Consider the following 125737-nt stretch of genomic DNA (forward strand, 5'->3'; position numbering starts at 1 on the left):
TTGCCCTTCAAAAATCATCCTCTGCTGTTACAACATTTTCCAGTCTTCTGGTAAGGATTTCCACTACATTTTGGAGTGTGGCTTGGGGGATTAGTGTTTATTTAGCCACAAAAGCTTTTGTCAGGTCCTAAAGTAATGAAGCCCAGTGGTAAAGCGCATGCTTTGGATGTATGAGGCCCCAGGTTTAATCCCCAGCATCTCCAGGGGAATTCTTTTTGGGCTGTGGTGGCTCAGTGGGTTAAGGCACCGAGTTACTGATCAGATGTTTGATGGCTTGAGCCCCAGCTACCAGGTTGCTGTTATTGGACCCTTGAGAAAGGCCCTTATCTGCTCCAGGGATGCTGTATTCTGGCTGACCCTGCGCTCTGAACCTATAAGATGGGTACAGCCCCCAAGTCTTGATTTATAAATCCCTTCATGATGATAAGGCACGGGTGGCTCCGAGGTTAAGGTGTTGGACGGCTGATCCCCAGACTCCATTCCCCCTAGCCCCTTATGATCATAACAAAGCCTATTGAAATGGCATCAGAGATAACGGCAAACTCTTGTAATGAAAGTAAAAACTCACTGTAAGTAAAGTACTTTTTCTAATTATTGTAATAAATAGACTAATTTTTACACAGTACTAGCTGAAGTACCAGTTGTTGACAGGAAAAGAGTTTGTAGAATTAGTTAATAGAATAAACCTAAAAATAAGCTGATCAGCTTTAATGTAATCAGTGATATTATTTCAGGTTGAAGCCCATGCAAAGATGCTGCCCCCAACAAAGATGAAGTCCTTTTTTTTTTAAATTGTAATTTTACACCTTTTTTTGGTGTGACAACATCATATGGTATTGGTTTCCACTTGACTGGTGGCTAAATATTGGGAAATTGTACAGAATTTACCTCGTTCATGGCAAGATTTTGAAACTAATCATTATTACAATCAATGGGAAAGAGAAGATATAGAAAAGAAGTAGCTTTTAAACTGAGTTGCACTTCTCATTTTCATCGTCAGCCAAATGTTTGTTCCTGTTTGGTAATCAGAGAGTGAATCGCTGATGAGAAAAAAAAGTAGATTGGATAAAGATTAAGTTTTGTCTTAAAATATCGATCTGTCTAATTAATATCTATAGGTGCAGAAGCAAGTGCAAGCAGCTTATTAGGAGCTTATTTCATTAAAGTGTTTCATAAGAATTTTGGTGGCTAATAGGCGCGTTACTGTAGTGTCTGTGCCATCCACATACTCTGTCTATACACATTCAAATATTATGTTGATACGCTCTGTTGGGTAATGCATATGGCCAAGACCACCTTGAGGGAAAAAGCGCTAAATTAGTAAAAAATAGATACTGTGATGTAATCTGGCACATAACTGCTCGTGACTTAATACTGTATACTTCTTCTTAACATTTTGATTTCAGGTTTAACTTTAGGCAGACACTGCAAGGATAGAATTGAAAAAGTACAGACAAAATCTTTCTTTAATTAATGAATATAAATGTTTGTTGAGTCGTATATTGTAATATTCTGTTAAGAATAATTGTCTTTGTAAATCATTGACCAGGACAATAATCACTGTTTGTGAAGTTCAAATCGTTTTATCAGGGTTATAGTGAGTGTCTATGAATGAAGTATTAGTCTTTATGGCGCGAACTCTAAAAGCGCTATCATAAAACCGGAAACAGTACGATCTGTTTCCGGGTCGTTGTTCGCTGTTCCCGGACGTTTCACGCGGGAAAAGGGGGAGCTGAGGTAATAAGAGAGAGAGTCTTCTCCTTTTTTTTTATTTTAGTGACGCGAAACTATTAAATAAACCCATATAATCTGGTTATTATAATTATATCGTGATTTTATGTCACTTTTGATTCTGGAATTATATCATATTTATGTTGTGTGTTTATGAAAAACAGGCTAGCACCGTTATCCGGCTAGATAGCTAGCTAAGATGAGTTAGCTTGAGTTACATCAGTGTGTTTTAAACTAGTTAAACCAGGATGAGTTAAAAACGGGATGTAATGATAAACGCTTACACATTGTTTCTGGCACCGAGAGCTGACTTGTGTGGTGTGTGTGTGTGTGTGGTGTGTTATTCAGAGAGCAGAGATGGGAGACACACTGGAGTTCAATGAGATCTATCAGGAGGTGAAAGGATGCTGGGTAAGACACACACACACACACACACACACACACGTGTCTCTGATCTGACAAACATACCGCTCAGTTTTATCCATAAAGTTATTGTAAAATAATATCCATCTGTATTTGATTGTTTTAGGTTATTTATATTTACATGAGTTATTTTCTTTTGTTTGTTGTGTTCTTTACAGAATGATGGTCGGTTGAGGTTCAGCAAACAGTCTGTGGTCTACAAAAGCAGTAAGACGGGAAAAGTGGACAGCATCTCTGCCCCTGATCTGTCTCTCGCACAGTGGCGGCGCGTCTGTCTCGGACACGGAATCAAACTGGCTACGAGCACTGGTCATGTTTACAAATACGACGGCTTCAAGGACACGGTAATTTAGGAAGTGCTGTCTGTCGCTCTGAACAAAAAAAAAAACATGTTTGTAAACCCACAGTTGTTTACTTTTACTTGTAGGAAGAAAATCTGGTTAAATATATATGTATATATTATTCCCAAGCAAGTGAACAAAGTGAAAAGTCCAACAGGTAAAATATCCGGGGCGTTCAAGTCAAACTGAGACTTTTCCCAGTGATGAAATTTCTCAAATACCAGCGATTGACATTTACATGAAAACTTCAAATGTAGTACAGTCATAAGACTCTTAGCTGCAGTAAAAAAAAATTGGTGTAAACATTTTAAAGAAGGCTGTACGCCTGTGAGTTACGATACCTGTTGAGGTGGCTCGAGTCACATTCATAAACATTCAGCAAGTGGAGCGTCTAATCCTTAAATCAATGGATAACTTGTCGCTAACTGGCAGAAGAGACATGTCTGTTGGTAAATGATTGTGTGTACAGTTCACCCAAACACCGCTTGCACTTTACAAGAACTCGGCTGGGAGTCATTGACACATCTCGCGTACAGCCCTGACCTCCCTTCAAGCCATTTCCTCATGTTTGGGCTATTAAAAAGAGTTTCTGGGAGGCCAGTGTATGCAGACGTGAATCAGTCATGGCTTTGGTGTTCTGAGAAAACTTTTTTTTTTTTTTTTATGGTATCCAAGCACTAGTAAAACACTGGAATAAGTGTATTAGTGTAACAGGGGGTCTTGATTCTTTTGTGTGCTTATTCATGTATTGCCACATGAATCAGCGTTACAGTATCAAAAGTTGCACAGGTAAAAACACGTTGCATTCACTTACACCAGTCTCAAAATACAGCGAGCGCTAATTTGTGTAGAAACATACGAGTTAGAAGCCATGCTCAGCTGCATGCTCACAGTTTGTCACTGCACGCTGAGGAGACACACACACACACACACACACACACACACAAGTATCAGCTTGGGTGGGTGATGCATGTCTTCCTTCGAAGACTGCTAATTTTATTAGTCTGGCACACACTTATGTAGCACCTTTACAGTTCCAAAAAGCATTTTATGTATCTTGTATACTCAAAAAAAGTCTTAATGGTCAAACATTTTAAGATGAGTTTATCTGTAAACTTTAATAAGGTCTGTTACTTATTGTTACGCTGAGTGTGTATACTTGTACTCTGTATAGTGTGTGGAAAAACAGTATCATGCATTTTTTCGGTTTTAATCTGTGAATTTTCTTCTTTTATTGCAGTCCCTGTGGTGTGGTTATTGTCATAAAAGGAATGATTCTGCCTGCGTGTGTGTGTGTGTGCGCCCGCATGTGCAAAGACGGTGATGAACGAGATAAATCAGAGACTGGCGATTTAGACAAATGGTGTTTAACTTGGACTGCAGGAGATCTGATGTAATGTCCGATGTGATGCTAAATAGACCGATTTGACTGTCTGTGTAACTCAAGATGCAGCAGGAAAGGGACGCGCCGAGGCTCTCCGGGATTAATCAGCAGCTTCGGTTAACGAGTGTGTTTTATTGCCGTCTTCGTCCAGGAAAACGTTTCGCGCAAAAAAAAAAAAAGGTCTTCGTGACAAACCAGACAACCTGATCTCCATTAGTGTTACACTTAAATATATGTCTGGGTTTGAATCGTGATGTTTGTCCCAGTTTACGGTGAGAACAGGGGATAATTTAAGAACAGGAAACGAGCGCTGTAATGAAAGTTCAGGTTTGTGTATAAAAGCAGGAGATGAGGTGGATTAGGTGTGTGTTGTTGGCGGTGGAGGGATGTAAGCAATGTATTTATTTTTTTTTTGGTTCTGCTGACTGTGCAGATGTGTCTCTCTCCATCCCGCTTTTCGCTCTCTTTCTCCCCTTGTCTTGCTCAGACACACATGTACAGCACTAGTGTGACATGTGGAAGCGATTGTGCAGCGCTGGATAAATAAACAGTCTGATTGGGTGCGTTCAGTATGAGCCTGTGGCCGGATTACGCGCACCTCCACCATCCCAAAGGGCCGCGGGGCGCAGTGCCGTCAGCCGACCGCTTATTAATGAAGCCGGGAAAGGGGGAGGTGGGGGGGGTTGTGATGGGTGGATTTCAGTGGGGGTTTGATCTAAGCTGAGCAGGAGGGAAGTGAAGAATTAATTCTGTTTACTGCTTCTTTCTAAACTCTCTTTGCTCTGCAGGACTTTGACAAAATCTCGGCGTTTTTTAAGGCCAACTACAAAGTCGAGCTGACGGAAAAGGACATGTGCGTCAAAGGCTGGAACTGGGGGACGGCAAAATTCTCAGGTAAATAGACTCTGATGCTTATTAAATGTTTTAAATACAGTGCTCGGAAATTGCTACAGACACTGGCACGCGCAGAAGCAGCGGCGAACATGAGCAACATTGTTCACGTACTCGCACTCACTCAGCGTTTCTCAAACTGTGGGTCGCAGTGACCCTCTAGTGGGCCCTGATAGTATTGCTAGTGGTGTCTGAGAGATTTCAGGCAATACAGTCAAACACCAAATTAGCAGGGGTCACGATCTTAGAGCACCTGCGATTTGTGAAAAAACGCAAATTTTGGATGTGGTAAAAAAAAAAAAAAAAGTTAGTTTAAACTCTGAATATGCTCCAAAAACACTTGAATTATATTTGGAACTCGCCTTTCAGAAACTTGTAAATACTTATGACTAAATATTTGCATCCCATTTATAAGTTTTATGAAAAGTAATCCATAGCCATAGTGTTTAAAATTAGATTCCTTTTCTTTCACCTATTTGCCCGACCCGTTTTTAAACCAGAGCACATTCTATATTTCATCATTAGTGAGAAAGCATAATTTATGATCTGCATAAATATCCACAAGTTGGCGCCAGAGTCAAATCATTCCTCCGCTTGTGATTTGTTTCAAACTGTAAAATGTTTAGTGGATCTCTCCATATTAACGTAGAAATCTGCCTTTGAGCTCTGCTTCTCTTTCTGCCGTAATTGTGATTTATTGTCATGATCTCTGGCTAAATGTAAAAACTAACCTTGATACTTTAAATTATGTGTGGAATGTGACAATATTTAGTAAGTAATTGTCCTATTAAATGAACTACTAAATGGAAAATTGTTAGTTAAGTGTTCCATTACATAATTGATTTTTTTTTTTTTTTTTCTTTTTTTTTTTGATTAACTGTTTATAGTTCTGTAGATATCTGCTAGCTACAGCCTCGTGCTGTGTAATTTCTTTAGTGAAGGTTTGGGGGAAAATCTCTGATGATAACCAGTGTTGGAAACTGCATCTTGTAGTTCTAATGCTGAAACCTGTTGACACTTAGTGTGTGCACTGTAACTAATCAGATGTTAGGTTTCAGCATTAGGGCCCGCCCACGAGTTTGATGGGCGACTGAGAGATTGAATTACTTCATGGTGTATGTCAGACTAGTGAATATAAAACAAATAAAACATTTAATTAAAAATAAAAAAAATACAGCAGGAAATTAAATTCAATATCAATTTAATTAAAATGACGTTTTAAAAAAAGTAATTCTACTTAATTAATTAACTTAGCTAATATTGTCACATGTCACATTTTCATAACTGATGTATTTTTATTGATAAAAAAAAATCCAGACACTCGGTGCCCAAAAAAACCCCTGATAACAGGAGTGTGTGTAAAATTTAAACAATAACACCAAAGGGAGAATCCAGCACTCAATGTCGATGTTCAATCATACACCATTAAGTTGTAAGGAATTAGAGCAAAGTGCTTTTCTGACACGAAACAAAACCATGCCTTCACTGACATTGGCTAGTTGGTGCACGTTGTCATAAATCAAGTGATGTTATAAAGAACAAGCCTGGGCGTGGAAGTACCAAATAGTTTGTCTTTGACCTGGAAAGTAATGAATATCAATCAACCTACAAGAGTTTCAAAAACAAAACAAGCCTTTAACCACCGAGCTTGGGATGTGACTAAAGAACTCATGGAGGTCCAAACAGCAGGAGTGCTCATTTTTTATTAGAAAATTGGTGTAGTATTGCAGCCACATGTTTAGTGTCTCACAGCTGCCTCGGATACGAACACGCAACACGACAATTAGAATACCACCCAATCTGAACGCGAAAGGGTCACGCACAAACACATTGTCGATTGTGATGTGTTTTCTTTTTATTATTTAAAAATTTTTTTTTATATAAATGTGTAACACCCGTCATTTCTCTGCATTATCCATCCAGGGCCGTTGCTCTCGTTTGACATTAACGAAAGCCCGGCGTTCGAGATCCCCCTGGCTAGCGTGTCCCAATGCACCACGGGCAAGAACGAGGTCACGGTGGAGTTCCACCAGAACGACGACGCGGAAGTGTCGCTCATGGAGGTCCGCTTTTACGTCCCGCCCACCACCGGAGACGACGGCACGGACCCTGTAGAGGTGGGCAAGCAGACAGCCGGCAGTACATCTTTATTATAATGAAGCTAAATTTTGATGTCTTCCTGTAGTTGACGTAAAAACAGGAAGTCTTTGACAGGAAGTATCTAATAATAAAAGCTTTAAAATCAGTGGTTTTTCTGAAAGTGCAAAGAAATCCCATTTCAAATCCACTGAGCATTTGTCTTGAAATAAACTCCTTAAAAGAGGCCCTGAGACGCGGCACAGATAAATAAAACCTTATTTGGAGTGAAGTTAAAGGGATCTCTTTCTTTCTCGTCCTCATCCAGGTCTTTTCCCAGAATATTCTCTCTCAAGCAGATGTTATTCAGGCTACTGGAGATGCTGTGTGTATCTTCAAAGAACTGCAGTGCCTTACACCCAGAGGAAGGTAAAAAAAAAACAAAAAAAACACTACACACACATTTGGCGTTATAACCATGTCATGTCTTTAATCTACTAGCTCTTATTTCTTACTGGTATGTTTGTCTCCCATCCACTTTTTCATCCAGGTACGATATCCGTATCTATCCCACATTCCTACACCTGCACGGTAAGACGTTTGACTATAAGATCCCCTACACTACCGTCCTGCGTCTCTTCCTGCTGCCACACAAAGACCAGAGGCAGATGTTCTTTGTGGTGAGTATTATCATCATGAAATGCTGTATAGAAATCAGAACTGAGCTTGCCAGCATGTCTTTGTGGTATTGCTGCCCCCTGCTGGCACTAAGTAGAAACAGCTGGCGAGCTCAGGGGTCAGTAGACATGACACTTGTCTCGTCTAGTTCAGTTGCTGCCTCAATTAATGTAGACTTTTTTTGGTTAGATGTGGTGTTTCAGGGGACATATTTTTTTACCTTTTAACACCAAAGCATCAAACGGTCACTTCATTAGGTACATCTTGCTAGTGCTGTGTTGGACCACTTTTGCTGTACCTCCTTAAATCTTGGTGAAATCAATCTAACAAGGTGATGGAAGCTTTCCTTAGAGATTTTGATCCATGTTTACATGGGAGCGTAAATGAGAACTGTTGATACAAACCGGGATAAATCCATGCTTTCAGGTTGTTTACGCCAAATCTGAGTGTCGCAACAGAAATCAAGACTTCTCAGACCAGGCAACATTTTTCCAGTCTCCTGTTGTTTAATTTAGTTGAGCCCATGTGAATTGTAGCCTAAGTTTCCTGTTCTCAGCTGACAGGACTGACACCCGATGTGGTCTTCTGCTGCTGTACCTAATGAAGTGACGAGTGAGTGTATATTGGAAACAAGCACATTTAGAAAGAATTCATGTTACATATGTTGGTTAAAGATGCATTAAGTAAGATTTGTGGAGGGAAAAAGATTTTTGATGGGTAAACTGATTAAGTTTTTAAAAGATTTCGAAGGGGTCCCCAAACTGTGTATTTATTGATGCCCCCATTTTCACCCATGTACACAAAGCCCCGCCCAGCTAGAAGACTGACAAGACGTTAATTAAGAGGTGAACAAATTGTCTTGACCAAAAGGCAAATTTTCTTGAGACAGTTTATTTTTTATTTTGTTAAACTATTTTATTATTATTAGTAGTAGTAGTAGTATGTAATTTTTCACATTGTTAGCTGTAGAGAGAGTTTAAAATATTGACTATTTCACCTCTAAACAGTTGTAAATAAAATCAAGTCATGTTGAACATTTGTTTAAAAAATACATATGCGTTAACCTGATTATTATTGTTTTTCTTTTTTTTTCCTTTTTTTTTTGTAAATGATATCGAACAGTGCCATTTTCGTTACATTATTAACAGAGTCATATACACCTCTTGCTTGCTTTCTAAATTAATAATGGCACTATTTTGGATTTTATCCAATTTTTTTAGCATAAAATAAAGTAAAATCTCTACTTAAAAGCGCAGATCTAAGGATCGATTTAAAGGTTTTCAGTACTGATAAAAATGTAATTAGATGATGTATTTTTATTGCCTGTGAAGGTCTTGCACGTTGTTGTCTTCACATTACTACCATATTAAAGATATGTATTTCAGTTACATCTTAAGGTAATGTAAATTAATATGGATTGTGTGGAGCGATAATATTTGATATCATTGATACAAAGATTTATTCGAGTATTTATTGGAGTTACTCTGTCCGAAGGAAAAGAGCTGCAGTGAATCAGGTTACTAAATAAGCATGTCTGTAGTGCATCATATGAAAAGGGAAGTCCGGCTAACTTTACCAGTCCGAGTGTTGAAAGGAGATCAGCGTGCTCGTGATCAAACCCACAAACGCTGTTCCTGACTGCGTCGTGTCATTTTCATCCTCACTATTTCAGATCAGCTTGGATCCACCCATTAAGCAGGGCCAGACACGATATCATTTCCTCATCCTCCTTTTCTCCAAAGATGAAGACGTTAACCTCACGCTCAGCATGAGCGAGTGAGTAGCTTGGCCTCTTTCTTGGCCTTTTTGTTGTTGTTGTTTTTCTTTTTCTTTTATTTTTTAAACCTAGCTTTTTGTGTCTGTCTCTCTGTGGGTGGGGGAAGGCCCCCTGGTTACAGTTAAAATGATTTTGTCAGCTCTTTAACCACATTTGTTTCTTTTTAACCTCTCTCTCTTGCGCGCTCTCTTTCTCTCAGGGAGGAGGTGGAGAGGCGCTTTGAGGGAAAGCTGAACAAGCACATGTCCGGCTCTCTGTACGAGATGGTCAGCAGGGTCATGAAGGCCCTGGTCAACAGAAAGATCACAGTGCCTGGAAATTTTCAGGGGTGAGACCACGCATGCTTCCAGTCCTACACTCACACATGTCACAGACTGGTTATAAGCCCATTAGCTGTGAGTTTGGTTTCTCGATACGAGCAGATGCCTTTTTTTATTTATTTTTTTTCTTCTCTTAATGGCTTCACTTGTGATCTTTTAGGAAGTGGGTAAATAATTGATGTTGGGTTTTATTCGGTCAGCTATGTGCTGGGATTTCTATTTTTAGAAAAAATCTGCCTGAAAGAAACATTTTAAAGCTGCTTTGAATCCAACAACTAAAGCCTTAAGTGTAGAAAAATAAAATAGAACAAGCCAGAAGTGACTCGAATCCGATTTCTTTGACCCAAATGTGACCCTGATGTTTGTCTGAATACACAAATCTGATCTGAGTCCCTTTCGTATATGTTCCTAGATTGGATGCATATCCAATACGTGGTCATGTGACTTGAATGAGAACGGGCAGTTTAGAATTCATGTGATGTACGCTATATTGCCAAAAGTATTCACTCGCCTGCCTTTACATGCATTTGGACTTTTAAAAGTAACATCCCATTCTTAATCCATTGGGTTTAATATAATGTTGGCCCCGCCCCCTTTATCCACGCTAGTGAACAAGGATTTTATAGCAGTGCTAGTAACAGTTGCTAAAACGACTCAATATACAGCCAACTAACTGCCTGCTTTTTCTTCAAAGCAGAATCCCAGGCATAATTTAAGCCACACTGTTTTAGTGTAGCAGCGTAATGGTTAGCACTATGGTTTGTGCACCTTGCACAGGGTTTCGATCCCGTCCTCGAGTTTTGTGCGCATTTATGTTCTCCCTGGGTCTCTGCCTTTTTTATTTATTTTCTCCCTGTCTGTGTCTGCGCAGTCATTCAGGTGCTCAGTGCATCACGTGCTCGTACAAGGCCACGTCAGGGCTGCTGTATCCTCTGGAGAGGGGCTTCATTTACGTCCACAAGCCCCCGGTGCACCTGCGCTTTGAGGAGATCTCCTGCGTGAACTTCGCTCGAGGCACCACCACGACACGCTCCTTCGACTTCGAGATCGAGACCAAGCAGGGCAACCAGTACACCTTCAGCAGCATCGAGAGGTACACTACCCAGAATTCTCTCCACAGCGACGGCGCTGTCTGGTGTCCACGTGCAATAATTTTAGAAACCCGTCTGTGTCGTTTCTCCGTCTTGTAGAGAGGAATACGGCAAGCTGTTTGACTTCGTTAATGCCAAGAAGCTCAGCATCAAGAACAGAGGCTTGAAGGAGGTAAAGTAATCACGTAGCGTGTAAACAGATGGAGCCTGGCTGCGTGCGTGCATGACCCGACCTCATTAAACAAAATAAAAACTGAACATAACCATCTAACCACCTCAGGGGTTGGATTTTTTTGTATTTATTTATTTTTATTTCAGAACATGATGTAAATTGATGTAATTTTTTATTGCCATCTCCTGGACAGGACAGTGTAGTGGAGTCTTTGAGGCTATAGTATTTTTTCTTTCCTTTTTTTCGTAGGACATAAAGACGACCGGCGGCTACAGCGACTCCGACGAAGATGAGCACGATGCTTATCTGGAGAGGATGAAGGAGGAGGGTAAAATCAGAGAAGAGGGAGACGAGTCCGAGGGAGACAGCGGTGAGTGGTGTGACTGCCGTGTAACATCTTTTCAGCAAAACACACTGTGTAACTAATATCTTTTTCTGCAGACGAATCCTTCAATCCTGGCGAGGAAGATGATGATATCGCTGAAGAGTGAGCTATATTTCTTTATTTCTTTGGTAGCTTGATAGCTATTTTAGTAAATATTTATTTCTTTTCTTTTCTTTTGTGTGCGCGTACGTGCTCTGACAGATATGACAGTAACGCCTCGGCGAGCGACAGCGAGGGAGGAGATGATGATGATGATGATAGTGAGGGTGAAGGGAAGAAAAAGAAAGTTGAAAAGAAGCCCAAGAAACCGGTGAAAGAGAAAAAGGAGAGAAAACCACGCAAAGAGGTAAACCGAGCTTAAATGCAAATTGTTTTCCCCCCAATTTCGTCCTCCTCTGTACACGATCGTAGTGTTGATGATGATTTGGCTGTGATTAGACACGGTGGTCCGACCACTGAGCCCTCGATGGAAAGAAAATGATTCGAATCTGTTCCTGTTTAACCTACACTGTTCATCCCGTTACGTGTGCGTGTTTCAGTCATTTCTCTGCCTCGCGTTGATGATGCACAGACACCAGATTTCAGTCAGAATTTTTTTTCTCTTCTCTGTTGGGCACACGACACCGCATGTGTCCGAGGGTGTAAATAAAAATGTAATTAATACGATCCATCTGTGCAGCATAATTACTTCCTGGTGTGTTGTGAAATGTGCCGTACTAGTGATGCACAGATGATTGTGTGTGTGTGTGTTCCTGAGTACAGAACCTGACTGCTGTGCTGTTTATGTTAGGACAGTCAAATTTGTTTAACATTAGATTTAAAGTTTAGTGTAGTATTTACGTGTGTGAATCCAAATGATAAAATATTTGGTATTGCTGCAGACAGAGAACACAGCTTTCATCTGTCTCTGTGTGCATCTGTATGTGTGTTAAATTTTTATATATATTTTTTTCTTCCATTCCGTCATGAATCACGAATCTTTCGTGTGGTGAGTCACGTATCACCACATTGACTTTTTTTTATATAATAGGAATTTTTAGATTTAAAATGGAGATAAACCGATTGATCAGCGATCAATCAGTGACCAGAATTTCCTGGTTTTCAGTGTGATTGGCTGTGATCGGTTATAAACGATTCTGTACTGAGCACAGAACCTTAGGACTGGCGCAATAAACGCACTTTTGTGCCGTTACATTATCAAAAATCATGCACGTTAAAATCCTCAGGTCTTGCCTCCGAGTGGCGCAGTGGTAAAGTGCTCGCCCTATCATCCAGAGATTACGAGTTTGATTCCAGGGTGATGCTGTAACCTCTTGCAGCCGGGGGTCTAGAGAGAGCTCTTGTACCTAGGTGCTGATTTGATTCGAGTTGCCATTCTATTCGTATCGTAATATCCTATCACAAGGTGTATGTAGATTCCCATCCTTTATATGGTTGTCCTAGGAGAACCCATAGTAGCTGCCTGTTTGGGGTTGTTCTGATTCAGTTGTCCATGCGTCATAATTTGGACCTTGTCGCAGTCACTAACATCCTTACAATTATTCATTTTCTGCTTCCAACACCTCATCAGGTTAATTTTCTGCCTAATATATCCCATCCTATATCCAAGCATCATTATTGTTCCTGTAGCTACTCTGACTCATATAATGAGTCGTCCAGCAGATGGCGTTGTCTTGAAACGTATTTTATAGCTAATAATTCTTAAACCTAAATGATTGGATGAGAATAGTTCAGAAAAAAAATCTGAGTACTATAGCGCTCTAACAGCACTATAACTGGCCCTCTCTTTCACTGACAGAAAAAGGTGAAGGACGCTGGAGCTCCTAAGAGGCCAATGAGCGCCTACATGCTGTGGTTGAACGCCAACAGGGAACGAATCAAGTCCGAGAACCCGGGAATCTCAGTCACGGAGATCTCCAAGAAAGCTGGAGAGATGTGGAAGCAGATCGACAAAAGCCGCAAAGAGGTTGGTCACAGCAGTATCACGGCATCATTTACAGTCAGGAAGAAGTAATCCTATTATATGACCCTAATAAATAATTATAATTAAAGTACACTACAAAGCTATCACACACTTCCCTAAAAACATTTTTTTTTTCAGTCTCAGCGCTGACTGTTATCACTTCCTTTAATAACTCATTCAAGCTTCACATAAACAAAAGACATAAAGGGAGAACTTGACTGACCCTGAGCGCTTTCTCTCTCTGTGTAGGAGTGGGATAAGAAGGCGGAAGAAGCTAAACGGCAATACGACAGAGCGATGAAGGAATATAAAGAAAGCGGCGGAGGAGCTTCATCATCTGCCGTCAAGTGAGCCAACACACACGCACGCACACACACGTACACAAGCTCCTGCTTTATTTACTTTATTAACATGCCTTAAAGACACCAATTCCATAAAAGCTGATTTAAAAAAAAAAAGGTTTACCGCTACGCTAAACTCGTAATCAGTAATGACATTTTATCAAAAAGTAAGATTTAACCCCGCCTTGTTTTACTCTGCTGTACGACAGAGAAAAGAAGAAGAAAGGTGGAAAAGCAGACGAGAAGAAAAGGAAGAGCGCAGGAGAAAAGGAGCGAGACAGAGGTGGAAACGAGAGTTTTAAGAGCAAAGAGTTCATTTCCAGCGAGGAGAGTTCATCTGATTCCGATCGCGGCAAAAGTAAAAAGCGCAAGGTAACAATCTCCTATAATCACTTATACAGTCTTAACTGTACAGTGAATCAGTTATAATATATAAATAGAAAGTAATGTCTTATTATCTTTGATAATGTCAGGCTGATGAAGATGATGACGATGAGGAGGAAGTTGCCTCTACACCCCCCAGCTCGGAGGAGGAGTCCGGCTCTGACTAAAGGCGCACACGTCCGCTGGGGTTCTGAGAACGTGACCTGCCCCTCAGGATAAACTACCAAACTACACACCGTGTTTTCACTGAACGTTATCGAGCAAGCGGTGCTGAGAAACAAAATAAAAATTGGCTAAAACACAATCTAGATGATTGGACCACATATTTACAGCTAACGCATTAATCCATACGTTAGCTAGCAAGCTTTTAGAGTCTGGGCAAGCATTAGAAAGAAATGTTTTACACAAAAACAAGTTTTGTGAGAATCATTGCTTTTACAGAGATATCATCAATATTTTTGTTTTCTATTTCTAAATTAAATTCACAGGATTTCCTTTTTTTTTTTTTGACGTTCAGGGAAAACGGTGCAGTCTTTCATGCTGAATGTCAGCAATGTTTCAGACCACCACTGTTATTTTAGGAAATTTCTATTTTATTCTTTTTCCTAAATATTTTCTCAGGCATCGCAGTCACCCATAAAACACACATGTACACACACTGACCGATCTTTGGACCAATTTTTTTTTCTGCCTCCTCAAGCACTGGTGTAGATTCTCTATATGGTGAACGGAGACCATGGAGAGGGGAGGACTGTTTTTTGACTTTCATTTATGTCGAAGTTTGGTTTCTGATGGCAACAATGCAACTAGAGCTCTTTACTATCTCTTCTCCTATTTGTAGAAACTTTGATTAAAAGGAAGAAAAAAAATCAGGGATCATTAGCGTTATCTTGTGTTTTTGTTTCCCTACACTTTTACAAGAACCTGTACTGCAGTTTGATTTGAATATATGGATGTTACGTTTTGTCGCAATATCAATAAATGTTTTGTAATAAACTTGGCGTGTGTTGGATGAGCTTGTAAGACTCAAAATCCCAATAAGAAGCAGTTTATACACTCCCAGGATAAAGATCATTAATCTCGGGTTGGTATTCCAGTCTTCTGGTGTCTTTTCATCCGTCACACCAGAGATGGTTTTTAAAAACTATTGAATATTTTTTTGCAGCTTTAATTGATCAAATTCCAGGAGTTTACAAGTTCATACACACTAAACTGACTTTTGTATTTGACATGCGTCGATAATATTCTAGAATTTACATTGTTTTTGTTTTTTTACTATGGAGCATGACTATATAAAATAAATGTCATTAACTAAGTGAAACAATTATACTGTTAAATAGTGATTAAATAATTTATTTGTATTAATTCCAATTTAAATTACTTGTTTAGTGAAATTTATTTTATATTGCTAAACTTCACCCATAATATTTTACTATCTAACTCATGGTTAGAAAAGAATTGGGAATACACCTATAGCTGATTAAAAAAAAAAAAAAAAAAGAGGCTCATTATTAGGAATCTGAAAGGTTATTTGCAAATGTATATAATTTTTGAAAGAATTGATGAATGAGTGTGAGCTAACACATTACATTATTGCTCAAATACAAGTCAAACCGGGACTTGTGCTGAAATTCCTCATGGAAATGTAAAAATGTAAAAACCTGAGGGCCATAGAAAACGTGTGCAATTGTATTGTAGAACTGTATAGGAAATAAAAGCTGAAATAAATCTGTCTTTATTTTGATGCCTTTTCAATGTAGATAGGTTAATGTATAAATAGACAAAGAGACACAGTAAACCAGCAGACATGCCGTAAATGTGGGAGATTTAATGCCAAACCTCAAAAATATCAAATGATAGAAGTCATAAGTAATATATAGTAAAAAGTAAAAAAAAAAAAATTCATATAATTTAAAGTGAAATGCAGTGCAATGAGTTATGCGCGTATGTGATGTATATTGCAGAAGTTTCTTAACCCTACAGTAGATCTCCAAATCCACACTCCCATGTCCCTGTAGAGATGTGCTGAAAAGACGAATTTCTCTGGGGAGCAAAAGATTCCCTCAATCTGTCAGTTATGCAGCTTTGCGGCAGAAGTCTTCCACTGAACTCACTCTTCTGTTTGGGAAAAGCTCATGCAGTGGTGGTCGGGGTTGGCCATGGTGAACAGCACTTTGTTTAATTGATGTAACACAGGAAATGTATGGAGTTCAACATTATGGAGGAGAACATGTCAGAGTGTGAATGGGTTCAACTTAATCGTAATAATTTTTGGCTACTTAAAGTACTGTACCTCTGATTCCTTTATTTACTTCTTCAAATTTATCCCTTAATGAGGACTCAGGAAAAAGATGCAAGAGGAAAGGAACAATATCCAGACAAAATAACACATTTTTTCTGTTATATGGTTTTATGGGGACCTATAACACGATGGATGTACAGTACACCAGGTCCTCATGACTGAACTTCCAAGTAAATGGTATATACATTACAGTACAGTATTCTATGGAATATTTCAACTCTGTCAGTGGAGTTTAGTCCTGTTTAGTTTTTTCAGGACATTTTGGTTAGACACCAATCAGCCATAACATTAAAACCACCTTCCTTATTATCAAGCCACCACCAGAAGCAGCAGATCTTTTATGGATCGGACTTGTTTGTCCAGCACATCCCACAGATTTGCAAGTCAGATAATTTTTCCCTTCATAATCCTGCACCTTTTTACCATTTTGAGGTAAATAATTATCTTAGAGAGAACATGTCAAGATTATGCAGGATTGGATGGCCGTGTGTTTCTTGTGTGTGTTTTTTTCAGAGCACTGTGGAAAGACATTATTGTATTTGTATGTAGAAAAGAGCTTCCAAGTTTAGATAAAACTCTCGCTGCCGATTAAATAATTCACTAAAATAGTTGGCTCTGATTATTTAAGAAAAATGAAGCAAGTACCTAGGTAAGTAAATGACTGATAATTACATAAAATGGAAAAAGAAACAATAAGGAACGGAAGAATGTGAGTGGAATTGTTGAAAGAATAGGAAAGTCTTTCGGCACAGCTTTGAAAAGGAAGTTGCAAGAAATGTCAAAGTTTGGGCATTAAGACACAAAATGGCTCTTTTCCTACCATAACATATTAGACAGTCAAATTTTTTTAGGAGCAGATATATTAACAACATTAACATTAAAACCACCTAGGTTTTGGGTTCCCGTTTTCCCACTGTGCCACCATGCAGGGCAGCTCTGGCTCCTCAGAGCATGAAAAAACAAGCTTCCCTGGTGGTGTGCTGTTGTGTCTGGCACCAGGATGTTGGCAGCAGATCCTTTAGTGGTTGTGCTGTGGCTCGGATTTGTTGGGTGCCATATTTTTATTACCCGGATGCACAGGGGCTGTGGTGCACAGGGTGTTCTGGTGCCTTTTTATTGGGGCCAGCATTCACTCTGCTGCATTGGCTTTTCTGTGGGATCAGACCATACAAGCTGGCCTTTGGTCGCCACAGGCTGGAGTGACAGGTGTCCATGTTCCTGTCACCACCTTACTGGTACTGTATATAGTTGGTGATCAATGTTCAGTTCACTTGGCGGTGGTGTTATTGTTAGAACTGATTGGTGGGTGTATAGTGGCTTAGTGGTGCACTAGCCTTGCACCTTTAAGTCATGGGTTTGATTCCCATGTTTAGTCTGTGTGCATGGTGCTTGGATGCCCTTTCCGTGCTTGATGGGTTTCCTCCCACAGTCCAAAGACACGCTGATTGGAGTTCCCAAATTGCCTGTATACTACGAATGATCCACCATGGTCCTACCATGGTCGTATAAAATGGGAATAAATACAATGATCACCATTGGCCTCCATGGTCCCCAGTTGGACTAAAGAGGATCCATGATTGATGAATTAGTTATATACTGTATCTTTTGATCTATTGATCATCTGTTCTGCTTACCTTTAAACTACTACAAACTATTACTATATATACTGTACATTTACATATAGATAGATAGATAGATAGATAGATAGATAGATAGTACTGGAGTGTAGGAGTGTTTAAAAGCAAGCATAAAACAAGATCATAAGGTTAAAATGTCAGACAGTGGTTCATACCATGGGCTGAAACTGGAACTTAGAGTATTTCTGTTTTATTACAGGGTACTTAGAGTTAATAGCCGGATTAATTGGGCTCTTAAATTTCAGTTGGGTTCATTCCAAATTTCCATACTTTAAAATCAATTTGGCTCTTGAAATAATCTATAAATGATAAATAACTTGGAACTAATGTGTTTTGCTGATGGGAAGATCAAGAATAACAAGCTCTCTGGTTCTAATAAATAGGCAGAATCTGTTTTTTATTATTAAATAAATCTGTACTGAGGGAGTCTATGGAATTTGTTTTGCGATCAAAAAGTTTAAGTGTATCTTTGCGTGTGTGTGAAAGAGAGAGATGTAAAAGTTGATAAAAGATAAAAGCTTGTGCAGTGTACCAAATAATAATCTTGCCTCATAGACCAACAGCACGGAGTTGATCAGAGAGAGTGTGTGGTTTTTAATCTATGCTCTGGCAAATTAGCCGGTGTGGTCTTTAATATATCTCGGGGAAATGGGATTGTAAATGTGACTGTGGTTTTTTTTTTCCTTTCTTAGAGTGATGAAAATAGACAAATGGAGCCATTTCCTTTGGCTTTCTGCAGAGCATGAGCTAATTGGAGGACGTCCAGGGAGTGTTCCACCTCTTTGCCTGTTTTCAGCTCTGGTGGTGTGGGATTTCAAAAATAATGCCATTAACGGGACGAGTGCATGTTAATGTTTCTCCCCCTCTTCGCCCTTACATCCATTTGTCTCGTGAACCCTGTTGAATGTCATTGACTTGGGCCGCCGTACTACTGTCCCTAATGTGCACATGGCACCAGATATGCTCTATAATGTACAGGAAGCTACGTTTTTTCAGTAACTCCCTCGCTTTGTCTGCTAACTTGAAAGCATTTTTTAACATGTAATTGACTCAATAAACAACCGCAAACATAATGGGTCCACTTCAGTGTAACTGGAAGTGCCTTTCCCCCTCCTGAATAAGTACACAAGTTGCACATTACGGTCGTCCCAGATGGATAGAACGTACGTATTCTCCAGGGTGTTAAGATTTAATGCGGCGGCAAAGTATACTTTATAACTGAAAATTCCTAGGTGTGATCCAGAAACAAAAACATGCCAGGAGATGGATTGTCTAATGTGCACATGCATGCTTCTGACAACGAGATGGACCGATATCTCATTCTGAGTGTATGTTCCACATCCACCGGGAGCCTGACCAAGATAAAGCACTTACTCAAGATGAATGAACGAATGGCTTGACCAGAACCGTGATGTTTATATACGTATATACATACAAACTGTACATATACACACATATAGGTCAAAAGCTTGGACAGGTTGGACACACCTTCTAATTCCATGGTCTTTTCTGATTTTTATGTCTTTCCTCATTGTACAACAATGCTGAAGGTGTCCAAAAATATGCAATAATCTATTTTAAACAGTAAGTTTTGGTCTTACTTTCCTGGGAGGGTTTACATTAGAGTTTCATCATGGAGCTTTATGGGTTTCGCAAATGCACTTGACACAATACTGTTCTTGCAAGAACTGATCCAGGACAGCCGACCTTCATGTCTTAAAGTAACATCTGACTGTCATGGTAACTTAAGTACCTAATGCCGTATGTGTTATTTCACAGTTTTGAAAAAATATAGGCTTGAGGAATAGTTCTCCAGGCTTCCTGAAGGATTTGTTTGTCTATCATTTTTGGCAACGTCCTGCTCTCGTGGTCTCCAGTCCCTCTACCCGAGCAGTTTCAGAGAAATGTTTTTTGTTTGTTACACTACACAGTGAGATATTAATCATTTAAGCATAAAATAAACATCTAATTTAAGGCATGAAACAGGTGCAGATGGTGACTGCAGATAAATAAGGCAGTGATTATTATACTGCTGATGCTGAATGCTGAGTGGTTGGAACAGACGAGTGGGGGAAATGAGGTCGCTGCTGAGGTTGGTACATAAACAATCCATTTTTTAAATAGTACCTTTACGCAATCTGCAACACATTTGTTTCCATTTCTTTCATTCAATCTACATCATGTAGTTTAAATTAATATAAAGAAATGAGGCTCTAGAACTTTTTCATAGTACAATACATTTATACAGTACTACGGTGCATGATGTGTTTCTTAAGGCATTTGTTTTGCTGAAAGACATCAGATTTAATGAATATAATAGTGCAATATGAGACTAATACAAATCAGAATACTATACAGTACAGTGTAGCAAATGCATCCAAATTCAATAAACACAATACAACAATGCACTAATACAATATTAATATAATAATGTTTGTTTCATAGAGTGGAGTCCCAAAGTCTAGTGTAAGTGCTTGTAATTTGCATTATTTTCTCAGTTAATACAGTGATTTGTATTACAAATCACATTATTCGCAATATCATAAGTGAAAAGTTGAATTGAATCTTTGAAATGTTTTTAGGTTTTAAATTTTGGAAGGTTTTTTGATGCACTGGAGCTGGAGTCCACAAGTTTGTGCAAAAAAAGAAAGAAAAAACGTGTGATCCAATTTATATCAAATATATCAAATGGTTGATTGAATGCTGGAAGAAATGCTTCAGTAAAAGTGATGATGCATGAGGGAAAAGTTGAGATTTTGTACACAGGAGTTAACATATTGCAAATTGACTCATATCTAAATAAGACCCTAGAACCTTCACAGGACTTATCTTTTGTATTTTGTACACAGAAATACAGTATCTTGAGTGTTTATTTTTTCAGTGTGGTGAAAAAACATACTAATTGTTATTTACTGACACTGGAGACTCCTTACATAAATGTTACACAAATGCCATCTGACAGGAAGCATCACCATATCCACCATTATACTTTTTATATATAAAGGCTCTAGTCGTTGCAAGATGACTGAAGGAGAAGCATCCAAGGTTGAGAAGCCTCCAAGGATGTATGGCATTACATATCATTTATGCACTGTAACAGCCAGAACATCTGTACGAGCTGCAGTTATAGAAAATCAATGGACAATCTTCCAAATAGAGAATTCAACTGCACCAAAATAAAAAAGTGCACATCCTAATATTTCATTTAGTCACCTTTAGCTTTGATTACATCATGTGTGAAAGTTCATCGGTTCATGTGTAAAAATGAGTCCTGGGATACAGTAGGTCCATACGAATAGGGATAAAAAAAACTCAATAGATGTGATAACCTGCTTATTTAGTACATTCAGGTCATCAGCTGACTCCATTTGTTGCCACATAACATTGCTGAGCCTAGACCTGATCGAACTAAGGCAACCCCAGATCATCATAACACTGCCTCCAGAGGCTTGTACAGTGGCTAATATGCATGATCGCTCCACGCGCTTCCCTTCTTACCCTGACACGCCCATCGCTCTGGAATAGGGTCAATCTGGACTCATCAGACCACAGGATCTTTTTGCCTTGCTTAAAACTCTTGACCAAACTGAAGTTTTTTTCCTTATTAGTCTTTCTAAAAAGTGTTTTTCTTACGACCACACGGCTGTTTAGTCCTTATCGGTAACTCTAGAGTTCACATAATGTGTTGAAGGGTTTCTAACCCAGTTCCAGTCATTTAAAATCCCCTTAGATGTTTTCTTTGCTGGATGCAGCCCAATAATTGTGCCATTCGGAAATGGTGTCTTTTTTTTTTTTTTTTGCCAGACAGCGTGTAACGTTTATTATGTATAAAATCTGTAGGATTTTTTTCCTTTTTTAAATCCATGATCCTAAAAGCCTAAAGAAAACATTTCATCCTAATGTATGTGTGTGATCTGCATCTGGCCGTAATGACGATAAATAAACGAATCCTATTTTATTTTAATAGATTTGAACATTTTTATATGTGAATTAGCCCATTTATTAGCCTGTTAAGTAACAGCATGTTTCCGGATAGAGCTGTGAGATTAATGTCCGAGTTTAGCAGCCCGGAGTGCTCGGCCGACGTGGTGATGCTCTATCTCACACTTCGTTTAGAAGAGCTTGAGAGGTTAGCAAATGAACGCGTCATTAAGGAAACATAGCGGACCCCAGAGACACAAGAGAGGATGAGCTGAAAGTGGGAGGAGAGAGAAGAGCGTTAATGGTCATTTAGCCGCCTTACTCTTTTTTCATCCCTGCATTTAGTGCTGGAAGCAGAAATCACTGAAGTTCATTCAGAGGCTGAAGGGAACAAGATAAGCTTGGCTGTATTGTAGCTCACGTGTTGCGGCCTTCTCCTAGACACAAACAGGACGCTTATCGTAGACTTGTTGACGGACAAGCTGACCTCATCATGTTCGGCTGGGTCGCCGGGTTCTTCACCTATGAGACGACTAAGTCTGTGGTGGTCAAGAGCTGGTCGGTGGGAATCATCAACCGTGTGGCGCAACTCCTCATCATCATCTACTTTGTGGGGTAGGAGCTTAGGAATGTTTGCATGCTCGTATATGCGGATAGTTTATGCGCACAGATCTGCCAATGTAAATGGACAAGAATCTGTTGCAGTTAATGCACGCTTGCAGTTAAATAGATTTGTTTATTACATGAGTATCCTGATTATGCCATAGAGCAAACATGTAGGATGAACTTTAATCCATTGGCATTTCACTCTTCCATTCTTTGTATAAGAAGAAATTTTTACAATAGACACCATCGCAACAGAGCTTTAGACATGTCTTCCGATCTTTAATGAGCTACAGTATAACAAGGTCGTAGTGGAGAGGAAAAACGTCCTGAGATGACACATGGAAGATCAAATGGAGACTCATGCTCTTCATGGAGACACTGGAATGTGTGATTATAAATCAGTCCAGTATACTGATGCTGAATTTGTGTTTAGTGTGAATATTATGGATAAAAGACCTGAGATGAGTCCAAATGAGACTGGGACATAAACTGAATCAAATCATTAGTTATGCTCAAATTATGTCTTAATAATGCACTTCTTCTATAAAGTGGTCCATGGCTTTGCCCTGCCATCTGTATGTACCGATTAGACGGTTCGACTAGACCTTTGAATTGATTCAAACCTCAATTATGACTCAGAAATAACTCACAGCATGTCTGTCAGTGATTTATAAATAATAAATTACTCAGACCTAATGTGTTCTGGTGATGGAACTGTCCTACTAAAAAGATAAAAAGCCTTTTGTCTGTAATAAATAGCCGAAGCAAACAATATTAAATAATCTTCATGAAATAATTTTGAAAAGGGCTGAGAAAATGGATTTATTCTTTGTTTATAGAGGTTTAAACAAAAAAAAGCGTCCCCACTTAAAAGCGTCCCCAGTGTCAAGACATTTGAGAAGCCCTGCTCTAATCAGTGCAAAAGTGTTAATAATAATAATAATAATAATTGCATGTTAATGCACATTTGCACATCTAACATGCATTTGCACACGGTCTACATATTGCACACATGTGACTGGACATTTCTGTTTGACATTGTTTTTTTTATTTCAATTCCATTTCAATTCTATTTTATTAGAGTAAATTTTCCTGCTAAAAGTCTTCTATATTTTATATATATATATTCTTTATTTGAATACTTGATTTTATATACTTTTTATATTTTATATTCATAATTTAATATTCATAATTTAAATACTCTATTTCCCTTTTTATACTCAAATTTTTTATTATATTCTTATTTCATATTCTATATTATTATTCATTCTATATTTGTATAATTATTATATTTAATATTTTTTATTGGAATACTTTATTTTATATAATTTTTTGTTTTTATATTCTTTATTTAAATACTCTATTTTCTTTTTTGTATGACTGTGTATGTGACAAAAAATATATTTATTAAATAATAATAATTATAATAATAGGTTATTGTCACGAATCGGGTGTTCTGGGCTGTTGTTATCACCGTGGGCTTAAAAAGAGTCTTTGATTCAAAAAAAACAAACCATACTGAAAACCAAAACACTGGCTCCTTCAGCGTAACGCACACGGGGGCTCTTTAAACATAACACACACAGGGGCTCTTTAAGTATAACACACAGGGGCTCTTTGAACATAACACACACTAAATAAGCTCTATGTTGTGACACAGGCTTAATAACGACAAGCTTGTGTACTCCCTTCTTTCAACATAATACTCTCTTAGATGTAATACAAGCTCTCATGCCCCTACTAGCGACACACACACTCGTAGAACATACACAGGCTTAGAGCTTAGATTAAAGGCAGGGAGAGACACTAGAGATGGGGGGAGACACTAGAGACAGGGGAGAGACACTAGAGACAGAGGGGAGACACTAGAGACAGGGAAGAGACACTAAAGACAGAGGGGAGACACTAGAGACAGGGGAGACACTAGAGACATGGGAGACACTAGAGACAGTGGTGAGATGCTAGAGACAGAGGGGAGACACTAGAGACATGGGAGACACTAGAGACAGTGGTGAGATGCTAGAGACAGAGGGGAGACACTAGAGACAGTGGTGAGACACTAGAGACAGAGGGGAGACACTAGAGACAGGAGAGACACTAGAGACAGTGGTGAGACGCTAAAGACAGAGGGGAGACACTAGAGACAGGGGTGAGACACTAGAGACAGGGAGAGACACTAGAGACAGAGGGGAGACACTAGAGACAGTGGTAAGACGCTAGAGACAGGAAAAAATAGCGACATTGAAAGAACCTAGAGACATGAGGAGGAAACAAACAGGAGTAACTGAAAACAAGAGGACTATAATCACACTACACAATACTCACATAATACAAAGGTAAAACACAAATCTGAATTTACACAAAACAAAACAAAACAAATGCCCACTAGACAGTATTAATGCTCGAGCCAGTTTCCCAGAAAGGTGATGTGAGCTTCATCACCTGACCGAGGTGCCTTATGGAAAACTGAGTCTACCAACCAAACAACAAACTCATTTGCACACAGTGCCCTCTAGGGGTGGCCCCTTACAGTTATGAACAGTTAAAAATAGCAGTGTAAGATAGCTTCAGAATTAGGGGGCAAAGCAAATAAGCAGAAAAAGGTGAGGAAGTGTATCCTTCTTCTTTCAGGGATTAATGTCTCACAGCACTTTATGTATTTTATGTAAAATATTCCAGTAGACAAATAATCCCTGAGCTGTACACGTCTAGCCAACGAACACAGAATATTTTAGTCGCAAATCAGCCAGTTTTGCTTTGTGCGAGACTAATGCTGTCTGTCTATGTAGACCATAATGACTCTAATTCTCTAATTGCATTAGACTACTGCCTTTTTTTTTTTTTATTTTACTGATAAACAAGAAAGCAATCATTGGAAATTAAATAACCAGAGGAATAAATACTTCAGCTATTTTTCTGCCATGTGTGTGTATGTATTTACAGCTGGGTGTTCATCCATGAGAAGGCCTATCAGGTTCGTGACACTGGGATCGAATCAGCGGTCATGACAAAAGTCAAGGGCTTCGGCTTCCTCAACGACAGTTTGATGGACGTAGCCGACTACGTCATGCCTACGCAGGTTAGCAAAACCTTTGCTGTTGGCGAGAACGTCCTCTGTTAATCAAGTTTTCGGTGTGAGAAATTAAACTCTGACATTTCCCAGGGTGCATCAGTGTTCTGCATCATCACCACAATGGTCGTCACAGACAATCAGACGCAGAGGACATGTCCCGAGGTTGATCTTTTATAACCCTGTTGAACTACAGTAATGATGGAGATAATACTGTACATACTATACACACATGCACAACTTTGTCCATGTCCTCATGTCTTTTAGTCTTTTTCGCTTTCTGTCTTTAGTCTGATAAGAAGTTTAACTGCAGCACTGATCACGACTGTGAGAAATTCTTGTCCTCAAACCTGGCAAGTGGTATGTGTCTTCTTCCTTCTTTCCTTTTGTTCCTTCCTTTCATCCTTCCTTCCTAGCCTCCTGCTTATCTTACTTTTCTTCTTCTTATGTTTTTATCATTTGTTTTAGACGTCCTTCTGAGCATCTTAAGCAACAGAGGACGAGAAAAAATATGAAAGGGACAGAGGATGATAAAAATACATGTTGAGATGGATTATAGTATATCTCGGTCAGAGTCTTTGTTAGATGACAGTTTTTTTGCGCTTGCTTTGTTTATTACTTTGTAGATTAAATTGAAAATGAATAAAAAAATATATATATATTCCTGATGCAACCCTCCCAGTTTATCCGGGTTTGGGACCGGCACTGCATCCAGTAGCTGTGGTTTGGGTATTGGGTGGGAATCGAACCAGGGGCTTCTGCAACCACTGAGCCACCGGTGCCCTCATTAGCAAGCATACAGTATGTGAGGCTAGGAAATCTCATCTTCCACTTTATGACGGAGTGAAAACTTTACTCCTGTCCTGATTGGTTAGATCACCAGTGCATGTAAAATGTGAGTCAATTCTAAAGCTCCAAAGCTGAATTTGATTTGTTGTTTTAAAATCACATTGTTGTTATGATTATGATTGTTTTGCGGTTGTCTAAATCTCGCAATAGAATTATGAAAATAGGACCTTGCAAATTTTTTTGTTTCTTCAACATATTCTCAAAATAAGATTTTTTTCCTTAAGTATTTTTTCCCTTTCTTTCATGTCTGTTTTGGAGCTCCGTAATGAGTTTATCACCTTAAAGTTATTTTTATTCTACCTGCCTTCACTTTGTAGGAAAGATAACGGGCAAGTGTATCACTGAGGCTAACCGATGTGAGATTTTAGGCTGGTGTCCAGCAGAGGATGAATCCCAGAGACTGTATGAAATGCACACACACACACACACACACACACACACACACACACACACACACACACACACGCACGTGCATGGCTGTTTTTTGTATTTGGCCAAAGCTTTGGTAATCACTGGTCACCTCCGAGAACTAAATGATCATGATCCCTAGGTGCCAATTTGATTAAAATTGCTATTCTGTAAGTTTCATGATTTCAAAAATGTCCTAATTTGATTTTACATTTTCCCACAATTTTGTTACAATTTTAAACCTTTAAAAAAGTTTTATTAGTAGCTAAACGTAGCCCGTTACTTATAACATTAGTTTTCTCACTTAAAAACCAAACGCAGCATTTATGGTGTCATCCACCATAATTATTATTTCTAAACAAACAGCAAATAATTCACTCCTACATGACATATGATAAAAATGTGATAATAGTTCAGCGTGCACCACCTGCAGGATTATAAACCAATGTTAATGACACAAATGACTCCAAAGTGTTGATATTTAACTTGACAGTGAGCGTGTGGGTTGAGTAATTTAAAGTTATTTGCGCTGGCATTGTTTTGAAACTGGTGCAAGCATGTTTGAGAGAAATTTGATTCGGAGAAAAGGAAAATCAGAGGCTTTTAACAGGCACAATTTTTGATAATTTAATAGCATAAAAATGTGTTACTGTTGTGCCACTCAAGATTCTGCGCTTGGTACAGAATCGTTTATATCTGAGGCTGATCGGCCAATCACAGGTCACGTCTGATTAAACTGAAAAAAAAAAAAAAAACAGCCAGTTCTGTTCGCTCGCTGATTAACCTGTTCATCTCTATTATAAATGTGAAAATATATGTTTTTAAAGATTTATTATGGAGTCAGTGTGCCAATACTGCCATTTATATATATAATAACATGGCAATACTTTTTGCCATTTACCAAAGAAAGAAAGAAAGAAAGAAAGGAAGAAAGCAATGTTGTATAAATGTATTGATGTTTGTAGGAGGCAGACAAACGTCACTACAACGTCAAAATGTCACCACAAGGTCATGATACTCAGATACGTCTAGACTTGTGGGAGCATTTAGTCATAAAAACATGCACACTTCCACTTTCCACTTTTACACTTCAAAGCATGCTGCATGTTATGCCATTTCCCTTTTCAACTAAATGCCTACGCTGAATTTGGGGATTTTTGACTTTTAATAATGCTTCCTTGCTTCCTTGTTGAAATTTGGGTTTTTGATTTAGCTCATAGTACACATATTTGTATATACAGTACTAATATACCTTTGAATAGGCCACAGGGGTGTATTGTTAGAAGATATTAATCAATGATTGAATGATATGATTTATTATTATTATTATTATTATTAATAATAATAATTATTATATTATATTATATTATATTATATTATATTATATTATATTATATTATATTATATTATATTATATTATATTATATTAATAATAATAATTATTATTATTATTATTATTTAATAAAAATAATGAGATATAGTGCTTTTCATCTATTTATAGTTACATCTAATGTTGCAGAAGTTAGAGTTATCCGTTTTCTTACCATTTACTATTTCTAGTTTTATGACAAAATTTCTGCATTTACATGGACGTTAATATTCCACTAATAATCAGAATAATACCCCAATCAGAATAAAAATGCATTATGTACAGTCTGACCAGATCCAACTCAGTACGGTGAATAAAAGAAGGTGTAAACCATTCAAAAGGTAAATACTAGCCATGTAAACACTTGAACTAATTACTCTTTCTTGTGGGAATGAACATATTCTTTCTGGTTTCTGGTTGCCCCATGTAGGGGTCGATGGGATGTGGTAGTTTCCCAGCAGTATATTGTTGCTTTAGTTCCTGTCTTTACTTCAGACTTTCATCCACTGGGTCTCTGGCTGAGGAAGAAGCACTGATTGGCTCGCCGTGTCATTCGTAGGAAAGGATTTAACCAATCATGGATGAGACTAAACTCTTCTAACCAACTGTAGCGTAAAAGGCGGGATTTATCGGAAAAGATGGGAAGCCTATCCTAACCTCATAGTTGGAGAAAAATACTTCTTCTTATCTTAAAGTGAATTAAAGTTAAACACGTAGTTGTAGCTGTTGGATATGAAAAATTGAAAAATTATTTCAAAATGTCAGCTCATACTTTATGTATGAGCCAGTTCTTTAAATTGCTTGGAGCAACCTTATATATAAGATTTCCCAAGTAGGCACAAGAAGTTTGTTAACATTAATCTTAATAAGTGTTCATTAGTCTTGTAGCTGTTGCAACCCAAATACCGTCATGTGGCTTTGTATCTATACATGGATTGTTTTAGGATCACGGTTGAAGGAAATGGACCTGGACGATATGTGATTTATTTTGAAAAGAACGTTGCATATAAACTCTAACTGTTTTTTGCTGCTGTTAACATTTTTCAGAATTCCGATGAATGAGGTTGAGAACTTCACAATCTTTATAAAGAACAGCATACGTTTCCCTCTCTTTAACGTCACAAGGTAAGAAATGGACACCTACGTTTCGCCAGAGCAAAGCTATGATACTCGGCCAAACCATGATGCCATTTTCTTGAGCTCTCTCTCTCTCTCTCTCTCTCTGTTTGTTCTTCTGTTTCAGGGGGAATATGGGGGCAAAAAGCAATTTGTCATGTGTGTATGATCCCGTAAAGAACTCAGACTGCCCGATCTTCCGAGTAGTAGACGTGCTAAAGTGGGCCGGTGAGGATATCAATAACATCTCACGAAATGTGAGTACTGTCCCTCCTATATTGTTTTACACTCCACTTCAGCCCCACCCACCCTATACACAGTTCCAGTCAGGAACCATAAATACATACTATGATGGATTAATGTTCATCGCCATTCCCTGACTTTTTTTTTAAAGCAGGTGTCACTGTGTGTTACTACTTTACCTAGTTGTATACAGTTTTAAAGAACAAGATGTCATGAAATATTATCCAAAACTTAATCCTGCAATAATACCAAGGGTGAATCTAAAGATTAGTCGAATGTCAAAGAACAAAACACAGGAATAGTGATGGCACTACTCAGAACTCAAGACATCGCACTGAGGCTACGCATGTGGTCTTATACACTTCATATACAAGAAGAGATTTGGAAGCACTAGAAACAAGTAATGAATGTTCATTTACGTAATTAATACTTAATTCTAGTACAATAGAATTCAGACAAGGGAGACCTCTGCTGGCGAGGAGATGTACTGTCCTGGTTTGATGTGACATTTACTCGCTCATCTTCTATAGTCCTGTTTTAGACTGGAGGGTCGCGGGGGCCTGGAGCCTACCCCAGGAGGCTTGGGGCATGAGGCAGGGTACACCCTGGAGAGGGTGCCAATCCATCACAGGACACACACACACGCTACGGGCAATTTGGGAACGCCAATTAGCCTAATCTGCATATCTTTGGACTGTGGGAGGTCCCCCTTGTCCTCCAGCCAGAGGAAATAAAAAGACGGCTATGCTCATAATTTGATTACATAGTGTCCTAGTTATGATGAAAAGTAATGACGTGTAATTAATTTACTTTCTAAAGGAACTGGGACTCTTTTAATTCCACTTTACACACTTTATCCTTAGAAAATATGAAAATAAAAGGAAGTAATACCTGAATACCTGGATTTAAGAGGTACCAAAGTTACAGAGTACATATTTAAAAACTTTAATTTGAAACTTTCGCTACAGATTTTGACATGGTGAAGACTTCCAGAGAATTCCATAGACTTGTAGTGCACATCTAGAGCAAATCTCACTCACTCAGTGTCTATACCACTATAATCTCTGTTAACTCTATTATCCTGTATACAGGGTTGTTGGGGGCCTGGAGAATCTCCCAGGAAACTTAGTACAGGAGGATGGGATGCTAATCCGTTGCAGCGCACACACATACATGTATACACTTACATGCTAATTTTTACACTATGGGCAATTTGGGAACCCCAAGTAGCCTAATCTGCACGTTTTTGGACGTAGGGGGGAAGCCAGAACCGGGGTACCTGGAGGAAACCCACCAAGAACATGAGGAGAACATGCAAACTCCATGCACACAAAATCAGAAACAGAAATTGAACCCTGATCCTGGAGGTGCATGGTGACAGGGGTAACCACTGGGTCACCAAGCAGAATGAAAAAACTATTATAATGATTAGCATAATTAAAATAAAATCGCACAAACCAAACAATTGCATTAGAAATGAGAGAAAATGTGTAAATAATAATAATAATAATAATAAAAAAAAATTATATATATATATATATATATATATATATATATATATATATATATATATATAAAGTATATTTTTTATATATATATCAGTCTGACATGATTACTGAAGTGGTCTGAAGTTGTGTGTGTGTGTGTGTGTGTGTGTGTGTGTTAGGGAGGAGAGATTGGAATTAACATAGCCTGGATGTGCAACCTGGACCAGCATGTGGACAACTGTAAACCCAAATACACTTTCACTCGACTCGACTCTGCATTTAAAGACAGCCCCATCACCTCGGGATACAACTTCAGGTAGCAGTACAACTTAACACCACCGCGACAACTGCACTTACAGTAAATCGACAAACATTCTCACAAACGTTACAACAACCACCTTCTTCCTTGTCGCTTTATTTCAGGTTTGCAAAATACTATAAGTCAGAAGATGGCAAGGACTTTCGCACACTGTTTAAGGCTTTTGCCATTCGCTTTGACATACTTGTGTCCGGCAATGTGAGTATTAATATTGGTGTCAGTGTGTAGACGTACTGTAGTAATAATGTGTGCATACTGTAGTAAAAATCTATTGTTATTTCTTCCAGGCTGGAAAATTTCACTTAATCCCGACAGTAATTAATGTCGTTGCTGCTTGCACCTCGGTCGGCCTGGTAGGATCGGTGGCAGAACACACACACATACTGTACATATATATACTGTACATACACATACAAACTATATACCACTAATCATAATTCTCGATCGCTACAGGCAACGGTCCTCTGTGACATCATCCTGTTAAACTTCCTGAAAGGAGCTAAACAATACAAGGCGAAGAAATTTGAAGAGGTGACCAATTTGAAGTGAAAATACATCATTTTTTCCCTCATCACAGACTTTGGTTTCACTCCTCGTTACTATCAGAAACAAGTGGTAAAATACATACGGATTAGTTTTCTCTTTATTTCTGTATAGGTTTTAAAAAAAGAAAAAAAAATCTGTTTTTTGTAGAAATAGTTCAAAGGTAAAGCTTAAAATAAGCTAATCAGCTTCAATATACTGTAACCAGTGATATTATTATTTCAGGTTGAAGCCCACGTACATCTGTCTGTCTTTCTGTATGGAGGGATTTTCTAATTAACTTGTCTTATATTAATACTAAGATATACATTTTTGTAAGGGAACATTTCTGTTCACTCCCTTATTCGGGTAATCGGAGAGTGAATCAGAGATGAGAATTTAAAAAAGGACTCTAGATCGTATAAAGATTACGTTTTGTCTTTAAACAACTCCAACGTGTTCGAATTCACTTGTACCACTTCAGAGCTGTTATTTCAGCTGTGAAACTATTAAGTAATCCCAGTAAAAATATTCAAAAGTATTTTAAAGTGGATTTTTATATCAGGCACATAACTGTTCATAACATCGCTTTTCACTCGGCATTTTGATTTCACTTATGGTGCAGATTAAACTTCAGGCCGGTATCTACCTATTGCAAAAGTTCCATTAAATTCCATCCAGACAGTTTTGCGTGATGCCGTGACAAAATCTGGCTGGACAGACATACAGACATACAGACAGACAGACAGACAGACGGACCCACATTGTTCTGAGACTGGTTTCGGGTCCTTCAATTTATGAAACGTAGAGATATGATTGAAAGAGCGAGTTCTGACCCAATATACAGACACAAACCCCTTCTTTTATTTATATAGATGAAGATTTATTTTAAGGGTTAAGCCAATTTTAACTAGGACTCTCTCACAAAAGAGATATTGCTAAATTTTTAGACAACTGTTGTCTACTTTGTGTGTGTGTGTGTGTGTGTGTGGGTGTATGTGGGTGTGTGGATTGTTGGGAGGAGTTTGTTGTATTTTTGTGTTTGTATTTTTGTACTTGGCAGGTAAGTACACTATAATCATACATTAAACGTCACAGTAAATGCAGTCATAGTAATAGGAAAGGTATGTGGGTCTGGAATGCCGCCTGGAGCCACTGGTTAAAAATCGAACATGCAAACTATGCATCAGAAATGACTCAGTCTGAAACTATAAATGCCACATACCTGTCTAAATACTGGTTACTAACATTATTAACACAAAGACTTCAACCCAACTGTATGGAAAAGATCTACACCGATTTGGAACACGTCCTCGAATCTCATGTAGTTTTACAACAGCGCAAAGCATTCTATTCTCACTGCTGTTGTAACACATCCTGAGATGCTTTTCTGCTCACCACCGTTGTATGGAGTAATTATTTAAGTTACCCTCCTAGTCTTCCTGTTAGATCCAATCAGCCTGGTCTTTCTTTCTCATCGTACAACTGTCTGACTAGATAATAAATACGCATAAAGTGGATGGTCTTGATGTTCTGATCTTGCTCTGTTATATTCAGGTTTCAGATACTGTCAGGTCTCCAAGTCTTGACCTCCATCAGGGCAGCCAGCTGACAATCAAACGGGAAGAGAAGAGCTCGGTCGACTCAGGGGCTTATTCCATTGGACATTAGGTGTGAATCTGTCGAAAAGCTTATTCAGCGTCCATCCTGAACCTCGCCACTTTTACACCAAAGGACATCACGTTTACAGCTATTGTCAATTTCCTCGCCTGAATCTGAATATGATTCCCTGATAACAAAAAAAGCACATTTGCTGAAAAATTGGGAATGTATTTTATAAAAATAATAAGAATAATAATAATAAAAATACAAGCATATGCTGAATTTCAGAAATATTCACATATAAAGAGGATTTTACAAAGTCATAAAGGAAAGCCGTATTATCAGCGATATTAAACTTTTTGCTTCCTGGGCCGCTTTAACTGTAAGTCTTTACTATAAGTATATGTATCGAATTATTTGATGATCAAGCTACTTATGATCAAGCTTACTATAGTAGGTCTCTCTCTCATCTTGCTGTATTATAATAAGTAGTTTATTTCTTTATACCATCCTTGCTAACATTTCACGATCCACACTAACTGCATGTTCAGTCTGGTAGATTTGCCATATTTAAACATCCAGTCATTTTAACTGATATTTTAATCTCCAGGCTCTTATATGTTTGGGTTTTATTGAAGCCTAAATAATAAAACACTATATATAACCAACCACATTTACCAAATACATATAGAACACACTGTAAACACAATATATGTTAACACAATGAAATAATAAAAAAAAGAATTATACATTTTAAATAAAAAGTAATACAAACTTCATGTTCATCATTTTTTACAATGTAAGATTTTTACTGTACTTTGTGCTCAATTGTTTTCTTTGGCATTTCGGTGTGTTTGAGTTATTCATGTTGCATAATTACTATTTCAATGAATGTGGTTTATATACACACCAGTTAATAAATTGTTTAATCTCTCACGTTTCTTCCTACATTATTCCATGTTTCATTTGTTTAAAATCAGTTATTTTAAAGGGCCCAGGGTAATGCTGGGATTTGAACCCAGGACCCTTCCAATCAGTAGTCCAACACCTTTAACCATCAAGCTACTCCTACCTCCTACTTTCTGTCAGCTCAATCCCACTGATCTTTCTCATTAACAAAGTCTTTACTTAGCAGTTTCTGAAATTCTTAAACTATACCCACTTTGCAGATGTATCTGTGTTCCTAAAAAACTGGCTAATTAGGGTTTGTACTATATGCACTTTGTATATCATTTTTATTTTATTACCTATATATAAGCATTGACGTGAGAAGGCAAAAGAAAGTTTATATATAAGCATGAATATAACGACATTTATTGATATAGTAAGTTATCTTTACATGTTTTATCTCATAGTACAGAAGTACTGTACTGTATGTTGTCATAACAGTGTTATTCAGGTTTAGGTAGAGGTTATAGTTTATTGTATATCACATAAAACGATATTTTTTAGTCCTTATGCGTGGAAGTTTAAATTTGGTCTTACTCCTAGTCTTACTCCTAAGTGCCTCAATCCATCTGGGGACAGGCAGCAGGCGAGATGGAGACTCTTCTTCACGAACATCATTGGCCGTGTTGTCATGATGACTGTAATCTTCATCATCAGCATCACCATCATCGTCAGTCAGAAGAAGGGGTGGTGCATAGGTCACCACTTCTGAAAATCGGACACGACGTGCATTCTCTACCCGCCTCTGAAAAAAAAAAGTTTAGGCTTCTTGGTTTCTCAGTAAAGTAAAAAGCTGTGTCTTAGTATTTCCATCCATCTAAGAATCTTTAGTCCAACTAGAGACCATGGAGGGCGATGGTACAACCATAGCAGGACCTCTGGTCTTTATTCACAAGCGCACACTACAGGCAATTTGGAACTGCCAATTAGCCTAAGCCTAATTTTGGACTTTGGGAGACCGGCGAACCTGGAGGAAACGCACCAAGCACGGGTAGAACGTGCACACAGACCCAACGCAGAAATCGAACCCAGGACCTGGAGGTGCAAGGCGACAGTGCTAACCACTAAACCACCATGCCACCTCGTTTTAGTATCTACCCTGTTTAAATTATAATTGTAATCAGTAGTATTAACTGCTCACCTTTTTGATCACAATTTCTGTAGACACTGACAAATCCGACTCCTCGGATAAAGAGTGCTGGAGAGACGAGGTAGAGGAGGCCGGGGAAAGGCTTGGTGTTGGATCAGAAGTGGGCGGATTATGTCTCCACTCGTGCATTTCCTCTGTCTCTGTCCTGCATCTCTCATTTGATCCTCTCCTCTCTGTGGAGTAGCTTCGCTTACGGTTCAGGAGTGTTTTCTTCTTCAGAGACGAGTTATCTTCTCTGGACTGGTATAAGACAAAAAGAAATCATGCACATGCTGAACAGACTCACCCCCAAAGAAAAAAAACACACTATCTTTGACTGGTACAACAAATTTTTTCATGTAGAAGTACTTCTTGTAATGTGTGTCTGTAGAATATAGATATAGTAATACAAATCTACAAACATGACACATGTCAAATGAAGACAAAAATGTTGTCTTTTTTATGTTGCAGGGGCATTTATTTATCTTCAGGGCATGGACTGGGTTCACTTCTCCTCTTATGAGGAAGCGTCACTGAAAATCAAGACAAAGTTCTTCTAATTGACTGTTGTCCTATCCTATGGGGAACCATGTTTATCCTTTTTGGAAGGGGTCTCTTGAAGTTTGACTCCACCCCCCATTCCCAAAGAACAAGGGCTAACTGAATGGTTTTAGGATGATGGAAACGATGTATAACCTCAATCATTAATGCAAATGATCTACGAACCCAACGGAAGACCTTATGACGTGTTCAATAGATCTCTTCACTACCATCGTTGAAACACTAACTGATAGAATATCTTGCATTTATCAGTCCATTTCCAGAACTTTTATCAAGAACCACTGAAGCTCTTTTGACAGCTCTTGCTGAACATCTAACTATGGTTGGCTTCCTTTAATATGTTACACATCCCTTTCTCAATAAATAAAACTACTCTTTGTCCAGTTACTGTTCTTACCTGAACATATGATAAATCCACCAGGCGGAGAACATCATGCTCATTTCCAGATTGGCTGTGGTTTATTCCCGGTGTTTGTGACTGATCCATCATTTGCTGATTAGATTCTACATTTAGTTTCTGTTTTAATTGATTATATGGATAAATATGCACTTGATCTCTGATTGGGTAATTGTTTCCCAGTGCACTGACACTCAGATCCATACTCTCCAAATGGTTTGATCCTGAATCAGACAGTCCATACTGGCCATTGTGTAACTCAGACATAGAAGCCGCACCAATACCTGGACTCTTTGTTTCGTTAAAGTGGTATTCAGTGGTGTGAAAACCTCCAGAGTTCATTTGTGATTGTGTCAATCCCAATTCAGGGCCTCTGTAATTCCACTGGTTGAGCCTGGTTTGTTCATTTGGGTGTGATTGGTTAATACTGCTTGTTAATCCCAGTTCTTGGTCTTGTGTGATGAAGCTGGATGCTGATTGGTTGCTGGTGCTGGATGGGAGGTACTTGGCCCATTCCTGGCCAGTGAAGATTTCATCCATCAGGTTAAACGTGCCTGGTGAAAACAAAGTCTCACTGTGGGATAAGGGGTGGGGGGTTGGGGAGGGGGGGGGGGGGTTAAGAGGGGGGTTGAACAGTATGAATTCGGTAATCATTTGCAGCGATTATCATTTGGGGTGTGTATAGGGGTGCTAACAATGTAAAGATTCTTTGCTAATATATATATTTTTTTTACTTTAGCAGAAAACTTACTTAATCTTCTTTGCAAGCTTTAAGAAATTTGCTCAATACAACTAAGAGTCTTGGCACATTATAAACAATATTATATTTCCTCATCCAGTGCTTTTAAGTGTGATTCCTTAACGCCAGTCACATTTTCATTTTTGTCTACTCTTAGGGTGTGTTAGTTCAGCACATGAGCTAGACAACATTCCCAAAGGTGACAGACATGCTACGATAACTACAAGGTTCATATTTCATCTACCTCATGTGATCCAGTGGACTGGGAATGTCTTCGAATAGACCATTGTTGATTGGCTGCTGCTGGAGACTGTCTTCCAGTCTCCCATTATAGACTGTAGTTGTGTTGTTGTCATGAGACATAAGACGTTGGACAGGAATTGGAGACCCGATGCTCTACGTGGAGTATAGAATAAAAGTTAACAGGCTGAAATGAAATGCTGCAAGTTTAAAACTGAATGTATGGAATTATTAGAAAAAAATTACCACTTGGCTTTGTTCTTGTGTCCCTTTGTCGTCTCCTTCTTCTATGGAAATGTTTTGGTGTCTCTCCTTCCATTTTTCCTTCACCTTCTGCGTCCATTTCCTCTCTCCAACCTCCTGACCCTGGACGTTTAATTCCAAGGATTTTTGATTTCTGTCTTGCCTAGGCATCAGAACATCATCTGGGTGTGTACTAACATCACCGTTTCCTCCTGCTACAGTGTGGTTGCTCATCAACACCTGATTCGGCGTTCTCTGTTGTGGTGTAGATGACATTCCTGATTTGTCAATTCCTTTGGCGAAATCTTCAAAAAAAGATGCTCTTACACCAGGAGAACCCGGATTCAGTGATCCAGGCCCTGTGCTCGTAGTAGATCTGTCCGTAGAAATATTAAAATTGTACATTGGCGGGGTTTGAGGTGACCTCTCAGCACCATCGCCATTTTGCTCGGACGATGTTGTACTATACTGTACTTCTGCTTGAGTGCGTGTGCCGATGCTCTCCGGTCTCGGTTGAAGCTTCAGCTTTTGAAGCATGGACTGCAGCAAGATCTGAGTGTCCGATACAGGGTTTGCGTCCTCCATTTAAACGCATTGAAAGTGAAAGATTAGATTAGATGCCATATAACTAAGGAAGACATTAATACGCTCATACTCACAAACACACAGCATTTAATTTCTATCCAAAACCAGAGGTAAAATTCCAACAAATCCTGGATTGCAGTAGATCCACATCTTTTAATTCCTTGAAGTTTTCAGTTCATTTCCAAGTGAGTTTATCTCATGGTCTTTGTTATTCCTCTAAGACTTTGAAATGATGATACTTCCACATCACACAAATCCATGCATTTTTCTTAACCTTCTGAGTAAGTGCCGATGTTATATCTATTCGAACGATACGGACACGTCCTGAGGAAAGTTGCAGAGGTGTGTTCGGCTACGATACACGGACCCAGGCAGACCTGAAAGACAAGTGTGTCGAGTTGACGTCTTCACTAGGAAGCATAGTTTTCTCTGCATACTCTCTGTCCACTTTCACACTTGGGTAAACTTGCGTCTGTTAAACATTTTGCACGACAGTGAAATAATGTGACTGTCGTCACTAAGGGTTGTAAAGTGGTTTGTCTGATATACAGTATTAAAGCAAAAAAAAAAACAACAACAATGGAATCCTACATGTTACTGAAACACGTCGTTGATGGTGTAAACAGGACTGACTGTCCTAAGATTTTTTTGCTGTTGTTCTTCAAATTTTCTCCATAATGCAAATAAAACTAAACTAATACATATATGAATAAATATGTACATAACCAAACGAATGAATAAATCAATTTGACACCATAATTTACAAAGTAAGAAAGGATTACCAAACATTTCATGTGACCTTGTTATTAACAGATCACTATCAATGAACTATTATTTAGTTATTGTTTATACTTTGTGAAAGTACGTCTAGGGTGGCATGGTGCCACGTTGGTTTGTGTTGTTTACTGAAAAACATGGTAGTTGGGCTGAGCTGAGATAAATTGCCCCAGTAAGAGTGTGTGTGTGTGTGTGTGTGTGTGTGTGCATGATGTCTCATCCAGGGTGTATTTCTGTCCCACACCCAGGGATTCAGGGATAGGTAGCAGGTGCGGTTATTTAATCGGTTACTGAAGATAAAAGAATCTCGTGAACGAATATAAGTTTAGAATTATGCCAGTCACATACAGTAGGTTAAATGTGTTTTAATATTCTCTTGTTCATTTTCTAATCTAAAGCTCAGTAGCTAGCACATATTTCTATAACAGGCAAAACATTATTATATTTTTTATATGTAACCCCCTGTTCTCTACGGAATGTCCTGTTAACTATTAAATCATTATTTAAGTGTCTCAGGAACCAGGTAGTAAACAACAATGACTCAAAGAATGTCTCCCTAACGTTCTTGAAATCTTGACCTTATTTAACCCTCTTTGGACCTTCCAGTAATGTTTTAGAGTACATTGTTCTAATGTTAATTGAACATGTTTTAAACAGATTCTTTTGCAATTTCCCTTTGGGATAAATAAAGTGCTATATCGATATTTTTGGTAGAATGGTATCTATCTATCTATTACTGAAACCACGCGAATCTCGTTAGTTGTCATAAAATGTTTTCAGTTAGTTGAGCTTAGTATTAGTTAATGTGTAGAATTTAAAGGTTCAAATGTTTAAAGCTGTGTATGTGTGATGTCATTTATGTGGGCGTGGCCCAGGCAGCTTCCAAAGCAGTCCTGTAGGAAACAATGTTAAGTCTCCTGGGATAGACTCCACAACCCCCACAATCCTGCATACAAGATAAGAGATATAGATGGTGTGTACTGTACATGTGTGCATAATACTAAAAGAGTGAGATAATGTGGTGCACTATCGCTTATTATTATTATTATTATTATTATTATTATGCCGAAAACAATAACACACAATCCAAACAACACAGAAGATTAAAAAAAAACACAATAAAACACAAAAAACGCATCTGGGAGTGGAAAAAACACTGTAAAAGAGCGCCAGAAATAGGAACTAAAAATGTATCCCATATATTTCACATAAGTATAAAATTCTTAAACATAATACTTTCTATCCATCCATCCATCCATCTAGGAACCTGTAGTCATTTATTCTCAAATATTTATTAAAAATAAGGAAACTAAATTAGAATAAAAGCAAGAATATTCGACCAAACCAAAATTTTTCTGTATAATCACAGGTCCAAAACCAATGTGCAATTGTTTCAGGAGCAGCTGGTGTCAATGCCCTTTTTACATCTCAAAGAAATAAAAGATTTGACATGATAATATTTATATAATAATTTACTTGTCTTAAGACTTGTCTTATCCTGTTAATTAAAATATAAGGTAAATAATAATAAGGTAAAGTCTAGACTTTTCCCCCACAAAATATTATTAAGAAAACCACTGAGGTACAGTGACAGTAAATTATTGAAAAGTGCTCAAATTCTTTAATTGTTGTGACGAGCATCTGAAAAACATATTTGGCTTACAATTGTTTTGCTGGAATGAATATCTGAAATGGAAAACTCTCTCAACAGCATAACCACACCTGCAGAAACGGCATCAAATACAATGGAGAATTCCTCTGCAGATACAGGAAGGAATAAACAGAGAGAAATTATGTGCAAGTACTACAGTAAATGTTATATATACTGTATATATATATTTAACCATTTGGTTTATTGATCAACTAACATAATGGTACTGTTGAACCAATTTTCAAAAAAGGAGGATTTGTTTTTATAAGTAATATTCCTGTTGTTCCAGATAAGGTATGTGTGGAATAAAATGATGCTTTAAAATATAAGACCAGGAGAGTAATGTCTGTCTGAGAAACTTTGAAAGTTTGATAGGGAGCTTTTATTATTATTATTATTATTATTATTATTATTTTACTTTAGTACAAAATCTGAATAAATCAAAATGGCATTATTTGTATTTAAAAACAAAGAAAAACAGGCTCAGCACAGTAGAACTATAATAAATCCAGATAAATTATCAAACATTTCAACTTTTGGCGCACTGTCCTGTGTGAGCCGTTTGAGTTATAACGACATCAATAGGCGACGGCAATTCCGGGCGCGTTTATATGACGTTGCGCGATTTGATTGGTTGTGTTTAGCGCGCGACATGGCGAAGTGTTAAAGTAAACAGCGTAAAAGTTTTTATATTTTTCTAATTAATGAAGGATGTTTCGCGTTAAAAATGACAATTTGTATTTTGGAATAATGTCTAGTTAATGCGTTTTATTTAGAGTTCATTCTGTGCAAGTGTGTGAGGATGGACTGCGTTGCAACTGGAGGAAACGTCAAAGGTGAAGGGAACAGTATATACACTATTATATACATTATTATATACACTGTATGAATAACTGAACCAGTAACTAACATTAAATATCCACAATATGTTTATATTCCCCTTATTACATCGCCATTTATCCAGAGCTAGCCATCACTGCTTCCCAGTACTCTTATTTAGAACTGTTAAGCATCTGCTTGGATTCCATTTAATTTATCTTTATGAAAATGTAATTTAAAACCCTTAAAATGTCCCTTTAAGTCGTTGAGCTACCTGAATGATTAGGAGAACGTTCTTCTAAAGTTTGGGGAACAATCTCTAAACAGTCCTCAGACAGTCCTGGTACAAACCTAACTGGTTGTCATCAAACCAGTATATAATGTGGTACAGTGGTGTAGTAGGTATCACTGTCGCCTGGCACATCCAGGGCCAAAAGTCTGATTCTGTGTGTACAGTTTTCATGTTCTCCCACATGTGGTTTTCTCCCACAGTTTAAAAACATACAGAATAGGGTGTTTCCAAATTGCCCATAGTGTGAGCAATTGTGTGCCATGCCATGGATTGGCACCCTGTCGAAGATGAATAAGTTAATGGCGTCGTGGTTAGCACTGTGGTGCCAGGGTCAAGGGTCCAACTCTCACCTCAGGTCTGTATGTGTGTGCATGTTCACCCTGTGCTTGGTGGGTTTTCTCCGGGTACTCAGATTGCCCATAGTGTGAGTGTGAATGTGCGCTTGGATTGGCAACCCCATCCCTGCCTTATGCCTCGAATCCCCTGGGAAAGGCTCCAGGCTTCCCGTGACCCTAGACAGGATAATTGGTATACAGAATGAATGAATGTATAAGATTCCATCACTGTGCCCAGAAGGTATGAAGAGTCCTGGCTGAAACACAAGAGACACTGGAATGGACTGGACTATTGTCTGTAGCCAAATATATTTATTGCCGGTGTTGCAGCATATTGCAGTATGCTTTAAAATCTGTATTTACTTTTGACCAGCAAAATTGTGTCTTTAAAAAAAAATTGGTGTTTCTATCAATGTTTTTTTTCTTTTCTATTATATATCTATTATTTTTTCAGTGTATGTTTTTATTAAACTTTTTGCAAACATTGTAGGGAAATTTGCAGCTTTGTTGCAGGCAATATGATATTCTCAAAACATTATAAAATAGTTTTGTTGTATTATTCTTTGTATCTTACAGTGCTGGCCAAAGCAATCCACTCCCTGTCAAGGATTGGAGAGGAACTTTACTTGGAGCCCACTGACGATGGGGTTAGTGTTCATGCCTTTGGTTCTCATTTTGATATCTATACATTATCTATATGTATGTCCATGTTTATGCATATCCTTTGGTCACGTTTTGCAGCTCACTCTGCGTGCAGTAAACTCATCCCGGTCAGCATTTGCCTACTTCCTGATGTCTCCGCTCTTCTTCCAGAAGTACCAGGCTCCTCCAGACCAAACCTTCCGCTGTAAAATGCCAATCAAGGTAACAGGCAAAGTCTTTCGCAGCGTTCTCTCAGTTATTTTTTTTCTTGAACTTGTCCTATTAATGAACTATGTCACTGTTATTGTTTTAAGATTTATGATGTCATATTTTGCATGTGGTGGGTTTCCTATCCACCCTCAGTAGGTGGGTTAGATGCCATAAACGTTCCCTAGGTCCTGGGTGGGAATGTGTGTATGAGAACTGATTGAAAACAATGCATTTTGACCCCTCTAGTGTTGCCTTCCGTCATTCAATGTTTTCTCTCTCTCTCTTTCAGAGTGTACAGACGGTGTTCAGGTCTCTGTCGTCTCTCGAGCGCTCTGTGGAGAAGTGCCGAATCGAGATGAACACAGATAAGAGTCGCCTGAGAATCACGCTGCACTGCAAATATGGTAAAAGCAAGCTTGATTATACAGTGGATATAGTACAGCTTTTACAAAGGAATCATTTGTGCTTTGTAACAGTCCGTATTTTGTTCCCCAGTTATGTAATAAACATATGGGGACATGCCATATTAAGGGGAAAGCAAAGCTTTGTGTGGTAAAAGTAAGTCTGCATTACACCACGCAGTTGCTGATTATGGCCTCGATTAGGGGGTAGTTTATTGGGAAGGAAAACTGGAATGTGAAGGGAATGGAAAGAGGGAAAAGGAGGTTGTTGATATGGAGGTTAAAAGAAGAGTAAATATTACAAGTAAACAAAAAGGAAGAACAAAAGGAGCAAGAAGATGAAAAAAGCAGATACAGCAGGAAAGAGTGACAGAGGATGGTATAAAAAGGAAAAGCCAAAAGAGAGAAAAGTAAGGAAGTAAGAAGGAAATGTGTGAAGGAAATGTGTGAAGGAAATAAGGTGACCAGGAGGGACAATATCAGAGACAGTGAGACAAAAGGGAGTGAGACAATGATAAAAAGAAAGGATAAATTTAAAGAGATTAATTTCTCTTCTTATAAGATTGTGTGTGTGTTTTTCAGGGCTTTTAAAGACACACAACCTATCCTTTCAGGACTGCGAGTGCTTGCAAGCAGTGTTTGACAAAGACAACTGCACCAACATACTCCGAGCCCAACCCAGGTCCTTCTTCTTTCCTCCATCCTTTAAAAAAATTTTTTTTTTTTACTTTTATCTTTCGGTTTGTATCTCTGTTTCTTCTATAGTGCCTCCTCTGGTGTGTGTGTGTGTGCAGGTTGTGGGTAGATACAGTTCTGCATTTCCCCCCCTCTCTGGAGGAAGTGTGTGTATCAGTAAGCGACGATCGAGTTTGGCTCAGGAACCATGTAGAAGACGCTGCAGGTGATGACGTCTCGTGTTTCTTCATGATTTTCTGTTCTGTAAAATACACACAATACACTGTTCTTCTTTACTGAACCGGTAACGATGTAATCATGGTCATTGTGGTTTTCCAACTGGCAGCAGGTTTCACATGCATCAGGTGATTTTAAAAAGCACCTTTCAGAACTCACTACAGGCTTTCTTTCTTTCTCCCTCTCTCATCTCACCAGACTCCTCCTCCAAAGCCATGATGACCGAGTTGTGTTTGAGCTCAGAAGAGTTTGATCATTTTGCTATTAACTCTCAGACCAGCATCACCTTTTGCCTCAAAGAGCTCAGGGTAAACCTGCACACACTCACATTGTCTAATAGATATACAGTATATAAAAAAAAAAAAAAACATAATGTGGCTTGTTAAGATGTTTGGGCCACTGCAAGCCACCAAAACAACAAATGCAGCAGATGATGTACACAGATTTCAAGATTATCAAGGTCATCCTGAAAAAAAAAAAAAACACCACCATGCCGTCAGGATTAATGTGTTTCATTATAGAATTAACCCATACCCCCCCCCCCCTAAAATTCATTATTTAGAAATGTTTTTTATTAAAGTTGCAGTGATTTCACTTTAGTTTAAGGGACTGCGTTTTCTCTGGAATTTATTACAGGCAACAAACAGGACATAAGTGATGAGTGAGTGGGTGGATATGATATGATATGATATAATCATCATTCAACTCATGGCGTTCATTAGCAAATTCATGATCTGAATTATATTTCAGCCAAAAAACAGGAACATTTTGTAGACCTCTAAGAAATTTAGTAATGTGTTCTTTTTTTGCTTTTTTTTTTTTGTTCTTTGTTTTATTGCCCTTTGTTTTTTTTTAAGAGTAAGATCTGTTAGCTTTTAAGAAAAACTGATTATGATTATGTTTTGGGACATTTATGAGGGGCGTTCAATTCAAACCGGCGCACAGAATAACAGAACACAGTTATAAGAGTAAAAACTCCCTTTATATTTCTCTGTATAAGCCCCTGCTACACTAATGCACCTACCCTAGTGTTTCATTAGTGCTTGGAGACCATCGGGGTTTTCTAAGTAAACCAGAGCCATCATCAAACCGCCTGCTTCATGCCTAAAACACTGGCCTCCCAGGAACTCCTGTGTCTTGGAGCGAGGTCAGGACTGTACGGGGGGATGTGACAGTAACTCCCACCCGAATTCCTGTAACATAAAAGTGATGTTTGTGAATGATTGTGTGTACAGTTCTCACAGACAGATTCATCTTTTCTGCAAGTTGGCGACAAGTTATCTGTCGATATTTTCCAGCTTCAGTCGTTCCACTCGCTAAATGTTCACAGGAGCGGCTGCAGTGGGCTCCGAGCCACCTCGGCTCACCACTTTATAGCTTTCCTTAAAACGTTTGCACCATTCAAATGTTTTACTGCGGCTAACAGTCTCATCATCATACTGTGCTTGAAGTTTTCTATAAATGTCACTCGGTTTTCCGCCTTCACTCACGCGAAATTACATCACAAGCTCTGTGGTTTGTGGTTTAGGGGCATGGCTCACCTAATGTTAGCATTTGTATAGTTCTAGTGCACAACATTTAAAAAGTTAAAATGAGTGCTTAGATGTTGATCATGGAAAATTACTTTTAAACCTTGTTCATGCTCTTAAACCTTTTATTTCTGACTCACAGGGTTTGTTGGTCTTTGCTGAGACGGCAGGTCTGCCCATATCCATGTACTTTAATGACCCGGGCAGGTAAAATGTTTTGTGCATTAACCCTAGATTTTTAATTTGTTTTTTAATTAATAGTTAATTTGTGCTTGTATGTGTGTGTGTGTATCAGCCCGGTTGTCCTGAGTGTCTCCGACAGCGTCTTAGAGGCAAACTTCGTTCTCGCTACTCTCTCTGAAGAGGCACACCAACGCAACCCCAATAACAACAAAGCCGATGAGTAAGGAGATGTTTGCGAGTGATCAGTATTTACTAATTACATAGATTTTTTTTAATAAACAGTTCCCTTTGTACACACTCTGTCCTTCACCGTCTTTCAGGTCTCGAGTTGAGCTCGCACCAGATGACTTTATGTGCGACGACATCGACTCGTATCTCATCGCCATGGAGACCAGCGACCTAGCTGGGCCATCTCACCAACCTCAACCTCAACCTCAGACTTCCTCAACCAACCACAAAAGCCGATTGCTTGACGACGATGATGAGGAGGAAGAGGAGGAGTCAGTGGAGAGACCGCCCAATAAAAAGGTTTTAAAATGTTTGTGTATTTAAAAACAGTGCCTATAATGATAAGCTGTAATTCATTGCATTTTTATTGTCTTTCTCAGTTTTGCTCGCTTTTCTTTGGTTCCGTACTGCCGGCTTCCTCTCAGCCGACCAATCAGACGATGCGGAACCAGGAAGTGCTCGCCAGCGACAGCGAGGATGAGAGACAGTCAGAATGAACACTGTAGCATTGAGGACAATGAGAGGGAAACAAGACAAGAGAAATGACAAACGGACAATTTACTCCGACATCGTGTAACAGGACGTGTGTCCAGATGGGAAATCTTTTTAATGTTAATTCAAAGAATGTTTTTTGTTTGTTTGTTTGTTTTTTTAAGTTGAATCATTGGTGAAGCGGTCAAATACAGACGTGTCACGTGCAAATCATTGTACTGCATCAACATTTAAAAAGTTCAAACTCTTTATACTTGTGTATTGAGTAAATTCACTCATACTCAAGGTTGGTAAAGAATAGACAATGTCACCTCTGACATCCTGTGGTAATCTCAGTCAACCTATAATTGAGTTCCTTATCTTCACATGGCTGATTTTGATCTGTATACCAAGCGGTCATGACCAGAGAAACATCACTGGCTTAGAATGTAACTGGGTAATTTCATTAAATTAAGTGTTTGATAAAATAACTATTATTTATAACCCTGTATTCCTGGTTTCTTACTCTGTCTGTTCAGAGAGTGTTGATTAATTTTCCCTAACAGCAGCCCTCACAGCAGTTTCAGCTCAAATCGGTTGTTTATACATTAATGCATTTCTTGTAATATATTATAACAGGACTGCATACTTATTCACATGGACTCTTCACAAAGATGATTATAAAATAGCAACACAACTGTAAAACTGTAAAGCTTCTTTAACATTTATGAAGGAGTCTCCAGTGTCAGTGTTACAGTACTTTCTTTCCTCGGTAGAGGTTTTTTTAGCATGAAGGATGCTCAGTAAAATAAAAATCTGTGGAGTTTTTGTCATATTAATTTTGAGATTAATTTCTGATAAAAAAAAAAAGATAAATACAAATTGACATTTTAAGTAGTGGCAGTTTGCTGGGGTGTAAATGGAATAAAACATTTCGGGGTTTGACTTTAAGACTAATAGAGGAAAAAAATCTGATGAAGAAAAGAATGCTTTTAGGGACACAAAATAGGACATGGGACGCAAAATTAAAATGAAGGGAAAAAAACAGGACATAGGAGGAAAAAGCAAGACCATATGATTTACACTTCTGGATCAATCTTCCATTGCCAAAATATGGAAAGTACTCTGAGTACAAACTCAGTAATTCTCTTCATGCTTCACTTTAATCTGAGTATTATGTTGCCATTTGCTTCTTCTTCTTCTTCTTCCTTTATTTTTAGCGGTTGGCAGCCAGCTTTTAGCAATATGTATGTTAGATCTCGCAAAACTTGAACCATGTCCCTTTTTTTGTATCCCAAGTCTTCCTCAGATTTTTTCCCCACCCATGTCCCTTTAAATTTAAATTGTTTTTTTGGGAGAAATAAAATAAGTTACTCATGTTTAGTACTGTGCAACAGTCCTAGACACCATATTTAGTATAAATCTTTTTATATGTTTATTATGTACAAAACCATTCACTATATTTGCATGCCTGTAAAGAAAGCAACATATTACATGATGGGGAAAAAACCCTAATGTTGGCTTCTAGGTTTTGCCTAAAAATAGAAAGAAGCGAGTAAGACAATGTTACAAACTCTTGTATTTCCTCCAGCACGCTCAGTGAAACCTAACAGCTATTTTACTCAGTACTTACAGAGAATAGACTAGAGTTCTTCTGGTAACTTTGTTATACTCTCTCCTTTCTATTTTCATGCCAAACCTAAAAGCCTACAGTTGTTTTTTTCCCTTAGAATATCGTGTCATGTACCATATTGCTTTCTTTATGGCCATGCAAATATTCTTAAGTAGAGATATTAAAATAAAATTAGGTTAGATTTGGAAAAACTGAAAGGTTTTATACATAATAATGCAGACTTGATAAACATACTGTATATTACAATGTGTACTAGACAATACGGAGCCAAAGTCTTTTGCACAGTACTGTACGTCTAAGTCATTCTTTCAGTGAGCCTTGGTCACTCATGATCCTGTCGCCAGATCACCGGCTTTCCTACCTTGGATCACTTTTGGTATGTCCTGACCACTTCAACCGGGAAACATTCCACAAGAGCTGCAGTTTTGGAGTCACTCTGACCCAGTTGTCTAGCCATCTCAGTTCTCACATCTACACTTCTCACCGTAGTTACATTTTCAATATTTTTCCTGGGTTAGAAGAAGAAGAAATGGGCAAGTGACAGGATTTGAGTGCCTTTGACTAGGCCTAAATTGTGATGTCTGGAGGACTGGGTCAGAGCAACTTCAAAACTGCTGGTCTTGTGGGATGTTCCTAGTGTGCAGTGGTCAGGACGTACCAAGAGGGATCTAAGGTGGGAAAAACTGTGAACTGGTGATTGGGTCATGGGTGAAGGCTCACTATTGGACACATGGGAAGTGAAGGCTGGCCCATGTAGTCCGATCCAAAAGAAACACAAGTGTAGATCATTTGGTGAACCAATTGATGAAAAGGTTAATGCTGGTTATGATAGAAAAGTGTCAGAACACACAGTACATCAGTGTTATAGTGGCAAAAGGGGATTATACTCAGTATTAGGCTGATCAGTGTACTGTACATTCAGCCATCTTCGTGTCTCTTTCGTATATATATTTCTTCTAATATCAGTTTTCTTAATCTGTCCTGTGATCTCTTTTCTGATATGACTAACTTTTAAAACTTTTATGTTTTTCAGTTACTGATTCAAAGATAGAGTGAAGCATTAAAAGAGCAAAATTAGCAAATTTTGCTTTAATTATGAAATGTACTTATATACAGACATTAAGAGCTGCTTTGAAAAGAGGAGTGAGTTTTACAAGCATTTTTTTAGGAATCAGTGTGCACCGATTACATCATCATCCTCATTATTATTTTTATTATTATTATTATTATCATTATTATTATTCTATCATGCTATGATTCACTTTTCCGTCAAAAAGCACATATTGTTCTTCTTGCTCGGTAATGTTTCAGTCTGATGCAAAATGAACGATCCTACTACCCATTTAGTCAAGAAATGGTGAGAAATGTCAGTGTGTTCTTCAGTCAGAAATAGCTCTCAGAGTAAGAGTTCCTTTTACGTCCTATCGTCTGAGAGTCACTTTTTCCAGAGAAGGCATCATCGCCATCGTCATGCTTTTTATTGAGCACCTGAAAACTCCTCCCTCTCGTCTGAGGCTTCTTCCTCACCCTTTCCTTTTCCTTCTCCAGCTCTTTCTCAAGCTTCTTCCTCTCCTTCTCTTCTTCCTTTTCTTTCCTCTCCTGCATCCTCCTCCGCCGCCTCCTCTCTTTAGAGCTCAGCTTCTCCTCCCCTTCACTGAAGTCCTGGATGACGATTTTGGGGATGGTGGATTTGGAAGGCGCCTCAGCCCGGAGACGGTGAAACAGACCCCTGCGTTTGGGTTTGTCCGACTTGGATTGCGTCGTCGGGAGAGCTTGCGTTTCTGGTTCCTCCGGTGTGGAGCTTTGTGTTTGTGTTGGCTGTGTGGTGGTTTGATGCTCTTCTGCTTTTGTGGTTTGAGGCTCATGTTTAATGCTTTGTTGCGGTTCCTTGAATGTGTCCTCAGAGAGGATTGTGGGATATGTGGTGTGGGAGCTGGAGGACCTGCGAAGGCGGAGTTGAGGGTTTGGATTTGATCCAGAGGGAGCATGTGTTGCTACCGGATTTGACTCTGTTGTAATTTGTTTCTCGATTTCCACTTCCTCCTCCTTGTTGTCTGGTTGTGGAGCCTCTGGATTGCCACTGGTTCTATCTGGTTCTCCATGCTCAGGTGTGGATGTTTTGTTCCCTTCCATGTTTTCTTGCTTATTGGAGTCCTGTGCTGGCTCAGATTCTGTTCCATGTCCCATCTCTATCTCAGGTTGACTGCAAGGTGAAGATACTACTGTTTCTGATTCTTCTTCATCGCCTAAGACATGATTGCTGTTTCTCTTTTCTTCATCCAGGACACTTCCCTCTGTTTCCTCACCTGGTGAATTACTAATTCCTGCCTCCTGTTCATTCTCTTCTGAACGCTCTCTCTCGCTTTCTTGCTCTTCCTGTGTCATGTCCATATCTGTATTGATTCTGTTGCAGATTTCACCTTTCGCGTTATCTTCCCCTTGAACACAGGGTACGTCTTTCTCTACATCCTGCTGATCTTCCGGCGTTTGTACATCTGAATGCATTTCCTGTTCCTGTTGCTCATCTACATCTATATGACATGATTTAAGCTTTTCTTCTTCACTATCAATATTTGCTAGTTTTTCTTCATTCTGGATTTCCACTTCCTGTTCACCGCTGTTTGCCTTTATTTCCGTTCCTTCTTTTATTTCCACTTCCTTTATATTTACTTCACTTATACCTTCCTTTATTTCATTTTCTTCGTGTGTTTCCACTTCCTGTTCACTTATATTTTCCTTCATTTCATTTTCTTCTTGTGTTTCCACTTCCTGTTCACTTATATTTTCCTTCATTTCATTTTCCTCTTGTGTTTCCACTTCCTGTTCACTTATATTTTCCTTCATTTCATTTTCTTCGTGTGTTTCCACTTCCTGTTCACTTATATTTTCCTTCATTTCATTTTCTTCGTGTGTTTCCACTTCCTGTTCACTTATATTTTCCTTCATTTCATTTTCCTCTTGTGTTTCCACTTCCTGTTCACTTATATTTTCCTTCACTTCATTTTCATCTTCTTTTTCCACTTCCTCTTCACATATCTTTGCCTTAATCTCATTTCCTTCCTGTAGATCCACTTCCTCTTCACTGCTGTTTGCCTTTGTTTCCCTTTCTTCCTGTATCTCCACTTCTTGCTCACTGCTGTTTGTTTGTATTTCCTTTTCCTGTTTAATGTTGTTATCTACTGCTTCCACTTCAGCACTACCCAGATGGATTTCTTCTTGTTGTTTTTGACTATTCTCCCCTGTTTCCTCTTCTTGTTTACTACTATCTATCTGTATTTCCTCTCCATCTTTACTATTCATTTCATTTTCCTGCTCCTGTTCACATAAACAGATATGTATTTCCTTTTTCTGCGTGTCAGTATTTACCTCGACTTCCACTTCCTGTTGAGTGATATTCACTTCCTCTGTTTGTACTTTGAGGTTGCGTTGTGCCTCCTCTTCAGGTTTAAATGTCTTATTTTCAATGCCCTCCTCCTGATTGCTTTCGTCTTCTTGTGTTTCCTCTTCAGGTTTGGTTCTTGCATTGTCCTCGTCCTGTATTTCTGATGGTTGTGACTCCTCTTGTTGTGTTTCAGCCTCTGGCTGGTCTTGATGTGTTGGAATTTCTTCACTCTGGTCATCTTCGTGAGTCTGAACTTTCTTTTCCTCATCATCCTGTAAACTGCGACCTGTTTGTAAATCATCTTCTTTCAGGCTGGAAGGCGGTCTCGTTTCCTCTTCACATTCACCATTGTCCGTGTGTGATGGGATGGGGGTGACAGCAACATCGTTCTCATCCTCCTCAAACACGGTTTCGTTGAGTTCCGATGATTCCGGACACGGCTGCGTTTCCGTACCCGATATCCGCCGGGTGTTTGTGCTCGTGTTATCGTCTTTCCTTAACTCTGTCCCTAAATCCTGCGATGTCCTGTGTGTCTTGGACCGTAGCTCCCCGGCTACACCGCACACGCTCGCCCTCCTTTTCTCTTCGTCGTCACTGTCTTGCTTTGAGAACCCTCTACCCTCCCACTCCTCAGTCTCTGCTTTACTCCCTCTCTTCCTCCATTTTTTACGAAGGATTGCCGGAGAGAGAGACGATTGCGAACGCATCAGGGAAACACTCAGGGTTCCACCCTGTTTTCCCTTCTTTTCGTTCTCCTTCTCTCTTTCCTTCCCTTTCTCCCAAATCATATGGTATCCGTGGCAACGATCTCGAGGGTCGAAGGTCGAGCCAGGGCGCTCTTTTCTCCATTTCTGTAACTCCTTTTCAGTCTGCCGCTGGAGCTCCGCCACCGACAGGGGAACCGAACATACCTAAGAAGAAAAAAAAGAATGAGTCTTGAGTCTTTCTTTCTTTCTTTCTTTCTTTCTTTTTATACTATACAGTGCCGTGAAAAAGTTTTTGCCCCTTCCTGTATTTTATATATTTGTCACAAATAAGAGATTTAGATCATTAAACTAATTTTAATATAACCCAAGGATTCAGTTTTTAAATGATGATTTCATTTAATAATGGGAACGGCTGTCTAAACCTACCTGGCCCTATGTGAAATAGTAAGTGCCCCCCCCTTGCTAAATCATAAATAAACTGTGTTTTTTTGGAAAGTTGTTTTAAATTTCACCTGCCACACCCTGGGCTGGTTACTGCCAGACCTGTTGAATCAAGAAATCACTTAAATAGAGCCTGTCTGACAAAGCAGACGCTAGCACACTAAAAGATCTAAAAAAAAATAAAAACAACATGAAAAAAATTTATTAAAAAAGAAGTAATTGTCATGTATCAGACTGGGAAGGGTTACCAAGCCAAATACTTTTCAATGTTAACTGCAATAGGTGTTAATATACTAATTGGCTGCCAGAACTTTCCTGTCAGTTTAATGCCAAAAATTTACACATAGACATACTGTACAGTTTTCCTATGGGGCTCTGGCTCCATCATATTTTTATGTATTATGTCTTGTATTTCTTGAGATCTGGCAACCCTCATCATAATTTGTCTTTACACCGATTGTTGATTTTCTGCTTTATTCTGCAGATATTCTATTCTCATGCACCTGGCCATACGGTTAGTCTAGTTTGAGCACTTGCACCAATCTAAATTACTCACCTCTTGAATAAAAGCGTCAGCTTGATCATGTTGGACATGCCCTTTAACTGACCGCAGCCTCTCCAGTGTCTCCATCTGGCCCTCACACTCTTTCCGATGTCGAGCATCCCCCAAGCAGCGTCGCACTAAAACCACGGCCACCTGAAACAGCACTCGTACACCTACAACACACACACACACACCCACTCACATGAGTTTCACTTTGTATAACGCTATACTGTAAAGTCAAACCTGCATAAATCATCTCTCACCATTGCAGAAGAAGAGATCCCAGACACGGAGTAAAGTGTTGAAGGGAAGGTGCCGGCTATATAGGCACATCAGCCAGTCGGTGGCAAACATAAGAGGCTCCACCCCTTGTCTCTGCATGTGTTTGTATGCAGCCGGACACGTTCTTTTTAACACGCTAAAAAGAACTGCAGCATCGAACAAAACTCCTTCCTGTGGAGACAGAAAGATCAGTGGAGCATAAAGACAATAACATTTTATCATCATGTGCATGGCGTCTTAAAGTACAGTAATTCTGCCCTACCAGCAGGGGGCTGTAGTAACCAGGGAGGTAGAGTTCGCTGATTTGTACCAGACACCAAAATGCTTCCTGAAATTGAACAAATTGGAAGTTTAAAAAGATGTATTAGTATTTTATATTTAAAAAAATTATTATTTATATTATATTGTATATCATTTTTATTATAGTCTTCTTGGTCTTATTTTAATTTTTGTACATACTTATTATTATTATTATTATTATTATTATTATTATTTATTTATTTATTTATTTATTTTAAATCTGCACAGTCTGGAGTCTTTTGCCGTTGCATTTCACTACTTTTGTTCTTGTACAACCATGTATGTGAAAAATAAATTTCTTGAATCTTGAAGGTGTTCAAGATTAGCTTCAGAATAGCTTCAGTGCATATGAAGGTTGGATCAACACTGATCTTTCTCCCTCAGTTGACGTTTTTATAAAGAGCGCAATTTAAAATGTGACACTCCAACACCTTCAATTATGGAAAATCTATGACAATAATGACATTGTCAATTGGTGTTCAATGGGGCTTAGCCTTGATGCCCTGAGGATGTGGGCAGAGTCGTCCTGCCAGGGTTCTCTCCCATCAAGATAGTGATCATTCATAACGCCTAATACATCTAATGTGTCAATTTGGCCCATAAAAGGCATAAAAGCAAAAATAAATGCACCCCACATCAACCCATTACTGTATCATTTCTATTAATTTGTCACCAATCTACTGTCTAGGTACCCAGTTCATCTTCAATTAGGTTATATGTCCATGTTGGTGACTGCACATATGTACCTCCATGGGCATGTTCATCAGGAGCACTGCTGCCACGGGACCCTGCGCCTGGCAGTACCCCTCGTCGGGCCGAAACTGTGTGTACGCCTTCAGAACCTGCAACAAGCCCTGCTGACTTCTCAGACCAAAAGTAAAATAAAAAAAAATTGTATTAGATTTGTTACTGAAAAACAATCTGACAGAACTGTTAAAATATCTGAGCTGATAAGTACTGTACCCCTAGATCAGTGAGCGTTAAATCAAGTAGGAATCATTTCAACTGAAACTTGCTCACATCTCAATTTTAAAAACTAGATCTACAAATCCTGGACTTTTGTGGTTTTCTTACTTCCCTAATAAGTTTCTTGGAACAATTCAGTAGTAGTAAATCATTAGGATGGTAAACGGTAGCTTGAAGGAGAAGGACAGAGAATAAGAGCGCTGTTACCCGGGACTGTCTTTGGATTGAAACATTTCGTGGAAGGGAAACTGCCTGTCCGTGTCTCTCTTGATGACATCGATCCAGCTTTGCTGACCCGGGGACGTCTCCAAAGTCTTACGGAGAGAAGCAGACAGAGGAATGAAGCACAAACTTGAGAACAGGTTTCAATCAATAGCTGCTTTTTAATAAGCTAGAACCATTTCAGTTCTTTCTTTGCTAAAACACAGCCCTAGACTGGCAAAGCTGGTTCGATTCCAGCACCAACACTTAATGACATCAGGGACCTAAAGATGTAAGTAGCTCAATTTTGGTTTATTAAAATACAGAAATTTGGCTTTCATCTGCAACAAGCTGAAGAACCTTAATGGTTCCCCAGGCTAACGGGGGTTCTATTGTATGTAGACCCTTTAAAGCACCTCCAAGGAGATCCATCAACCAGCGAGGCTTAACAACAAATACAAACTCATGATTATCTATTTAGATTTGCCCTAAGTGTGTGTATGAGCCTGTGAGTGTGTGCCCTGCGATAGACTGGAACCCTGTCCAGGGTGTACCCCGCTGTGTGGCCTAAGTCTCCTGAGATAAGCTCCAGACACCCCTTGACCCTGTATACAGGATAATGCGGTATAGACAATGAGTAAGAGTGAGTGAGTGTAGGAAAAATTTAAATCAGCATGATGTGTGGGCTGACCTCCATAATGCAATGATCATGTCAAAAGTTTTTTCCAGAATAATGATTAAAAAAAAATACATGTCTGGAAATGCGTACAGAAGCACAATGATTACTGCAGTTTATTTCCTATACACTTTTACTCACTTGGTAGAGATCTTTGTTATTATCTTTCCTCTGTTTCGCTCCACACAGCAAAGGCCAGCACCGGGACCTGACAGACGCTGGGATGCCCTTCTGACACTGTGCTTTGATCTAGAATCAAAAGAAAAAAATAAATGATGATGATTGTGATGATTGGGATAAAATATTGACCATTTTTGACTTTTTTTTCCCCACAACCATACCTTACTGTGCTTCTTCTCTAGCACCTGATCCCACTGGTTCATTAGGGTGATCCATTTCATTTCTCGATGTCTCACCAACTCGGGAGAGGGGTCATCACTGTAAATAATATGAAAATAATATTATTGTAAGGTCTAGGTATGCTTATTGGCACTCTTTGTGGTATCAGTAAAAAAGAAATGCCTTCGGGTAGGGAAGGTCTGACAAAGTTATTACATGTGTCACAATTGTCCATTAACTATAGTACACTAGGTGACATGCAGTATACTGTATTGCCCAATGTCTTATCTGGACAAATAAATCCTTAGTTTAAAAAAAAAAGGTACACATGCATGTAACTGCATGCCTTTTTTCCATAATCAATCTAACCACATAAGTAGTCTCCTTTACACAAAACAAATCGATGGCACTAATGACATTACTGACAAATCTATGACAGTGATAAATATATAACGATAGCGACAATGCTGAAAAATCTATGATGCTAATAACAATACTGATAAATCTATGGAAATATTAACATTACTGCTAAATCTATTACAAATCGGACGTTATTGACAAACGTATAACCATGGTCACATTACTGACATAAAAATACACAATTATAATGATCGTACTGACAAATCTATAAAAATACTGACATTATGAAAACATGTAGGAAAATAATGAAATTGCTGACAAATTTTTGAGAAATCTGACATCATCACTGACATCCCTAAGACAATACTGACATTATGGCAAATCTCTGGTAATAATGAAATTACTGATAAACCTATGACACAAAGACATAAATAACAAATCCATGGCAATACTATCATAATCAATATTAACGTTACTGACAAAATTCTACAATAGTAATGTCAATACTGATATTATAATAAATGTGGGTAAATAATGAATTTGCTGACAAATTTATGAGAAATCCACCATCACTGAATTGCAAAGGTATGCCAATGCTGATATTATAATAAATCTAAAAAGATAATACAGGCACTATGACAAATCTACGATTATACTGACATATACAGTAATGTCATTTGTGTTACAGTGCTAAAAACCTATAACACAAATGACATTACTGACAAATCCATGGCACTACTATTGTTACAGTATAAGAAATCTATGACACTAACAATAACACTGCTAAATCCAAGGCAATATTAATATTATTGATTCATTTATAACAATACAGACATTATTAACAAACCTATAACTATTGTTATACAAATTGTACAACAATTCTGACTGTACTGACCATCCAATCCATAGATTTGTCATTGCTGACATCACTGACATCCCAATGACAATACTGACATTATGAGAAATCTAAGCCAATGCACTTATGAAAATAACGAGATCACTGACAAAATCCATGACAATACTGACATTACGGCTAATCTTTGGTAATGATGAAGTTACTGATGACACAAATGACAATTTCATGACAATACTATCAAAAAAACAGTACATTATAGACAATTCCTTGATATTTCACTCTGTGCTGCACCGATTATATTTAAGTTTGCGAAGTACTGTATAAAAAATGAACATATTTAAACATATGAATTTAAATGCATTGATGGTAATATCAGTTAGATAATACAGCAATATGTTCTACTGCACACATATACACTATGTACATATTTATATATAAAAATACACAGTGCAAAGGTTTGTACTCCCCAGTCAACCTAAGTTGAAAGTAGACGGGATGCTTGTTTAAAAAGCCACCGTAGCTACTTAAGGACATTTAAATGGGGCACGTTCCTTAACCTTAACAAAATCCTTCGAATAAGGATAACTTAACAACTCCTGAAATATTTCAGCCTGACAAACTGAGAGGTGTGCAGACATTTGCACTCACCTATCCAATATATGGGTCAATGTACTATAAGGTAGGTTATAAGGCGATATATTTCCGCTGCATGAGGGCCATGGTTAGGGTTGTACATACAGTACATGTACGTGCTCCCTCTCCAAACACAACAACTGTGCATTGCATCTGACCTAACTGAAGTGTTGTTCTTTGTCCGGAACATTGCAAAAGACAGCCTTTAAATATATGCCTGGGAGATTTTGTCGAGTACAAAGCACAACTGTCATAATATACACCATAACACACACATATACACACACACACAACAGGAAACCACACTCTGACAAGGCCAATATCACCATGGTAATGCGGCAGGATGTTGAGAGCAACAGGGAAAGTAATTGCAGGTGACAGTTGAGAATAAGTTAACAAAAATAACATATTTTACATACTGTACACACAGCTCATACACAGCGTGAGTGTGTGTGAGTGTGCGTGTGTGTGTGTGCATGGTTTTCAACACTGGCCTGTCGTTATTCGTGTCTCCGTTAACGAGGAGGAATCCGTAACGGTCTGTTTTAGCCTCAGAGGAGCCGGAGGTGCTCTCTCCGTCTTCTCTCTGGTCCGAACAGACAGACATCACCTGATAGAAAGGCACAGAGAGAGACAGAGAGACAGTGAGAGACATTTCTACTTACAACTTAGAAAATAATAAACTTTAACTGTTTCGGGGGGTTTTTGCATCAAAGTGATGACCGAGCTCTTTCGACACACCTTAACCTCACATCCTGTGCATCATTTCTCTTGCTCAAGTATGCGTTGTTGTGTGAGTTGTACAGCCTGGATTTTGAGGCAATTGAAGCTTAAAAAGGAAAAATGTGAGAAGACGATATAAAGTACTTAACTTACCTTCTGATGTACTGTTTAACTGTAAGGTGCAATTGTGCTGCTATGGGAGGGAAGACAGAACTGAAAAAACACTTCCGCTGTAAGTGTTACGTGTGTGTGTGTGTGTGTGTGTGTGTGTGTGTGTGTGTGAATGTCTGGGCTTGTGCACATGCATCAGGAAAGCTCACAAACAAGTGTTGATTAAAAGGATTTAAAAAAGAAAGACACCAAACTAAAGCTAGAAGGTTTAATCTGTGATGGGATTGGTAATCCCCAGGAAGAAAGATTTAAACCTTGTACAGAGTGATTGTGATTAAGATTAAGATTAGGATTAGGATTAAATGTGTAAAAAAATGTAGGAGGGTAAAATGTGTCAAGATCAAAGAAGTCTTTCTCAATTTTTCCATCTGAGATTATTTCAAATCTCATTAGGATCATTTTTAGTTTTGGACGTACCTACATAAATCTTTGTCTGTTTCTCTGTATTTGATTGTGATGTCTGAGGTACGAGGTTTTGTGGCTGCTCTACGCTTCCTGACACACAAACCAAGAATGTAATAAACATCTGTGACTTGCATCTTCAATCGCCATATTATCTCTCTGTTACTCTAATGCTGGTTTAAGACAATAGTTTATTTTTTATGAAGCCTAGGAGGCATGGTTGCACATCAGGTTTGCCTTGCCAGGGTTCTCGGTTCGAACCTGTGCTCGGGTTGCTGGCTTTGTGCAGTTTCACATGTTCTCATCATGTCTATGTGGGTTTATGGTTTCCCTCTTAGCTATCAAAAATATACCAGTAAGGGGAAGGGCTGTGTTAAATCATCGATAGATGTCAAGAAGTCGGTGCTTTTTGTCATTTAATAGGCTGATGGCGCCTGGCCAGGTGTGTTTCCACCTTACATCCAGCCATTACATATTGTAGCTGACACAGAATCGAAAAGAAAGAAAGGGAAGCAAAGCCTAACAGATTCCACAAAGGCAAAACATACTGTAAAGTAGCACCAACCGTTTAACATAATATTGGCCTATCTATATAAATAAAAGAAAGGTTACATCTGTACATTGACCAGAATTTGGTCTTTCAATAATACGTTTCATACATTTACACAAAAAAATTTCTGTCTGTATGTCTGTATGTCTGTCCAGACAGATTTTGTCACAGCATCACACAAAACTGTCTGGACAGAATTTGATGAAATGTTTGCAATACTTAGACATCTGCTTGAAGTTTAACCTGCACCATAAGTGACATCAAAATGGTGAGTAAAAGCAATGTTGTACACAGTTATGTGTCGGATTTAGTAATATACTTTAAAATAAATTACAGTAGAACCTCGGATTATGAGTAACGCGGTTTACGAGAGTCCGCAAGACGAGCAAAGATTTGTAATAAATTTTGACTTGAAAAACGAGCAATGCCTTGGTTTACGAGTCCCGAGTATCATGTATCACGCACGCGCTTCTTGTTTAGAACGTGATTGTCACGTGATCACAACGGTTTTTCTCTCTCTTGCGCTGCGGAATTGTAGGTAATCATCTCCCCTGCTGGGTCTTGGTGCTCGTCTCTTACTGGTATAATCAACATCCGTGCACGCGTGTACTGTTTACTGTGACCACGTGTGTGTGTGAAACATATTTTATTTTGTGTTTGTAAGCGTGTTTTTACAGTGTGCGTGTGTGTGCGAAAATCAAGTCTCATTAGAGGGTAAAGATCCATTTTTTTTCTCCCTCTCTGTATCAGTCTGTCGTGTTTCATTTTACCTTTGAAAAGAATCGCGACAAAGCAGTGTTTCTGGGTAAGGCAGAGAGTGTGTGTGTGGGATGCCGGGAGGAGGAGGGGGTGGTAGGGGGACTGTAAAGGCGAGAGTGTGTGTGTGTGTGCGCACACACTCTCTCTCTCGCCTTTACAACCCCCTTCCACACCCTCCTCCTCTTGGCTTCCCACACGTACAGAAGCACACTCGCACACTCTCTGCTTTACACAGAAACTCTGCTCTGTCGCGATTCTTTTCAAAGGTTAAGTGCAGGGTTTTTTTTTTTTATATTACAGCAGTGATTCCATTAGTGTGCGCTCACGCGAGTGTGACTAGCAATGCTCCTTGCAAATTTTTCCGATAAAATAGTCTCTCTGTTAATGTGTGTGTGTGTGCACGCACATTACACACACAGCGCCTACGTGCACAAACGGAAACACTTATCTGTCGGGATTGCTTTTTTCTCTTTTTAGGGGAAAGTGCAGGTTAACTTGTTTTATTTTTACTTTATATTTTGTATTAATTATTTTTATGTATTTATTTTTTGGGCTGTAAAACGAATAATTTGAGTTTTCATGATTTCTTATTAGAAAATTAAATTTGGTTTACGAGTGTTTTGGAATATATTATTAATAATATAATAATATAATAATAATAACATTTCCGGTTCCATCTATACATCACAATTCACACACATTTAAAAAGAAAATTATTTTTAATGTCTGTATTGTGTTTATTTTACCCTTCCACAATATGAAAAAAAAAAGTTTAATCTGTCATATTTTATGTGCATAAGCTAATCTCAAAGGCAAAATAAGCTGACTACATCTTCAAAAAGTCGACCTGCTGACCTGCAGTTATCCCTTTGCTTTGTCGAATCGTATTTTTGTTTTTTGCTTGTCCTGTCTGTCAGTTTGTCTGACAATCAGTGTGTCTCTCTGTCTGTCTGTCTGTCTGTCTAGTATAAGTTTACTGATTTCGTTTTCTATACTGGAATATATCTTTTATGAACAGCGTGGTTATATCATCTCCCCATGCACCAGTTTGGACATGATAATCCGTTCAGGGTTATATAAAATGATCATCCGTTTCACATACACAAGACTACAGCACCAATGTATAATCTCTTCCTGATTTTCATTTGCAGGAATCAGAATGCAAGAGATAAAAAAAAATCCCAACAAACTGCATTGTTTTTTGGTCAGGTAGACTGTATATAGTATTGCTTAAACTTTCGTCATACAGTAAATGAGTGTGTAACTAAAACAACATTGGGTGTATGCTATTTTAAAACACTCATGGCTAAAGTGGTTTGATGTTGCACAAAAGGAATTGTTGACTATTTTGCATTATAAACCCATCCCAAAGCCCATCCAACATTTTTATTATAGAACATAGAATATTTTGGTATAGTTACATTTGGGGAACACCCATAAAGCAAGAACGTTTCTGTTTTCCAGAGACACCAACCATCTGCGTTTTTTCTTTGATGCACATTTATTAGAAGGTTGCTTCTATGACAAGACAAAATTAAGACAGGTTCTTGTTTTTGTTGTTGTTTTTATTCCCTTTATTTCTGATTCACACACTACATAGAAACTAAAAAGCATGTAAGAACGAAACTTGTGAGAGGGAGAAGGAGAACATGTGCCACAATATACACTCGCCGGCCACTTCATTAGGTACGCTTACACTTTGTAAGTATCTCACTTACTCATCTTCTATACCGCTTCATCCTGTATTCAGGGTCGCGGGGGCCTGGAGCCTATCCCAGGAGGCTTAGGGCATGAGGCAGGGTACACCCTGGAGAGGGTGCCAATCCATCGCAGGACACACACATATACACATTTGGGAACTCCAATTAGCCTAACCTGCATATCTTCGGACTGTGGGAGGAAACCGGAGTACCCGGAGGAAACTCACAAAGCACGGGGAGAACATGCAAACTCCACGCACACAGAGACGGGAATCAAGCCTGGCTGGGAATCGAACCCGGACCTTGGACACCACCGTGCCGTGCCGCCTCCTTTGTAAGCATATTTAAGTAAAATATACTTGTGTATGCAGCAATGTAACAATATGATAATATTAATCAACATAATATAAATCTTAGGGAAATAATATAGAAGTAGGTAGAGAGTAGGACAAGTTATAAAACATACTGGGTTCACTTAGAGGTGAGAAAAGCAGACAGTAACCAGTAAGAGGTTGGGTAGTGATACTCAGTGTGTACCCAAAGTACATGGGAAAAAAACCTAGAGTGACCCAGACATGAACTGTACTTATTTTATAATTAGCTGTTACAGTATGTGTATGATAAATAGAGAAGATAAGGCACAAGGTGCCGGATCTGAAAGAGACACAAGCATAAGATAAGGCGCTGATTGCTGGACTTGGCAGAGGCAAAAGCACACTTAATGAAAGATTGAAACATGTGTTGGATACACATGCACCTGCAGTCGCGCACACATGTCTAAGTAAGAATATAGACAAATAACCTAGACACACGATCAGACACACACCATATATATTTTATGTGATGCATGCACAAACAAAACAGACCATCTTGATGTGCTTTATGACTCATTGAGTTATGAATTTTTCACAAATATCTTCAATGTACAGACACGCTAACTTTATAGTTTTATTACATAATAATAAAACACAAATATATGTTTTTTTTTACATTTTATTTATAAAAGCGTGTCACAGGCGTTCCTCGTCTGCCGTAACAATAGGCACTTAGGTAGGTACTTCAGACTAAACACGCTAAAAAAATAGCTTCTGAAACCCCAGATCTGACTGCAAAGCGTCTACAGTAACAGCGCATACGACAGGTAGAAGTAAAGGCTGTGGATACATTGGTACCCTCTGGTATATATATAGATAGAGTCCCATCACGTGTAACAGTAGGCAGTGTGATCATCACCTTTTATGTCATATTGTGAGGTAATAATTTATCTGCCAAATCATTGGGGCAGAGTGGGGAGCGTCAGAGAGATGACCGCACACTCCATTCAGAGGTACAGGCATCAGGATCTGCAAGCAAGCAGAGCCGTGGGTTCCCTCTATGTATGTATGCTTGTATTATGTATTGTGTGTATATTATTTATTCCCGAATATTTCTGAAATTCACTGAGTACCGTACTGCATATGGTTGTGTATGTGCCAAATAAAATTTTAATTTGCACGCAGTAAAAAGTTTCAGAAACAAAAATATGACTGCATAGTATTTATTTCCTGCACAAAACCATGTTTTGTGTTCATTTCAAGTAGCATCAGCTGAAAACATTTAACGCTTTTGTGGATGCAAAATCAATCATGTCGCACAGTTGGCGAAGACGCAAACAGGCGATGACAGTATGACATCATCTGGTGACTTGTAGCATTAGCATTAGCATTGGCACATAGACTTCCCCTGAAACCTGCTGGCAGCAGCACTGATAACAACATTAGGTAAAAAAAAAAAAAAAAAAAAGCTAATTTCGATGCACTATTAGCACTGGCCACAGGGCGGCGATATAAAATCATTTGCCCCCCTCCTTACCTTTCTCCCTCCCTCCAGCTTGGCGGTGTCACGTGGCGAGGGCGGAAGCGTTTATGTGACCGGCGCGCGCTGAATCCCGCGCGTGCGCTGCCATTTGCTCTTTTCTTCATATCGCGTCGCGCGGAGCACAAAGTGCTAAGATGTAAGAGAGATTTTTTACGTGTTATCTATTTTTTTCTAGAAATTTTGAAACGTAATACAACAAATATTAAGCTTAACATATTAGCCGGGACCGTGACTAACTCTAATGGCGTGTTTTATATTTAAGTGGCGTGCGTGTATTTGTTAGAAGGCATGGCTAAGCGTTGTGTGCGTTAGAGCTGCTAGCATGGCGTTAGCATGGATGTAGCGTAGCCGTCGCTTAGCACGTTGGGAAAATTTATTTTAAAAAAGAAATAATTTTAGGTCGTATATTAACTCGTAATTTTTATTTTTATAGTTTTAATTTGAAATATTTAGCGATTCGAGTCTTTTGGGACAAACAGAAGTGTCCAGGGCCTGGCGTGTGTGTGTGTTTTTCAGGGCAGAGCCCGTTAGCGTTAGCATCAGTGTTAGCATGATTAGCGCGTTAGCATCGGGGAAGCGGGTTTTGTTCCAGTTAACTAGAAAAGTGCGGGGAAAGTCTCGTCGTCAGCCTGATCGCTCTGTACAACATTCAGGTTTGATTTTAGATAAAGTTGGGATATATTTTACTGTTGAGGGCCTGTAAAATTCATCCTGCGTGTTTTCTGACTTTAACACGCATTTCTTTAATAGTTTGTGAGAGAAAGTGTGTGGTGCCCTGGGCGCCTTTTAGTCCATGCTGTTTTTGTAATCTTGGGGATTTTTAGAAAGGTTTGTGTGTAGAAATGTAGTTCCTGTCCATTTTGTTTGCCCTCTGTAACCATCCCGCCATCTCTCCTTCTCTCTCTCTCACACACACTCACCCCCTCTCTCTCTCTCTTCAGAGTCCCGCTGCTGAGTCACAGTTTAACACACACAACCATGGCAGAGAACGACCCACAAGTTCAGTTTAAGGTAAACCTGACTTTTTTTTTTTGTTTATACTCATGCACTATTATGAATAGTCAGCTTGTGAGAATAGTGAAGGAAAAACATGACTTGTGCATCTCAGATTAAGGCTTCCTGTCTGAGATCTAGAGGTTTTTATTTTTAGTCTTGGTGTGAGTAGAGATAGTTATCAGTTGATTATGGCATTTTTTTCCCATCTTTCTCCAAGCTATTTCCCCCTCCCATATTCTGCATCGGCATTGGCTTATATTTTTTCACATGAATCCTTGTTGATCTAGATGCTTGACAAGAACTGCATCATCAAGAACTGCCTAATCCATGCTCAAAACCTTTTCTGCAGTTCGCATAGTAGATTCAACCTTGCAACAAAGGGCTATCGTAGCTTATAAGGGTAAACCAAGGCAGGTTCCTACATGGAATGGATGACCTGAAAATAAAGTTTTCATGCTCTTTACCAAGTCATAACATGCAGCACTCTGATCTGCAACTTTATACCTTCATATCCATCCTGTGTAACACAAGTATATCTGTAAAATAAATAAATGTTTCTGTTTGCAGCTGGTTCTTGTAGGCGACGGAGGCACGGGGAAGACCACCTTTGTGAAGAGACACTTGACAGGAGAGTTTGAAAAGAAATATGTTGGTACGTGAGTAAAATGGCACTTTAGATTTGTCTTGAACAGTCTATTATGTGCACAAAAACTACTTGCATTGTGTTAAGTTAACTTTATCGGGCAATATAAAAAAAAATGCATTGTGACTTTTCCTGCAGCTACTCTGGGTGTTGAGGTGCATCCCTTGGTCTTCCACACTAACAGAGGCGCTATTAAATACAATGTGTGGGACACAGCCGGACAGGAGAAGTTCGGAGGCCTGCGAGACGGATACTACATTCAAGGTATGGTTCGGGTTCTTCGGGCGATTTAGCGTCGGTGTTCATGTATGTGTGCCGTATAAAGCTAATCTTGTTCACTTTCATCTCCAGCTCAGTGTGCGATCATCATGTTCGACGTGACCTCTCGAGTGACTTATAAGAATGTTCCCAACTGGCATCGTGACTTGGTGCGCGTGTGCGAGAACATTCCCATAGTGCTGTGCGGCAACAAAGTGGACATCAAGGATAGGAAGGTGAAAGCTAAGAGCATCGTGTTCCATCGCAAGAAGAACTTACAGGTATAGGATGTGCTGTATTGGTTTATTCTTTCTTTACTGTATGTATTGGGTGTAGTTTTTAAGTTTTGTCTGTTTCCTGTTTCAGTACTACGACATTTCCGCCAAGAGTAATTATAACTTTGAGAAGCCGTTTCTGTGGCTTGCACGGAAGCTGATCGGAGATCCTAACTTGGAGTTTGTCGAAATGCCTGCCCTTGCCCCACCTGAAATCGCCATGGACCCATCACTTGCTGCACAGTACGAGCATGACCTGAAAGTAAGTGCACCTTTTTGCTTGGAACCTTTTTGAGTGTGAATGACCTTAACACTAATATAATACTTTAACTCGTTTTCATTTGTCCTGTCATTTTAGGTGGCATCAGAAACAGCTCTCCCAGACGAGGATGACGACCTCTAACCTGTTACCCTTTGACCTTTTTTTTTCCTTGTGGCGTTGCTGGGTTTCCTCAGCAATCGGCGTTTGCCTCTCCCTTCCCAATTTTCCTTTTACTGTAAAACCGCCCCCATCCCCCCCTGCTCAGATATTTTTATTTTTCAAATTGTTTTGTTCTGTGTCAGACTGAATAAACAGTGAAGTGATCTACTTGTAGACATGCTTACATTGACTTCACCATTCACACTCTAGGACACGTTTGTGTTCACTTACAGAAATCCGCATACACTCAGTGTGAGATCGAGTGTCCCAGTGCTTACTCTCCCTTTCTGTGTGGCTCTAAGCACTTAGAGATCTTTGAATAAAAACATTCTCAGTACATCTTTTGGCTGGACTTTTTGTTTTTTATTTAAAGAAATGTTAAACATTTTACATAGCTTAATGTCTGCCCTAATTAAAACTGTTCTACTGTATATGTTGAGTTTTTTTTTTTCTTTGATTTTATAGACACTGTAATAACAGCTGCTTGTCGATTGTTATTTTTAGGCTCATGGTTTAATTATATGTTGGGATGTAGTTCATGTGCAGAACTGCCTAGTAACGGATGTTTTATTGGAGTTCATAAGAATTATTTAAGGCTTTGTATCAGTAACCACAGAGCTGATGCAAATTAAATTTGCATACCCATGAACGTGGCATGGATTCTGTATATAGGTTTAGAAACATCTAAAGAATACTGATGTTTTTAATTTATATTTTTCCTCTTTTTAATACTGCATGTTAAGTACCTCTGTCAACCAGCATAGTGGTAGGTAGCTCACCAGTTAACTGTTCTGTGCTAATGCTAGAAAAAGTGAGGATAACTACGTTAAGTATCTGCTTAAAACATGTTCTATCAGCGATTAAAGTCACCAAATGTTCTTAAAGAATTAATAAAACAATTACAAAAGGAAGTACATGATCCAACCGGCACCACAGTAATATCTAAACTTTATTTCTAGGAAAACTGGTGTATGATTTCATTCATTCTGCTATGCCAGTGTTTTTATTGTGTGAAAAAAACTCTTTTGCAGGCTTATCATTCTGGTTTTGTTGTTGAGTGCAGTGAAGGTGTGTGTGTTTGGCAGTAGAATCATGACTTACCTGATTGGCAACTTATTTGACTTTTGATGAGACAGATGATAGTTATATTTTGAAACTAATTAAAATATCTTGCTGGATATAAAAGCTTGTTCCTGACATTTAGAGGGACAATAGCTTAATTATTTTCTTTTTCTCTTTTTTTTTTTTGCAGGAGCATTGGCTTTTAAACATCATAAACTTTACATTAAAATGTTAATTTCTGATTGGGCTACGCAAATGTTTCAGAGGTCAAAATATTAAATTACAGAAGTTGATCTTTAAATTTATTTTTATTTTTTTTATTAAAGTCCAAAATAATTGAATTTTTGATGGTATATTTTTAAAATAAGTCAAAACTTTTTTTGACATGCTGAAAAAAACAATTTTCTCACTTTTTTATCATTTCAATTACCCATCTACATAAGCTTTTCAGTTACTGAATAAAAAGAGTTAGTGGTCTAATTCAGATGCTGGTGTAGTCATTTCAGATTACCTGTACAAATCCTTCTGTATGAACAGGTTCTCCCATATTGCATTCTCACCACTGGCTCTGTGTAGTATTAAAGCCAAAAAAATCTGCATCAAGCCTCCATCAATGTGTGGCCCAGGTTCTGATACCCTGTTGATATAGACTAAACTGCCCCGGGCTACAAGAACAGCTACATACTGTAGAAGTATAGCTATAATACTGTATATCCAGTATCGGCATGTGGATGAAATTAGGTTACTTGCCTTGTTAAATGGCAATACTGTTAAAGAAATCAGGAATTCCTTTGCAATTTGGCATTGCACGTCCTGACATCATGCTGACCAGATTTAGTTTTAATCTAATGAGGACACTTAAACGTTTAAAATGTGTCAAAATCCAAAATGGCCACCTTCCCATTGGGTGGAATTAGGGTGGAAATATACTTGCTGTTAAACCACGTGCTTGTGTAGTCAATGAACTTATTTGTTCACATACTGTACTTGCCCATCTACTACGCATGTTACCAGAGGATTCCAATAGGGGGCACACTGGAGGTGCTTAGTTTTCATGATAGCATCCGCAGTGCTGTGGTAAAGTTACATCATTTAGATGGGGGTAATTGCAGACCTGCAGACATGGTCACACAACATTCAGTAGTTTTTCCGGCTGACTTCGCTGCCCCCCACTGTTTATAACATGTTAACTTCTGAGGATGTGCATAAGCTATGCACAGAATAAATGCAGGCTACGCAAGGCAGCCATCAAGCTCGTGCTAAATTTGGTCCTGAGCAGAACCGTCCATTATTTCATTCATTCATTCATTCATTGTCCATACCATTTACCCCATGTAGGGTTGCAGAGGGATCTCAAGACACAAAGCAGGGAACACCCTGGACAAGGTTCTAATCCTCAAACACATCATTTGTACGCTACAGCCTACACTGCATGTCTTTGGATTATGCCAGGAAACCTAAATACAGGGAGAACATTTAAACTCCATGCACATAGACACCAGATACAAGATTTGAGCCCTGTATCCTAAAGGTGTGAGTCAACAGTGGTGATCAATAAGCCACAATGCCTCCTCAATTAGACCCAAAGGCCCACCAAATTTGGTGTGTGTAGATGAAACATGAGTAAGAAGGATTAATTCCTTATCTTTTTAGGAAAATGACAAGCGCCTCAGAAATGACCCGGGTATTAGATAAAAAAATATCTAAAATCCTTTGTACCATGTGTGCTTGGACTCTTGAAATCCAGGACTTACAGGATGTAGCATTACATTATTACGGTCAGAGTCTATAAGCACTAGCATAATAATAATAATTATTATTATTATTATTGTAATGCATTTTTGTTTAAAAACAAATTATGATTCAAAAGGAGACTTAAGTGGAGATTTGATTACAGCCTTATATCATGTATGATTCTGAATAAATGGGTCTTAGAATAAGATGTGAATTTGGTTGGAGAATCTGTTACAGATTCTTTCGGGAAGAGAATTCCAAAGACACAAAGCAGTACGGCTAAAGGCTTTAGAGCCCATGGTGGTCAGGCGGGGAGAGGGTGTAAAAAGGAGTCTTGATGAAGAAGTGTGCGAGAGGGCGTGTAGAACTGAACGAGCTCTGATAAGTAAGGCGGAGCAAGCTTTAAATGTAAGAAGGAGAATTTTAAACTCTATACAGTATTTAATGGGGAGCCAGTGATGTTGTTGAAGAGTGGGGGTAATGTGATGCATTATGGGTATTTATGATACAGGTAGCAGAGTTCTGGATAAGTTGGAGTTTATGTAAGAGTTTTTGTGGTAGACTAGTTAGGTAAATTAAGGATACTGTACCTACTTAAACATTGATGGAGACCAAGTGCACACCTTCATGGCACGTTGGTATTCCTTAAAGGCATTGGCCTCTTTCAGCGGCCAAAATGTGCCCTGACGCACTGCAAAAAACAGTTCAGGAATGATTCAAGAAACATAAGGGTTCACGGTCTTGACTGTGCCTCCAAAGTCCCCAGATCTCAACCTGATCAAGAATTTATAGGAAACAATACAGATCCATGAAGGCCACATTTTACAACTTAAAGCACTTGCTGTTCAGTGCTGTTCAGACAGCACTAAGGGACCTTGACAGGGTTTTAATGTTATGGCTAATTGCTGTAAATGTTCATGTAAAATGATGTGGTGTGAGCATTTTGGCCACAAGGGGGCGAGATCCCCTTAAAACCATCTTAGAAATGTAATGGTTGTGGTTTTACATCCTTCAACTGGCCATTACAGTAAATATCAATTACAGTATTTAATTTACTCTGACCATGCATTGAAATAAAGTGAGCACAAATATCAATAATAAAAGTTGAAGTTGTATAAACCTTTGCACACAAGTTATTTGTAATTGCTTCTGTATATCCATTACTATTTAAAATAAAGTTCTTTCTTTCTTTCTTTCTGTTGTTTAAAGAAATATAAATATTATATTTATATTTAATTGATGACATGATTGGAGTACAATTAATCGTTCATAACTTGTAAACCAGGTGTAAAAACATTATTTATTTATTTATTTATTTTTATTTAAGCAATGGCTGTATTTTCTCTTGTATTGTTTTACCAGGGTTGAGTTTTCGTTAACTACCATCCATGTTAATGTCATAAAGACATTAATGATTTATCTAAATGTATTTTTTTATTATTTATTTAATTAGACAAATTAAGTTAAAATTTTATTCATTGAATTTAATTAATTTAGTGTGTGTGTTACAAACTATTTGGGAACACCAATAAACCTCACATGTCTTTGGACTAGGGGAAGAAAACTGGAGTACCCAGAGGAAACCCACCAAGCACAGGGAGAGGATGCAAACTCACAGACCCGAGAGGGAAATCGAACCCAGACCCTAGTGGTGCAAGGCCACAGTGCTAACAACTAGGCCCCGTGCAGCCTACAAAGGAATTCATGATTATCAGGAAATTCAGATGATACAACTTCCTCTTGAACCATTTCGTAGAGTTTTACCTTCCTTATGACTGCATTAGTAAATGTAGTACGAGTTTAACAAAAGTCATAATACACTTTACTGTGAGACTTTAAGGAACTACCCACTCATATTAATTAACCTGTCTGGTATTCATCTGAAGTTAATTATCCAGCCCTCAAACAAACCAAAAACCAAACATGGAAATAAATAACACTGTTGAAGAAATAGGTGTAGTTAAATGCGGTTACAGAGACCGATGTCAAATTGTGCCTCATTCTCAGGTCGGTTAATAATTAATAATAATTAACTTGCTAATCCGGTCTACAATTCCGGTATATCCTATTTTTTTAATGACTGTATGACGTATTTAATTGTACTGAGCAGCGTCTGTTTTGATTACAGTCTAATTTGTCACTTAAAATAAGCTTTAGTTCTTCTTTTATGGTAACTGCAAAAGATGTGGACAGGTTTTCTTCCGGTTGGTTACAACACACACACCGTAATAAAGTAGATAAGTTATGTAATGGTGTATACACTGCATGATCCAAGATGTACAATAAACCAGGTTTATCTGTTCACTCACTGTTGGAGGGGAAAGCGTGAGAGAGAAATTATCTGTCAGTAGTTCCAACAGAAAAAAAACCCACAAAGTAGTTCAACACACACAGGATTTATGAACTGTGTCAGTAGATCCAACACACACACACAGAAATCATGTATTATGTGTTAGTAGTTCCAACACACACACACACACACACACACACACAGAAATAATGAAGTATTTGTCAGTAGTTCTTACACACACACACACACACACAGTTGTTCTAAGCTAAAGGGCAGCAAAATTTTCATACGTGCCACCTGTTAGAACGAATGACGCCACACAGGTGCGCGAGCGCACAGGCACACCACAAACAGGGCGTGTCCATCTTCATCAAGCGGGTTTGCATAGGTGTGCTAGTGCGCATGCGCGGTGGGACAGGGCTTATTGCGATTACAGAGGCAGAGAGAGAGAGAGAGAGAGAGATTAATCTTACACGAGTGTTTTTAATCTTCTGAGCGGATAAACTCGGACAGTAAACCCCGCGGTTTGGACGGAGCGGCCATTTTGATGGAGCGTTTTTGGAGAAAGTGGAGCTGGAGGAGGAAGACTGCAGTCTAAGGGAGAGAAACACACACACACACACACAGTGAGAGGAGAAGTTGTCTCTGGCCTCGGCTTTTCACTTCCCAGCTGCTTCACTTTTCCACCTTCGGTGTTTATCGTTTGTTTTCCTGCTTTACTACATTTTGGACTTAAAAACAGCCATGAAGGACCGACTGGAGCAGCTGAAGGCGGTGAGTGACTGAGGGAGTGAAGGAGTGAGTGGGTGAGTGAATGACTGAGTGAGTGACTGAGTGAGTGAGGAGTGACTGAGTGAGTGGGTGAGTGAGTGAGTGGGTGAGTGAGTGGGTGAGTGAGGAGTGACTGAGTAAGTGGGTAAGTGAGTGAGTGGGTGAGTGAGTGACTGAGTGACTGAGTGAGTGGGTGAGTGAGTGAGTGGGTGAGTGAGTGAGTGACTGACTGACTAAGTGAGTGGGTGAGTGAATGACTGAGTGACTGACTGACTGAGTGAGTGAGTGAATGACTGACTGACTGAGTGAGAGACTGAGGGAGTGAGTGAGTGAATGACTGAGGGAGTGAGTGACTGAGTAAATGAGTGAGTAAGTGAATGAATGACTGAGTGAGTGAATGATTAAGTGACTGAGTGAGTGAGTGACTGAGTAAATGAGTGAGTAAATGAGTGAGTGACTGACTGAGTGAGTGGGTGACTGAGTGAATGACTGACTGAGTGAGTGAATGATTAAGTGACTGAGTGAGTGAGTGACTGAGTGGGTGACTGAGTGAATGAGTGAGTGAGTGACTGAGTGGGTGAGTGAGTGAGTGAGTGAATGACTGAGTGAGTGACTGAGTGGGTGAGTGAGTGACTGACTGACTGAGTGGGTGGGTGAGTGAGTGAGTGACTGAGTGGGTGAGTGAGGGAATGACTGAGTGACTGACTGACTGACTGAGTGGGTGAGTGACTGAGTGACTGATTGACTGACTGGGTGAGTGAGTGAGTGAGTGATTCAGTGATTCGGATCAACGTCTCAGCTGATAAACAGCGGTTTTCCGTGTCAGAGTGTCGAGTTCAGCTCGTTTCTTTACTTCCTGTGGGTTTAACAAAACACAACATGCGTGTAAAATCTCACCAAAGGAGAAAATAAGGTTTAATTTAGGACTTAAAATAAGTTAAATAAGTTGCATCCTAAACAGGATCTGTTCCATCCAGCTGTGTGATTTAACATAGAGGGGAAATAATAATAATAATAATAATAATAATAATAGTAATAATAATAGTAATAATAATAATAATTATGCCAGAAATAACCTCTTTTGTGTTATTATTAGAGTAATAGATGTGTAATAGATGTGTAGGTGGATGTCAGATGTAAGATGAGTAGATGATGGATGATGTGCTCAGCTGACTCGGTGTGTGTGGGGGTCATGGGACGAAGGCAACAGAAAAGTGTGTGTGTGTGAGAGAGAGAGAGAGAGGAACAGCAATAAATTAGTACATGAGCAAGTCTGTAACACTGTTCGGCTGGACTGTGTATACATACAGAGACGTTATACAAAACACACACACACAGAATGAGTGAGAGGTGGACAGATAGAAAAACAGCAAAGAAATAACTTAATGTAAAGAAACATGAACGTTAATTGAGAAAACAACAGTGAGAGAGAGAGACTTATGGACTGATGCACATAATGATAACACATAGGACGTATGAACTTAGGACAGCATCAGACAAAAAAGCCTGAAATCAGCCAGATTAACAATCTGACAGACAGACTACAGGAAAAACTGAGAGACGGTCAAAAATACGTAACGTGAGACATCTACATGTCAGACAGACAGGCACAACAAAAATCAACTAGTCTGACTAATAGATAAAATATACAGAATGAACAACAGATGCAGACGGGCGGATAGACAGACCGAGAGACAGACGGACGGGCGGATAGACAGACCGAGAGACAGACGGATGGGCGGGTAGACAGACCGAGAGACAGACGGACGGGCGGATAGACAGACCGACAGACGGACGGGCGGATAGACAGACCGACAGACAGACGGACGGGCGGATAGACAGACCGAGAGACGGACTGGCGGATAGACAGACCGAGAGACAGACGGACTGGCGGATAGACAGACCGAGAGACAGACGGACGGGCGGATAGACAGACCGAGAGACAGACGGACGGGTGGATAGACAGACCGGGAGACAGACGGACGGGCGAATAGACAGACCGAGAGACAGACGGACAGGCAGATAGGCCAACCAAGAGACAGGCGGACAGGCAGATAGACCGACTGAAAGACAGACAGACAGGAGGATAGGCAGGTAGACTTACCGATCAAGAGACAGACACATGGGAAGGAAGGTAAAATGAATGAGAGACAGACAGACGGGCGGATAGCAGACTGAGAGACAGAAGACGGACGGATAGATGGACCGAGAGACAGACGGACGGGCAGGTAGACAGACTGAGCGACAGACAAGTGGAAAGGCAGGTAGACTGTCCGACCAAGAGACAAACAGGTGGGAAGGAAGGTAGAACGAATGAGAGACAGACGACGGGCAGATAGATGGACCAGAAGACAGACAGACGGACGGGCAGATAGACGGACCGTGAGACAGACAGACCGGCAAATAGATGGACCGAGAGAGAGAGACGGATGGGCAGGTAGACAGACTGAGCGACAACCAAGTGGAAAGGCAGGTAGACTGACCGACAAAGAGACAAAGTGGTGGGAAGTAAGGTAGAACAAATGAGAGAGAGACAAACGGGCGGATATACGGACAAAGAGACGGACGGGCGGATAGACAGACCGAGAGACAGACGGCCGAGCGGATAGGCCAACCAAGAGATAGGCGGACAGGCAGATAGACCGGTTGAGAGACAGACAGACAGGCAGGTAGACAGACCAAGCAACAGACAGGTGGGAAGGCAGGTAGACTGATCGACCAAGATACAGACAGGTGGGAAAAAAGGTAGAACGAACGAGAGACACACAGACGGGAAGGCAGAGAAACATATAAACAGGCAGATTGAGAGACAGACAGGCAGATACACTGACAAAGAAACAGACGGGGAGACAGATAAAAAGGCCCAGAAACAGGCGGCCTGAGAGACAGGCAAACCGAGAGACAGAACAACTGACAGCCCAGCTGAAACCCCTATGAAGACAGACTGATTGAGAGTCAGACCTACAAATAAACAGGTAGGCAGCTCTAGAGAGACAAAGTGACCAGGACACCACAGGCAAAAAGACTGACAGTCAGAAACTGACCCATAGACCAACAACAGACCGTCCAAATATAGAAAGATGGACACAAAGACAGACAGACAGGATGAAGAACCCATTAACACATAACATGAAAGAAAGAGACAGAGATCAAACAAACTCCTGTGAGTCAGAGGCAGGATTTGTTGTCGTGGCAACGTTTCTTGGTCAGTTAAATATTTTCCTTAGCGCTGCGCTTCTGGCAGAAACCTGGACCTGAAGAAATAGTATGGAGGAGGTTAAGTGTGCGTGTGTGTGTGTGTGTGTGTGTGTGTGTGTGTGCACGTCACTGCTTACGACGGAGCCCAGTTTACAAACTTCTAAGAAACTTTTTAGATCAAAGATACAAATTAAGCGCTCGTGACTTATCTCCCATCCGATCTCTCTGAAGTCAGGGAGAGACGATCGCGCAGCTGAGAGGACTGATGAGGGGGAGTGTGTTGCCGTGTGTGTCGCCGTCGTGTGTGTCGTTGCCGTGTTTGTCGCCGTCATGTGTGTGTGTGTCGTTGCCGTGTGTGTCATCGTCGTGTGTGTGTGTGTCATTGTCGTGTGTGTGTGTCGTCTCCTTAGAATGCTGCAGGCTTTACTTTGGCCTGTGTTTTCAGAGATCTGTCTCTGTGCAATGTTTAACTTGTTGGTGGAGCTGCTTTGTTCTTCTCTTGTGCGCACACAAGCTTATTTTGAATGAACACTCACGCACGCACACGCACGCACACAAACTCTTCTGCCAGCCTCCGTGGGACACTTAACAGCTGAGGAGTGTGTGTGTGTGTGTTTTCTCCTGTGGAATTCCAGGAAACTCACTTAAATGCTCAGCTTTGCTTCTTCCCTTCGGTGACACATGGGGGGAAATGCTTTTGTTTTATTCTCAGTCAGCACACACACACACACACACACACACACACACACCTTTGTTCTTTCTTGTGTTACCCGGGTGGGTGAGATTTCTGCTGAGCTAGTGTTAAACAGACATCTCTCGCTTGTTCACACACACACACACACACACACACACACATGCAAACACACAGTCTCTCTTCAGGAAGTCGCCTTATCACCGTTTCTCAGTTTTTCCAGTGCGTGCTTAGTGTGTGTATATAAATGTGTGTTTGAGTGTCTTTTTGACCTTCATACAAGCACACGTTGTTCTTAGCTTTATAACTTTTCAAATCTTCCTTCAGTTAAGACGTTATTAAAGCAAAGCTTCATCCTGAAGCACATTGCATGTGTTTTATATCCAAATATTGGTGTTGTGTTTAGTTTAAGTGTTGTGAAAGAAGTTAGGGTGTGTGTGTGTGTGTTTGTTTGTATTGTTCTGATGTCCCAAAAGGATTTCAGTAGCAGTCAGAATTCAAAATCAGACAGATTTTGTTCTTACAAAACAGAGAGAGAGAGAAACATTTGCTCGTGATATTCCATCAGTCTGAGCGTCCCAGAATGCATTGCAGGTTGGGGCCTAAATCTCTGCTGCATTGCTTATGAATCCCCGATGCAGCGGAAGATCAGGAGTTAAAAAATATGAAAAAATAATGCAAGCTATAAACTAGAACTGTTGCCATTCATTCCATTGATTAATTGATTTAATCTTTTGTTGGTTGATTTAAATTGATTCAGAATCTGTTCACACTTTTTAATTATGTAGTTGAACTTACAAATGATAAATAGTGTAAAATTGATGGATTTCTTAAAAGTATACCACTCTAAAAAAAGAAAAAACACGAAATACTCTTGATTTGAAGTTATTACTACGTTGTCTTTGTTGGACTTTGCCCCATCAGCCGGACTGGGGTGTGGTGCAGAAGATCGTCAGGAAAACAAAAAAATTATAATTGATCGGTTTGTGCAAAACCAGGTTACACAGCTTTTTAATGCTTATTATTTTTACTTCAAACCCTATGCCTGAGACGAATCGGACCATAACCATGAACGTGCTGTTGAATGGAATCGGAAATCGTAACGCTCAAGGAATGGCCACACACAGAACTATCCAAAAGTTTGGACACACTTCCTTATTCGATTAAAAAAATATATATATTTTTGGTGATTTATTTTCCACATTCCAGAACAATATTGGACGAGATTTAAAATTTCCCATGATGAACTTGGCTTTCATGAAAATTTCCCAAAAAAGCAAGACTAAAAACGTACCTCTGCTGCAGGGGAGAAGTTCATTTAGAGTCACCGGCCTCAGAAATCACATATTAACCTCCAGCATCTTAGATTAAAGCCGTTATGAAGGATTTATAGAGCAGAAGTAGCAGAAACATCTCGATTTTAAATATTCAAAGGAGAATATTGCGTATGTTGGACGCTTTAGCATTGTTTTACAGTGTAGAACAAAAATAAAAATCAGGAAGGACCGTAAACATAGAAGGTGTGTCCAGACTTTTGACTGGTAACATACGTTTTTAAGAAAGAAATTATAATATAAACACACCAGGAACATTTGATTAATTTAGAAACTACAGCTCCAGCTCTGGGAACATTTGTGAAGCTTTGTGAAATCAGTTATAAAAATCTATATCCGTTTGGATACGTTGTTGAAACTAAATATATCTTTTACTTTTCAACATGAAGCCTATTTAAATTAGTTTGATAAGGACATGTAGTTACTCTGATATTCATATTTCAAATGATGTCACATTTTTTGGTAAACACTGTACCACCGCAAGTACATTTTAGGCCTGTAGAAACACTGCGCATGGGATAAATATGTGTCTGTTTTAAAAATATAATCCATGAAGGAGTGGCGACATAATGATGATGTTACTATTATTAAGACAATGCTGATTCATTTCTAATACCAGTTTATCCTGAAGTGTTATTCTACTCATATATGAGCTACCCTGCCTGGATGTGTTGTCATAAGAAAACCACTTATTAGTAAGACTAATTAGAAAAAGACGCTTGCATTTGCTAGGGAGTATAAAGATTGGACTTTGGAGCGATGGAAAAAGGTCATGTGACCTGATGAGTCCAGATTGAGCCTATTCCAGAGTGAAGGGCACGTCTGAGTAAAAAGGGAAGCACATGAAGTGATCATGCATAGTGCTCACTTTATAATCCTCTAGAGACAGTGTGATGATCTGAGGTTACTTCAGTCGCTCGGGTTGAGGCTCAGAAATGTTACGTGGCAATAAAATGAAGTCAGCTGATGATCTGAATTTACCGAAGGAGTTTTTCTTTCAAATATTCCAGGATGCAAACTGTAAAAGATTGTGTTTCTGGAAGCATAAGGAAACATTTTCACACACAAACCCGACACCACATTGTGTGCTGTAATCAAAGCTAAAAGCGGTTGAACGACATAGTAGTAGTGTGTGTGCAACCTTTTTATTTGCTCCCAGGGAGTGTATTATTACCTTTGGAATAATTTATAGCTGCCTTTATATATAATATTTTATCGAATGTCCACCATACAAGTTCTTTTCTTTTTTTTTTTCTCCCTAATTTAGTTGTATCCAATTCCACATTAAGGCTACTATTACCACTCAGTCGTGAGGGTCGAAGACTTTCACGTGTTTCCTCCGAACCACGTGAGGCCAGCCGACCACATCTTTTCGAACTGCTCGCTCATTCACCGTACGTAACACACTTGGAGGACAGCGCTGTCCGCTCCTTCCGCGTGTGTGAGCTCACAGACGCCCCTGATTGGCTGTCGATTCGTGATTAATGTGGGAGCATAAAGTACCTCTCATTCCTCCCCTCTGAGAGAGCTCGGCCAATCAGCTCTCTCTAAACCTCCGGCTGTGAAATGTTACAGCATCATCTGAACTCAAAGTCGCGATCTCTGGGTGATAGGGCGAGCACTTTACTGTAAACAGTTGTTCCTTCTTTCCTCTAGAATTTCTTTTTCTTTCATTCAAACCAGAACATCTTAAATACGTTGGCATAAATTTTGTTACAAATCCTCTGTGTCAAAGATTATTTACTGACTTTGTTACATAACATAACTGTTTTTTTGTTAATCTGTTTATTTTTTAACCTTTGATTATGTGAAGAATTTGCCAAACAGGTCCATACAGAAACCTGCGGCTTATCTTACAGCTTGACAGTTAATGCTTAAATTAAATAGTTTTGCTCAGCCCTTATCTGGAATAAAGTATAAAAGTTAAAGTATAATATATAATTTTAATTTGACACTTTTTTGTTGTGTTTAGTATTAATGTTGTTGTTCTTAGAAAACAGTAAAAAAAAATATGGAGGTTTATGGTTGGATGTGCCATCTTTTGTGTGTGTGTGTGTGTGTGTGTGTGTGTGTGTGTGTGTGTGTGTGTGTGTGTGTGCATGTTGAGTGTCTGTTAGTGTGTAGCTGTTTGTGGTCGGGCAGTACAGCCACTAATTTGATGACGCTTGAGAAAAACCCATCTTGACTCGAACTTTGAGCTCAACATCTTGTGACTGGCAGCGTGTGTCATAAAGACGTCGTCCACCACAGAGTTTCGAGGTCGCTGCTTATCATTTTTAACACCCTCAGCTTGTACAGGTGTATGTATGTATGTATGTCGGACGTGAGATCATGGATAAGGAGCCTAAACCACTAAAACTGAACCCTACCATCAAGAACTAAGCCACGGTGGTGTTTGTTCCTCTTCATTAAAACCAAAAAAATTCATTAAAACCAAATGGATTCAAATTCAGATTCAAATTTTATTTGTCAGGTAAACTGTCATAAAGAAACTGTTATAAAATTTAAAAAAAAATGAAGAATATGAAATAAGAACATAATTAAAAAAAGAAAATACTCAATAAATGGATAATATGCAAGAGAAATATAATAATAATAATTATAATAATAATAATAATAAAATTTACACCATGTACAAGTAATAAAATAGAATTGAAGTGGAATTGAAATGGTAAACCAATGTCCAGTCACAAGCAGAAAAATGTGCAAAACCCAGGTGTGCAAAATGTAGACCGTGTGTTAAATGTGCATTAATGTGCAACGTGATGAGTGTATGGGTGGAGAGAGTAAGAATTGTGCTATTGTTGAGAGGACAAAGAAAGCAGGTGTTTAGTCCTGTGTGTTGTTCTGATTGAGAGTACGTACATCCTGCGGGAAGAAGCTCCTCCCCAGTCTCTCTGTGTTGGCCTTCAGGGAGTGGAAGCGCTTTTCAACAGTGAGAACTGTCCATTGTTGGAGTGGCTGAGGTCCTTCACCATTTTCCTGCACTTGATTCAGCACTGCTTACAGTAGATTGAGTGCAGGTCAGGGAGCTCGGTGCGAATGATGGATGATCAGCTGATCTGAACCAGGGTGCGATGTTTCTGTTTCCCGTCAGTATGCACTCACTCTATAGTGCAGGAGTAGAAGTTCCTATGCACCTTGCAGTGCAGTCTGAAGTCCCTCAAGTGTCTAAGGTGTTAGAAACGCTGCCGGGCCTTTTTCACAACGGTGTTGATGTGACAGGACCATGTGACCAGGAAAATTCCTGTGTGATATGAACAATGAGGTATAGGAAGTTGATCTCTCTAATAATTACAAGGGTCTGGTAGTTCCTCTCCTGCTTCGTACTAAGGTCCGCTATTAGCTTCATTATCTTGCTGATGGTAAGGAGGAGGTTGTTCCACTCACACCAGTTCTCCAGATTTCTGATCCCCTCGAGGTAAGCCATCTCGTTGCTGTCAGAGAACACGCCCACCACGACGGTGTCGTCAGCAAACTTGATGATGGTGGTGGAGTTGGTGTATAGCAAGTACAGCAGGGGGCTCAGAACTTAACCCTGTGGGGCTCCAGTGCTGAGGTGAGGGAGGCTGAAACATGTCTGCCCATCTTTACTGCTAGTCAGGAAACACACTACTAACCAGTAAAAATATAAAATCAGTCCCATGACCCACCGATGGCCATTTCTTTTTCCTCTTTATGCTTTTTGCATCACACAGTGATGAAAGTGCTATCTGCTCTCTTCTTACACAAACATGACCCACTAACAAGAATTAGTTATTGTCACTGTGATTGACTGACAGGGCAGCACACTCACAATCTCTAAACCATAAGGCGAGCGCTACAGGCCCTGCAGGCAGATAAACCAGATAGCTAAAGCTGGGAGGTACATTTGTTTTCTATTTGCATATAAAACAACTCAATTATTCTAAAAATACATTTGGGGAAACAATAACTTGATTGTATTGACAGGTGATACGAAAAAAGAAACCCTGCCATAAACTCCATCAACTGTGGTGATTCACAGAGGGATGCATTTGTAAATGGCGTGTTGCGTTATGGTTTAAAACTGTGAATATTTGTCAAGCAGCGTCAAGTTCTGCAAGGTCCGCAAGCATCCGCAAGGACAGCCAAAAAAATGTAAAGTTTATGACGTTTAAAGACGGAAACGTAATCACAGTGCCAAAACTCACGGTGAATCATGATGAACCGTACTTACGGCCACCCCGCCAAACCGCGTAGGTGAGATAGGAGTATAAGCAAATAGGGCTACTAGGACAGCCGCCAGAGTCGTAGATTCGAATCGATTCAATTCAATAGCAACAAAGTTTACTGTCTCTATTTCAAGCGACGTTAAATGCCATGTCTTATACAAAGCAATCATCTGTTTGTTTCCTGCCATTCTTCTACTCCATACTCCAGTCCTGTTGGTGGCAGTATTGAACCAACTGTTCATAAAACTCCAAAGAAGGACTTCTGTCAAAATGTGAGTGTGAGAAGATGGAAGCGCTTTCTACTGTCTGCTAAAATTATATAAGGTGTATAATTTTAAGCAATGACTTAATTTTAGAGCATTTAGTGTCTGTAAGTTTCCCTAAATAATTTTAAAAGTGTGAAATGATTTAAAATACGGCGACCGGAAATAAATCTGTAGCTTTAGAAACTAGAAATGTTAATGATTAGAGATGGTAATGCTTAATTCTTTAATGAATTAACTACCATTAAGAATTTTAACTGAATAAAAAGTAGTGGTAACCTCAACAATGCAGCTGTAATGTAACATTAGCTTAGCTCTCCTTGTTACCCAGGCTCCTTATATGCTTACTAATAACAAATTTTTGAAGAGACAAGTCTGTCACAAAACCTATAAAACACTTTCAGTGAACCGACCGTTCAACAGCATCAACTGTCGCATGTTTGCGATGGTTTACGAGCTTGTCACTTGCACAGCTGAGGTGTGCATGGCTGTACGGAGGTGCTAACCTCAGACGGGTCTGTGTGCTCATGTGCAAAGAGAAAGAGAGAGAGAGAGGCTGAGCAAATCAACGCACTGAGTGCAGTTGAATGAGATTATTAAGTAGAGGTCAGTGTTCAAACTGTGCTGCTAGAACAATTTCAATAAAACGTAACTAGATGCACAATTCCCCCTCCGGTTATTGTCAATTATTAATGGTGAATCCATTATTAATTGTTAACATTGTTAACAATTGTAACACTGATATTGATTGTTTGAATATCAGTGTGAAATCTGCAACCCTGTTAATTAGGGCTGCACGATTTAACGCTTGTATATTATTTTAAACTGCAGTATGTAAGTATTATTTAATATACCATTTTGTACCATTTAGGCTAACAGCTCATAACGACACATAATATAATTAATTAATTAAAAAAAAACTCCTGACTATGCGTATATTATCTACTGCATTCAAATAATCGAACAGGTCCCTTTTGTAATTTCGATTTGCATGCGACAAATTGTGCAGTCCTATTATTGATAATTAGTAGGTTAATTGGTGTTTAGAATTGTATTAACTGGTAATATTTGTTTTACATAATGTTTCTCTTTAGCTCACTCATTATATTAACTTTCAGTTCAGGCGATTTGCAGTACCAAACCTTTATGGGTGTATTTTAAGAGGCTTTATTTTGAATAGCCTTTCAACAGCCTTATTTGTTTATTTATTTATTTTTTTCTGGTTAAGCTATTTGAGCTTCGGTTTACATAATTACTAGGGTTGGGGGGAAAAGTCGAGTGGTTACAAATCGCGAAATTTTTTGTGTGGTATCAGCACACGGACTCCAAAATCAATTATTTATAAATTATTTGAATTTGAGGTGTTAAAACGTTTCTATTCCTCTATAATCACACATAGGCTTGTTTAAAATAGTAAAAAAAAAAAATAATAATCTTATAGATTCATGGATATTTATGAAATCATACCACTGTACTTAGAGAATCGCAATATGAATCAAATTTGTACATACAGATATTGTGATATTATGGTATCATGATTTTGGAGTCAGCCCTAGTAGTTGCGTAAACTGAATTAGTTAAGATCAAATAGCTTAACCAAAATAATGAAATAAATAAGGATGAAATAATAAAAGCATTCCTCATCTCTGTCCTCAGTCACAAACAAGGCCACTTAAAAACAGCCACTGAACTGAATTAATAGTTGAGTGAGCTAAAATGAAACATTATGCAAAACAAATATTACCAATTATTAACACCAATAAACCTACTAATTATTAATAATAGCACTGCACAGGTAATCATGCATTATAAATTGTAAAAAAAAAAAAAATTGCAGAAGTGATCTGTGCGATTATTTAATTGCAAAATGCTGTTATTATTACGGATAATGTTACTGTGCATTGTGAGCGAATGATCGATTATTGATTGTTATGCTATCAGTTAAGAAAATTGCAAGCCAATTGCAGAACTCCATCACATAGCCCTACTCATAGGCTACAGAAGCCAGACTTTGTTGCATATTCTTGTCTTTGACAGGCTCTCCTTCTGTATCTTCCCGTCTAATGCACTATAGTACAATTAGAATATAAGCTGACATCCGAGGATGAGCATGTACGGTTGTACGATGCCAACAGGTCAGTAAACAGATTCACTTTATGTATCTTGAGGAAAAATTTATTTAAATTGGAATGGCTTCACATTGAATATCTGCAGTATGTTGAAGCGTATGATGTCGCAATCAAGAGTTAACAAATCTCCTGAGTGGACAGTTTGCTAGACGTGAGAGACGTGAGCTAGCAAAACCATATGTTTACCTAGTACTTAGGTAAGATGTTGTGGATAAGAGCTCCTGCCGAGTAAAGAAGGGATGTACGTGTTAGTCATAGTAACCACACAAAATTGATTATAAACCTTATTAAGGTAAAGTTTGTGTTTTTGTTTTGTTTTATTGTAAAGAGGCAAAGTCAATCAAATTAGGTCTAATATTCTCCTTTTTACTTCACTGATTGTAAAAAAATTTAAAAAGAAAGAGAGAAACCTGTCTAGATAATGGCGTAAGCACCTCGAGGCAAACTTGTGACTTCCTAACATCTTAAGTTTAACTTTAGGCTTAAAGTTTACGTAATCGTACTCGTATAGCAAAGGGTAAGGTTATGTAAACTTTAAGTTAAAAAAGCAAGCAAGCTTGTTAGTTAGCTTTGTCTATACAGACTACAATTATTAGCATAAGAATCAAAATTCTTTCTTTTATTGCCACACTGACTTCAAAATCAAGTTTTTAAAATTAATTTTAAATTAAATTATATTTTTGTATTTGAGGTGCCAAAATGTTGCAGTTCCTTGGAAATCCTACAGGGGTAAACAATTCACACATTGTCACGCAGCGCCACATCTCGAAGCAAATTATTTGCTAAATTTGTTTTAGAATAGTAATTAAATCTGAGGAAAATGACGTTGAATCATTAATATCAAATAAAATCATGATTTTTACAGAATCGCAATAAAAATCGTATCGCCACCTGGGTATCGTGATAACATTGTATCAGGTGATCCGTGGCTCCGATTTCCATCACTAACAGTCCAGACACAGAGTCTGTCTGCCAAGTGCTGGTTTGTCTTGTTTTGTAATATGGAACAAAGCAGACACTTACATAACTTATATTATCAGACAGGCATCTACATTCTTTCTGATTCAGAAGCACTGAATCTAACGCTGATCTAACACACCTTATCCAACAAAACAAGGTCATCAGGATCCACTAAATATTTGAGTCAGGTGTGTTAGGCCTTGGACAATACAATTCAATGGAAGGTGCAGTTCTGAAAATTACAGGCTTTTTTAGATAAAATAAGTGTCTGATGATGATGCTTTAAGCAGAAATAAAGTCGAGCTGTACATTTGATAAAAAATAAAACAAACTCACATTGCGATTATTTTGAGACATACCGCGATTGTGATTTAAACTATGATGTTTAACTATTACACGTAGCATTTAGTATTTAAATCTATTTATATAGACTAAAACCAAATTATGTCACTAGAATTTTTTTTTATATTAAAAAAATATGTTTTATCGCAATCGGTCTATGGGAAGAGAAGAATGGAAAACCCCCTTATATCATTAAAAAAAATATATATATAAAAATCATTAGTTCATCTCAAAATTCAACAGATGGCGCTGTACATTTTGTAAATACGCGCCTATGAGTGTGCAATTGAAATCTACTTAAAAAACGCGATCTCGCGCCTTCATTTCACGTACTTTACGGTAATACATAAAATTTTTAGTTGATTCCAAAATTCAACAGATCGCACTTTACATTTTTAAATATGCGCTTATGAGTGTGCAATTAAATTGCACGTGATCGACACAGCTAGTTATTTATATTAATATTAAGAAATTAGGCTTTCCTGTTGACTAAAACCACACACAGCGATAGTTTGATTTAAAAAACGCTCTGTTGGACGAGGCATTATAAAACATACTATTGAAACGTGTAACTTGTAAATAAATTATTGATTAATAATAATTGATAATAATAAATATAATAATTGATTAAAGATTCAGAGAATCTTTTTACCGATTACTAGCCTATATAATACTACAGATTTCTTAAATAAATTAAAATCTTAATTATTATGTTCTATTCATTAGATTTTATCCTATTTAGGATAATAAATATATAAATCTTTTTTCGAGCTCCATTTCTTTTTTCACGGTCCACTGAGACGCAATGACTGATGGGAAATATTTCATTCCCTTTTCCGATAAAGTGAAGACGTGTTGTTCACTCGTTCTCAAGTTTCCTTTGAACGGAACATTTTCGCTCCCTGCAGTTTGGAATCACACTTAACGTGGCTGAACACCCTGGGAAGTGTACTTCGCAGGGTACTTCAGGCTGATCAGAACACACCTCCTGAGTTTAAAGGTCATGTCCGGTACACTTCAGGCAAAAATCTGCATGAATTACTGACCATGCGTACATTACCTGTGTATATTGCGCCTTTTTTGCGATTAGATATTTTCACAGGTTCATATAGTGTTTTTGACTTCTATGAGATTAATTGTGCAGCCCGAGAAAGAAAGCGTTTGTTTATTAAAATATACAGGTAACGTAAATGGTAAGTAAATAGAATCCAGATTAAAATGCAAATTAAATCAAATTATTTTGTTGTTGTCCGATTCAATTAATTTAATCAGATTTTTAGATTTTTTAATGGATTAAAATCTTGTAAAAATCTACACCTTATAACACACAAACCGCGTCCGTCTACTTTCATTCTCAAGTGACTTCCTAATCTGATTCAGTTCCCGAGCATGGAACGATTGTGTTCTCACTGATTAAAATGAACCAGACTTTAAGGTCAAGTGTTCTCGGAAACGATCCGATGTGAACTCGGACTGAACTCTAAAACCTGTTCTGTATAAAGCTCTCAGATGATGATCATAACTCATCCCTCATAAGCCAACCCTTCTGTCTTTACCTTTCACAGACCCGTGACCATGACGATGAGGACGTCGAGATCGCCGTGGACAACGCAGCGTTCATGGACGATTTCTTTTCCGAGGTAAACGCCAGAGCCTTTTTAAACGAGCCTCAGGATAGATCCGAAAGACCAGTGTCGACATGTTACATCGATGCGCTCGAGCGCTCCTTCTCAATGATTTGTCTTATTTTTCAGATTGACCAAATAAGAAACAGCATCGATAAGATCGATGAAAACGTAGCTGAAGTGAAGAAACTTTATTCTGTTATTCTGTCGGCACCAACGTCTGACCAGAGTAAGACACACAGACACCACACAGACACAGTGGGAACCGTAAACCATAAAGTGGTTTTCAAAGTGATGCAATGTCAAGTTCATTACAAATATTTAAATAGCATTTTAAATTTACTTCCTTTTTTTTATTTTTTATCATGTTTCTGATTTAGTTCTTTTATACACTTTTTAAATACATTCAGTCAGGTTTCATGGTTTAGCAGCTTTGATTTAGGCGTCTCAAACGCATCCTGTAAACAGCATTGTACGTAGAGCGTCTCATACAGAAGCACACTGTTAATCTGACATCCTTCATTTTATCTACAGCGTCAGGTTCAAATTAAAAATATCTCTTGATTTGCCAGATAGTATTTTATCAGAAAAGTGTTTTTAGAGTTGAACTTTTGAAGTGTCCTTCTCAGCAGTTTACAGGCTATACATAACTGTAAAAATATATATTCGCTTCTACTAGGTGCGTTTAAGTCAGACTGGGTCTTTCTCATAAATTAATGTGTAAAATAATTTGATAAACGGTTCCTTTGTCATGGGCAGAAAACACAAATATTTGTCAGTCACGAGTTTTCATTATTTTTGGCTTATTTGCTAGAAATCATCTCCAGAAACACAGCTCTAATAACGTGTTTACTTCTAACCTGTGTTCTAACTCAGTCGTGTTGAATGTGACCCGTCCTCTGTCAGTTCTGGAGTAGCCCGTAAGGTTAAACATTCTGGGCTGGTGTTTACCGTCAACACACCATCCGGCCGGGTAAAGAACACACAACAGCTCGCTGAGGAGAAACATGATTACGGTTAAACGTCTCTCTTTCATCTGACGCTAGTTTAATTAATCGTTAATAGTTTAGAGGAGCCAGTTGACCTATGAATTATACATCAAGAAGTAGAAGTTTGACGATGTGTGGTAGTGACATTATATAAGGATGATGATGATGATGATACAGCAAAACAAGTAAGCATGAGAAACACAGCTCATCAGTCTCGGCTGCTTTGGTATCAGTATCAAAGTTTCTTTTTTTCTTCCTCAGAAAGATCAGTTCAGTTTTTCAGTTTCCCACAGTCAGTGTTGTCAGTTCCTGAAAAGACCTGTTTGCTTAGAAATCTGATAGCTGGGTGCTCAGAGTGGCCTACATTTCGCTTCACTGCCTCTTTAATGTTTTTGTGCAGACTGCACACTGTGTGTGTGTGTGCATGTAGGGGATTATAGACTCAGGGTGTGGTGCGATTTGAAAACGTAATCATGAGTAGTCACTCAGCTGTACTGAATAAAAATTTAAGAAGGATCGATCGATGAAAAATTTCCTTTGAGCCGAGGTCCGAATTTCATGTTTTTGTTTGTGTGGCCGTAGAACTTTTAGTATCACAGGAGTCATGATGAAAACTGTCTCTAAATAGACGATAGTAAATAAGATTTCATATTTCCAGCGCGGATAGTCCAGTCACATGAAACGTAACCAAAGATGGCCGACTGCTTGAGTCTTTCAGGAGCGAGCATGTATGAAATGGGGAATTTCATCGTTCTTGTGCAAAGACGGTGAAGTTCAGTACAGAAAGAGAGGAATGCAACACTACGTCCGGAGACAAGCTGGTGACCACACGCTCGGTAAACGATGCAAGAAGACCCACCCTGTACGGTCATAAAAAATTAGCAATAAAGATTTTCCATAGTGTTTCAATAATATTAATTGTCAATTTCTATGAACTATATTGAACTGTAAGTGAACGTGAAATCTGTCAGTGAATGTGAAAGGACTCTGGTTGCTCCGTCACCCCGGGCTTTCAGTTCAGGTATTTTACTTGCCCTCACCTCAGACTGCTGTGTTAGGATGTTTTCACTCCTAACGACCAGTGTTTTTGTCTCATAGTGTCGCTTCACATTACTGCTTCATATTATCAACACGGTTTTAGAATATATGAGACAAACTGGTTTTAAACTTCTCACGGGAAGAATAAACTTATATTGATCCATCCATACAGCTTTAAAGTTTCAGGTTTCATAGTTTTCTTTTGTTTGTTTGTTTTGTTTTTTCTTGGAGTAAGCCATGTTGTCACGCTTTCATTTCTGTTTCGAGTGACTCTTTTCAACTTTGTGCTGATATTCAGTAAAACCACATGATTTTAAGCGCAGTTTAGCTTTAATTAATATAACTGTGCTGTAAACAAGAAATGAATGTTTTGATGAACTGACATTTTGGAAACAACATATCCTGATTTTTTGTATTATTATTATTATCCTGAAGATCCTAGACACTTCCTTTATAGCCCTTTCAGCTACCTAACATTCAGTTGTAGATTTCCCTGTTCCGAGTGCTTCTACTGCAAATGGTGTCAGTTATTCCTTATAATCTTCATCTTTCTTATTTTAAGTAAAAAAAAAAAAAAGAACAACAACACTGATGTCATTAATAAAGCTGTGATTTATATTTAGGCCGTTAAGCCAGTTAGTTTATATATATATATATATATATATATATATATATATATATATAATCTGTGATTAGGGTAAAGTTTTGGAAACATTTATTTTAATTTTATAGAAGTGTTCGGGTTCAATGGGTTGTAACCTTATGTTTTCCACCACAGGAAAGTACTTTGTTGTTGTTTTTTTGTTTGTTTGTTTGTTTTATTAAGTTCTAGTCATTTTTTTCTATTAATTTTCTATTAGGTATATCTTATAACAGGATCTAACTCCTTTCATAGACATTCTAAAGCACAGAACTAGAAAATGATGACCAGCACGACACAGACGAGAATACAGAGGAAGGAGAAGGAAATTCTCGCGGACGTGTGACAATGGCACTCAACAACACCCTGCTGTTGATTGTTTTCCTATAATAGCTCAACCTGTAAGAGCTAAATATCAGGTGCACACAAGCTATCGTGTGTTTTTAAACTTCTATACCTGTTTTTACTGTTATTTCAGAAACACAAGATGACCTGGAGTCTCTTACCAACGACATTAAGAAAAAGGCCAACAATGCACGCAACAAGCTGAAGAGTAAGTTTGTTCTCCATCAGCATGCTGGGGTCATGTGGTGATGTAGGAGGGAGAGAGAGAAGCGCTTTTACACACATCTGCTCCAAACGTCTGTAAATATCGTTCGTGTGTTTTTGCTCCCAGGCATTGAGAAAGATCTCGAGACGGGTGAAGGAGAGAGAGTGTCAGCCGACATGAGGATACGCAAATCACAGGTTCGGGAATGTTCTCCCACCACGCAACACACACATACACACGCGGGCGACTGACTAATATCATCTCAACTTTATCTCCCAGCATGCAGTTCTGTCCAGGAGGTTCGTGGATGTGATGACGAAATACAACGAAGCTCAAGTGGACTTCAGAGATAAGAGCAAAGGGCGAATCCAGAGACAGTTAGAGATCAGTGAGTCACACAGCTCGAGCTGTCAGATTCGTTTTACTGTTTAAATATGATTTCAGTTCTTAGGAATGTTTATCTGTTCTTTGAGGGGAAAATCACGTGTGTCTGTGTGTGTGAGAGAGAGAAAGTCTCTTGAAGCCCCCTTTTTAGGGCCCCGGGATCGTTTTTGACAACATTTCACCCTCTGGTTCATTTTGATCAGCGAGAACACAATCGATAAACGCTCAGGCAGGAAAAAAGGGGACTCGAGCACAAATCGAATCAGATACTGAAGCCAATCGTACCTAAACACGGACGCGGCCAGGTGTTTAGATGTGACATCATCTGACTAGATATTTGTCTCCTCGGAAATCCCCATGTGTGTTTGTGTGTGTGTTTGTGTAGCACGTGCTGATCTTATCCTTTATAGCTGATACAGCAGGAAGGCACGTGAGAGCGTTACTCTTGACGTTTATTAATAATAACAGGTATAACTTGAAAGCTAACTTCCTCGTTCTCTTCTTCTCTTGTGTTTCATGGCAGCTCGCAAACCAACTAGATGCATACTGGAGCCTGATGTATAGGAGAGTGTAAATACGCAAGTGTACCTGAGTACAGAGAATAATAATATTAATAGTAATAATAACAATAATAATAATACAGATTATAATAATAATACCAAGCTGCCTAAAAGTAAAAGGCTAAAAGTAGACGTGAGTGCATCACACACGAAACAGAGCCCAAGAAACTAAACAGAAAGAAAACCCCTAAATCAGAATTACACCCGGTGTTATTATGGAAGGGGAGTCTCGTTCCAAACACTAAGCTCCTCCCGACCCATCTTCCCCTCCGAGTCTCACTAAGTAGGGTGCATGAACAATACAATATAAAAACAAAGTGTTCGCGCTCTCCTCTACAGTTTATATTTATATTTAGTGCTGTATCATTTTTGTATAATTTAGGGTTTTTATGCTTTGTTTTATATTTTGTGATATAAACAAAATAAATCAAAAGGTAAATATACAGTAGTTCATAGTAATGAGGAACAGATTAATTCTATGTACATATATTCCTATGGAAAAACACTGAATCAGTATACGACCAAATCGGGTTAGGAACGGTGAGTCGAGGTTCCACTGTAATAATAACGTGAACACTGCCCAGTCGAGGAACGTCGTGGAGGGCGGGGCGGAGCGACCGCTTCTGGGCGCGGTACAAATCAGCCGTGTCTTGTGTTAAAGCACCTGACGGACCATTACTAGTAAAACATTAATTCTACAGAGTGTGAGTTAATACGAGTGTTCAAAACAGACTCGTCTGTTGTTCTGTAACCAGTGTTGAGGGATGTTACTTGTTAAAGTAACTCATTACATTACAAAATTACTGTCTTTCAAAAACTAATCAGTTACATTACAGCGTTACTTTCTGATAAAAGTAACTGGTTCGAGTACTTTTCCAATGCAGAAATAAAAACTCCTTTGTGATTCCTCATGCATGTTGTTTTAGTCAAGACCTTTATAATTTTTCCACCGTCAGCACTCAGCCAAGTTTGGCCCATAATCTGTTAACTACTAACAGCCAGAATAACAGAGGGGGAGGGTTATCGGGGGCGGGGCCTGTAGGACGACTTTCACACACATATTAATGGATTGGGAATGACCGCTGTCTGGCTCACGGGTTACATAAATTGTCTAAATAACGGATTACATAAAAAAAAAAAACTAAATAACTGAGTACTAAAATGGCAGATATAACATGTTAGATTATTCGTTACATCAAAAAAGTAACATTGTACTCTATAATATATATATTTTTTTCCAGCTGACTGCATCTTTTCAAACTGACGCTCAGGCAGATTTGGCTGATTAGAAACACACACACACACACACACACACTGTGGGAAACACTAACCACTGGGATTCAAACTTTTCTGTTCCGCCACCGATAGACCAAATACTTCCATTTTTTTGTTTCCTTTTTTTTACACTCAGCATTAAAATGCAGACACAGAATGAGTAAAGAATACACAGCTTATCTATTTTATTATTATTATTTAATCTTTTGCGCATCAAGCGTGCACCTCTTGTGTAAAATTTCTTGCGTCCAACACCCTGAACATGACTGTCCTTCAGTATGTAGTAAAGATTTATGGAGAACTGTTAGACCTTAATTCAGCATTAATTCAGGTGTGAACAAAAAAAATATATATACAGAGTCAGCCAAAAAAAAATTTATACACACTTTTTACGAAAAAAAAAATCAAATGACATACATCATATTAATAAAATATTAAACAATATTATTATCAAATGTATCAATATATAAGGTATAGCAGTAAATCTTGTAATAAAATATGTACACAAGTTTTTTCTTTTCCTAAAGTGTGTGTATCCTTTTTTTGGCTGACTCTGTATACCCTGTATAGAGTCATATAAATACAATTCTGTCATCGTATGTAAATGTATAATTGTGTACAATTATGGACTCTTGTTTTTTTTTGTAAGTGTATTAAAAGACTAAACAATTCATAATAGTTTGATTTTGTATATATTTTTACATGAATATAATGTAGATGACCGAGTTTGGCTTTGTGTTTCAGCATTATAACTTGACAATAACTACTTTCTGTACAACCTCAGACTGTTTCCTCTCACACTCGTCGTGGTTTCAAAGTGTCAAACTGACAGTGTCTCTGCTTTTTTCTTTTTCCTTTTTTTTTTAACCTCCCTAGTTTTAAGTAACCGTTGCAATAATACAAATCGATGCATTTCATATTTCTTTACCGTTTTCGTCAAAGTGTTGTTAATTAAATCAGTTCTTAATAAATCAGTGATGTAATTGTGATCATTACAGAGGTGAGGCATCATGTATGACTGTCCTGTCTTTCTCTCTTTAGCTGGTAGAGTCACTACTGATGAGGAGCTGGAGGAAATGTTGGAGGGGGGCAATGCAGCGGTCTTCACCGCCGGGGTAAACTGTGTGTTTTTGTGTGTGTGTCTGTGTGTTGATTTGTGTGTCTCAAACTCTCTAGGTTAGGCACATCCACACTTATTAGTCTTAGAGTCAAGGGGAAGCCTCTGGGTAGGAAAACTTTAAGGAAAGACGCTAAAAGTGTTTTAACAGACCCTCCTGTTAAAACTTTACAACAGAAATAAACATGTTTACACAACGTAGTACACAACCTGGTTTTGGTTGCCATAGCCAGATTTCCCATTTGTGACAACTCTACAGGGGTGAATTTTGTTTGTCACTCATCAGTTTCAATTATATTAAGCCTTTAAGTAAGGAACAATTAAGGGCGTGGCCGATTTGAGTGATAGCCGCACCTGTCTGTCCTGTCTGCTGTGCATCACTTTAGTTAATCGGCTACCTGGAATCGTTATAGTTGAACTTACCACTGCAAAATGCACTATACGGCTATTTTTTTAGTAGTAACATTTTTTTGTAATGGGTAAAAAAAAGTGTTGTCTGAGCAGTGTGAAGAATACAGTGCTGACATTGGAGACTCCTTCCATAAATGTTACTTAAACGTCTCCTTACAGAAAGCTCCACCCTATTAATGATGACATTTACCTTTGATAATTAACTACTTTAAGAAGCTGTTCTGTAATAGTTCTTGCAAGAACAGTGTTGTGTCAAGTGCATTTGCAAAAAACATCAGTCACCATGATAAAACTGTCTCTCATGAAGACCTTCCCAGGAAAGCAAGACCAAAACTTTAGAGTTACCAGCCTCAGAAATCACCAATTAACAAAAAGCACCCCAGATTAGAGTCGTTATGATTATTGCATATGTTGGACGCCATCAGCATTGTTTTACAGTGTGGAAAGAATCAGGAAAAATCAGGAACGACCATGAAAGTGATCACAAAATTTTGAACGGTAGTTTATATAAACATGAAAATTAATTGATAATTTAAAATTTTAATTTTAAAGTCAGTGTGTCGATGTACAAATTGCAGCACAAAAGAATACTAATCTGTATTTTTCCCCTAACCTCTAGTGTATTCAGTGTTTTATTTAAATAACATGTAATTTATAGGCATAATAGCAGCAACAGGTGCGCAGGGTAACAAAGAGGAAGTGATGTCAGTATTGAAGACGTCGTAGGGTGTTTTGAATGGGGAATTTTGTTAAGGTAATTTCCCTCGACAGGGAGCAGGGATTACAGTTTAAAGTGAAATGAACACAGCATTAAATTATGTGTAATGTCTAATATTGAAGATCCGTTACTATAGAAACGTGTAGGCATTAATGAAATCCTGTGATTTGACCGATCAGATTTGAAAATTCAATGTTGCACTTGGTGCAAGAAGATTGGGAAAAATTTGGCAGCTTCCTTGACGAGTGAAAATGTTTTGACTATATTTAATGGTTCTGTTGTAATGAGTCTTTGTCTGCAGTTTTATTATTACGAGAAATGTAATAATATCTTTCATTCCATTCCATAAAATCTTCCATTTTTTAAAATATTTTCACTCAGCTTGAATTCAGAAACATGAGCTTGTTTTTCGGCTAAAAAGTCTTTGCTTCGTGTGCACGTTTTAGATCGTAGATTCGGGAATCTCCAAGCAGGCGCTGAGCGAGATCGAGTCACGTCACAAAGACATCGTCCGACTGGAGAGCAGCATAAAGGAACTCCATGACATGTTTGTGGACATCGCCATGCTCGTCGAGAACCAGGTACATCCCTCCGTTCATCATTCCATCGCTTCTTGTATGTTTTTGTTTTTATTCATATCCCAGTCACGCACACTTCCTTTTTACCAACTGTTAACAAAACCTTTGTATCTATTCTATTTCTTTATTTCCTTCCTGTCTTTTTATCCCAGTTTTCCTTTTCTCTCCGGGTCATCGCTGTGCTCGCTCGCTTGCTCTTTAACTTCGATCCAGAAATTCGTCTGCTTTCCAAATGTGAGTTTTCCCATTTCCCTGATTCCCCCCCCCCTGTCTTTCATGTTTCCTTTTCATTCTCAATTATTGCTACTGTACAATTCAGATGTATCACGTGTTGAAATAAACATTTGTTTTTGTTGATAATATAGTACATTCTAAAATAGTTGAACTCAATAATCGTTATTTTTGTTAAATGCTGTCTGAGAGGAAAAACTGAGAGGTAAGTTGTTTGATATATATATATATATATAAAAATATATATATACTTTGTATATATATATTTATTTATGTATATATATATATATATATATATATATATTTTTTTTTTTTTATTTTTTATCCTTTATCCTGTTCATTTGGTCTGTTTTTCCATGGCATGTTGAAAAACAAGACCAACAAAGATAAAGTTATTCTTGACATATGTCTTAGCAGTCATAAAATCTAATCAGATTTAAGCACAGACCAGGTGATCACACTCAGGTCACGAGTCACTGACTACAGAACACAAAACACACATGAGCACAAATACAGGATCCGTGAGCAAATAGAGAGTAAAGCAGAGTTTCACCTTGGGGTGGATTATTTTCCTGTAACAGGTGTGTTATTCCTCATATATTACTTTATCAAAATTTACAGTGTCCACAACATTAGTTGTCAGTATAAAAATAAGTAAAAGAATAAACCCAGCAACAATGAGTTACATCTGTGTGATTTAACCCATTATGCAATTTAATTAATTTAATCAGTCTGTCATTTTTAAAAATTCAAAATTGATAAAAAAAAAAAAAAGAATTTAAGGTTAACTTTTAAATGTTACATTTTCTGAATTTTTGCAAACAATTCAAGCCAATCCCATCTACAACATTTTGTGGGAATATTGCATCGTCTTCTGCTTTTACCTTTACATGCAGTAGGTGCAATGCTGCCACCTACTGGACTGGAGTGTTGTGTAAAATAAAAAATAAAAAGATTAGTACTTTGTATAGGACGTGACATTTTGGGAAAAATAATTCTGCATTTTCTATAGCACCTTAGTACACATTAGCTACTTTTAAGAGTTTATAATATGTTAAAACCTGTAAGCAAAGCATGCTTTATGTCTTTTTTAGTTTCTGGTGGTGCCTTGAGCAGCAACCGAACATCATAAAACATGATGTTGTGGTACTGTTTAGTGATTGATGGTGCCAATTTTTTTTTTTTTTTTTGTGTAGTGGAAAAAGTCTGAAACTGAGCAGAACCACAATAAAAGAATTTTGTATTAATAACAAACAACAATACAATACAGGTAGTTTTAATGAATTAGAAGCACAATGATAACAAAACAAATGGCTGTCCCGTAAAGCTGTCCCGATGGTGAATAATCCTGAATTCGGGAAAAAAACACAGCTCATCGTCCAATACAGTGGAAAACAAAATGGAGCCCGGGATTCCCGTCACGATTTAAAGGCGCAGAGACAACGATGTTACATTTGATATGTGAGATTAATTTCCTTATGTGCGGTTATGGTTTTTGGCCACATGATGGCAGTGTGGGGAAAGGGGACAGAAATTCGGTCAAGTGGATTGGTGTGCTTTACATTGTATATGTGTGTCAAAGATGTATACGCCTCACTTTGTCTGACTTAAGAACAAATCAGACTTACGAACGTGCTCCTGGAACAGAACTCGTTCATAAGTCGGGGATTACCAGTACCTGGTCAAAAGATAAAAACAAAAATAAAAATTAAAACAGCCACCTCTCTTGCATTTGCATTTTTCCCCCACATTGATTCAAATTTCAAACATTAAAGCAATCTCTTTAGTTGTTTTCTTTCCTTGATGCAGGACAATGAATACATTCTTCTGAAAAAAGTAAGATCTTTTCCAAAAGGCGTGGGATACTTCTTCCGACATGGAGTTTTAAGAAATGATAAGGTGCATCAGTTAGGATCAGAGACTTTTTGCCCAGCTGAAACATATTAGTAATAACCTATTCTAATGCTCTTAAATATTCACTTTTTCACATCCAAGTGGTGACTTTTTTTCATTGTCCGGTTTTGTATGTAATATATTGTTTTTCTGATGTGTGATTCTTTCTGATCGTGTGTGTTTGTTTTCATGCTTTTGTATTACAGGGTGACACCATCAATAACATAGAGGCGAATGTTTCTAAAGCAGTGGATCATGTTGCAGTTGCTAAGATTGAAACAAAGAAAGCAGTCAGGTATCAGAGCAAAGCGCGGAAGGTATGAAACACACATACACACACCTTTATCACACGATAACATCACTGCTCCTGCTGTCTCCTTCCCCTTTTCTTCTTCTTCTCTCTCTCCTTCTTTTTTTTTTGGACTCATCACCTGTCAGGGCGGAATGATTGACAGGATCGAGAGCAACATGGACCAATCGGTTGGCTTTGTCGAGCGGGCGGTAGCCGACACTAAAAAAGCCGCCAAATATCAGCAGGAGGCGCAGCGCGTGAGTGGCTGAGAAACCCCCGACCCCGCCCACTCTGCCCTGGCCCGATCCTCAGCCTTCTCATCCCTTCGCTACATCTGTCTATTGTTAATAAACCTCGTGACGTTGGGCTTAAACCAAGCTCTGCATTGTCTCTTTGAAATGGGACGCACATTCCTTCGACTCGCACCTTTTATCCAGAGCCACACAAACTTGCTGCACTCAGTGAAAGTGTGCTCAGTGAGAGAACACACCCTCCTGTGGTGGAAACTCGCAATAACACAAATGCAACAATACGAGGAAAGGCTTTGCATGTACGTACGGAATGTCTTCACAGGACCCCCTTAGAGAAGGTTTATTTTTTCTAAACAGAACCCAACCTTTCTACTGAGTAAGCAGGATGTGGATTAGGACGCAGCCATGAGTTCCATCTATATGGTTAAACAATGATAAAGGAATGCAGCAGTTTGAGTTGCAGTGAATAATTTAATTTAGCAATATTACATGATAGTAAGTGCTGTTGTACTTTGGTACATTATTAAGATATCACAGCCGTCCTGATATTCAGCACAACAGCACAACCTCAAGTGTGATTTTGCTTTATAGAACAGTTCCAAAAACACTGTTTATTAACAACAGATTAGTTAATTTGCTTCACAAATACACATCCTCCTGGCTACCTAAAGTTAGTGTAATTAACAGTGGTGAAAGTTTTAAATTCATACTCGTACTATGTACCCAAACGGTGAGGAAAATAAACCAGAGAGGTGTTGAACAGTCCTGAGAAACTTACCAAATGTACTCTAAATTTCCACTTTTCTTTTTTAAAATATCAGCTCCATTTCCTTCCAGGTTTCAGTGTTGAATCCCAAATGTCGTAAAATGGATGGCTAGTGCACTGTATAGAGTGAACAATCCATTGTTACACACACACACCAAGTAGTGCCCTTGATCAGCGGTTAGTAAGGAATTTGGAATTTTCCGTCTAGTGTTAGACGCGAATTAGCTTTGTAGCTAGTGTTAGCCGTGAACAGAACAACACGGATGGTTCAGTGGTGATTCAGAATGATTAAGCCGCAATTGCTACTGAAACAAAGTGTTGTTTAAGATGACCTAACGTGTTTTCTTTATGAAAGTGCTTTCGTGACTGGTTTTAAATGTGAATTTTGGCAGGCAGCTGCTCTCTCCTCTTTCCCATCCAGGGAAAACCTACAAACATTCGAGTTAAGATTTTCTGCCGATACGAACTCAATCACGGAAGTAGCTCACGTGTATTATACAAAAAAAGAGACACTTCAGTGCACCAGATACCAATATTTACAATATATTTTATAATATTATATATATATATATATATATATATATATATATATATATATAATATTATATTTTATATTCTTGCCATTACTACACAAAACAAATACTAAAACAAATTTATTGTGTAAGTAACTGTATAAATTGTTTAAAGTCCGGTATATTGTATGTGTGCGTGCGTGGGGTTGTGGGAGAAATTAGTCGGCCTCACCGGTTTCACTGAATCAGTCCGGGAGCACGATGATAGAAAACGGTTGTCTTGTAAAGATGTCCCAATGTTAAATAATCCTAATTTCGGAAAATCTTCAACAAAACACAGTTTACAGTCTGATACGGTGGAAAACAGCTCTGAGACAAAATGGAGACAACACGTTATATTTGACATGTGAGATTCATTTCCTTAGGCTTGATTGTGATTTTTGGCCACATGATGGCAGTGTGGGTCAAGGGGACAGAGATTTAGCCAAGTGGATTGGTACTGTATGTTTCACATTGTATATTTGTGTCAAAGACATAAAAGCTTAGGTCTTTGGTTAGACTTAAGAACAAATCAGACTTACGAACATGCTCCCGGAACGGAACTTGTTTGTATGTTGGGGACGACCAGTACTGCCGATCGTACAGACCTACTTTCACTACTAAAGACCAAGAGTAAGTGTAATTAACAATTGGTAGAACACCTGTGACATGTAGTGATACATATGCAGTAGTTGAACATCCCAGTGATGTGATTCTCTATATCAGCACTCGTGGAACACCTGTCATCTAATTAGATCACTCAGTGGGAACGCAGTCTTTACATTTCAATTAAAGAAGCACACTCCGATTATCTTTTCTTTTCTTCCATGTTTCTTTCTATTCTATTAAACTACACATTTTATTTACACTTACAAGAAACAATTTATGTATCTTTTCTGTAATGAGTTATTTGTGGTTAACCCAAGACATGTTACAATAGTAATTAGAGGATCTGAAACTAATTCACTTGTCTGTGTGTGTGTGTGTGTGTGTGTTTGTGTGTTTGTGTGTTTGTTTGCAGAAAACGGTGATTATAGTGTGTATTGTTGTGGTTATTCTTGCCATTCTTGCTCTGATAATAGGACTGTCTGTAGGACTTACAGTCGGTAAAAAATAACTGGTGAGTAAATAAAGTAAAGATGTATGCATGTGAGTGTGCGGGGGTTGCGCGAAAGATAAAATGGGTGTGGTGGGGTGCGGTGCAGTGTGTGTGTGTGCGTGTGTGTGTGTGTGTGTGTAGGGTTTAAGAGTGGTAATGCTTCAGGTGAGGGTGAGGATTTAGGTTGTGGTGTTAGTTCTCTAGGTTTCTTTCTGCCTCCTTTCTTTTCTAAAATTAGGTTCACTTTAGGCTTGGGTAACTTTTTATTAAGACTCAATCTCACACACACACACACACACACACACACACACACATATATATAAAACATAATTCACAATATGTCTTATTTGTGATATCATTAACTGTGGACCTCATTTCTAAAAAGTGCTTTAATAATAATTTCCCTAAATTAATCACAACACACTAATTATAGACCATCCTGGAATATAATAATATTGTAGAATGCAGGTAGAATTAATCTGGTTAAGTAGATATCTATAATTATTTTATTTATCGTGTAACTGTAAGGACATCCATGAGAGGTTAGTTTCTATCATCTCTTACATTGTATAATCTTTCATAAATATATAAATGAGGCTCATGTGTGCTCACTAATTGCTAAAAGCAATGGTATCTTTCCTTATATATTCTTAATGTAACAGTATCACCGTGGTTCTCAAAGTGTGGGGCGCGTGTGTGTCTGTATTCCCCAATAGTCGGGAATACAGACATGACAGGTGGGGCGCAATGAACGGGAGGGAATTAGTGAAAAATAATAGGAAAGTACCTATTCTAATTCATGCTTTTCTTTATTGACAATAAAGATCGGACACTCGAAACTAAACAATTACAATCACGCAAAGAAATGGATCATTTATACAAGTAAATTAAAATAACATCAGAGAAAAAGTGGAGCCATAGTGCAACAATAACGGTTTAACGTCAGCATGTTAATTGCAGAGGAACAATATATAAGGAAACATTTTGTATTATATATGTAATTTAATTTATTTCAGTGTGTATGGTGATGTTTCTGTATTTTTGTTAAAAATTATTATTTTTTATTAGGTACTAGTCTGGCATTTCTAGTTTCCAGTGTGATAACAAAGTTGCTTTTTGATCCTTCAGGCGCTGAACAGAAGGAAAGATCAATATCGTTCTATGCTTTTTGTTGGTGTGCGGCATTTTGCGATGATCCCTAAATCATTCGTTGCGCCATAGAGAATAATGGTGTTTATGCTTTTAAACATGTATAATTTAAGGCAGGTGTACAGTAGCTTAAAGACAATGTAGAGAGGAAATATATGTGGGTATCTTATTTGCTGGTTTATTTACACAGCTATTGAATTCGGAGATGCGAATATCAAACTAACTTTACCGCGGACACAAACCGGGTCAGTAGCGTACTGTATGTAGTGAGCGTAATAACGTCAATGGATACATTTGTTACATGGACCACAAAAAAGCAGGTGATTCAGCACTATCAGCCTTATCAACCAAAAAGTCAGCCGAAAGGAAAACATGATGTTGTGCTTGGATTCATGGTGGGGATGGTGGGGGCAGAGGAGAGACCCGTGTGTGTTTTGTGTCTTAAACCGCTGGCAGCAGACATCATGAGACCCAACAAAGTAGGAAGACACTTAGAGACAACACACCCCAGTCACGTTAATAAGCCACTCGACTTTTTTAAAAGTAAGCTCTAGATAAGTGACGAAGTGAGTCTGTTATAACAATTGCACGTGTATTTTATCTGTTTTGAACTTGGTGTTATTTAATCTTATTGGTTTAGGAATTGATATTTCAATAAATAGTACACTTGGCTGATTTCGTTATCATTTTGTTGACAAGTGGCGCTTAAAAATTTACCCACCCCCTCAAGTGGGAAATGACAGAAAATGTTTGAGAACCACTGCAGTATCATGAGTGTTTAGTGTCATAAAGGAATAGTAATAGGATTATATTTAAAATGGACGTGATTTGGGGAAAACTCCAATTTATTTCAACAAATTAAATTTAGCTTCTTTAATGTTTCAGATTTCATTAGTCATTATTGCATTTTATTATTAGCTGTGTTCACGGCACTGAGTTTATAGCTCCAGTTTGCCCCCTAGTGGAATGACTAGAAACACGCTAGCTCCTTTTTTATTATTAGTAATTAATCTTTCATTATTACACTTAGTCTGTTGCTTTAATCTAGAACATCTTTAATCTTGTACCAGATATACATCAAGCACCCCTGCCTTACATCTTTACGTTAAAGATATGCTTGAAATATAAATCTACCCAAGCTCAGGCACTTTCTACTTGTCTCCCTTTCCTCTCGCTGTGGCGTTGATGGGTGACCTGCTCTCATCTTTATTTGCTCTTCATATATCATTAGTTATTGTTGTTTAAACTGACCGTACTGTTCTTCTCTCTCTCTCTCTCTCTCTCGCTCTTTCTCTATCTGGTAGAAAATGATCATCTTGGGTGTGATCGGCATTGTGGTTTTGATCATCATCGTTATCATCATACTCACACAAACACTCTGAAACCACACCCATTTTTGTGACTCCTCCCATTCTAGTTATTTTATCCATCTGCCACATTGCCGGTCCCTCTTTTACCCACCTCCTGTGGCTGCCGGAGAAACGACACAGACTTCAAATACCCTTCTTCCCTGCCCTCCTGCTCTTCTCTGAACAACGGACAGTGACTCCTGCATTCAACTCCTGTAATGCAAATCTATTTTGTGTAAAATGGACAGGACTATTTTGTTGACGTATGAACCGTACCGAGAAATAGACCCCCATTTATCTTGCCTTAATATTTTTTTAATAGGGGCCGCTTGCACCAAAGACTCGACTAATCATCTGTGGAGGCTAAAGCGGTCTTACTGTATTTTGTAATTTATAATAGTTATTAACATTATTATTATTTAACTTCTTCCATTAACACCTTTTAAACCCTTGTTCATCCTGTCATATTTCACATGTGCCATCTTGTATACCTCTGTCTGAAAAATGTCGTCCTGATCCTGTCATGCCGAACGGAAATGCCCAGTCGGCAGATCATTGATAATTTACCTGGATTTGTTTCATAAAACACTCGTTTTTTTTTTGTTTTTTGTTTTTTTACCAACCTCCATATACTATATGGTGAGGTGTGATAATTTGCACTATCATGCACTGGAATATGGTTAATGATAATAATAATAATAATAATAACAATAACAATAAGGGAACGTATTATTTAATGGGATTGTTGGATGTTCATTCTTCAACAGACCCACAGATAGGAAGGATAAAGTGCAATGAAGTTTAAGTGTTTTTAAATCTTCACACTGTCCTGTAATAAAAAACACCACCACCACATTTATACTGTCACTTAAGGAATAAATGATTTTATATTTTTAACTACTGAAGGAGGAGTGACTACTTGAATATGTCCAGGCATACAGTCATTGTCATTGTCTGAAAAATTGTAAATTTTTTGTTGTGAAAATAAATATAATAAATATTTAGTATCTGTTAAGTAGCTGCTAGCGTGTAGTAACTGTACAGCCGGATTACAATTGGCCATCCGTGTGTGACTAAGGCTTGTGTGAAGGGCGTTCAGGTCAAACCGGGACTTTATATTGTATAGTATAACAGAACACAGTTATGAGAGTTAAAAACTCCTTTTATTTTTCTCTATAATCCCCTGCTACACTTCCCAGTGTTTTACTAGTGCTTGGATACCATAAAAGTTTAAAGTTTTCTCAGTGCAAAACTTAGACTCTCAGATTGCCTGGCCTCCCAGGAACATTTTTTAACGGCCTGAACATGTGGAAATGACGAGGTCAGGACCGTACAGGTGATGTTGCAAGAACTACAAGCCAGATTTCCTGTAACGTGCAAGTGGTGCAGTGGGAGGTATTTATTGTCCTGCAAAAACTATGTTTTTTGGTCATCAAACCAGGCTGTTTTTCATTTTTTTTTTTATTCACAATAAATTTCATCACAAGTCCCGGTTTGACTTGGACACCCATTTGTGTGTGTGTGTGTGTATATATATATATATATATATATACACACATTATAGCTTATGTCAAACTAAAGCTGCTAATTAATTTGCAGCTGATGCTGTGTACATACAGTATTGTGTTGATCTGATGTTACTCGCTGAAGTCAGAAGAGACTGATATGAATTCCGACTTGAGACGTGATTTCTTGTGTTTTTCCTGGGTGGATGTCAGGAGCCTCTAGTCAAATGCAGCATTTCCATGAGCTGACCTGAGCAAATTGATTTATAGGACAATCAGTCATGCATAGGAGGGAACTCCCATGTAGCAAGGACTGCTGTAAAGTCAGACAGAATTTTAAAATAAGTTATAAGTAGCCTAACGATGAAGAAAAGTAGAAACATTTTTTAAGTGAAGAAGAGTTGAGCTCCTTTCTTTCAAGCTTGTCTGAACGCAGTTCGTAATTCCAGTCCTGGTGATCACATACACTGTTATATTTCCCTGCTGCTGTTCTTTGACTTGATTCAGCAACTGTTTATAAAATCAGGAAGCTCCTAAAATCCAAAAATGGTTGTGATGCAAAAGGACACCGTTGCTGAACACTCGGTGGAAACCCTATTTGAAGGTGGGAAAACTTAGAATACGAGTTTTGGTTAAGCATTCACACAGGTTTCTTATTTATTTGCTTATTATATGGAGGAAAAATTCGAGCATTATACTGTGTGCAGATTGTTTAAATTTATAGCATGTAGACTGATTGTAGCAGGGAGTTTATTGCTGTCTTTTGCTGCTTTTTTTTTTACGTACACACACACACACGTACACCTTCTGTTGGTGTTCCTGTTTTATTCCATTCCTTTACCTTTCCCCCCTTTAGAGCCTAATTTTATAAAAGTCTATAAACAATAACATGCAAAAATCTTGCGCCATCCCTGATTTCTTCATATTTTGCTTTTTAATGCAGTCTTTTTAAGTGCTATCCAGACTTCCTGAAGGACTTTATTGTCTCTTATTTTCAGTCCAGTCCCAGCATCTGAGCAGTTTCAGAGAAATTCTTTTTGTTTCTTAAGTTATTAATTATTCAAGCATTAAAAAAAAATCTAATCTAAGGAATGAACCAGTAAGAAACAGGTGCAGATGATGACAGATGATCAGGTCGGTGATTATCATACTGCTGATGCTGAATGCTGAGTGGTTGGAACAGTCGAGAGGGGAAATGAGGTCGCCTGTGAGGTCGTTACATAAAGTAAACAACCATTTTTAAAAGTTTATCTTAAGGCACTTTTCCAGCCCGCCTCAGTAAAACAATTTAATTTAATTAACATCATTTAAATTAAAATTTAATATAAAGAAATGAGAGAGACTCAAGACTGTGTATGTGTACATCATATACTGTATATAAAATTCCAAATTAATTTAACAAAGTAACAGATTCGATCAGACTGCATGTACATGTAATAATTGATCCTTATTTTAGGCTTGCATTTTTCGTTTACTGTTTCTGAGTCTGTTTTTTTTTTTTTACCTCCCAATTATCTGCTTTCCTTTTTCTAGAAGAAAATGATGATCATGTTGTGTTGTATCATCCTGGGGATAGTTGTCTTTTCCTCTCTCTACAGCTTCTTCTCGTAAACGTGCAAACAGGTAGAGTGTTGGTTACGTTTGCAGCACATGTGTGTTTAATAGTTATGCATAAAAGTGCATAATAATCTGACATGAAAGATTGGAATTCCTGTTATAGGTATTTAGTATAAAATTAATGAAAATAAGTTAAAACTGTATCATCTTAGCATATGTTGGTCAAAAGTATATTCTACCAAAAAGAGAGTCTAACTAATTTTATAGTGTATTTTTTCAAAATGTTATTAAAAAAAAAATTTAATTAATAATGAATTTTTTATAATAAATTCTATTTATTTTTTCTTTTTTTTACAGGAGTACCGGGTTCACACCAGAACACTGTCAGACACAATGTTTTCTGTGTTTTCTCTTTCCTTTTCCTTAAACCTTTTGAGGCTTTGTGGTTAAAATATTTTTATCGTCATCAAACCCCTAGAACCAAACATCTGTCTAAGTCAGGATATTCACTTATTGTAATAATAGAAAGCCAGAATACCCCCCCCCCCCCTCCCCACCACACACTTTCTGTGTATAGTACTATTCCGATATATAGGTCCTTTTAAAAAATATAGGGTTGCCATGTTGTTGGTGTGTTTGTAAGTGCTATCCATTACTGTGCATTAAATAATTTATTAAATTCACATGAATATAAACTTGATAATTCTTTGTCTTTCTGCTCAGTACGGGAGAGTGGGGTCAAGTTTAACAAAACTAACTAGCTCATGGTGACAATTATGCTGCATCTGACTCAAAAGTAAAATGTAATCTTTGTTTAAGCTATAAATAGGGCAAAAAACACGTTCTAGCTAGCTAAGTATGAGGATGAATGTATGTACTGTATCTCATTAAAACATTTAGATGTATTTAGATGTATATCCAGTGCTTTAGATTTAAAGGTTCCATATACATGACAATGACTATGTCTTTAACCAAGAGAGCGAAGGTCTTAAGGGTCCTCCATAGTGTGTCCAGCTGAATTGCCCTCTGATAATGTATTTTTATTTATTTTTTTTACCTTAAGTTTCCTCTGTTTCACTCCTCTTCCATATGAGTATGATATCTTTTGGGATCTTCTCATATGACATCATAAAAAGTGGAAACTTCAACCAACCAATAGATAAAACTGGGAAAATCACAAAAATGTTGGAATTTTTTTCCCCTCTCTCTCTCTCTCTCTCTCTCTCTCTCTTTACACTAGAGATTTTGTAAATAGAAAATTTGGTAGGATTTATGTAGGAATCCTATGATGATAAGTACTGTATAATAATTAAGCTCAATTTCTTTGGGTGTTGTATGCAAATCAAAAAAAATTATTCATCACGGTCAGGTATCATGCTTGATGTTTAACAATTTTTGACTGCGTAGAATTATTTACAATAGTATCACTAGTACTTAAGATGTTTAACAAAAAATAAACAAGGTTCCATATGGAAATTAAACGTATTTATTCATATGACTGAAGAATTTGCAATTCACCTTCGTGGTCCAAGTTCGAATACCGTCTTGGGTCTGTGTGCATGGAGTTTGCATGCTTTGAGGGGGTAAGTAAATATATGTTTGCATTTAAGAAGGTAAAATGTCACAATTCCTCTATAATCCTACAGGCATCCTGTGTGATTGGTAATTATTTACAAAGTTGTTTAGAATACTAACCAAGAATCAGAATATTTTTAAATCATGATGCTTCTGATGGCGGCACGGTGGCTTAGTGGTTAGCACTATTGCCTTGTGCCTTCGGAGTCTGGGTTTAAATCCCGTCCAGGTTTGATTTCTGCCTCTTTGTACAGTTTGCATGTTTTCCCTGTGCTTGGTGGGTTTCCTCCAGTTTCCTCCCACAGTCCAAAGACATGCAGGTTAGAATAAGTGGCATTATTACCCGTAGTGTGTGAATAAGCATGTGACTGAGAGTGTGTGTGCCATGTGATAGATTGGCGCCCCACCCTGTGCCATATGTCTCCTGGGACAGGCTCCAGGCCCCCCGCGACTCTGTATACAGGATAAGACGGTATAGACAATAAGAAGATAAGATGCTGATGATACTTATGATGATGATTTTCATAGAATCACAATACAGATCGAATCAGCACTGAGGTATCATAATAAAATGGAATTATGCTGGGGTCTGGTGATGCTCATCCTTACTTTAATTGTATTTTTATTCGAAACCAAATGCGTTTTTATCTGCTTAATATAATCCAGTCCACTTTGATTGTTTTTCAGTTCATTTTGGTCTTTCAGCTTTGAATCAACTTCACACGTTAAACCTGCAGTCTCGGATAAAACTACACGAGGCGTGTTTAACCAGAGAACCATACGCGACGCAGGCGTGGGTGTTGACCAATCAGCGCCTTCTAATTTACATCCCGACTCTCTGATTGGTCCGGGTTGTATAGAGGGCGGGGCTGGGACAGACGCTCACGCCGTTTGTGTGTGTGTGTGTGATGACAATCTGCAAATGGCGGATGGAAGCGGACTCCTTTAACTTTGTCGTATACAATAATAAGCAGGATAAGTGGGCGAGATTAGGAATAGGACAAGATGAATTTCGGCTGCAGTTAAGGAAATACATGTCGTTTCTTCGCATTCAACCGAAAAAACACAGCATTATTACTGCTAACAGGAGAGAAAAAAAGCAGAAGCTGAACGCTAGGTATGTTTAAAGGTCTGAAGATTGCTAGCTTGTTTTGTTCCTAGGCAGCTAACATTGTGTGTTTTGCTAACGCTAATGCTAGCTGGGTGTCAATGGGAATGCTAATTGGCTAGTTTGGGTTTATTAGCTGTGCGGGTTACATTTCTGGTTCTGAATAGAAAACTGGTTGAGTTTTTTGTTCGAACGTGTCTGAATGAAATGTGAAATAATTGTGAAATGTCTTGGGCTGTGTTTGTGTTCAAGCGGCTAACACTGTGAGTTAGCTCCGGATGCTAGCGAACTGCCTGTCACTCAGATCAACCGCGCTGTCTCTATAAACCGAACGATAACTTTCAGTTAAAACTTATAGTCAATAAAACACGTTCGCTTGAGTCTCCTGTGCGTCTCGGATCAATGTGATTGTTGTATAAAACCGTGAATCAGATCCACACAGCTGATCATGTCTGTCTGCCTGTCTTTCTTTCTACTTTTCAGAAGTTGAGTGTTTTTTCATCTAAACTCTAATAATCTCAGATCATTCCTATTTATAGCCTATGTCTTGTTTATTTTATATGCTGTGTATGCTTTAAGTGCAGGTTGTATTTCTTTAAAGCTGACCTGCCTGTTCAAGCCCAATGATGGAGTGGTATCCAGTCTAGTTTAATTTATTTAAACTCAGATTAGTGGGTGTACACTTTTTTTTTTTTCTTTCTTTTTTTTTTTTTTTTTTAGTTTTTTTTTAAATAGTTGTAATTTAAACACAATGTCTCAGACATCTCATTTCTCAAATTCTCTTTCGTGTTCCTGTTTTTTTTTTTTTTTTTTAGGCGATGGAGGAGACCCGCTACAGCAAGCGCCTGGTGAGTTCAAGCCAATGACGATAACACACACGTATCCGTATATATTAAACGCCCCTTTTTGGATTTATTCCCTCTTTATGTTTGTTAGTCTTCTGTCGAGGCGCGACAATCTGATAGGCACACAACTTTTGTGCAGGTTTAACCTTCCTGACACAACCCTCCTGTTTTATCCGGATTTGGGACCGGCACTGCTTTATCACCCGGTGGCTGGGGTTTCATCGTTTGGAAATCTACAGCAATGTTATATTATGTCTTTCTACATAGCCATTCTGCTATATTGAGGTTTTCCAGGATAAGGCCTGAGGTGCAGTTGATGTTCAGTGTGGAAGTGGAAGGGTCATGTGCAGGACGCTTCAGTACTTAAACTCCAGTTTTAGCGCTCACTTCGTGAAAGAACAGGTTCAGGTTATCAACACCGTTTTCACATTTGTATGCACGATTGATTCGATTTGTACCGTGCCTAGGAACGATGCTTCCTCTCCTCTTGTTGTTTTTATTTTTATTATTATTATTTACACTTTCCGATACAGCAGGTGGCAGTATGCACTGACATAGTTTTTGGGACGTCATTAAACACAAGCGAGGAAGAGAAACGTAGCCGTTAACCGTAGCCGGATGACTAATGTTGTTGATATTTCGGAAGAAAAAAATGTCGAGCAGCACCCCCCCCCGTGCCTTCCTACCATAACAGCTATGGCTGTGTAGGTCAGAAGATGAGATTGGCACGTGCTATTTTGGAGGAGACTGAAGATGTCGCAGCAAGCTACCTCCGTTCTCATGTACAATCGGCTTTCGTATCGGGGTTAATCCTTGCCTGAATACGCTGTATCGTTCACCTCTTCAAGCGGACCCACAGTTCCCGAGCACGGAACGATCATGTTCTCACTGATAAAAATGAGCAAGACACTGGGGTTAAGTGTTCTTGGACACGAACACGGAAGCCCTAATGTGAAAACATCCTCAGGCTAAAATCACATCATCGATGACTCGAGAAAAATCCCAGGGTGTGTGGAATGTAAACCGTTATGACGACAAGCAAATCCGACCTGACCAAAAAATCGGAACTGAGCTTATTGGCTTGGAATGTGAACATGGCCTTAGTTCAAGAAAAGGGAAATTGTAATACTTCAGTGTAAATGGACATCTTGGACCGTTATGTACATCTATCTTTGTGAAAACAGTTTAGAGAGTGACCACATACAGGTGTGATAAATATTAAACGCTAATAGGGTTGTAGCTGAGTTCATTTAAGTAAAAAAAATATATATATTAGAAGGTGTGGCAGCAGGGTGACTGAGAGGTTTAGCTGTGTAACCTTGCGCTTCCAGGGGCCAAGTGTTCGAGTCCCACCTCAGGCATGCGTACGTGGAGTTTGCACGTTTTTCTTTCGCATGTCCAAAGATTAGGCGATTTGCCATTTCAGGATTTAATCATTGTGTGTTATGATTGGCACCCTGTCCAGGGTGTACCCTGCCTGTGCATAAGTCTTATAAAAAAGCAATGAATGAATGAGGGTAGTACAAAGCTTTTATTTTGTTATGTACCATGACCAGAACGGTCAAAGACAAGAAGAGTTAACTTCAATTATAAAACGTGTTTTTTTTGCAAGCTGGAGCTGTGTGTGTATATTTTAGACAATTATTATGCCAAGTACAGAAAATTACTGCCAGAAAAAAGTATAAATAAAGTATAAATGGGTGTTTTGTTTAGACCATGTCTACTTTGTCTACTTGAAATTACAAGTAGTAATTTGTGGTTGAAACTTACATAGAGCAATGTGTTTATTCATTAATTTTTTTCCCACCAACAAATAATTCATGGATGCACTTTATGCCCTGAACATATGTGGTGATGAGTGATGTGCCCGGACCCAGAACACAACACAGCTTCGCTGGATTTGTACCTCCAATGTGTCACACAAGTTTATATAGAAACACCCCAGCTGTCATTAATACTCTGTGATGTCAGTATTGTATAGAAATTCAATTTATCAATGAAAAGCAAAAATTTATGATGCAGCAACAAACGACAGACAAAAATTCCAAAAAACGTCTTGGTGTTTTAGTACTCATCTCGCGTCCCCCCCCAAATAATTTTTTCACAAATATTTTCAGTGTACAGGCATGCCATCATTACAGTTTCATCATTCATTTATATATTTATATATATATATATATATATATATATATATATATATATACAAATAAATATAAGAAGACTAATGGTGCATAATTTTGAAACAAATAAAAAAGCAATACACGCAGCGATTATTTTGACACACACTGCGAATTGAGATGTTTGTGATATTGAACTATTAAACATACCATTTTTGTATTCAAGCATGTTTATCTAGGTAAACACCGAATAATTGGACAAACGATTTCATTAAAAGAATATTTGACTATCAGCACAAAAATATTAAAAACAAAATAAACAAATATTTAAAGTATTGAAAAACTCCACCTGTGATAAATTTCATTCGATAATTAGATAATTGTACAAATCCGTATTGTACTGCACTGTCTATGGGTATGTACTGTATGTGTGTGTACGTATATGTGTGTGTGTGTATATATATATATATATATACACAATCCCTTCTGTCTGCCTAATTATAACCTTGACTGTACTGTTTAGTTTTGTTGAACTGAGCTTTGTGTTGAAACTGTGTTTTTAGCGAACAGGAACACGCCGGCGCTATCAGGACGATGGCATCTCGGATGATGAAATCGAGGGGAAGACGACTTTTGACCTGGAAGAAAAGCTTGAAAGCGACTACTTCAATTCAGACCTGGTCAAAATTATGGATGGAAAAGGTAAACGATAAACATAACACTCTGAACATTACAGAGTCTGTGATCCATTCAAGGGCATTTTTAACTGTGTGTGTGGCATTTTTTTGTAAAATTTTTCTGCAGACTTCACTTTTGAGTACATCCAGCGGGAAGGGCTTCGAGACCCCATCATCTTTACTAAAGCAGACGGACTTGGCATTCAGTATGTCTCTCATCTCGCTGCTAATGGCTTGCTCTTTCTCTTTTTATGTCTTTTTTTTGTCTTTCTTTTTCTTCGCTGTTGTTTATGCTCAAAACCGTTTTTCTCCTTGCGTTCTCAGGATGCCCGATCCAGACTTCAGCGTGAGTGATGTGAAACTGTTTGTAGGTAAGCATTTACCCTGCTGTTATCATTTCTTTAATCCATAACTCCTTTCAAGTCCCACAAGCATGGTTCAAATCCACATCGTTTTCGATAGGCAGTCGAAGGATGATCGACGTGATGGACGTAAGCACTCAAAAGGGCATGGAGATGTCAATGGGGCAGTGGAGGCGCTATTATGAAACCCCGGCCTCGGAAAGGGAAAAGCTGTACAACGTCATCAGTCTCGAGTTCAGTCACACCAAACTGGAGCATCTCGTCAAGAGACCTGCCTCGGTAAGATTTTAAATTGTTTTTTATTTTAATCTTTTATGTATAAACACATGATCTCGACTCACTCTGTGATAAATCCCTGACGGGTTGATTTGCTGCTTCTAGGTGGATCTGATCGACTGGGTCGATATCATGTGGCCTCGGCACCTGAAGGAGAGACAGAGAGACTCGACCAACGTCATCACTGACATGCATTACCCCAAAGTACAGAAGTAAGTTACAGACACCTAGAGGTCATGGGCAAATGATGAGTTTATAAGCAAGCGACAGAGTGGGTCCGAGTCACATTATCAATTCATCCAATTCCTAATCCAGCTAGAACAGCTTCAACTTTTCTGTAAAGGCTTTCCACAGGGTTTAGGAGTGTGTTTATGGCATTTTTTACCCTTCTTCCAGAAGCGCATTTGTGAGGTCAAATATATTTTTGTCTTTTTACCAAAAGGTTAGCAAGTCGTTCACCAAAACTTATTGCTCCGCTACAGTGTTCTCTCCTCACTTTTCATCACGTGTAAAACAAACAAATAAATAAATATATATATATATATATATATATATATATATATATATATATATATATAAATATATATATAGAGAGAGAGAGAGAGAGAGAGAGAGGGGCATTTGTGCTGTACTTTATTGCTAAGTTTTTTAACATTTCCACAGCCTGGTGTGTTTCTGATTCTAAAAAGATGTTCTCTCTCATCTGTGTATGATATTTAATAAGTGCGATAAAAAAACTTTTAACCATCATGTTCATTCGCTTTAAAATTTTGCTTTTTTTTTTTTTTTTATAAACATGAGCACCAAATTAAGGAGTAATATTGTGGTAGGGTAAGTCAGTAGGGAGAAGGGGACATGCAGCCTAGGGTTGTACCTTACCCTGAGGTAAAAAATCTGCTTAATCCTGATCACAGAGAAAATATTTGCCCCTATATACTGTATATGCGCACATCTTTATTAACACACTGTTTGCGTTTTTTTGCAGTTTTGCGGTTCTTTTTGTAACAGTAAACCTTTGTTCTCTCTGTCTAGGTACTGTCTGATGAGTGTGAAGGGCTGCTTTACAGACTTCCATATTGACTTTGGTGGCACGTCAGTATGGTATCACATCCTGAGGGGACGCAAGGTGAGAAACGCACACGTCGTCGTTCTTTTCTGCTTCTGGGAGAGCGTTAACGCTTTGAACCCTTCCTGTGATATACTCGCACCAGTTTTCCTGACTGCCTCCAGGTTCTCATTAGCACCTCAAGTTGCATTTTGCATGTAAAACAAGTTGTTTTACCATCTTACGTCTATATAACTCTGGTGTAATGCTTTCTTCCCCCCTTTTTTTTTTTTGAAAGTGCTGGAAGCATCAAAAGCACAGAGTAAAATATTAAACGTTACACCAGAGTTGATGTTATGTTAGCGTACACACTTCAGAAATGTTTGGAAATAATCACAGAAACATAAATGCTGTACATGGCTAAGCTTTAAGAGTTTACCAGCACATCTAAAAGGTGTGATTGGTTTTTCTACTTCTTATTATTGACGAAGACAAAAATCCATCAGTATTACAAAAGCAAATTTAGCATTTCAGCCTTAGACCTATGATGTGCTAGATGAGCCCATGGCTTAGTTTACATGGAATTTAAACACATACTCATAAGCGCGTAAATACAAAATTACGAATACACTACAATATGTTGACTTTTAAAATGAATTAATGATTTAAAAAAAATTATATATAATATTAAGACGTTTTCCATTTAAATTTCAAATTAGCATATCTTGTCTTCCTGTGGGGCGATTCTGATAAACCAAAGCCTGTATGTTACCTCAAGCTCGGCCAAATACCCCTGTAAAAACCACATTAAAATTAGTTCAGAAATTTTTTGCGTGATGTATGCACAAACAGACAGAAAAAAATTCCAAAAAAAAAAAATGTGTTCTCTTGCAACGTTCTCTTGCTCGTCTTGCACTCCTCTGCTCAAAATATTATTTTTTTTAAATATCTTCAATGTATAGACGCGCCAACTTTACAGTATTATTATATATATTGATTTTGTTTTTTAATAATGAACTTGCAAAATTCTGAGCATCATATTTTTCTCGCAAAGTTCCTTTTACTTCTTTATGTTGCAGTAGGTTGTTGTTGTTATTCACTTCATCTTGTGCTCCTTGTTAATCCTTAGGTGTTCTGGCTGATCCCGCCGACTCCACACAACCTGGAGCTCTATGAGAACTGGGTGTTGTCAGGAAAACAGGGTGACATCTTCCTCGGGGACAAGGCCACCACATGCCAGCGCATTGAGCTAAAACAGGGTTACACTTTTATGATTCCCTCAGGTACGTGTAGTTCAATGGCGTGTTTATGTAAGAAATATGTTGCGTAATGTTGATGGTAAAAAACTTTAAGAAGAAAAGTAGAAAAAGGAGTTATAAACCAGGGGGAACTCTGCATATTTTTATTTATTTTTTTTTATTAATAGTATATTGGTGTGTGTGATTGTAGGTTGGATCCATGCAGTATACACTCCCGAGGATACTCTGGTGTTCGGAGGGAATTTCCTGCACAGTTTTAACATTCCTATGCAGCTGAACATCTACAACATCGAGGACCGCACACGGGTTGGTTCAGAAATACATGTTGACTAATACAGATCAAGTTTTGCACAGAATTTCATTTCTAAGACACTTTTAATAAAAGAAAGATTTAACTGTAACCAAAGGAAGTAGAACCATTAAAATGCCGCTTTCGAGATTTCCAAAGGAAGCCAGGAGTGCTCAGGTGAGCCTTGGGTTAGAGGGTTAGTGTGGATTTTGAATAGCACAGAGTTAGGAAGGAAAAGAGATGTTTTAAGTCCAATAAAAGTCAAACTTAAAAGCAAGCAACTTTCCTTGGAATTGTATTTCAGTTTATCAGATCGTTGTGTGCATGCATGGTAAAAGGGAAATAAAGACTCCTGACGCTTTTTATATACCTTGTAGGGAATTGCGATTAATTCTTTTGATTTATCCATAAACACATTCTCCTTTCTTCATGGCGTTAATGCACTTGTGTGTATTTGACACAGGGTGTATAACAAAGTTACTGTATACTGTAGTTGGCTGTGGGTGTTCAAAATGCACAAGTGATGTTTATTATTTGTTAGTTCTTTTTATTACTGGTAACATTCTGGTTATAGTTAACAGCTTTTAGGTGTGCACGCCAAGGCTTCTAAAATAAAGTATAGCGACTTTTTTGTTTAAAAGACCTGTCTAGACGGCACTTTTATTTGTTTTTAAATTACTCGAGTGCAACAAATGTTTTGGTCGACCAAAAAAAAAGGATCGTGATCGCAATCTTCCCATGGAGAGAAATCATTATTCACATTTTAGCAAGAATCGTGCAGCCTTACTCCTCATTATTTTGATGAGCATTCATAAATAACATTAATTAAGCCCGAACATCTAAATAACTATGGTTATAGAGTGTTCGTTATTGGCTGTGCAGTAAAAAGATTGTCTTTTGTCAGTTAGGCATTTTATTTGTCACATATAGATTACTGCTGAGTGAAATTGTTTTCTTTACATATTCTACCTTATGAAAGTTAAATTAAATTAAAATATTTTTTTTAATTTAAAAATTATATATATATTTTTAAATAATTAAAAATGAATAGGGTAGGGTATAGGATTTAAGTAAAAAAAAAAAAAAAAAAAAAAAACAATATAACCAAACATGAACTGCTTATTTGGGCTAAAAGTGCAAACTTACTTTTACAAGTTTTCTTAGTTTAGAAAAACCATAATCAGTAAAACAACATGTGTACCTACCTCTTTTTGGGATTAATAAAGTGCAAATTTTCAACAGTCTTTACAAGTTCTGGTTATTTTTTAGCTAAATACAAGCGACTGGTAAAGTGCAAGCTGCAGACCTTAATTCCTTTTTTTTATAAAATAAACAGTTGTAAAAACAATTTTGTAAACCACATGCAACTCGCATGCAAAATAAAACCAAACGTGTGCAAATCGACATAAAACATAAATTTGAAAACATTAATTGCGCAGCTCTAATTAACATATTAATATAAATTAGGTGACATTCTTGTGACCTGCGTCCACAATTTATAGGCTACACATATTTAATGTATGTGGGGTTAAAGGATAGTGTTCATGTAGGGTTTTTTTTTTTTTTTTTTTACCCCCCCTGTTGCAGGTCCCATCGAAGTTTCGCTACCCGTTCTATTACGAGATGTGTTGGTACGTGTTGGAGCGTTACCTGTACTGTCTGACCAACATCTCTCATTTAACGCCAGAGTTCCAGAGACACTCGCTGGGCATCGGTTTGTACGCACACACACGCACACACTAAAATTGCTGCATTAACAGGGACAACCTGTATTGAGTTTAATTTTACGCACACAGGGTTGAAAAAAGACGACTTTGTCAAACCAGACAGCGAGGGTAAGGAGGAACAGGGAGAGGTTAAACAAGAGCCAGACGAGCAGGAAGACGAAGCTGCTTCTCCTCCGGCCCGTCCCGGGGTAAAGGTACATCTGACGCCGTTGGAGCTGGAAGGCATGTGGCAGCTGCTGCACAAGCTGGAGCAGCTCCCTGCTCACAAGAAGTGTGTACCAGTAGGGATCCGAAACGCTCCAGCGCTCCTCAACGACATCCGGGTGCGTAAACATACTCGTGAATTAATAACCACTTTTATGTATTAAATATTTTTCTTTGACATTCGCACTGAGACAGAATAATCGTTTAAAGAGTTTGTCATGAGATGCTCTTTGGTGTTCACAGGCCCTGCTAGAAGAGCACGCCAATGATGATCCACAATTGTCTTACACTGGAATACCCATTGTCACATGGCCCAAAAGGGTAAGCTTTGAGGTGAAATGGGTCACATGACACCACTTGATGATGATGATAGGGTCACTTTTATTGTAAAAGCCAACATGTAATAGGTGCATGTAGTAACAATATTTTTGTAAGTGATCTTATTTATATCTGGCGTATTGCAATACCCAGTATATTAAACACTAGAGTTGTTAGAGGCAGTCAAAAGCCCCATGTACATGTCTGTCTGTCTTTCTGTACGGCAGAACTTTCTGTCTAAGTTTTGTAAGGTTGAGCATTTTGCAGCCAAATACATTTCCTGTTCGGTAATCAAAGATGAGAATCACAGATGAGAAATCGAAAAAGGAAATCAGATAAAGATTAAGTTTAGTCTTAAAACAAGTCCAACACGTTAAAATTCACTTGTACCACTTCAGCGCTGTTATTTCAGCTGTAAAAATGTTCGGTTTTGCTTTTCTAATTAATATCTATAGGTGTAGGTGTTTGTTTAAATTGAGTAAGTAGCATATTTTAAAGTAGATTATTAAATCCAGCACAAAACTATTCATAACATTCGCTTGAGGTTAAACGTCAGGCAGATATCTAAGTACTGCAAAAGTTTCATTGAATTCTGTCCAGCCAGTTTTGTGTGATGCTGTGACATAATCTGGCTAGACATACAGACAAAGAGACACAATTTTTGAGACGGGTTTCCTCCAGTGAAACGTTAAAAGAGATCATTGAAATGTGGAGATCAACAAATTTGTAGACACAACCTTTCTATTATTTATATAGATTTTTTTTCTCCCTTCCCATGTTTGCAGCCCTCGTGGTATACGCCACGTCCTCCCTCCCCTTCTGTAATGTACCGGCCACGTCCTTCAGTCTCGGGCCCCACGATGGCCCCGGTACCGCGGCCGGCCAAGCCAGCATCGTCCATCTCGGCTCTGAGGCGGCGGCGTGTTCGCTGTAAACGCTGCGAGGCCTGCAGGCGCTCAGAGTGCGGAGATTGTACCTACTGCAGGGACATGAAGAAGTTCGGCGGTCCGGGTCGACTCAAGAAGTCCTGCATCCTCAGACAGTGCCTGACTGTGAGTACTCGGCCCCACGGCCACGTCTCTGTTCTTCACGTGTCGCGTTACAAGCTCTAACTCGTGTGCTTCCTCTAGCCGGCGCTGCCTCTGACTGCCGTCTGCGCCATGTGTAAAGAAGGGGGCCAGGAGGACTCGGAAGGCACCGCGACCACTCAGACGCTCATGGAGTGCTCAGAGTGCGGTCAGATCACACACCCAGAATGTATACAGGTAAACACACAACATGGACTCTGGTTCAGCTCATTCAGTGTTGTAGATGATGATGATGATCTTTGTGTGTCCTGAAGGTCCCAGGGGAGGGTGTGATCAATAAGGATCTTCCCAGTTGCTGGGAGTGTCCCAAGTGTGTCCGGGATAAGAACACAGAGGTACATTACATCTGATCATAATCATGTAAATGGATATAAATAATATACAGCTCTGGAAAAAACAAAACAAAAGGAGACCACTTGCAGTTTACTTTAAGAGATCACTGCAGTTACAGTTTACCATCAAGTAAAGCTGAGCTTTGCAAAAAGAGTTAGAGGTATAAAGTTACTCAACAGTAATGTGAAAAACGGGTAAAGAGCATGCCAAAACGCATGAAAGCGTGTAATTACAAATCGGGGTTATTACTCCATCAAATACTGATTTCTTAATGTTATTTAGCCGAATCATTAACAAGTTTGTTTACAAATTATTTGCATTTTGTTTTTTTAGCATGATCATGAGTTATTTTGATGTGATGTCATTTCATTTAAATATACATTTTAAATTACAATAATTATATTTTGGATTTAAAAGAAATATTGTCAGCAGCAAAAAATAAATAAATCTTACCCAAAAAAACCCCAAAACAAAGACTTTTCTTTTTCTTTCTCCGGAGCTGTATTTTTATGATCACCATACAGAGCTTTGGACTTTATTAAAGTATTTGGACTTTTTTAATTATTTATTTTATTTCTGTTATTCCTTATTTTGTTACTGCAGTCTTCCAGCAGTAATTCAGAGGAGGACAGTAAAAGCACCATTACGTCCAGCGCGCCCTCCGCTCCTCCTGCTAAGCGGGCGTACAGGGAGGGCATCGGGGTGGGTGGGCTGCGTTTGGGGCGCAGGGGTCAGCCTCTGCCATCGCCCCCGTCCCTGCCTCTGACGCGCTCCCGCCGCCAACCCCCACCGTCACAGAGAATCCTGCTCCAGCACCAACAGAGCCGCAAGAGAGCCGGGGCGCTGGAGCTACAGCACCGCAAGCGTGTAAGACCACAGGATGGCCATGTAAACATGTAAACACACACAAATACCTGTGCTCTGTTTGCACTGACCTTGTTTTTGTGTTTATTTTTTTAATTTCAGATCAAATTGGAGAGGAGCAAACTGTTCCAGTCAGTAAGTCTTCTTCCCTCTTGATGCTTGTGTTCACAGCTTCAACCTTTTTTTTTTTCTTTCTTTTTTTTCCTCCCTCTTGATCAGAATAGTTTAGAGGGACAGGGATGGTTTGGTATTTGATCTTTTCTTTTGTTTTTTTCGAAGCACACCGTTGTTTCACATCACATACCCGAAAGTGTCCTTGTGCGAACCCCACTCATTGTCCTCACTTTCTCTGTCGCTTTTCGCTCTCTGCTCCTTTGCCTTCCTCGTTTGTGTCTCTTGTGTTCTCTCGTTCCCCTTTTTTCCACCCATTCTGTCTCTCAGACACGGACGTCTGTCTCTGTTTCCCCAAAGCTCCTGCGTCAGCGGAGTTTGGAGAGGGCGAGCATGATCAGGGCGGGACTCAGCAGGGGCTTGTCCCGCCGGAGAAGCGTAGCGTCCTATCAGGAAAGAGAAGTGCGGCTCAGAAGCCAAGCGAGAAGCGGAGCTCTGAGAGGAAGGGCGGAGAGAGAAGAGGGCGGAGCCGACAACGACAAGGAGGAAGAGACCGAGAAGACGGAAAGGAGAGAGAACGGGCTGGGTGGTAAAGAGAACCGGCCACAGAGATACGGAGCGCGGCAGACGGAAGACGAGAACGGAGACGGTCAACAGAACGGAGAGCGCAACGCCGAAAGGGAGGAGGACGGAGGAGATCAGACGCGGACGGACTCATCCGGGGCGCTCGCCGACGACACCAGGGATCAGGGTTCATGCGTGACCGTCACCCTGCAGCCATCGCGAGGCAGGCGGGACCCCAGCACTATCGTCCCCAAGCTAGAAGCGAACGTATCCTCTGTCAGCCACACCCAAAGCAACAGCGACTTCCAGGGCAAGTCCCTGCTCCGCCCACCACTCCGGGGTGATTCCCGCCGAACGGATAAAGCCCACGCTCATACACACCCGCATACGCCCAGATCGCAACTCCAGTCTGCTACTCTCACCAGGAGCGCTTCCAAACACGTTCACGTCAGTCAGAGCTTAAAGTGCAGCTCCAGAGAGTCTCATCACAACAGCACGCGAGAGAGGAACGGGAAAAACGTGCGGCCAGAGAGAGGGAAGCCTCCCGCGTCCTGCACGTCACCCGAGCAGAGCGGGCCGAGTGAACCAGGCTGGGGCAGGCTGGTGTGGGTGTCCGTCTTCCGCTACTTAACACGAACCGAGCTGTGCGTCTGCATGGCTGTGTGCAAGAGCTGGTACAAATGGTAAGGACGGGAATGTATAATTGTAAATAAATACAGAGTCAGCCAAAAAAAATTTATACACATTTCAGGAAAAGAAAAACTCGATACTAAAATGATATTAACATAGCATTAATAAGATCATATTATCTTCAGCGTGTATACATTTAATTTGGTTGACTCTGTATATATAATTTATGTGGTTTGAATTTAAAGAAATATTCGTTTAAACTAACAATGGCATCGTTCGATATCAGATTTTGCTACTTGCGTAACTGTATTGATTAGCTTTCTGTGCATTCAGCAACAACTATGCTTTTTCTTGTGTAATAGGGGTTGCGATAAGCGATTGTGGACGCATATCAGCCTGAGCCGCTGCCAGTCTATCAGCCCACAGGCCCTCTCCGGCATCATCAAGCGCCAGCCGGTTACACTGGACCTGTCCCGGGCCAAAATATCCAAGAAACAGCTCACGTGGCTCATCAACCGATTACCAGGTAGTAATATTGCTGCTCGCTCAAACCGGATTTTTTTTAATTTATTTATTTATTTTTTGACAGCCTGGTCCTTACCTTCTTTCCTTTATCTTTAGGGTTGAAAGATCTGGTGCTTTCAGGGTGTAACTGGACGTCTGTGTCTGCTCTGAGCTCTCCCAGCTGTCCTTTACTGCGCTCATTAGACCTCCGCTGGGCAGACGGCGTCAAAGACGCGCAGATCAGAGAGCTTCTCAGCCCACCAGGTAACCTCACCTAGACCTGTCTGTAAAAAAAATGGTTTTAAAAAAACTTCTATGAGAAAGTTTAAGACATGAATTATCGAGGAATAAGCTTATACTGGAAGTTGTGTGTGTTTGTGCAGGAAGTAATAACCGTTCCCAGCTGAGAAACATGCAGTGCTTGAGGCTGTGTGGTCTGGAGGTGACGGAGGCCACGCTGAGGCTGATCATCAGGCACATGCCTCAGCTGACGAGGCTGGAGCTCTCACACTGCCCTCTGACTGACAACGCTCTCAACCTCCTCACCGCCGTGGGCTCGTCCACACGCAACACACTCACACACCTCAATCTAGCAGGTGATCCGAACAAGACTCAAGAAGATGAAACTAAATCACAATTAAGCTTCTTGGTGATAAACGTTTAAATAACGTATCTCAACATTTCTCCCTCTTTTTTTTCTCGCTCCCAGGGTGCAGCCGCCTGACGGACCACTGTCTGGTGTACCTGCAGCGCTTGTCCTGTGTCTCCGTACTGGACCTGCGCAGCTGTAAAGGAATCTCTCGGCAAGCCTGCGAGAAATTCATCTCCGAGCTGTCCGTCAACGCCCTCTACTGCCTATCAGACGATAAACTTATCCAGAGAATATCTTAGAGCCCGTCCTTCTCCTGGAGAACACACACACAGACTGTTCGGGTGGAGGCAGTGTCGGTTTGTACGTTTCTGTGCGTGTGAAAGAGAATCTTGCGGCGTGTTACGTGTAGGAAGACTGTACAGAACACAATGACGGAGGAGCTCAGAACACTTAGGAGATTTATGTAAAAGACTCAGCGATGGCTACACCCCCGCTAATTTGTACTTTAATTCCTTTCCCCACCCCCACCCCCATCGGTCCAAGTTCACAAAGGTGCAGCAGCCGGCAGTCACGGCTTCACGGGCCCGAGAACCCTCATGAGCTCTTCCAATAAGAGTTGTAAACAGGTGCTATTGCTCAAAAGACAGCCTTTTTTTTTTTCTTTCTTTTTTTCCTTTTTTTGTCTATTCCAGGGCAGGTCCGTAACTTGCATGCCTCTCCTGATCCCATCCTCTTCCCTTTCCACTCTTTCTAACTTCTCCGTCGAATTTACTCCAAGGCTTCTGTTGTTTGTAGCAGCGTGAGGGTGTCGCATTTGGTTTCACTCCTGTGCTTTAACCTCTCAATTTATTTTTCAGGAGGAATACTTTTCAGTTCTTAATTCCGTTCTCTCTAGTTACAGAGTACAGATATATATAAATATAAAAATATATACACACACCCTTGTGTAAATGTATTCCTCTCCTATAGTATGCCAGAAGAAGAGTCTGTAGCGTTGTAATTATTTTTGGAAGTTCTTTTTTTTTTTCCACTTTTGTTTGTTTTTCAGAAAAATAAAGAAATACACAAATGTTGTATACTTGTCTGTTTACATTCACATGAGTGCATGATTATTTAAGTACATTTTCAAAAGTTCAAGCACAAAATGTTCAAGTACATTTAATAAGTACAGGTACTTAAGTAATTAAGGCTTAAGTTATGAGTCCTTTTTGTATAACATCTAAGCACATCTAAGATTGTGTTTGTGCTTCTTAAGTAGATGACCTTACCAAATCAGACTACATGAACTACATGCCGAGTGTAATAAAACGGTCAGCAGTGTAAGATGTAGTGTGTGAGTTGTTGTTATAGGGTTTGGCTCAGGAAATAATCTATGCTGCAAAAAAAGAGCTAAAGTTAATTTTATGCCAAAATGTTGAAATGCACTTGTTCAAAAATGATTACGGTTAAGAATATGATTTGACAACAATTAAAATCTCTGCACTTTGGAAAATCTTTAATTTATAGAGAATGTATTTATTTTTATTATTATCATTATTATTATTTTTTTTACTGACAGCAGCTTGACAGAAATGCCGGCTGTAATTTAAATCACAGGTGTATAGGTTCTCTGGGGGGGAAAAGTCATGCACACTAACATTTAATTCAACTGGCTCATACTTTAAGAGAATCCTGCTTTTAACTGAATTTAACAATGGTAAATGTTGCAAAGCAGCTTTACAGAATCAAAAACACTACGGAAATGTGTGGCAAAATATGTAGGAATCAAAATAATCAGATTGTGCAAAATGAGCAAGCCAAGGGGGATGGTAGCAAGTAAAAACTCCCTAAGATTGCAATAGAAAGAAACCTTGAGAGGAACCAGACTCAACAGGGAACCCATCCTCATTTGGGTGATAACAGATAGCAGGAATTGTTGTGCAGTCTTACTTTGTGTTAGGCAGCTGAAAGTTCAATATAACAGATGATATATGGTGTCATTATTGAAGGTTCCGGTAGAATGAGGGAAATTCCAATCCTGAACTATTGAGTGACAGGTTACAAGTAGTTACAAGTCCTCGAGAACAGCTGTCCGTATCAGCTGAGGCCAGGATTGTCTCCATGATAAAAGCGGAACCGCCTGGGTCACCACATGAGGCCTCTCCAACCAGAAACGGGGCACCAGGACGAGTCAGGCAGGTCCAAAGGACAGAAAGGTCAGGATATCTGGCAGCTTAGGAGTGGCATATATAGCTCGATGGGAAAAGAGAGAGAGAAAGTAAGGAGAAGTTAACAGTTAGGTATGATAATCATATAATGTAAAAGTAAATTTATGTATAGTGCAGAGTGCAAGCAGGGACTCCGGCAGGACTAACTATGACAGCATAATTAAAAGGGAGAGCAGAGAACAAAACAGACATGAGGGCTCCCCGACATATAAAGCGACCATTTACTTCACAGTCAATAAACCTGAGTGATCAATGAGAGTGGGGAAGACAGCACCTAAACATACTAGTTCACTGTAAAACTATGAGTCTCCCAGATCTGCAGCATTATCTAAGTAATAATAATAATGTTTGTGAATAATCTATTCATAAAAATGCTGCACTAAATAAATTTTAGCCTAGACTTAAACACTAAGACTGTGTCTGAGTCCCTAACATTAATTGGAAGACTATTCCATTATTATGTAAGAAAAAGCTCTGCAACCAGCTGTAGTTTTCATAACACATGGTACTGACAAGCAGCCTGCATCTTTTGATTGAAGTAGGTGTGGCAGATGGTAAGACAATAACAGTTCCCTCAGGTACTGCGGTGCGAGACCACTTAACGCTTTATACGTCAAAAGTAATGTTTTAAAATAAAAGCAAACTTTCCTTGGGAGATAATGTAGTGAGGATAAGATAGGGGTGATGTGCTTGTATCTTCTGGTCTCTCGCTGCTGCATTTTGAACTAAATGAAGCTTGTTGATGCACCTAAGTAAACAAGCGGACAATAAG

At 38.7% G+C, this 125737-nt stretch overlaps 8 protein-coding genes across 15 annotated transcripts; 6 read left to right on the forward strand and 2 right to left on the reverse strand.

The window, feature by feature from the left end:
- Window positions 1-1686: 1686 nt before the first annotated feature.
- Window positions 1687-15281, forward strand: ssrp1a (structure specific recognition protein 1a). Its single transcript, XM_053506326.1, has 18 exons — window positions 1687-1737; window positions 2080-2142; window positions 2313-2498; window positions 4668-4773; window positions 6694-6887; window positions 7175-7275; window positions 7397-7526; window positions 9197-9300; window positions 9501-9629; window positions 10493-10714; window positions 10812-10884; window positions 11134-11254; window positions 11326-11371; window positions 11471-11615; window positions 13068-13235; window positions 13482-13579; window positions 13783-13945; window positions 14047-15281. The coding sequence occupies exons 2-18, from the start codon at window positions 2089-2091 to the stop codon at window positions 14122-14124; spliced, it is 2118 nt and encodes a 705-aa protein (XP_053362301.1). The 5' UTR covers window positions 1687-1737; window positions 2080-2088; the 3' UTR covers window positions 14125-15281.
- A 6905-nt stretch (window positions 15282-22186) lies between these two features.
- On the forward strand, window positions 22187-33805 carry p2rx3a (purinergic receptor P2X, ligand-gated ion channel, 3a). Its single transcript, XM_053506273.1, has 12 exons — window positions 22187-22432; window positions 25367-25502; window positions 25587-25658; window positions 25784-25853; window positions 26660-26744; window positions 29167-29244; window positions 29363-29492; window positions 31145-31281; window positions 31389-31482; window positions 31572-31637; window positions 31738-31815; window positions 33364-33805. Exons 1-12 carry the CDS (start codon window positions 22311-22313, stop codon window positions 33475-33477), a joined length of 1182 nt encoding a protein of 393 aa, XP_053362248.1. The 5' UTR covers window positions 22187-22310; the 3' UTR covers window positions 33478-33805.
- Window positions 33806-33864: 59 nt separating this feature from the next.
- zgc:113229 (uncharacterized protein LOC550612 homolog) lies at window positions 33865-38577 on the reverse strand. The gene is made up of 5 exons (XM_053506350.1): window positions 37669-38577; window positions 37427-37578; window positions 36444-37017; window positions 35498-35746; window positions 33865-35101 (listed from the first exon to the last, which is right to left on the reverse strand). The coding sequence occupies exons 1-5, from the start codon at window positions 38248-38250 to the stop codon at window positions 34838-34840; spliced, it is 1821 nt and encodes a 606-aa protein (XP_053362325.1). The 5' UTR covers window positions 38251-38577; the 3' UTR covers window positions 33865-34837.
- Window positions 38578-41330: 2753 nt separating this feature from the next.
- On the forward strand, window positions 41331-47533 carry rad9a (RAD9 checkpoint clamp component A). Its single transcript, XM_053506083.1, has 11 exons — window positions 41331-41514; window positions 42701-42771; window positions 42866-42988; window positions 43266-43380; window positions 43960-44059; window positions 44172-44278; window positions 44488-44597; window positions 45961-46025; window positions 46114-46221; window positions 46322-46529; window positions 46610-47533. The coding sequence occupies exons 1-11, from the start codon at window positions 41481-41483 to the stop codon at window positions 46724-46726; spliced, it is 1158 nt and encodes a 385-aa protein (XP_053362058.1). The 5' UTR covers window positions 41331-41480; the 3' UTR covers window positions 46727-47533.
- A 1874-nt stretch (window positions 47534-49407) lies between these two features.
- On the reverse strand, window positions 49408-59023 carry tbc1d10c (TBC1 domain family, member 10C). 2 transcript variants are annotated; one of them, XM_053506489.1, is made up of 10 exons: window positions 58897-59023; window positions 58515-58630; window positions 56174-56270; window positions 55974-56081; window positions 55163-55269; window positions 54736-54850; window positions 53952-54017; window positions 53671-53860; window positions 53420-53580; window positions 49408-52626 (listed from the first exon to the last, which is right to left on the reverse strand). In XM_053506489.1, exons 2-10 carry the CDS (start codon window positions 58625-58627, stop codon window positions 49717-49719), a joined length of 3867 nt encoding a protein of 1288 aa, XP_053362464.1. In that variant the 5' UTR covers window positions 58628-58630; window positions 58897-59023; the 3' UTR covers window positions 49408-49716. The 2 variants fall into 2 exon arrangements, with proteins under 2 accessions (XP_053362464.1, XP_053362465.1); XM_053506490.1 differs by lacking the exon at window positions 58897-59023 and adding an exon at window positions 58762-58868.
- Window positions 59024-64179: 5156 nt separating this feature from the next.
- ran (RAN, member RAS oncogene family) lies at window positions 64180-67114 on the forward strand. Its single transcript, XM_053505059.1, has 7 exons — window positions 64180-64318; window positions 65124-65193; window positions 65746-65830; window positions 65960-66085; window positions 66173-66360; window positions 66446-66616; window positions 66713-67114. Exons 2-7 carry the CDS (start codon window positions 65161-65163, stop codon window positions 66755-66757), a joined length of 648 nt encoding a protein of 215 aa, XP_053361034.1. The 5' UTR covers window positions 64180-64318; window positions 65124-65160; the 3' UTR covers window positions 66758-67114.
- Window positions 67115-72301: 5187 nt separating this feature from the next.
- On the forward strand, window positions 72302-106926 carry stx3b (syntaxin 3b). 6 transcript variants are annotated; one of them, XM_053505538.1, is made up of 12 exons: window positions 72302-72635; window positions 87308-87382; window positions 87497-87596; window positions 90513-90587; window positions 90711-90781; window positions 90864-90972; window positions 93845-93918; window positions 95496-95630; window positions 97958-98068; window positions 98190-98300; window positions 106247-106336; window positions 106628-106926. In XM_053505538.1, exons 1-11 carry the CDS (start codon window positions 72606-72608, stop codon window positions 106322-106324), a joined length of 969 nt encoding a protein of 322 aa, XP_053361513.1. In that variant the 5' UTR covers window positions 72302-72605; the 3' UTR covers window positions 106325-106336; window positions 106628-106926. The 6 variants fall into 6 exon arrangements, with proteins under 6 accessions (XP_053361513.1, XP_053361516.1, XP_053361512.1 ...); XM_053505541.1 differs by lacking the exon at window positions 98190-98300 and having other exon boundaries at window positions 106628-106925; XM_053505537.1 differs by lacking the exons at window positions 106247-106336; window positions 106628-106926 and adding an exon at window positions 103164-104105.
- Window positions 106927-108760: 1834 nt separating this feature from the next.
- On the forward strand, window positions 108761-123974 carry kdm2ab (lysine (K)-specific demethylase 2Ab). Of its 2 annotated transcripts, none has more exons than XM_053505895.1 (23): window positions 108761-108962; window positions 109769-109801; window positions 112479-112617; window positions 112720-112798; window positions 112917-112963; window positions 113055-113233; window positions 113336-113442; window positions 114263-114356; window positions 115405-115558; window positions 115725-115840; window positions 117411-117537; window positions 117620-117873; window positions 117998-118075; window positions 118858-119124; window positions 119203-119337; window positions 119415-119495; window positions 120097-120360; window positions 120460-120492; window positions 120799-121715; window positions 122025-122188; window positions 122284-122430; window positions 122550-122762; window positions 122876-123974. In XM_053505895.1, exons 2-23 carry the CDS (start codon window positions 109772-109774, stop codon window positions 123055-123057), a joined length of 3807 nt encoding a protein of 1268 aa, XP_053361870.1. In that variant the 5' UTR covers window positions 108761-108962; window positions 109769-109771; the 3' UTR covers window positions 123058-123974. The 2 variants fall into 2 exon arrangements, with proteins under 2 accessions (XP_053361870.1, XP_053361872.1); XM_053505897.1 differs by having other exon boundaries at window positions 120829-121715; window positions 122876-123971.
- Window positions 123975-125737: the final 1763 nt, after the last annotated feature.

Source organism: Clarias gariepinus, chromosome 10, assembly GCF_024256425.1.
Source record: "Clarias gariepinus isolate MV-2021 ecotype Netherlands chromosome 10, CGAR_prim_01v2, whole genome shotgun sequence".
NCBI classification, from domain to species: Eukaryota; Metazoa; Chordata; class Actinopteri; order Siluriformes; family Clariidae; genus Clarias; species Clarias gariepinus.

Coding starts and splice junctions, on each gene's coding strand:
- ssrp1a (XM_053506326.1), top strand. CDS start 2,089: ATGGGAGACACACTGGAGTTCAATGAGATCTATCAGGAGGTGAAAGGA. Junction 9,301..9,500: donor CTCACGCTCAGCATGAGCGA/GTGAGTAGCTTG, acceptor TCTTTCTCTCAG/GGAGGAGGTGGAGAGGCGCT. Junction 10,885..11,133: donor AGAACAGAGGCTTGAAGGAG/GTAAAGTAATCA, acceptor TTTTTTTCGTAG/GACATAAAGACGACCGGCGG.
- p2rx3a (XM_053506273.1), top strand. CDS start 22,311: ATGTTCGGCTGGGTCGCCGGGTTCTTCACCTATGAGACGACTAAGTCT. Junction 31,282..31,388: donor ACCTCGGGATACAACTTCAG/GTAGCAGTACAA, acceptor GCTTTATTTCAG/GTTTGCAAAATACTATAAGT. Junction 31,483..31,571: donor ACATACTTGTGTCCGGCAAT/GTGAGTATTAAT, acceptor TATTTCTTCCAG/GCTGGAAAATTTCACTTAAT.
- zgc:113229 (XM_053506350.1), bottom strand. CDS start 38,250: ATGGAGGACGCAAACCCTGTATCGGACACTCAGATCTTGCTGCAGTCC. Junction 37,579..37,668: donor CACAAGAACAAAGCCAAGTG/GTAATTTTTTTC, acceptor TACTCCACGTAG/AGCATCGGGTCTCCAATTCC. Junction 37,018..37,426: donor AGTCCACTGGATCACATGAG/GTAGATGAAATA, acceptor CTTATCCCACAG/TGAGACTTTGTTTTCACCAG.
- rad9a (XM_053506083.1), top strand. CDS start 41,481: ATGGACTGCGTTGCAACTGGAGGAAACGTCAAAG. Junction 42,772..42,865: donor TGGAGCCCACTGACGATGGG/GTTAGTGTTCAT, acceptor CACGTTTTGCAG/CTCACTCTGCGTGCAGTAAA. Junction 42,989..43,265: donor GCTGTAAAATGCCAATCAAG/GTAACAGGCAAA, acceptor TCTCTCTTTCAG/AGTGTACAGACGGTGTTCAG.
- tbc1d10c (XM_053506489.1), bottom strand. CDS start 58,627: ATGTCTGTCTGTTCGGACCAGAGAGAAGACGGAGAGAGCACCTCCGGC. Junction 56,082..56,173: donor TAGAGAAGAAGCACAGTAAG/GTATGGTTGTGG, acceptor TTTTGATTCTAG/ATCAAAGCACAGTGTCAGAA. Junction 55,270..55,973: donor ATAACAAAGATCTCTACCAA/GTGAGTAAAAGT, acceptor TCTCTCCGTAAG/ACTTTGGAGACGTCCCCGGG.
- ran (XM_053505059.1), top strand. CDS start 65,161: ATGGCAGAGAACGACCCACAAGTTCAGTTTAAG. Junction 65,194..65,745: donor ACCCACAAGTTCAGTTTAAG/GTAAACCTGACT, acceptor TTCTGTTTGCAG/CTGGTTCTTGTAGGCGACGG. Junction 66,361..66,445: donor ATCGCAAGAAGAACTTACAG/GTATAGGATGTG, acceptor TTCCTGTTTCAG/TACTACGACATTTCCGCCAA.
- stx3b (XM_053505538.1), top strand. CDS start 72,606: ATGAAGGACCGACTGGAGCAGCTGAAGGCG. Junction 93,919..95,495: donor CAGCGGTCTTCACCGCCGGG/GTAAACTGTGTG, acceptor TGCACGTTTTAG/ATCGTAGATTCGGGAATCTC. Junction 98,301..106,246: donor ATCAGCAGGAGGCGCAGCGC/GTGAGTGGCTGA, acceptor TCCTTTTTCTAG/AAGAAAATGATGATCATGTT.
- kdm2ab (XM_053505895.1), top strand. CDS start 109,772: ATGGAGGAGACCCGCTACAGCAAGCGCCTG. Junction 114,357..115,404: donor ACATCCTGAGGGGACGCAAG/GTGAGAAACGCA, acceptor GTTAATCCTTAG/GTGTTCTGGCTGATCCCGCC. Junction 122,189..122,283: donor GCTCATCAACCGATTACCAG/GTAGTAATATTG, acceptor CTTTATCTTTAG/GGTTGAAAGATCTGGTGCTT.